Source organism: Dermacentor andersoni, chromosome 7 (genome assembly GCF_023375885.2).
Source record: "Dermacentor andersoni chromosome 7, qqDerAnde1_hic_scaffold, whole genome shotgun sequence".
Taxonomy (NCBI): domain Eukaryota; kingdom Metazoa; phylum Arthropoda; class Arachnida; order Ixodida; family Ixodidae; genus Dermacentor; species Dermacentor andersoni.
The window spans coordinates 106,270,828-106,415,006 of NC_092820.1; the positions used below are offsets into that span (position 1 = coordinate 106,270,828).

Genomic DNA, 144,179 nt, shown 5'->3' on the forward strand with positions numbered 1-144,179 from the left:
CCCCTCGCTTACCCTTCTTGTGTCGTTCACACACACACACACACACACACACGCATATATATATATATATATATATATATATATATATTTTTTTTTTTTTTTTTTTTTGAGCGTTATTTGTGCATATCGTCGTCGTCATTTGTACACACGACTCATCAAGGCCCACGTGACTGGCCGCTCGAGGCACTTCGCGTGTATTCGCGGGCTTCTTTCACGCTCGGAAACGCACTTTAATGCAGCACGTATTGAGAAACAAAAAGCTGTATTGGGAGTTTTTGATGTCGCTCTACAATTTTCTCACTGGTACTTTTCATGAAATTATAATATTTGAGAAGTTGATTAAATAATTAAGACTAACTATCTAATTATGCGGAATGAAAAAAATCATTTGAGTATCTCCAAGTGATGGAAAGCCACATTACCTTTGTTCTGTCCACCTACGTGGCATTTATATATTCTTAAACTCTGGCTGACCTCCCTGCTTTCCTCTTTATCTCTCTCTCCCCCTAAACTCTGGCTAAAATTAGCTGAAACACCCTGCATACATATTTGAACAAGAAGAAAGGAAACCGAGGTGCCCGATATTTCTTAGTCATATCATAAGAAACAATGACACCAAGGACAGTATACGGTAAATTATATGCAATTCCTAATAGAATTGAAGAAATGAAAAATAAATTGAAGTGAAAGTGCATGAAAATACAACACACTCAACGTTAGTTTTGTAGTTAAACATAAATACCGCAGAAGGTGGATTGGAAAATGGCCCCGCGGTAAGAGTGGTCCACGCATAATGAGAAGACGTAGGTTCGTATTTCACCTGTGGCCAGTTATATATATATATATATATATATATATATATATATATATATATATATATATATATATAGTCACATCATAAGACGCCAACAAACACTGACACCAAGGACAACATAGGGGAAATTGCTTGTGCTTAACAAATGATATCATGAAACGATAAATTAATGGAAATTAAAGTGGATGAAAAAACAACTTGCCGCAGGTGGGAACCGAACCCACAACCTTCGCATTTCGCGTGCGATGCTCTACCAATTGAGCTACCGCGGCGTTGTTTTCCCATCCACTTTCTTGGGTATTTATGTGTCCTAGTAGAACCCTGGGAGTGTTAGCCAGCGCCACCACTCACAGACCTTGGCGGCGGACGTCGAACGTCCTTTTTGCCGCAGGCGTCACGAGAACGTGATCTTTTTGGGTGAAGGCAACTGGTCAATAAACCCACATATGCTACCTGAAGGCATCAATGTAGCCGGATTCGAGACCCTCGTTATGTAATAAACGAGAAGAAAGGGGGTTGGTTAACCGAGGGGCCCGATTTTTATTAGTCATATCATAAGAAGCCAACAAACACTGACACCAAGGACAACATAGGGGAAATTGCTTGTGCTTAACAAATGATATAATGAAACGATAAATTAATGGAAATTAAAGTGGATGAAAAAACAACTTGCCGCAAGTGGGAACCGAACCCACAATCTTCGCATTTAATTTATCGTAAACATAAATACCCAAGAAAGTGGATGGGGCAACAGCGCCGCGGTAGCTCTTTTGGTAGAGCATCCCACGCGAAATGCGAACGTTGTGGGTTCGGTTCCCACCTGCGGCAAGTTGTTTTTTCATCCACTTTAATTTCCATTAATTTATCGTTTCATTACATCATTTTTTAAGCACAAGCAATTTCCCCTATGTTGTCCTTGGTGTCAGTGTTTGTTGGCTTCTTATGATATGACTAATAAAAATCGGGCCCCTCGGTTAACCCCCTTTCTTCTCGTTTATTATATATATATATATATATATATATATATATATATATATATATATATATATATATATATATATAATTTGTGTGTGCTAATTGCCAATTATTGTAAGATTGGCATGCCCACACCTAGAGAACAAGAAAATGCACCTACATACAACCCAATGGCCAATAATCGCTTGCATTTCTGCTTTCTATTCATGATTTTTTTTTCACTTAGCCCTGTAAGGCCCAAACCCAGTTACACGTAGGGAAAATAAGAAGACATTTGTTGACATATTTGTAAAAGAAAAAATATTTTTTTCATGTACGTATATTTAACTATAAACATTAAATCATCACTAATTGGTTTCCTAAACTGTGCACAGCTGATACTTTATTCCAGCATGAGACTAACACAACTACGTGCTTTGATTGGGTTTCCCGTGCTTCAGTCGGCATTTTGTGTGATACATCAAACTCAACATAGCATACATGATACATCGGGAATTAAAGGGTTAAAATACGCTTAAAACATTTTTTACTTTACCGTTCACTGTACACACGATGATGACCACGACGATGATGAACCATCATTTTTTTCCTGAACGCACCTAGACATCGTGGCCACAGACGACGAGAAGCTTGCCTTCACGGGCATCGACGCAGCCGTCCTGTTAGCCTCATTTCCCTTGAAGCAAGGCGCGACGCGCAAGGATCTGCTGGCTCCCAACGCCAAGATCTACGAGAGCCACGGCCGCTGCCTCAACCTATACGCCAAGAAGTCCGTGAAGGTGAGCGACCGCCGCGGGCACATTTCATGGCTGAGATTATCTAAACTTTAAAACATCGGTTTCCCAAGAGTCAGATGAGTGTGCATCGTACCGTGAGCAATAAAAATTACGAGCTTCTTTAACGATGGCATTCGTCCAGAGGCAAATTCGAAGGGGAAATTGGTGGTCAGTATACCAAAACAGCATTCGCTCACGCAGGATACACGACTATCTTTAGCTAACTTTTTTCCCGCTCCATGGTTCACGCCTAGACTATGTAGATATGGTGCGATCGTTTATCAGTCTGCTGCGTCCAGTGCTTTAAAGATGCTGTTTCCTGTGCAACACCTTTGTGCTGAATTAATGCACTGCGTTACTTACATTTTACAATGTGAACACCTTATCCTAGGCCAGGTAACAGAGTTAACTGGTTTTTTGGTTCACCATATTGTACAACAGTAAATTGGTGGACGTATCAAGCATCCGGATAGGACCAGGTGAATATCTAATTCACACAATTTTGCAGTGCCTGTTGCAGATATTTAACACCTGTCTTTGATGAGGTGTTTTTCCTCGCGAAAGGCAATGCGCAAATGTAATAGCAGTATATTAGAAGGGTGAGAGGATGATTTGTTCATTTGTCACCCAGCTTCCATCCTATCAGTTTTTCTTCTTTCATCGACCATAATATTATAAACTCAGTGCAATATGGTTTCCGGGGAAAAAAGACGACCGAACTCGGCCGACAGATTCGACCGAACTCGAATCTGGCTCAAAAAACAGTGCACTCTAAGAAACTTCGAAACCAAAAGCACAGTATAGGATGGCTTCCTGCTTTTCACTCAAGTTTCTGACAGCATTCACCGTCAGATGTGGCTTAAGTATGCCGTTGATACCAGTCCCCGTATTTCTTCATCGATCTCCTGTCGATGTCGTGAATCATGCCAACAGATCTATAGCTTTGATTGAACACTGCCCTCACAAAAATATTGTTGGTAAGTTATTAAATTGTCATTTATCAATCTCAAAAAGCTGCATTGAAAGCACATTGTAGTGTTGTTGAAACGCCTTTGAGTAAGTTGTTAAGTGTTGATAAGTGATCCGCGAGCTTTTGTCGAAACACCATCGAAGCATTTCAATTGAAACATCATTGGTGTAATGCTGAAACCGTGTCGAATGATAAAACTGAAATGCCATCGAAGTATTGTTGAAGAAGTGATGAACGTCAACTTTGAAAGCCCATTGAACTATTGTTGAAATGTGTTGCCTGTCAATATTGAAACCCAAATGAAGCATTGTTGAAGATGTGAACGGCAACATAGGAAGCCCGTTGAAGTATTGCTGAAATGTATTGTGTCGATACTGAAATCCCATTGCAATATTGCTGAAGCTGCATTGAACATGAACATTGCGGTTATGTTCAAAGACCACTGAATTATGCCCTCAATGTTTATTGAGCTTGTTTAAAACTGCGTTTTTCTTAAAATATTGCTGAGCTATGTTGTTTCACATATACATTTGCTGTCGCGTTGATATTTATTTGCATATGAACGCACAGGGGCAAATTGAAACATAGGTGCTTCTGTATTGCAGGCCTAGATCACCCTGGGCTCCAAAGCATGTTCCCAGATTGCCTGAATAAGCCATATTGTAAAGCTGCTATCAGAACTGTTATGCCAGTTTTTCATTTGGCCACACAGCTAAGCCAATGGTCATTCACGAAATCAAGAGTGCACAACTGATGCAGACAAAACGAATTTTTCAAGGTGAAGTGTTTATTTGTCACCAAAACTTTTACACATGTACAACCATTTCCAGCTTGAGAACATCAGAAACTTCTTAAAAAGTATTGCAAAGCAAAGTGCCTGAAGCTTGAAACCATAATAAAATTGAATACTTACAGATGTAGTCTGTGTGACCCTCAAGTAAAACACATTTCCCGAAAGAAATACATTTTAAAAATAAATAAATACCTAAATGTACAAGTACACTGACATGACAGCAAGCAAGAACATTTAAAAAAATACTTTCTTGATTAGGTAGCCAGTTCCATTATATCGTGTCATAGTGCCATAGTATAACCATGTCACAATTTGCATGGGCCAACGGCAGACATTGATATGCGTGGTCATCTTTAAGTGTTACGGAATTTTTAAAAACCGGCTGTTGCAGTTAACAATTCCAGATCTTTAGCCGGATTATGCAGAGCGTGAGACATTACTCGCATGGGAAATCAAACGCATATTCAGCTAATTAGCAAAATGCACTTAACTTGTTAGTTACTTTACGGCACCTACTGTAATTTACGAATTGTAGCCGATGAGTTTACAAGGCGTATGCACTTAGAATGAATTTCCAGAATGGTCCGTTTCTCATGGCCATGGCCGCGAGAAATTACCTATGAAACCAAGGCAGTGGTTATGTTTTTCATTCACATCGCGAAATGGTCAACACTGACTCTCAATAATACATCAGTTTATTACGCGCAACTGTTCAAGACATTGGGCATATGACTTTTCTGATACATTGTCTTGGAACGTGCATGAGAAATTCCGCGCGAACAAATTGTCTCGCATTCTCAGTTTTATGCGACGTTACTGCAGGAATTTTCCAATTTCCGTCAACGTTATATTGTACAACTAATTGTTCTCTTTTATTCATGGTTAAAACGCACTTTTCGGGTCAACGACAATGGCTGACGACAACGGCAACGACGATAAGGCGTCATTGACATGCCGCTCCTTTTCTTTCGAAGTTTTAAGACACAGGCGGGCCATTGACAATGCCTCTCCCAGCTGTGGAATGGCACCACAGGTGTATTCCACTTTCTGCCGTCGAACTATGCACACGATATGGTCAGACGTAGCGGCCATAGGCGGAAGCCGACGGTCCATGCAAGTATAGATGTCGCCGCACTAAGAGGGCGAGAAAAGTGGGGTTCTATGCGATGAGTCTCCACAGTTATAATTACTGTTTGGCAACATGTCGTAAAAATTACCAGGCCTAGGCCATGAAGAAGATGGCATAGAAGTAATACGGCGTATTTTGTTTGGTGCTCATTTCTTTGAAGCGGCAGAATTCAGAAATTATGTCTTGTTCCGCTGATTATTATTCAAGCGCGAGGAGATTGAACGCGTCGTCAGTTATATCGTTGAGGACGTGGGCGACCTTTAAAGGACTACTGTGGCGATTTTTCTAGGTCAGCGAATCTCAAGAAAATTTGCTCGGTGCGTTTCTCTGCACACTTCAGTCATTTCTTCAAATATAGAGTGTTTCGCGTGAGAAGTTGGTCGCGAGAAGTTTCGTTGCGTGGACAGGCAGGCGATAGATGGAAAGTAATTTTACGTTGTTGGCTGCAGGGATTTCGGTACTCGCGAGCCGTACACCCGTATCGAGCCGACGTCGACCGCGTTCAGCCGAGGTAACGCCTAGAAGAATCTTGAAGTTGGTGCGTCTGATAACGGTGGGCCTGAGTGACTGACCTGAACCTTAAACTATTACGATGAGGAAAGCTCTTTTTTCTTATAGTTCACTTTTGATCACACGTATTTGAAGTAAACAATTGTTTATTTCGTACGATTAACACACAAAAAGCGACAACCGGCGACAGGTCGCACTATACACGGGTACGTTGCCGTTCTCAACGGCTGCAAGTCGCACTCGACAGCACTTCCCTAAATTAAATGTGACTGCGTACATGGGTGTATTTTCACGCATTCTTAGGCTGACTCGTTATTTAGCTTCCGATATGCACTGCTTTTCTCTTATCTCAAATGGCCAGCAAGCGGACGCCCCTTCGAAACAGGATCTTGAGCAACCGCCTCGTTCAGTGCCAACAGTGTCAGTCCAGCATCGACGCTTCCGCGAGAAAAGTACGCGTTCTCTAATGGAAGACTCATGCGCGCGAAGTCTCAATCCATGTGTACTTTTTTGTATCACATGAACTGTGAAAAAGAGAACGAAGAAAAAATAAGTAGGTAGTATAACAGTGCGTAGTACAGTCGCCCACTCGCTATTTCCGAAGGTATCCGATCCTTCATGCATGGCGATGCGATTCGAAGTGATACGAGGGCGTTTACATGCGGAAAATCTGCATGTTTCCTGCGTCCTGATATCGTTTGACGTCGCCGATACGCGGCTTCTATTATATTTCAAACGGAGGACAAGCCGTCGCCTGTACCAAGCTAATGCAAACGAATGCACCGGTTGGTGCTCTGAATTGTCAGAGGCGTCCTTACTCGAAAATAGTGCGTTCTATAAATCGACATACAAACCTGGAAAGCGAAGCTCCACAAAATCTTATAGTGAGTATGCAAAACGCTTTCAAAAGTAAAGGTAAAACACGTAAAATAACAAGCAGCGCGTATCAAATCTGTGGTTTGGGCTACCCATGGTCTCCACGTTGCAGCGCGATGTGCTGCACTGCAACATGGAGACCGCTGCGTGGAGACCGCTGCAACAACATGGAGACCGCTGCAACATGGAATGCGAACGGCGATTCATGGCTATCGAATTCGTCGGAATCGCAGATGTGATTCTTTGACAGCTCTAAAGAACTGATGCAGCTGACATTGTCACTCGAAGACATTGTCCCAATCGTCCGGCGCGGTCACCAATCAGCTGAGCGCCTGCTCGTCGCCGCTTTTGTTCTCTGCGCTGGCGAGGCCGGCATGCCTTGCGCGCCTGGCGCGTTGGCGTGCCACAGTTTGCACGAAGCTTACACATCACGCGAAGTTTACACGTAACACGAAAGGGTTCGCTCGACTGCTCGGTCAGGTTTCGGTTTTTGTACGGGCACTCCTTTGCCTATACAAAATTATTTTCTAGTTTGTGGAGAAACTGTACTATCAGATGCGTGACATGATCTCAGGAACATAGAATTGTCGTTATCCTGGCACGGTAAAAAATAGCCGGAGTTGTCCTCTTAGCTTCCGGCAGCTTATCGTCAATACTGCGGCAAAGAGCGAGCACTTCCTGTATATACGTCAGGGGCTGGACTCGGTGCAAGTCCGAACGCGTGGTACAAGGTCATGGAAGCGCACGCTGCACGCTTCCGAACAACAGACTTGCCAAATAACTCGCAAAGCTTTAATTTGCAGAAGGCCCAGGCACGGCATGGGTCTGAAAGCAGACCCATGCCGTGCCCTTCAGGTGGATGATCACGTTGGCTATGCGAGTCGGGTCTGAGTGGTTGCGAAAACTCGTATATATTAAGCCAGCATTCAACATCAATACATTCGGTGTCGGAAAAGTTTCCTTGATATCGCGTTGTGAACAAGATGACGGTAGGCGAGGTAGTTGAACTGTCGGAAGCATTCTCGCCTTGAGTGCCCATCGCAGTGATAGCCAAAGAGTGACCGCTGATAGCAACGTCTTGCGCCCAGAACATTCTGCGCTTCCACCGATATGTTATGGGCTGAGGAGGGAGGCAAATATATTTGCTGGTTATATACAATGCTTGAGTAGCATGTGCAATTAAGATAGTGGGCGAAGACCGCGCTTCAGTCTGCCTTCGTGGTCCTCAGCACTGTCCCTATTTCTTCTTTGATAGTGCCGTATAACGATGTATACGTAACGGCCTTTTTCGAGAATAGTGGCAACGTTCAGGTAGTTTCCAGTTGGTGCACATAGCTATTACTTGTTAAGATGTGTAACTGCACGCATTTGACCGTGGTAAGTCTTGATTGTTAAGTGAGTTCCCACCCGTTGCGCAGGTGCTGGTTGTCGCCAACCCGGCGAACACAATCGCGTTAATTTGCTCCAAGTACGCCCCGTCCATACCGAAGGAGAACTTCTCAGCTCTGACACGCATCGACCACAATAGGGCCAGATTGCAGGTAAGCACCGGCTAATTTTTCGCCTTTTCAAGTACATAATGCATATGTTGTGATGCTACAGTAGCGGATCAAGGATTCTTTTTTTTTTTTTTTTGCGATGAGGACTATCACGCTTAGATATCCAAAAATGTTGAGAGGGAAGTTTGGCTAGTTGGTTCACTAACTTTCCGGAGAACACAACCGCAAGAGTCAGGTCCGCATGAAGATGGAACAAAACAGGTGGTGACTCTTAACTGGGGGTTTCTTCATAGAAATAGATATGTACGTACATGAAAAGGCAGGAACGTAATAAAGGCAGCCAGCATCGCATCTGCGCGTCACCGAGATACAGAACACGAAGAATGAAACAATGACTGACCCCCAACGGTGGTGAAAAGAAGTGTATCGGTCAGAGGAACTAAGGACAACTTGATAAACAAAATACAAAAGTAACAAGAACAACAGATTACTCTTACAAACGGCTAACAACCAACAAGAAAACAACAACAAAAGTAAAAGATACAGTGGTAAAAAGAAGAAAATGGCGTGTGACAAGATACGCGAAGAGAAAAATAGTGGTCAAGATGCGTAATCTTCTCCTTGGCTAATATTTGACACGTCCCCGTCTTTTCACGTATTTGTGGAATTCTTACGCATAAAGCACAATTTGATAGCCAGCACCTGCGTAGTTTTTACTTCCTATTATGTCTTCCTGTAGGCCACACTTTTTTTTTATCGGTATCTCAAAGTACGTCAAAGTGCAAGCCATAGTTTTCAAAAGTGATTAAGACATTGAAGATATGCCGACAGTGGTAGCTCATAGCTGCATTTAGTGTGTTCCCAATACTGCGCACTTTTTTATCCATCACTACTCGCCATCTTTTCGCTGGTCACGCTTTCCGGCTTCACTTTCGAGAATGCTTTCTACAACGCACGCATCAGCAGCGTTACGCCAGAAGACAGATGCAGGATATCAACAAAATGAGTTAGTGCGCAAGGCACGGGCGCCGCGGCTTTCCCTGAAACTTCAGAAAGTGAACAGAACCGTCAACAGTAATCCTACCAGAATGTGAAAGAAACACGCCATCGTGGACTGCATCGAGCAGTCTACTTGGGGGATAACGTATGAATGAAACGGAAAGTGATGCTATACAAAGCACACAGAACGCTTATTGAAATTCTTAGAAGTGTAAACAACGAGAAATAGCGAAACGAAAGTGGGCACAAGGTCTGGTCGCGTGCGCGCGCATGCGCTCTCGCGCAACCGTGCTACGCCATGTGACACACGCGGCGATCACCTCAAAGAGCTGGTTTATTACGTTGGTGCGAGAGCAGACTACTTGCGATTATGTCCTAAAAGCTAGAGCATCTGGCTGCTCCACTCGGACACGAGGCTCGATCTCACCGTGTGGCATGTTATCCTAATTTTTTTTTCAATTGTGTACGGTTCGGCCAGTCTGCAGGAGCACAAACCAGCCACGGACAGAAAAGTCCTGGAGGTGTTCGTAAAGAAACCTTCGCTTTAAAGATACCGAGCCCTTGCTCAGGTCCCCTGGTACTCCTCGCTCACTTCTGGGGCATTGTTTCCCGACGTTTCTTGATGCCTCGTTGGTGGACTGCAGTTTACTATGGATCATGGTGAACACTTAACGGCGGGAACAAACGAAAGACGAGAACGAACGGGCGACACAAACAGATGATGTATTTCCGCTTTGCCGAAAGTAAGTGCCGGTCCGAGTCGCCTGCTCGTACTTAAAGCTGCATCTGTTCGCGCTGTTAAACGTTCGCCATGTTACAACGCTACTGCAGATTGCCCAGAAGCTAAAGGTGTCGCCTGCGGACGTGCGGAACGTGATCGTCTGGGGCAATCACTCGGCTACCGTGTTCCCGGACGCCACTTACGCAAAATTGATAATGCAAGACCAGGCCGTGAAGGTCACCGATGTTCTGAAGGACGAAGCCTACCTGCAAGGAGAATTCATTACCGTGAGTCATTTTCGCCTTTTCCTCCATCACTCTGTGTTACAATGTTTATTCAGTTTACACGTGTACATGGTATGAAGGAGGCAGAGAAAACGCTAACCTACCCCCCCCCCCCCCCCTTAAAAAAGGAAAAAAAATAAGTTACGCCATGAAGTAATTACCAGCGAAAATTTTGCAAATTACCTAGGAAAATATGTACAAAGTATTGCTGACAATAACTGGTGCAGTGTTGAAAACCGAATTCCAACCGACTGCGTGATATTAACCTTAAGAAGCGTTCCGATTGCCACCAATATCCGCGGTTTTATTCGCTAGTGTCACGACTTATAATAAACTCTCAAACGCGTGCAGTTTACATATTGTTAGACCAAGGTGTGGGCTATTTGATTCGAGGCAGGCGAATGTTGTATAGATGATGCTTCGTGCATTTTCCAGTGAGTCGTCATAATTGCAGCGCAATTAAATGCATTTTTGTGGTATAATGTGCCACACTTCATTTCCTCATTACCACAATTGAATACCCACCTCAAAGGGCATGCACACTTCATTCATTGGCTGCAAGCATTAAGAGGCATGAAATATTACTCTTTAGCTATTACTGAAGGAATGCGTCGCGTCAAATGTCTTGTCAAATATGCTAGTGTCTTTAGCAAAATGGTCGTCTGGAGCGACGTGCTACACTCGGAAGCGAACTGTAGCCACTTTAAATAAATGGAATGTTCAGTTTTCCCCTAAGCCTATTATTATGTGTGGCGTATTCCTTGCCACCAACGGACATAAATTATGGCAAAACCAAGACGCGTATAACCGTTTAATCTTCTGAGGGTGGTTTTCTTTCTTTTTCATAGATGCCCACTTTTTTCAATGCTTCATTGCTCTAAGTCTATCAGGACAACGATAACTATGCAACTGAGCCCCTGACACATCTGCGAAGAGCACTTTGTTGCTACGTCGACTACAGCCATATGTCAAAATAAAACTGAGTGATAACAGTACGATCAGCACGGGTGTACAATAGCTACAGCGTTGCAGTGTGTTCGAGGAAACAAAGAAGGTCGTCTCACAGGGTTTTAGATTTCGAGGCAGCATTTAGTCATGTATAGCTTATGTTGCCCTCATCAAATCTCTTCAATTCCTGTTGAAAAAAATCTTGGTCTGTTATGTGGTGCCTTTTGCATGTCTTAAACGAAACACAGTCTCTCTGTGACGGTCCCGGCAGGGTACTGTTTTCTTTTCTACGATTTGTTGACACAGCGATCACGCTAAGTGCAAACTACCAAGAACCAAGGTTATTTGCTGTGAACCAAGGCTATATGCGGAAGTGCCGTCGATTATGTAGCGTGGAGATCCTGGGCCAAATTCGCAAATATCATCATTTCTAAGTGTTCTTTGTCACTGGCCGGCCAGTTTCGATGATAGTATGCCCGGCATCAGGATTGGCTGAAGCTTTCTCCTACGAGGGCAATTCTGGCGTAAGAGCTTTTTGTGAATGTGGGCCCTATTCCTTGTACCGAGTGTACCACAGGACGATTGCAACTGCCTCGCGCCGTCTTTCAGGCTATAACAAGTTCACTTGTAGCTTACATTTTTCAGGGAAATACAACATATAGGCGGGTACTGGGGCCTTAAACTACAGTAAATTATGGTCATAATGAAGATAATTATGACACTTACCCTTGTCGCTATGACTACTAGCATCGGTAAACGTCAGTCGCCTTTAGCTCTCTTGAGTTTCTAAGTTATATTCCCAATAAAAAACTTCTCAATAGTAAGGCTTATGCAAATGCTATGAACTCGGCTCTGTGCTAACATGTTCGTACACTTATATTTGCCGCGAGAACAAGTCAGGGTGCCTTCGTGGCCCCTCCGTGCACGACCCCAGCACATGAGCCCATACGTTTTGATGTCCTTTGACAGCAAAATATTTATCATCTAAGAGTGGCACCAACTTTTTCACCTCTCAGCCTATTGGCAAATCCAGAATCAGTAACTTGTACTGGCAACTCTGTTTAAATTAATAAAGATACATGGCATCCAGGATCACGGCAGATCTTTCACTTGTGCTGTGTTCAAGTTTGTCGCTTGTGGCGTAGAATCGAGGTGTTTTGTCAAAGCCGAAAGGGTCCTTGCTGCCGATTACTTTTCTGCATCAGTCTCAAAGATTTCAGCCACAAAATTGGGGAAATCGTTGCGCTGTGCTTGCAAACGTCCGGCCTGACTAGCAAACCGTGTCAGTCTTCTACAGCGAAGCTGTATTGGCTAGCCGATTCGTCCATCTGTTCGCTTGTCGTTTGTACACCGAAAACTCCTCCGGCGCAATCTCATGTGCATGCATGCGCGAGAAATAAAAAAGAAAGAGAGGCGCGCGATTGGCTGCGCCAGTAGTGACGTCGTTGCTCTCCGTCGCCGAATGAGCCGAGCGCGCGTGCAGCAGTTTCTCTCCGGCTCCGAAATGGGTAGGGCATGCGTCATACGTACTCCTGAGGAGCAGACAGCGTTCGATCAGCAACGCCGCGAGCAGAACCAGGGAAAGAGCTCGTCTACGCCATGCCGATGCTGCAGCCCGAGCACAAGAACAGGCTTGTGCAGCCAAGCGTAAGCAGAAACTATGTACCGAGGAGCTGGCAGCCTACCCAGCCGTCGTTTAATGAACCGTCGAGATTAAACCAACGATAAACACCGGGGCCACACGTTTCAGCTTCGCTTGTTAACCACCTGGACGGAGTTCTCGGGCGGTGATCTTTAATTCTATTTAGCTGCGGCCGTGAAACTTAACCCGAAGTCATTCCCCCCCCCAGAATGCTAAGGGGCCTCTGATATAGAATAATTTATTTGAACGCGCAGATGAATAGCCTGCCGCTAACATTCACGAAAACTTAAGCGTTTCTTGTCGGTCCTTTGGAGTATGCTATATTTAATTCAAATCGGCCCAGCGGTACCGCACGGCGTTGCATATTATGTGCCCGTAAGAAAAGCTGAGTTCTGCTGTTCCCCCGTTCTCTCCGAATTTAGGAGTCACAGATTGCTTGTTCGCGTTTGGCTTGTGTCTATGTAAGGATGCTGACGCTGCTCTCCGGGTGTCCCATTTTCGCTGAATAAGAGATTTGAATGGGAAGGGGGTATGCTAAATACTGGAAGTAGGCTTTTCTACACTGTTAGGTTGCCCTACGTAAGATGGCCGACGACCCGCTCACAGTACTGTTGAGTCGAGGATAGGTGTGCAAGCAGCTAGGATTCGGTAAGGAAGAAACTGTAGCAAAAACAGCGACAGCAGCAACGCGTGCGCTTGTGCTTCATTTTCACTTCTATGACGACTTGCGCCATCTTGTGTTGGTCGAACGTGATGCGTGGAATAGCGCGCTTGCAGAATATCGCATATGCTCTATTGCCCACCCTCCTATAGGGTAACTGAACCTTTCTCATAGGGCCCCCGTGAAAAAAAAATTAAGAGCCTTTCCACTATGGGAAGATGGAAGACCAGCGAAGCGTTATTGCTTAATAGCTATATTAAGTTCTACGAGATGGTTATGCTATATTGGTTGAAAAAAGGCACAAACACTTAACTTCGTTGTTTGCTTCGTCTTTTTTCTTGTACTCCTGTTTTTTCTTAATGTTTTATTAGAGGTGACCCAGAATATTGAACAAAGGTACGAACATATTTATGCTAATTTGTGGTCATAGTGGCGATATAGGTACGCACACACATTCGCTTACCACCTCTGTTATTAAATGCGTCCGTCACGAAAGACAATGAATGGCTCATACCCCTTTAAAGGGACACTAAAGGCAAATATTATATTTAAGTCTAGCTAAGTTGATAGATTAGTGCTCGAAAATCGCTAAGGCATCAATATTATCGCGAACAGAGCCTTAATAATCGAGAAATTCAGGTAAATTCAGGACATGATTAGAGACTCCCCCGGGACATTCAACCACTTGCCCGATTACGAAAGCACTCCTCAGCTAAGTTTTGTCACTCGTACTCAACCACTTGTTGCAAAAAGCATGCTATTCTTGTAATATAAGACGAAATAAAACGCTACTTGTCACGTTCTATTTCATATTGAGAAAAAAAAAAAAAACTAACGCCCTTGACAACGACGCGTGCGGTCTAAAGGTTTCATTTTCGCTCGACTCTGCGCCGCCCACGCTTTCGCGTCTCAGTAGTTTCGTTATATCGTAGTGCCGCGCTGCACTCTTAAACTAATGTACACCCTTCGAGGCTTTTCTTACCATACAATAATCGACATCTGTCTTGTCCGCATTTCCTTTCTTTAACGTTGCGAGCCCGGTACTTCCAAGTCACAAACGGCATGCGCGTTATTAGCATGACAGAGCATTCTCGACACGAAAGTAACGAGCGCAGCGTTCGTTTTAAAAAGGGAAACGCAAGCAAGACAGGTGGCGATGATCTTTGTATGGCAGAATAAGCCCCAAAGGGTGTAAATTTGTTTGAGAGTGTGGTTTTGCGGGCTCGCGAAACTCGCACAAACTGCAAGTATAGCAGATAATTTAATTTCCATGTGATGTCGCGGAATGCCCGAACGGTCTACGCCACTTGACCAAAAAGCAGCTGCAACGACGAATCCATTGGTCTGTCATGGCTTGGTGCCGCCGTCTGTCGGGCGCCGTTTTACTCACCGACAGCAGCAAAAGGCCGTGATGGCGTATGCAACGTCACCACTCCTCTGTTAGGTTGCGGGAGATTTCAATTGTTAAAAAGGTATTCGGACCCTTCAGATGCAATTTTCTCGTAAACTAAGTCTTTTCTTGGCACGAAACAAGCGTTGTGAGGTTTCTTGAAAGGTATTCAAACAGTCCATGTCGACTTAGTATTTCCCTTTAGTGCCCCTTTAAGCAATAGCTCATAACCCATAAACGTGGCCTCCCCATTACGACGTCAAAAGAAAAGTGAAATACCACGCTAGAATGATGAGCAACAACGGAGCCAGCTGTGGAAGACGACGATGCTCGAGCCATTCCTGATGATGATAATTTTTGTACAACGGAGCCAGCTGTGGAAGAAGACGGCGACGACGAACGCGCAAGCAGTGGCACTAGCGCGTTTCCGCGGTTGGCGCCAATAATTTTTTATTGATAAATAGCCTTTCAAGCGAGCCGGAGCTTAAAAATGGGGAATGTTTGTGCCTAGTTGGCCTCCGAAACGTGCAAGAACTTGTTCGCGGAATTGCTTCACTGCTACAGATGCGATACTGGACTGTTTCCACCTCCATAGGCAACTCCGCACTGTGACTTGTGTTGCAGAATATCTCAAAGTAACCCGCACTATATAGGCAGTAACGTCTGTCGTGCTTTCAGGAGGTAAATGCGGATATTGTTCACGGATAGAACGAGTCTAAGTACTGTTCAGTTACCTAGTCAGTGTGTCTTCGAATAAAAACAAATGAGGGTTCGTTTCTGAGTCGCGGTGCGCCTTTCTCTTCGTTAGCTGATACGTGTGATAAGGTAGTCTGCGTCTCATCAATGGCGCTTGTTCATGCTGCCAGTACGCAGTATTCAAGGTGGGGTCCCGGCTTGGGAACACAACAGACACCCGCCTCCCGTAGGAATGCTCAAAACGTGGTGAAAGGTGCGAAGTAAATGACAACCAATCGGACCAAGTTGCGTTTCTTCCAGTAGGTTACCGAAATTTCACAAGGGTTTTCTTTGGAGCAAGGTCACTGTTATTGTGTAAATTCATGATCTGGAAACGAATCGAACTACTTGTAAAGGAATTTGGCTGTGTGCACAGTGTCAAATCGCAAACTAGCGTCGCTGTGGCCAGGCCGAATGCTCCAAATCTGGAAAGAACGCTGTTTTCAGTTGCTTCTAAATTTCTTGCAAGCAAATAAACTGACAGCTCACCTCGCTGACTGAGCAAATAGCATCTTCTGCTTACACCACTCAAAGCATGCTATCAAAGCGATATGTCACCTCGCGGCATAACATTTGTCATGATCAAGTTCAATCCTTCCGAGCTATGGTTCTTGCTACCAGCGCCTGCGGACAAAAGTACATTAGCGAGAATATTTCTGGTACTTAAGGCATTAGTAACAGTAATGCTGGACAGAAAACTGAGCTAACCAAACCAAATGAGACTTAAGCGTACATCACTAATTCAATTAAGCACCTGCCTAAACAAAGTACACTCCTCGAATTGAAAGGCCAGCTACATATTTAAAATATATAAATAGAAACCAATGGTCTGCTCGCTGGCAGAAAAGAAGTCATACCGAGGTAAGTGCTTCGAAAACGCCACTATAACGTCAGTAATTTTTTTTTTTTCCAATGCGCAAGTTTGCTATCCATGTCGCTCTCCATTGCTCATCGTCTGCTACTATCGGGAAACGATGAAATGATGATTTGCTGTCTTTCCACTACGATCCACTACAGCGAAATTTTTTCCACATCCATTTTTTTTTTCGAGCTTGTACACGACGGCATCATGATTATTTTAGAACTACGAGGCAACGTTGCAGCACACGCTGTAATGCGAGAACCTGCGGCTGAACCTAGATCGGCTGGTTCTCGGTGCGGCCGCTAGGGGGCGAGCATTCAGTTGGAGTCACGATACAGCTACCGACTTCGCGTCTGTTGGTCACATCTATTTGAACCCATGCATATTTGGTGCCTTTTAATCATTGTGTAAATTGATGTCAATTGAGTTCCCGTTTTCGTCGCCTACCACATGCAGGCCGTGCAGAAACGCGGTTTTGCAGTGTTGGCTGCGCGCAAACGGTCCAGTGGAATCACTACAGCCTGCGCAGCAGCGGATCAGTTGCACGACTGGTGGCAAGGAACGCCTGAGGTTAGTGCTATCTATAGTCAATAGCAAACACGAAGGGAAATAACTTGGGAATCTCATACCAGCCTTTTAAAGCTCTAGCACTTCATTTTGCCGAATGATCGGGTGAACGGACTTCAATCCGGCGTTTATTTGGTCAGTCGGTTCAGCTTTCTTCTAAGGAAAATTCAGCTGAGATCCAAGTCCGATTTCTGTTTTCTAACGAACGTTAGACAGTTTGGGTTTCTTGTGAGAAAAATTCAGCTGCAATTTAACTACAATTTCTCTGTCCAAATGCATGTGACACGGAGTGTGGGTTTCTAGTGACAAAAGTTCAACTGCCATGCAACTTCAACTTCTTTGTTCAAACGTATATCAGACACTCCTTGTGGAAAATTACAGAACCAAGTTAGTGAAATTTGTCGCGTTTAAAGGAACGTGTTCTTTATTTTGCCGATGATTGGAGAAAGATTGCCAAAATTGGCAACCTGGGAAAAAAATTACACAACCGATTTTATCGCTCCAACTCCAAACAAAAACAGTTCACACAAATCTTTAAACAGTGTCAGCCAGGTGGCCCCACGTTGGGCGCCGAAATATGGGCTGAGCGCAATGGCTGGCTATAAATAGAATTGGTAAACAAAAAATAACGTCATAGTACGAGTCCAGAAATTAATTGTTTGGGGACTTATCGTATGCGGAAACAGGCTGATAGTAATATCAGCCCGCCCCTCTTGGCCTCACAACAACAACAACAAAGAACGAAATAAAAGAGCTCATAGGCATGAACAGGCGTAAACTTCGCGTTGTAATGTCAACAACTTGCTTTGTTAGTGCTGTCGGTAGTGTGAAACAGAGCCGCGCCTTCCTTCATTTGTCAATGTGTTTTTCTGCTCAAGCTTTCTGATACAGTTCTTCAGCAAATACAAGTTGAAGCCGGAATTGACTTAAATATGTGCTTTTCCCCTTACACATTTGGTAATTTGCGCTCTCCAATTACGACGCATAGTTGTAATCACCACTTTTTTTTTTCTGGGTCACTGGTTGCGGCAGTTTTATTAGTCCATGAGTAACATGCACCCGTCGCTGTTAATCAGTAGATATGGCTCTCTGCTTTTAAACACGTGGCGATCGATTCGATTTGCTGCCACAAGGGTTCTTTTTGATAGAGGCGAAATGCGAGAATGCTCGTCTACGTGGATTGGCTTTTCAATCAAACCAAAATTAATCCACGGGCTTCTACTACGCCGCCCGTCAATATTCACTGTGCCACTTGTGATACCTTATACCCCGTAAAATACCAAAAAATACAGTTTGACTTTATGAAAAAGCAGCGATTGTCTCCAAGTTTATCAGATCTTCGCTATGATGCGCAATAAATATGGCAGCTTAATTCTTCACGCTTCTTACAAACATCTCGTTCCTATTATCGCCGTTCTATTTTGCTAAATCAAGCGCACCACATTCAGCTGTCCTAAGTCTAAGTAAAAAAATCGAGGATGCCTACGCACGAAAGAAAAGAGAATAATAAACGAGGGGCTCGATTTTTAATTAGATGCAATCACTTTAAGCCAAGGAACAACGAAGCCCAAGAAAAGCATATGGCAACTTAAATGGGTGTTTAACTGCAACTTAGAGTTGATAAGGTGACGGAAATGAAAGCGAATGAAAAAAAAAACCTACTTGCTGCAAGGTGTGAGCCGGACACACAACTCCCGCGTACAGCGGCAAGTGGTCTTTCTCGCCCACTTCCATTTCATTTTTCCTGATCGTTCCAACATAAATAAAAGCACTGCTAGCCTATCCTTGGCATCATTGTCTATTGGCTTCACATGTTTCTGTAAAGAAGGCTGTTCCTGAAACGGGAGAAGCGGGCAACCCGCGTCTTTGCAGGGCGAGTGGGTGTCCATGGCGGTGATGAGCGACGGCTCGTACGGCGCGCCAGTCGGAGTGGTCTTCAGCTTCCCAGTTAGGATCGATGCTCACCGTCGCTGGCACATCGTGGGCGGGCTGGTGCTGTCGGACTTTGCCCAGAAAAGGATTCAAGCCTCGGGCAAGGAGCTCGTCGCGGAACGAAACGACGCTCTAGCTATCTGCAAGAACTGAGGGCCGAGCACCCATGCATACGTATATAGCACGCTCTGAAAGTTCGTCGTTTGCTTCTGTCCTCAGGTCTCGCCACCAGCCGCTTTATCTACTATCAAGCATAAGAGGCTTTTGTTTAATCTATCTCTGTCCGTGGATTCCTGAGTTAAGGCGCGCACTGTGGCACCGACAGCCACGCCGCAGAAGTTTGCTAAAAGGACTGTAGTTACAGAGCACAAATGTACTCTAGTGTGTAAAGGTGACAGGCCCTTACACTTTTTATATTGTGATATCAATTATAGGGACACTCCAGGCGCATTTCCGCCGTCGGGGTCGCCGTGACGTCCCGCATAACGTCCAATAGTGATAACTCGGGACACCGCGCCGTATGCAGTGGGTGAGGGTGATAGCGTTCGACAATGTGCCAAAGATGATCACTCAATCTCACGCACACAGGGAAGGAAGCGCGCGGCGTTCCACCACGCACAAGGCACCAGGGGCGGGGCCTTCTACTCCGGCGGCGGCTGCATATGGCCTGGCGGCGACGCGTGCCCTATATTGAAAACGATCTGCGAGAGGCACAGAGTGGGCTGAGTGCCTATAGCTTAGTGTAGGCTGTGTTCTTGCCGCTCAGTTCGCGTTGAAGCGACATACAGCACGGAGGCCAAGTCACTCGCTGCTGCTCCCGCGCTTCTTCACGCCAACATTTCTTAGAGCGAGTTTCCGCGGTCATCGAATGAGATGTGTTCATGTTTTCTAGTGCGCGCATGACACCATGCTTGTTAATTTAGCTCGTAAGCGAGTGTTTACAAATTTATAGAGCCTATAAAACCACTGTTTTCCCTTCGTACTGTTGAATAATAATTTTAATCGCAATCGATGCTTCGCCTTTCGGGAGAAACTGCGACTTCTTTAACTGCATTTTGTTGCCGTATCAATCACGTGAACACTCCAGGCGAATTCCCACCGTCGGCGTTGGGGTCGCCGTGAGGTTCCGTATAGAGTCCAAGTGCGATAAGATCGCTGCCGCGTGCCTTATGCAGTAGGTGCGAGGGAAAGCGCGTCAGGGGGAGCCGAGAAGGATGTAGCTTGATGCGGCAGCGTCTCCTCGCGTGCGCACAGAAGGAAGGCGTGGAGGATGCACGCCCACTTTTCGCGCGCACTGGGAGAGGCGAGGGGGCAAGATGGCGTACGTCTCCGCTTCTACTCCGGCCGCGGCTGCGCGTCCTATCTTGGAGGTAAGCTGCAGTGGCTTCGAAGGCTAGTCGACCAGAGATAGCTGATGTCTTCGCGTACGCCGTGTTATAGTGCACCAAGTTTGCGTTGAAACGAGAGGCAGCGCCAAGGCGAATCCGCTTGCCGCTTCTGCCGCTCTTCTTCACGTTACGCCAGCGTTCCGACAGCGAGTCTCCTCGGTCATCGAGGGAGATGTATTCGTACTTTCCCGTGCCCGCGTGACACCGTCCTTCTTAATTTAGTCAGTAAGCGGATGTTTGCAACAGTTCATACGGCTAATGTCACTACCGACCTTGCGGTGTATAGCTCTCTAATAATTTGCCATAGTAATCAATGCTTTGCCCTTAGGGCGAAATTTCGACTTTTTCTTTTCACTTCAAGTAGACAGTGATGTTGTAGTATTTAACTGTGTTACGTTACACAGCGCTACCCTGCAAGCACAAGACAACGATCGCCTCCATCACCAATTAAAGAATGTGAGGAGTGATATGCCTGGTTTTCAAACAGAAAATTTTTTACGACCTTGGCGTAATTAAAAAAAAAAAGAAGTCGGCTAGAAATGTGTGATTGCAACAGGAGCACTAATCCTTAACCAAGGCTGCAGATATATCTTAAAGAAAGGTATACCTTTAAAAGGTCGCGCGGCTAAGATTTGTATGCATCTGATTCATGGAAAAAACATCATTTTCGCTCATTATTTACCTGTGCAACGTATATGATCACTTTGCGCTCGCAGGACAAGTAAGCTGATAATGCAGTAAACGCTTTATAGCAGCAGAACGCGTCCTGCTGCCGTAAGGCACCAGACGCACGAGAGGCCCTGCATTTTTTTTCTTTTGCTGCCTCATCCTCAGTAAATCAACCTTGTCCTCACCTCGCCCTCGTATTCACCTCGTAAAGTTTACCCCGCTCCCCCTCTTTTACCCTTAATGCAGGATTTTTTTTTCGCCCTTACTCAACCTCGCCCTCAGATAGAAATAATATCTTGTCCGCACAAACACTTAATTTCTTATTGCTTTCTTACTGCTTTATCAGCTTACTCGGTCAGCGAGGGCAAAATTATATTACACGTTGCACTGTTAAATAATTTGCGAAATCGAAGCTCTTTTTCATAAATCAGCTGCGTCAATCCTTAGCCAGGGCTGCTTGCGATAAAGGACAGCAGACTAGCAAGTAGACTATGATGCCATGTTAATACGAGTCGGCTATTGATGTTCAACTGCGAAAAAGCTCTATTGCCTTTTGCCAGGAAGCATGCATTTCTGAACAGTCATATTATAACCATTTCATACTAGAGCTAGCCAGATATTTTACATCGCGCACACGTTAGATCTCACTGAAATCTGCAGATCAGTACTGCTTTACAGTGAGAATAAAAGTGTCATTTGTAACTGTACTGTTGTGATGCCCGAATAACATGCACATATGCACACGTTCCACGCTTTCCGTTCTTTTGAGCCAAAATATCGAGATGAAAAAGCAAGATATGCTGGAATGTCGGCCGGCAGCTGCATTGCCAAAATTTTACATAATTCTTTTTTCAGTCCCGTGCTTGTGACTCCTCTGACGTGCGAAGATAAAGAGAACATAAAATGCTCACGCAGGAAGAACTGGCGCCATGTCTTTCATATTCCTGGTTTTATTTAGACAAAAAAGTGCTGTTTCAAATTTGGTCCAACTCTAGAAGTTTCACGTCATTCAGGCACCCTGCGGGATGCGCGGGGAAAAGACGAGGGAAAAGGCAGCAGTGATTTAGCTTTTAGGGGTAATCAGTAAATTCATGACAGGGATGTTCATAACTTCAATCATTGCAATTAACGTCCCCGATGACATTGATTTACTTCAGTAATAGCGTGTATCAATGGGCAAACAAATGTATTTTTGACAAGGGGTATGAACCTGAAGGAAAGTGGGAAACCGATACAGAGATCACTACAACAAACTCTAAAGATTTTATAGGATCTGTGAACAATCACGGGTTTGTGAGGAGGTACACGTGATACAACAAAACGTGCTTTTCAACTGAAAAGTGCGAGATGCAGCCCCGTCGGGGTGAAGAAAAAGTCGCGTCACTGCAGCAAGGAAAATGTCACTCTCTCCTGACAGCCAAAATCTGCCGACAAGGCTGTCGGCAGACCCTCTGCAGACTGCTACCGTCGGTGCACTGTGATATGCGCCACTGTCGCAGTGTGCCACTAGCTGTGTGGCACACTTCAATGACAAAAGAATTATCCAGATCCAACGCACACCTTGCAATCTACGTGAAGCGGAACATTAGTGAACCAATCAAGTGCTATAACTTTGGCCATTAGAATCCTGCGTCTTTGATCTAAAGGAAAATGGCACGTGCGAATCTGCACCCTCGTATACCGTGCTACGTAATGTGACACATGCAGCCATCATCTCAGAAAGCTAGTTGCTGTTGGCAATATAGAATTATACATGCAACTGTGCCTTCGTGATTAGAGAATCGGACTGCTGTGCTGAAGAACCGATGTTCGATCCGACCATCGGGCACGTGATTCAGTTCCAGTTTTTTTTTTCAGCTGTGGGATATTTGTCAGGACAGCAGTAGCACCCTGGTGCACCCAGCAGCCACGGCTGCAGCTGTGCGGGAGAGTTCACAACGGAAGAAATGCTTTACAATTTATCCGGCGCTGGGCGGAATTAAAGCTGCGTTCAGACAATCTTGTCTGAATATACGTACGCTCAGACACGCGCCATGCGCGGACGTGGCCATGGAGGCGCTCGATGGCGCAACGTGTCCAGACGCGGATGCGCGAGAGAAGGGTCCCGGATGCAGACACGCCTCACACGTACGACGCGTTTCGGCGGCGGAAATACGATACGTCACCCACACTGCTACAACGATAATGCATATTGATGTTTGCAGAAGCAAAGATCTTGGGAACCTGGCCTCACAGTTCATTAGCCCAGAAAGCAGTTCGAGCGCTTCTTCACTACCTGAAGGCAACAGACTTGAGTGCCCGACTATAGACAACATACACCTAACTTAGTGCATGTGCAAGTGCGGTATAGACTCATGTTTTCTCTCTCACTTTCACTCCCCATTTCCCTCCCCACCTGTAGGGTAGCAAACTGGACTCCGTCTGGTTACCCTCCCTGCCTTTCCTTCTTCCCTGCTCTCTCTCTCTCTCTCTCATGTTGATGTCGGGATTCATCGTGGGCCGGGTTCTGCCGAAATTTGAAGCGCGTTCCTTTAGTGTTATGGCTAATTGCTCATATTCAGACATCGTGATCGAAGTACGTCTCTACAAAATATCTTAAAAGCACCGCAACTAAGGAACCTTCTGTGATATCCTTTAACATAAATAAAAGCTGCATAGCCGTCTGCAGATTCTTAAGGGGCATGTTTGGAATAACATTGCCATAACATTGAAAAAAAAACAGGCCTGGAGTGTGGCCTGATCTCGGTGACCAGAACCGGTAACGCACTCCCTCACCAGAGCAGGATTGGCCACACTGGTGCAGTACTTGGCCACAACCTCCTATCTGAACACAATAATCAAACCCCGGCCCTCAGTCCCCAGCAGCTGCGAAGCAACTGACCACGGCGGCGGTCAGACCTGCGACGCTGCAGAGGGTGCTAAGAATCCCTGGATCCGGACAGGCCGCCATTGGAATATGAACCTGGCAACGTTTAACGCTAGAACGTTATCTAATGAGGCGAGTCTAGCAGTGCTATTGGAGGAATTAGAGGGCAGTAAATGGGATATAATAGGGCTCAGTGAAGTTAGGAGACCAAAAGAAGCATATACAGTACTAAAAAGCGGGCACGTCCTGTGCTACCGGGGCTTAGCGGAGAGACGAGAACTAGGAGTCGGATTCCTGATTAATAAGAACATAGCTGGTAACATACAGGAATTCTATAGCATTAACGAGAGGGTGGCAGGTCTTGTTGTGAAACTTAATAAGAGGTACAAAATGAAGGTTGTACAGGTCTACGCCCCTACATCCAGTCATGATGACCAGGAAGTCGAAAGCTTCTATGAAGACGTGGAATCGGCGATGGGTAAAGTTAAAACAAAATACAGTATACTGATGGGCGACTTCAATGTCAAGGTAGGCAAGAAGCAGGCTAGAGACAAGGCAGTGGGGGAATATGGCATAGGCACTAGGAATAGCAGGGGAGAGTTATTAGTAGAGTTTGCGAAACAGAATAATATTCGGATAATGAATACCTTTTTCCGCAAGCGGGTTAGCCGAAAGAGGACGTGGAGGAGCCCGAATGGTGAGACTAGAAATGAAATCGACTTTATACTCTGCGCGAACCCTGGCATCATACAAGATGTAGACGTGCTCGGCAAGGTGCGCTGCAGTGACCATAGGATGGTAAGAACTCGAATTAGTCTTGACTTGAGGAGGGAACGGAAGAAACTGGTACATAAGAAACCAATCAATGAGTTAGCGGTAAGAGGGAAACTAGAGGAATTCCGGATCAAGCTACAGAACAGGTATTCGGCTTTAACCCAGGAAGAGGACCATAGTGTTGAAGCAATGAACGACAATCTTATGGGCATCATTAAGGAGTGCGCAATAGAAGTCGGTGGTAACGCCGTTAAACAGGAAACCAGTAAGCTATCGCAGGAGACGAAAGACCTGATCAAGAAACGCCAATGTATGAAAGCCTCTAACCCTACAGCTAGAATAGAACTGGCAGAACTTTCTAAGTTAAACAACAAGCGTAAGACAGCTGACATAAGGAAGTGTAATATGGATAGAATTGAACATGCTCTCAGGAACGGAGGAAGCCTAAAAGCAGTGAAGAAGAAACTAAGAATTGGCAAGAATCAGATGTATGCGTTAAGAGACAAAGCCGGCAATATCATTACTAATATGGATGAGATAGTTCAAGTGGCTGAGGAGTTCTATAGAGATTTATACAGTACCAGTGGCACCCACGACGATAATGGAAGCGAGAATAGTCTAGAGGAATTCGAAATCCCACAGGTAACACCGGAAGAAGTAAAGAAAGCCTTGGGAGCTATGCAAAGGGGGAAGGCAGCTGGGGAGGATCAGGTAACAGCAGATTTGTTGAAGGATGGTGGGCAGATTGTTCTAGAGAAACTGGCCACCCTGTATACGCAATGCCTCATGACTTCGAGCATACCGGAATCTTGGAAAAACGCTAACATAATCCTAATCCATAAGAAAGGGGACGCCAAAGACTTGAAAAACTATAGACCGATCAGTTTACTGTCCGTTGCCTACAAAGTATTTACTAAGGTAATTGCAAATAGAATCGGGAACACCTTAGACTTCCGTCAACCAAAGGACCAGGCAGGATTCCGTAAAGGATACTCAACAATAGACCATATTCACACTATCAATCAGGTGATAGAAAAATGTGCGGAACATAACCAACCTTTATATATAGCTTTCGTTGATTACGAGAAAGCGTTTGATTCAGTCGATACCTCGGCAGTCATGGAGGCATTGCGGAATCAGGGTGTAGACGAGCCGTATGTAAAAATACTGAAAGATATCTATAGCGGCTCCACAGCCACCGTAGTCTTCCATAAAGAAAGCAACAAAATCCCAATAAAGAAAGGCGTACGGCAGGGAGATACAATCTCTCCGATGCTATTCACAGCGTGTTTACAGGAGGTATTCAGAGACCTGGATTGCGAAGAATTGGGGATAAGAGTCAATGGAGAATACCTTAGTAACTTGCGATTCGCTGATGATACTGCCTTGCTTAGTAACTCAGGGGACCGACTGCAATGCATGCTCACTGACCTGGAGAGGCAAAGCCGAAGGGTGGGTCTAAAAATTAATCTGCAGAAAACTAAAGTAATGTTTAACAGTCTCGGAAGGGAACAGCAGTTTACAATAGGTAGTGAGGCACTGGAAGCGGTAAGGGAATACATCTACTTAGGACAGGTAGTGACTGCGGATCCGGATCATGAGACTGAAATAATCAGAAGAATAAGAATGGGCTGGGGTGCGTTTGGCAGGCATTCTCAGATCATGAACAGCAGGTTGCCATTATCCCTCAAGAGAAAAGTTTATAACAGCTGTGTCTCACCAATACTCACGTACGGGGCAGAAACCTGGAGGCTTACGAAAAGGGTTCTACTTAAATTGAGGACGACGCAACGGGCTATGGAAAGAAAAATGATAGGTGGAAGGTTAAGGAATAAGAAAAGAGCAGATTGGGTGAGGGAACAAACGCGAGTTAATGATATCTTAGTTGAAATCAAGAAAATGAAATGGGCATGGGCAGGACACGTAATGAGGAGGGAAGATAACCGATGGTCATTAAGAGTTACGGAATGGATTCCAAGGGAAGGAAAGCGTAGCAGAGGGCGGCAGAAAGTTAGGTGGGCGGATGAGATTAATAAGTTTGCAGGGACAACATAACCACAATTAGTGCATGACCGGGGTAGTTGGAGAAGTATGGGAGAGGCCTTTGCCCTGCAGTGGCCATAACCAGGCTGATGATGATGATGATGATGAACGTTGAAAATGGTGCCCTCATTATATGTATTCAAAAAAATGCGCTTAGATAATTTTTTCTAGATAGTTGTTCTTGTTAATCTTGTGTTTGTTCAAGTTATCACCTAAGAAATTGCGTGTCCTCATTTATTTGGCTTTGTCTTCTAAAAATCTTTTATGTTTGCATGTTTTTATTCCTACGAATAGTTGCATGCACTTTTGTATATATTTATCAATGAGTTGTCTAATTCTTTCTAGTGTTTCTTTTTCCTTTTTAATGTTTGATTATGCGTTAAAGAGTTATATAGTCTAGAGCGCTCTTGTAAATGTATATTTATGTATTGATTTACGTTTTATTATTTTCGTTGCTGCATGCATAATTTTCACTAGATTACTAAATAACAAAGGGTCGCGTTACAGTCTTTGACTGTGGGACCCTTGTTTGTATGCATTTGTACGACCTTATATATTTTAAATGAACTTGAATAAACATTCTGTTTTTTTTTGGTTAATGTGCATTTGCCTTCAGAGATTATTAGTAACGTGAATACCTATACGTACAAGGCCACAGACCTAGAAAGAAAAGAGTTCCTAATTTCGTATGTAAATGTGTTAAAAAGACTAGATATAATATGAAAATCTCTTCATTGTACCTTTACTGATGAAGAAGTATTTTAATGATTGGAAATGTAGAGAGGTCGACCGGATAATGGAGCATCTGGCCTGCTAATCTACGTAAGGGAAGGGGAAGAGGGGAAGAAAAAGGGTCACAATGGGGGATGATAATGGGAGGAACGAGGTGAATGACACATTACACAACTGGTATCACAGGCGTGAGTCCAGGCCCGTGTCACCTAAAAAACGTGAAAGTGATAAGTATTTAACTAGTGATGACACTCTGAAGATGCATTAGTCTATTAGAAAAGAAAGGGGATAGCGGGGTTTTAGTTGTTTGATGATCAATCACGTGGTCATCAACAAAAGCCTTAACTGGCGATCAAGGCCAGCAATTACTCTGCCCGAGTATATTTTACAATATTACTCCGGCACATCACCAGACGCATTCTGGGGCGTTATGACGTAAAGGTATTCCAAAGTTTTCTAATTCTCCAATCAGCCCTCCGCGATTGGTCGAAAACTTTTTTGCACCACCCCCACTTCGCCTGTCTGTCACGCGATGTCACTAAAACCACAATAGGTCCCTATCTGATATGACGTGTACACACTGACTATGCATGATTGGACCTAGCAAAAAAAAAAAAAAAAATAGCTATTTCCGATTCGACGCATTTTCGCCATTAGCCCTCGGCTATTGGTCAAAAGTTTTCGGACTGCACCCACTTCACCTGCCTGTCACGCGACGTCAAAAAAACCGCGAAAACTCACCGCGTCAAAGTGTACGCATTAAAGATGCATTACTGTGCCGAACAACTTTTTTTTTTTTTTGAACAGCCGCCGGCTGCCCCGTTCCGAAGGGAATAAAAGATGGCTACCGTCGATCGCTCATGCACTGGCTACTCGCACCTGCCGGAGAGCATGGGTTTATGTGCGTACAATAAAACCTTTTACGTGGCCATGTAGCGTTTTAGAGCACTTTCGGCAAGTTTACGACTTCGCTCTGCCAACTCTTAGCTGAGGTTCCGTTATAGCGGCATTATTAGCCTTCCGTTGCATACCGCCGCGAATTTCGATCAGCCACCGCAAGTTAAGGGAAAGCGGACCAATCGCAGACGCCGGCACTACCCTCTTTATTCGATTATCGATTTTCAGTGCATTGGCTCGGCCCCATCGAATCCCTCTCCACTTGAGCGTGCTCCTCGCTTCTTGGCAGCCAATTAGATAAGACAAGCCGCACGGTGTAGGCAATGTTATTCGTTTTTAAAGCAAACAAAAGTGACTTCCTATATACGAGGAGAGCGTTTGATTGGTCGATTCAGACAACCCTGCGGGTGATCGCCCGATGCTTGCGTCGGCGGTTACGCGAATTTGACGTCAGGAGGTGGCAATAAAAACATATTGCAATAGTTTTACTTTATAGGGCCCCTGTTCTAGAAGCTTACAGGGAATGCCGATCTGTGTAATAGGTTTGTCGAATGCCAACAATAGTATGACGATGACGGTGTGACAACCATGGCATGATCAACGATGTAATGACAATTATGGAGTCATGACAATTGAGGCATTACATTCCTGCTGCAGTTCCTGTTTATTCGTCTATTAAACTCTCCCGTTTCAGTATTTTCATCACAACTTTTGCAATATTCAGTTGAAATAAGATGTTCGACAACGTATATTTCTTATTCACTTTTTTCATTAATGCCAACAAGGAGCAATTTTCACATTTTAGAGCAGGTATTCAATGCAATGCCCAGACATGATCTCAACCTGCTTCAGTGAAAGGTAGCTGCTAACATATGAATGATCCTAAATCAGCTGTGTTTTTAGAAGTGCCTTCGTGTTATGCAATGCATAACGCTGCACTCTCTTCTTGCACTAATTTTCTGACATGTAACTCCAAAAATGAAGCTATCTGCATCACATATTACGAGGCTGAATCGTGTAATTTACTCAAGCGAAAAATTAATCTGATGAAAACTTCTAGAATGATGCTCAGCAACATAAAAAAGTTGAGGGATGTTGATTTAATTAAAGCTGCGTGCCTCATTGAAATATTGCGTTGAGAATTATTTTATGCCAGTCAGCGCACAAAAATTTGTTTATTTATGATTTTCTTTTTCTTTACTTTCTTGGTTCAGTATATATACGAAGGAACAGATACTGGCTTGTTTTTCTTTGCATTAACAAATTAAAGTAATCGTATACGGTCGCCTTCCCTTAATTCGGTTTTGGCGGAACCAACAAAACTGTTCGAATTATCCGGCGAATCGAAAAAAGAAAAGGGAGAAAAATTAAGGAGCCATTTCACTGTGTGAAAGCGGACGACCAGCGAAGCTGTAGCACATCACACATGGTTAGACAAGGACACATGTATTTATTTTCAACATTTGGTAATGGTGGCTTTGTGATTACTGTGATATAAGTTTATTGGTCGGCTAAAACCTGAGACAGAATCTTGGCCTAAGTTAAATGTATACACAGCCGTTTTTCAGTAGTTGAGTGACTTGGACTGGTGTGGCACTTCAAACCGAACTCTTCTAGCACAAATTAAGTGAACTATTTTTTTTGTCTGGTGCAGAAATGTCCACATTGAAGTCTCCAACGAGGATCACAGGGGTAGTGTCATCACGACTAACACATGCAAAGTGCGTGGTCATGAGCTTCTGGATATCACACTTGGGTGTGCCTGGAGATATATGCACGGTGGATATCACAATTCCGTCTTTCGTTTGTGCGGGGCAGACATTTCCCACAGTTGGCGGCATTGTCGTGTTGGGATGAAAGGATGTATGGATATACCTAGACTTACATACAGTAAATACGGTACACGCCGTACATAAACTTTATCCTTTGCACATATGGAAATTCGTCCACCCGTGAATCCATGTTTAGGTCACAAACGATTCTAGTATATCCATCGACTTGAAACAATGCATCTTGCTCATTTCATTCATTATTATTTGTTATTATTACGGGCGGAGTGCTAGAAGGCTACTTCGCCTTCGCTGAGGGTCATCGCGGTATTGCACTACCTCCGGGATCGGCCCACATTTCAACCCACGGACGCAACAAACGTGTTAGGGGATTGAGGTATGCAGGTACGCTGTAAAACACCGAAACTTGCCGTTAATACTTGGCAGTTTTTGTCTTTAAAGTTATCTTCGCCACAGTATAGACGTGTTATGCGGCGAAGTATATTAGGCGGCAAACGGGGTCACTGTTACGGGACATGGGACGTGTTCCTTAATTTGCACATGCGCACGCACCCAGCACCGAGAGACCTAATAGGTTTATCGGCAGGCCTTCAGGGTTACAGAAAGATCCTTGCTCTTTCTGTGTGTTTAAACGTTCGCCTCGACGTTCTAAGCTTAATTTTACCGCCTTCCTTTTCGCTACGTTTCCCAAAACAGATGGTTCTTTCTCCGATTTTCGGTGCACGGCGCGTGCGACCACGTATAATTAAGGAACGCGTTCTAGACCCCGTTAACGGTCTCCTATGCGTACGAGACACGCATGGCGGGCGAAACGAGGTCTCAAATCGCCACAGCGTCAGAAACGGCTCTGAATAGCTGCCAGTATGCTTATTAGGCCTCTAGGTGCTCGTACTGTGACCGGAGATGGCGCCTGCGCGCCTGTATAATTAAGAAACGTGTATGTCCCTTGACAGTGGCCCCTTTCTATTCTTGATATGCGTCGCCGCAATAGTATAGGTAAGCTTCCCGCAGAAGACATATGTATTGCGGCGAAGCTGACAAATAAGGTTTGACTTATTTGGCGATAGCCAATGTTGACATAGCAAAAAAAAAAAGCAAGAAAAAAACGTAAGCTTGGGCTCATAGAACTCTATGGGGGCCGGCCGGGACCTTCAATGGGGGTTGAATTAACCAGAGCTGAATAAACGGGTCTTGTCTTGACTTGTCCTTTTGAATATTTCAGCTTATATTTAATGTGTGCGGTTCGGACCCGATTCTTGAGAAGTACTTGACTGTTACAACTATGTGACGTATAATTACTCAGCACAGCTGGCAGATCCAAGCTGCAGCAGATTGGTACTTACCACAACTATTAGCAAGTGAAATATCTTTCAAGACTGTAGAAGTGCATGCCGAGTACATTGGAGGGAACCACACATGTCGAGAACCTGGAATCTGTGCAAGAGAATTTTTGTCTAGGTTGATTACTCACAAGTGGCGCTGATCATGAGAAAACTTGCAGAAGAATAATAGTGGGTTGGAGTGCATACCGAAGGCATTACCAAATCCTGACTGAGAGCTTACCACTGTCTTTGCAAAGAAAAGTGTAAAATGATTGCATTCTACCGGTGCTAACGTATGGGGAAGAAACTTGGAGGTTAACACAGAGGTCCCAGAATAATTTAAAGGTCCCATCACCAGGCACTGTAGCAAACTTTGGTTACACGCTGGAAGTTGTTACGTGTCATCTAGGGAGCGTTTTGCCACAAAAGAATTTAAAATCGGCTCATTAATAGCCTAGATATAAATATTTCAGTGCCGCGAACCCATCATTTCAGGAGGCAAGCTCCACTGCCAAGCAAGAGACTCTCTCCACTTGCCCTCTGTAGCCTCCGCAAGCAAAATTCCTTTCCTGCGTCCTCCCATACGGGACCTCGAGGATCACGTGACGCATACGTCACGGGCCCGGCCTTCATTTTTTTTTTTTTTTGCTCGCTTTTTGCGGCGCGGCGCAATTCCGGCTGACGGCGTAACGCGCGAGCTGTTGTGATTGTCTCGTTCCGCGCAGCGCACGATTTTGCGCGCTTTGCACGAGGACACCTGACTAGCGGTATAAGTCAGTGCTACACAATACTGAGGCAGACACAAGCGGATCACAGAGTATGATCCCGCGCTGGAATACGGTAGAAAGTAGAGAGTTTTAGTTTAGGGGACGCAAGGCCTTGGGGCCCCTAGCGCTTGGGTGCGTTTGCGTGCGCAAGCAGAAACGCTATAGGTTAGCGGCCCCAAACGCAAGCCGCAGTGAAGTCGGATGCGCTCGTAGCGCCATCAACGTCTGATCTTTGCTGCGTTATCATTTCTTAAAATATGAAATGCATATGAAATAAAGCACATAAAACTATTCTTATTAAAAGCAGCTAATAGATAGGTCTAGCGTGTCCGGTATTCGGGTAAACGCAGGCGGACGGGGCGTTGGGGCGGAGCCGTAAACAGGAGCGTCCTAAAGCCCCTTGGGGCTTTAGAGCGTCCTGCATGGTGCAGCCACCTGGTGGCGCAATGCTCAAACAGACAAAGACAGCTAATATTGCTGTAACCAAGTCTATTCTACTTTGCTGCGGGTGTAAATTTTTGGCAGCAACACGATTACGCCAGTGCCGAAAATTTACACCAGCAGCGAAGTAGAATAGATTTGTTTACGGCAATATTAGCTGTTTTTGTCCGTTTGAGCTTTGCGCCACCAGGTGGATGCACCATGCAGAACGCTCTCGTTTTCTCCCCAGCTCCAACGCCCCGCGTCCGCCTGCGTTTACCCGAATACCGGACACGCTGTACCTCTCTAATATATATAAAAACGACGTCCGTCGACACTTGGCGAAAGATTTATCAGATTATCTACCCGCTAGCTACTCCCAAGTTCTCGTAGACCGCGAGAGTCACGTGACCGCTTAGGGGCAGCGATGTTTTCAGCCGCCCCAAGGACGCAAGTAGACGTAGCGGTCTGCGCATGCACACTACCACGGCCCCTAGTTCTTGCGTACGCAAGCTGCTTGCGTCCCCTAAACTAAATCTCTCTAGTGACAAATATAGAGTTTTAGTTTAGGGGGCGCAAGTCGTTGGGGCCCCTAGCGCTTCGGTGCGTTTGCGTACGCAAGCAGAAACACGCTATAGGTTAGCGGCCCCAAACGCAAGCCGCAGTGAGGTCGCATGCGCTCACAGCGCCATCAACGTCTGATCTTTGCTGCGTTATCATTTTTTAAAACATGAAATCAAGCGTATGAAGTTAAGCACATAGAACTATTCTTATTAAAAGCAGTTAACAGAGAGGTTAAGCGCGTCCGGTATTCGGGTAAACGTTGGCAGAGCAGGTTGGGGCGTTGAGGCGGAGCCGTAAACGGGAGCGTCCTGCATAGTGCAGCCACCTGGTGGCGCAAAGCTCAGACAAAAACAGCTAATATTGCAGTAACCAAGTGTATTTTACTCTGCAGCGGGTGTAAATTTTTGGCAGCAACACGATTACGCCAGTGCCGAAAATTTACACGAGCAGCTAAGTAGAATAGACTTGGTTACAGCAATATTAGCTGTTTTGTTTAAGCTTTGCACCACCAGGAGGATGCACCATGCAGACGCTCCCGTTCACTCACCGCCCCAACGCCCCGTCCGCCTGCGTTTACCCGAATACCGGACACGGTAAACTTCTCTGATATATAGATATATAAACGATGTCTGTCGACACTTGGCGAAAGATTTATCAGATTATCTACCCGCTAGCTACTCCTAAGTTCTCGTACACCGCGAGGGTCACGTAGGTAACGTGACCGCTTAGGGGCAGCGATGTTTTCGGCTGCCCCAAGGACGCAAGTATAGACGTAGCGGTCTGCGCATGCGCAGTACCGTCGCCCCTAGTTCTTGCGTACGCAAGCCGCTTGCGTCCCCTAAACTAAAAAGTTTCGGGGTCTGCGAGCACGACTGCACTATGTGAGAACAAGCTGGCGAAACGGAAGTACATATTAACTTGCTGCGTTGCAAAGTAAAACAAAAGTATGGCAGACATTCGGTTTGTGTGTTTTATTATTTCTCTAAGCTTTAATTCTATTCAAGCAACATGTTACACCAATAACAGATGTTGCCTCGAATTATTCTCGAAGTCATACGTCACCACGAGCGACGTCACAGCACAAACACATGTACGTAGGCGCACTAGCTTGTGTATGTCATCCTCCAGCTTGGAGCGCGGCGGCCGCGAGAAGGGAAAACGGCGTTCCGCTTGAAATATTAACAGACAGCGTTAAGGAGCTCGTGTCGCAGAAAAGCCGGTGTCGTCGGCATCGGTGGCGTTGGCCGTGAGCGATAAATCCCGGGAGGCACTTCATGAATAAAAAACAACTTGCAAGATGGGCTGGGTGGGAACCGAACCAGGGTCTCCGGAGTGTGAGACGGAGACGCTACCACTCAGCCACGAGTCTTTTTTTTTTTTTTTTTCTTTATTGCCTCGCTTTTCACAGAGTTTACGAGATCAGAAGAACAGATTAACAAGATAATAGTGCCGAGAACCGTCAGCTGTTTGCTGACTACAAGCCATCAGTATTTCGGCATCTGCAACAACATTTCTAATCTTGGAACCCACTCTGGTACATACGACTGCACCTTCTGCACTTCGACAAAATGGGACACCGATTCGCAAAAATATTCGCGAACCGGTCTAGCGTCAATATCCGCATTGTGTACAGCCGTCCGAGTTCGCCATATACTGTGCAGGCCCAGGAGCATAACCAGATCGAAAGGCACACCATCGTCGTTTTCGACCGTGAGATAACGGATTCCGTGCGGACTTAATGGCAATTCCTTTTTCAAGGTTCTCTGTAAGATGTCCCAGAAGAACACTCCACCCCAGCAATCTAAAAACACATGCTCAATTGTCTCTGGTTTTTTGCATAACAAACAATGAGTACCCCACGGAACAAATAAACCCTTTTCTTCTAACCATGTTTTAACAGGTAAGGTTCCTGTGTGCAGCTTAAAAAAAAAGGTTTTAACCCCTGACGCAACTAGCATTTTTTTAACGCGTTTCAAAACATCTTTTCCTTAGAAACGTGCCGTAGAAAGTTATACTGCGGTGTATATCGGTATTTATGAGCGTGTAACTTACAGAAGTCGCAGTTACACGAGTAGCGAAGTACGTTTCCACTACATTTCTTCTGCGCTTTGCGCACACGCAGAGCCATCTTGCGGCAAACACAGAAGACCCCCTCCTCGCAATGTGCGGCGCTGCCCCGACACGTGGCGCGCCACTCGCCCGCTTCTCCCCTTCGAGCCGTGCGGGGACCGGTGCGAGGATGCCCCACTACCCTTGCGTTTAATAAATTTTCTCGCTCTCTCTCCTTCCAACTTCACTCCTCACTCTCACCCTCGCGTTTTGGCGAAGTGGCTCCTCTTTCCGCTCACAGCGCGATTCCTAGGTTCAGCGTCCGATGCGGGACGCCTCTGACTAGAGTCAACTAGAAAAAAAATTTCAGAGTACCGCATTTGTTTTCCCCGCGCCGCCGACGCGTTCATTGGCCCAACCGTACCATGTGACCTCCGGGGTGCCATATACCTTCCAAGCGCCGGGCGGGCCGGCTGAGTTAAAGCGCAGGCAGCGCAGGTTCCCTACGTTTGTTTTTTTGTGTTCAGATTGTAGCGCTCGCGTTTGACTAAAGAAATCATGCCTGGTTGCTGCGCCTTCGGATGCAGCAACCGAACCGAGTCTGGAAAGACTTTTTTCTCGATACCGACCGGAAAAAATGACCGAGAGCGTCGTTCTGCGTGGCTACATAGAATCGGCCGGGATAACTTCAAGCCTACAAAAAACACCCGCGTGTGCGAGGTAAGTGCACCTTGCTTGTGCTTTTCGGCGGTGTTTTAGAAGATATTTAAGCGAAGTGCACGCGGTGTTAGCGATGCTACGAATATAGGAGTTCATTGCAGGGATCGTTCGCGCCTTGCACGCTTGACGCGGGTACACGTGTACGCTTTTGTTGCTCAACACACGTGGTTATTCCGTGCTCGTGGCACGCGAAGGCACACTTGTCGCGCAAGAATTCCGCGTCCTCACGTGCACCAGGTACTCGCATGATTTCCCCGCGCACGTGAGCACGCTCTCGCTTCGAGTCACTCGACCCATATGGCACTTAATGACACTTGTTTTTCGCAGATTGTGACGATCGCAGTCAATAAAAACATGGTCAGTGCATGTCGTGCGTCCACATAACGCAGCCAATAAAAACATGGTCAGTGCATGTCGTGCGTCCACATAACGGCCGCTTTCTGTGCAGTTGTGTTGGCACTGGTAGAAAAATAGAAATGGGTTGAATGTTAGCAATCCTTGAAGCTGCGTGTTTGCGGCCACGTGCGCGTTTACATCCCAATTGAGCTATTTTAATTCTCACTGCGTAAACTTCTAAACCTTGATAACTTTATAACGTATTCTTCATCTCTTTAGTTGGGTCTTTCAACTTATTATTACAGCTATCTTCCATGCTTTTTTTTTTTCTTATTTCACATGTCTCTAACAGCTTCATTCAATAAAGCCCTGGCAGCCGCCTTGGGCAGCCAGCGTTACTGTGACCAGCATCACACTTCTAACCATACAACAAACATTTGCAGGACCACTTTTGTGCTGAAGACTTTGAGAAGCCTAGAGTGGATGGGAAGAAGAGGCTAAAGTACAAAGCTGTGCCAAGCATTTTTGCACACCGTGTGCCAAAAAAAATCAGAAAGCCACCATTCGCCCGTCTTCCTAGTTCACCAGCAAACAACTTGGCTGAAGAGGCTGAACCTGAAGGGGAAAACGTGCTAATAGGTAATTTTTCCTCAAATGAAACTTTTTTTCATACATACACTGCAGCAGTGCTTTGTTGGCGGTTATCATGCAGCCACATATAATGCAATATGGACGATTTCGTACCTGAATGTATACTGGCATCGATCTTGTAACTTTTTTATGATTTGAATCGGGGCCTGATACTGTGACCAAACAGAGAAACCTCAACTATTTCATTGGCACTGCTCTTTTAAGTGTAGCACTTACAATTAATGTGGTTGCATATGTGGGCACAAAAGGTGTTTGAAACGAAAAAATCGCTATGAAAACTTTTGCAGCTGCTGACAGCACAGCAGATGGTCTGGACTCTTCAATATAGCCACAGGATCATACTGAATCTGCTGATGTGGCAACAGAAGTGCCAAAAACCTCCAATGTTCAAGAGGATGCACCTCCCAAGATGTTCAATGAAGTTGACACACTGAAGCGCCAACTTAACTTGGAAAGAAAAAAGCGTGCGAGGGTGGAAATGGAGTGTGACGCCCTGAGAAAATCATTTAATGGACTGCTTGCAGAAGATCAGCTCCGTGTCCTGCAAAAGGGAACAATGAGAGGGTCATCATGGACTCTGAAGACAATTCAGGAGTCTCTGAAGGTCAGACTTGCCTGTGGGGGAAGAGGATATGAATACCTGAGAGGTAATGGCTGGCCGCTCCCTGCTGAACGGACACTTCAAAAACATATTGAAGATATCAAGTTTACCCCAGGTATGCAGTAATGTTTGCGGCTCCATAATAAACCTTTTCCACATTGCAGGTGTGACTCAGGACTAGCTACTGACTTCACTGATGATCACATAGCAAGCATAGCTACAAATATTGGGCGGCAGCAGGAGGCTTGCACTCATCTTTTTAGAAAAGATTTTATAAAGGCTCTGATAGTGACAAGGGAGGTTGTACTGAACGTGTACTGAAGAGTAGATATCAAGGCTATACGCGGCGCACACGTCATCTCCCTTGACTCATGGTACGATAAGATGATGATCATTTATTTGCGCCCTCGTTTAAATGAGGCGGCGACAAAATGTCACCTAGCTTGCTGGAGTTGACCAGGTCCAGCTACATGCAACTGCTACATGTCTATGCTACACTGCACGCATCTCATATTGAGTGACAATGTGGCATGATGCAATGCAAATGACGACGCTGATAATGCTGATTTATGCACATCTCCTTTGAAATGGGGCAGTGACAAATAGTTAACTAGCCTGCTTGCTCTAATGAGTTATGCCATACGTTTTACATTCCAGGATTCTATTTTTCTTTAAGATGTAGTCGTGAGTGACGTCAAGCCTGTGTGCAGCCAGAGAATGTGCGCTGAGAGAGCAGGTGGCAAATCGGTGGGGCTAATCGAGCACTGCAAAGCAACGTTGCATGATTGTGTCAAGGCGATGTTGTTAGAGTCTATGGAATTGGTCACGCACTGCTCGATCTGGGTTTGCGGTGGCATGGTAAAATGTGAATTCATCTTTAGCGTTGTTGATGTAAACGCCAACCAGCCGCTCGACTCGTGAGGGTCTTGCAGAAGTTGCCGGGCCACATTTTTGGCTGACCACACGTCAGGTTGCTCGCGTAGTAGCTGTCATGCCTGATTTTTGACAGCGCGCACTTGAGGCTCTCAACACGAACTATTGTCAGGCCTCACTCTCTGCAGCATGCACTAGAGGCTCTGCGCCGCAGTCTTTTTGCGTCGTTTTCTCGAGCATGAGCTAAATGCGTCTGCCTGGCATCGACAGCGACCTGTGGTTGTGCGCAGTGGTCTGCTGAGCCCGACATTGTCTGGTTGCAACCGCTCGCGTAGCTCAACGAGTCGTTTCTTCAGCAGCGGTTGGTACCTTGTGGGGAGGCACCATAACATGTTGCGAAGAGGTAACACAGATAGCGAGACTACGCAGGGCACATCACTTCCCTTGATGCGTGTCACAATATGATGCAAGTGCAGACTTGAGGGTCCAAACCACTCAGTCCGCTGCAACAGTTACAAGAACGGACTATTTAATACGGCACGCTAGCCACTTCTTGTTTGCTGTGTTTCTTCTACAAGACGATATGTCTTCGTTTCATCATTGTTATTACTGCACTACAGACGTGGCATTTCCCTCCCTTTCAAACGATGCATCGTCCCAATGTGAAAGCGTGTGCATGCACGAAACATTAAAACGCGAATCACTTGGACAACTATGGCTTTATACGCAACACAATATGTAACTGTAATGCAAAGTGAGCACGCGACGCCCCTGTGACATTGTGAGACTTCTCGCGCGCTAGGAGATAGTAAAGCCCCTCCATACACGTTTCCGCCGACCAGGAAAGCGGTGGGGGTGCGTGGATGGAGGGGCTTTAGGAGATAGCTGCGACAGCCACTGGTGGCGGACACCATCACCAACCGAAACAGCTATTGGAACGAGCCCACGCTGTAAAAAGTGTAACGTTAAAAGTCTGGAAGAGAGCAGTGTGGATCAGAGAGCAAACTGTGATAGCCGCTATTGTAATTGACACTAAGAGAAAAAAAATTCACACATAAACTCCTTTGGTAGTAGTTCCGAGTATGCATAAGCATTGTGCCGCTTGCTCACCTCCACGCAGTCTACTGTCATTATCAATATGAAACTTGATTCGACCAGCATAAACACTTATCAATTCTAATCGGTTGTTATCAAACTTATTTGTTATCAACCTTATCAAACATGATCAACTCTTATCTGTCTCTATCACTAGGATGTCCAGCGAAGCTTTCGCAAAACCACAATAGCTGAGGGGGGTATACAATACTTTATCGATGGTTGGGATGCTCGTTTCGAGCTTGTTCTTTATTGAAACGTATGCTGTTCTGTGTGTTGTATGGGTGATTTTAATGAATGTATGCTGTTCGCTTCACTTTGCTGAGCGCTTGTAGCCTCTGCCTTATTGCATTTTTCACTTGATTACGGGGGTATGAACCATTGCATTCGTCTTACGTGACGGACGGAAAAATTTCTCGTTGGGTAGGCATAGAAATGCTTATGCATTTAGAAAATGGAGCTGGGAAGGCCATGTAATGCGTGATGTAGATAACTGGCCGACCATAAAAGTCACAGAATGGGTGACAACGGAAAGAAAGCACAGTTGAGGACGGCAGAAAATTACGTGGTGTGAGAAAATTCGGAAATTTGCAGGTGCAAGTTGGAATCGGCTAGTGTAAAACAGGGGTAATTGGAGATAGCTTGGAGCAACCTTCGTCCTGCAGTGGACACAAAGATAGGCTGGTGGTGATGGTAACATATTGCAAATGGCAGCCTGTTTCCTAAAGGCACTTTCGCTGCAATACATGCACGTTACGCAGTGAAGTATACTAACACCGCGAAAATGGTACTGCGCAAAAAATTTTCCAGCCAATTTTAATGAAAAAAAAAACCCCGTTAGAATCAGGTAATTAACGTAATTAGACATTGTGAGCTACTGTTATTGCATGGAAATATTCCAAGGGCAGGCCGAAAATGGGCATTTCTCACTTGCAAATGACATGTATGCTGTGTTTAACGCACTCGCTGTTATCCAAGCTCCGCTGGGATAGACATTGCCACTAAAGAGGTCACTATAGAGATCTGGCACACGCAGGCCAATTTTAGGATAAAAAATAATGAAATTTCGGGACGATAGAAACGCATGGACACAGGCCGGGACCTTGGGCCCGGTTCGAAGGAACAGAAAGATCGAACTAATGAAAGTCTAGGGTACAATGTACACAGTCTTCGCACACAACAAACCAAGCCCTAGCAAACAGCACCACACTTAATGACAACATGGCAAGTTAGTGCAGGACCTTCAAGCTGTTGCTGCCACCTCTAGATTGATGTTGCATTCTTTCTGGCTTATGAAGCACCTTCTGTGGGTAAAAGTTGCTTCACTAGTATTGCAGGAGGTCATTTATTAATACAGTGTAAATTCTTTTCTCTTCAATGTCCTTTCACCTGTGGAGATGTCACACACTTCATCCGAACAGATCATGTTTGGATTGAAGACAATTCCTGTCAGTAATATTCCAGACACCCCCAAGCAAAGCTTTATTAAAGAAACCAGTTTTTCTACACAGCATTTCATTAAACATGACAAAAGTGACACCCACGTGAATGCACCTTCAGACAACCCATTCAAAATTTTTTAACACTGTACTGTATGCCAGAGAATGCACTGATAATGTTCAGCTTGCAAAAGCACTTTGTTGTAGAAACCACATTTTTGATTGCTGGATGTTGCAACAATATTCAGAGAGCCAGTTTTTTTTTGTAGCGAAAAGAAACTCCCATAACCTTTCATGACACAGGACCAGCATGTTTTGCATCAGTTCATGCACCAAACAATACTGAAAACAAAATTTGTTGCCTATACATGTGCAGCCCATGCAAGCCATTGCTACTGCACTCGTATGTGGAGCAATGCACATTCACTCGTGAACTTTCCATTCTAAGCATACATGTAGTCTAGAGATAAACGACTGTCACTGCAAACAAAGCACCTGATGTTAGTGAGGCATAATTTACCGCAGCCCGCAGTTAGTATTTTATTATTACTGTACTGGGCAGCCTGAGTTGCCTTCAATTTCTTTCTTAGCTCCGTCTACAGCCATCAGTATAAAGAATCGTGCATAGAAAAAAGGCATTTATACCAATTTTAAATAAAGAATTGTGAGAGTTCTTGGGAAAAAGCCCTAGATCGGCCAAAAGAGAAGTTTTATCTGTAGCAACACAGCGACACATTTGTGCAAATATGATGTTTGAGAGAACCATCTTCAATGCGAAAGCGCCTTGTTGGTAACACAGGGTGCTAAGCCTGCTATCTTATGTCCTATAAGACTGCACCTACAGCAATCCATGTGCACTACTGTTTCACAGGAAAGGAAGGGTGTCGTTTACCACTATACCTTTCGCCGTACATTCAGTGAAAGGTCCTTAGAGGAAATTTTCAGCAAACACAAAGCAATGTGCAAACCAACGGGGTAGGCACGTCTTGAGCTTCAATGTTTCAGATTCGAAGTTGCACTTGCAGCGCAAACCTTGCAAGTGACATGGCTGCCCATATGGTGGAGGCGGGAGCGGCCCGTGAGACCTTGGCTCACTTGAACGTGTCAGGTACTTGCTAGAAATGAAGTCACACCATTGCTACGTTACAAACAGGGGCTAGAAGAAGAAGGGGAAAACGGAAGGGGGCCAACCCCGGAGATCTCGCCAATTGCCTCGTTCGGACAATGTGAAGGTTTGCCATTATCAACATGTTCAATACTAATGCCCTACGATCCCCGGTGCAAATTTTGGCCACCTCTATTTGTGTTCGGCACTTCCAGCTTTTCCAGTTTACCCTGAAGAAGTCTGTGTCAGAATGACTTTTTATGGGGTGCTACGATAAACAAGTGCATAGCCACTGCACTGTACCATGCGACCTGAGCGCAAGAAATACTTCAGGTAGATGCATTGTAGCTCAGTGAATGTCCATCACCATCTGGTGGCTTAAAGAAAGCCATGGATTTCTGACACAGTTGTCATGATAATTAGAGCGCACTTGCTTCCCACATGACTGGTGCCCTGCATCGAGTCTTTCTTGTGCTTTTATTAACACTATACTACGCAGTCACCCACTTGTAACGGAGCCAATTGAGAACTTTTCAATCTTCCTTTCTTAAAGATGCATTTGCTGTCGTGCTGACAGCAAGCAGCTGCAAAAGAACCCAGGAGGAACGACTCTATTATGCTTGAGAGAGCGGTGTGGGCGTCAACTGGCGAGATCCAAGGCTGTGGAAGAGAAGAGAGGGTGGGGAGAGGGTTGTCAGAGCTTGGCTGCAGACGGGGCGCCCCGTCAATCCTTGCAGACTGCCAGGGCATCGTTGCGCTCCTCGACAAGCTCCTTGCCCGTGGCCTCGATCTTCTGCCGGGCAAAGTCCGACGTGGGCAGTCCGCTAACAATGCGCCAGCGCTTCTGGGCATCGATCTGGACCGGGTAGCTGAAGACCACCTCAGGTGGCGAGCCGTATGACCCATCGCTCATTACTGCCATGGACACCCATTCACCCTGCAATAGCGTGAGGCCTCCACGTCAGACGCTGCTTCCGTCACTCAAGAAAAAACTCTCTAACTGCTTCTGTATGATCCTGAAGTTACGTACAGGGCTAGTTCAACGGTTTAATTTGTATGAACAACTTCTTTCTGCCCTTAATAACCATATGAGGCACCATCTCAAGGGAAACAAATTTTACTAGTTAACTGACGTGCAATGACATTCCTGCCCTTTTGCAGGAAATCACACGAATTTCAGGTTTAAGAAAATGTGGCAAACTTACTGTGTCACAAAAAACACACGATTGCAAACCATACAATTCCAATTACTTGCAACATGGCCGAATGCTATAGCTCCTGTTTTTATATAATAACGTTAACTGATCTGCTTTACATACTAAAGCTACACCTCAACTTTGCAGACGGCTCCATATCAGCTCCGAACATCCAGGGTTCCTTGATGTGCACCCAAATCCAACTTCACAAGTGTTCCTGCTTTTAGACAATGTTGAAATTCAGCAACTATACCGCAATTATGTTTATACAATTATGTTTATCTTGTTTATACAGACTCGGTAATCTAAATGCGCTTTCTAGAGCTTTTTTTTTTAAAGGCTTGCGCTTGCAAATGTGCGCTGCAGATGTTTACCTCACTTCAAATTATCAACTTCAGTCACGCTATAGTTGTTCTCTCTGCTCGATTGCTTGCATGGCCCGAAGTAGCCAAACCATGGATGAATTGGCACAGCGGTTGTTCCGGAGTGCTATCTGGGAGTTCTTCGATCGTGGTACCAGTGACGCGACGTGCCGCGCGTGCAAGAAAGGGGGAGGCTACACCGGACAGCGAACTTTATTTTTTAAGATATCCGGATGAAACATTCAAGGTACATTCACACCACTATGAGGAACTGCAAAGTTTCATGAAGATGTGTTCATTAATTCCAGAATTATTGAGGTCTAACGAAGTGGTTCATGTGTATGTCTGAGGAAGAGTCTGCAGAAATCCCAGGACATCGTATGAAGCTGAAATTCACTGTAATGATCCCTTGATAGAAATCCCAGGGGGCTAAAAAGCCCTTTTTTTAACATTTCCCTTCCAAAAAATTTTAACACAACTTTGAATCTGATGTACTAAGTAATGACCACATTCACCAAAAAGTAATTGCTTATAACAAATTAACTGCGCCAGCTTTCAAAAGAAGAAGCTTGTTACACCCTGGCGAAGTCATTCAGGAACAGAATAAAAAAGAAACGGCACACAGATCTGAAGAGCAGTTCCTGAGATATCGCTTTCCTCAGCATCACTATGAAAAAATTCATTGTGAGAAAACAGGCCTTGAAAGATGAACACATGTATTTTTATTAGAAAGCTTCTGCGGAATAGCTTGACGTGTCCCTGAGCACTCTATTTGTTCTGCCTTACTTCCACCTATTGTTGGTGTCGTCTAGTGTTCTTTTTTTTTCAGGCGTAGTGCATCTTTTTCAAGCGCTCGCTGTGTGTCTAGGTGTCCTGGCTGGAGTCCAACAGAGACTGATATTACTTCAGTTGCTTTCAAGCAGCCAGCATTGTAACGCAGCACCGCTTCATGCAGTGCTGTTCTTTTGGCATCAAGAACCAGAGGATAGAGTGGAATGACTCCGACGCATTCCGAGTCTTCGCTCCCATGCAGCGCTGGAGAAGAGACTCCTGTGAATGCCACTGGTAAACTGGCAGCGCAGCTGTAGCAACGTAGTCCGGAAGGTTGTGCTTGGTTTGTGGCTCACCCTTTGCCTCTGCAGCTTTATGATGGCACCACGATTCAGCTCCCTCCGGGCAAAGCTTATGGCGAGGGTCCTGGTCGGCTGATGTGACGTGGTGATATGTTGCCATCACTGCACGCTGCATTGCTGCCACGTCACTAGAGTTGTTCCTCAGGGCCCAACCATAATAGTTTGTAAGCTTCTCAATGAGGGGTTTTGTCAGCTTCCCACTCAGTGGCTTATCGCTGTTTTTCACAATATTTCGTAGTCCGCTTCCTATCCTCTTTTGGACATGATAGAGGCACTCTTCTGTTACAAGTGGCACAAGTCCGTAAACATTCTCTTCTGTGAGGGCAGAGAAGGTACGGCTGTCCCCATCAAACACCAGGGTTGTGCAGCGCAGGTCATGCCTGGATATGGACCGCTTGAAAAGTCAGGCCTGCCTCCACCTCCATGCTTCCAGATTTTGCATCTGTGTTGTTCTGGCAGATGTGGTGCTGGTGCCAGCTGTTGTATGCTTCATCTCCAGGTTTGGGCCCCATTTGGCATCCAAGCCAGTGGTTGGAGGGAACGATGACATCCAAGATGAGACCTGTATGGAAGTCAATTATAGATCCTACTCCAATGCGAGATGTGTGCCCACACTTGTGCCACGTTCCATCATACACTACGGTGATGCCTTTGCAAAAGCTGGGATCCATTTGTTTATATGCAATAGTCACTGCTGCGGCAGAATTAGCATAAAACGCATCCAAGGCATGGGCCTCCGGCTACCTGAACGTCTTTTTCAAATGCTTTTGAAACGTCTTGTGGTGCAGACCTCTGTGAGAAACGTTCATTACTGCCCAAAAATCGTTGAGAGTCGTTTAGCGCTTTCCTATTTGCTTGAAAGCCATTACGGTGCAGACATTGACTTCGAAAGTCTGCAAGTCCTTTTTACGGGGTGATGTCCACGAACTCTCAATGGTGCCACGATAGGGGCACAGGACTTCGAGTTTAGTCGCCAGTCCAAGCTTGGTGCTCTCTCGCACAGTCAAACCACCTTCCAAGCAATATCTGCACACTGTACAGCTGAGCAGGCTGCTAAAAATGTCCACCTAAACGAGAGAAAAATGTTCGCCCTCAATTGTAGGTGTAACTGCAGGTGTAGGAGTCAGCTCCATTAGTTGAAATTTGTTCCGGGTCGCCAGCATGGAGCCAAGTTCAGCGCGAACAGCATCACGGTGTTAAGCATTGATGTCGATCTCTTCCTTAGTTAGAGAACGCGTCCACAGATGAATGGTCGATGGTTCGCTTACACTCGATGGCACCGGTTCATAACACGAGCTGGGTCCGGCGATCTCGGAAACACTCGGTGTGCTTGTGGCTCCAGGCACACTCAATGTGTCGGATTGTTGATTGGCGACCGCCGATGGCACAGCTTGACCGCTGCAAGCGTCTATGCAGTCGGCACTCCTAGCAGAATATAGGAAGTTCGATGCTCGTACAAGCTGCACAGCCCGCTTCCGCGCACCAAACATCTGCATTGTCTTGCACTTCGTTGTCGGCATCGTGTGCAAGAATGAAGACCACAGAACTAGCGAAAAAAGAAAAATGCTGAGAACATAATCTAAAAGATAGCGCTAGGCGATGAGCAGCTCGCAAGCAGACATCTGTAGAGGCGGGCGGACCAAGGGGCAAAAACGAGGCGGGTGCGCTTTAGCCTGCGGGATTCGAATGCGCAGCTTCTGGCCAATCAGCACTCCGTGTTCCGTCATGGGAAAATGCCAATAGCAACTCAACTGCGCTGCTGACGCCATTTTGCACTGCGGGAAGACAGAGACAAAGAATTCACGGTCAAAACGACACCAAGATGGCATGGGTAGGCCGCATGAGCCGAGACCGGGGCGCGTGAAGTTTGTCTTCATTTGCTGCTGCATAGATTTCGCAGCATTGCACGCTAAGTACAAAATGGAGTACAGTAAGCTACCGTAAATCTCCCAAGGTTTCTCCAATTCGTATCAGCCTGTGGTCCTGTTTACAGCTACCTCGGACAACTGGACACTCACCTCAGGGGTGCCCTGCCACCAGTCGCGCACGTGGTCAGCCGCTGCCTTCGCAGCCGACATGGCGCTGGAGAGCTTGCGTGCCGCAATCACTGCTGCACCACGCTTCTGTACAGTCTGCAAAAGGAGATGGACAAACAGCATCTCAGGCGGCAGTAGCACATGCAGATAGAAGAAGCACTCATTGACATTGTACACTTTAGAAATATTTGACAGGAATTCAACAGGTAGAGATCAACAAGAGATTAGCCCCATCGTGCCCGTAACGCAGCCCTTTCATAATAAACACCGAGTGAAAACTGAAAGAAGTCACGAAGACAAGTTTACTGACCAGCCTGTCTAATGGGCTGATCAATGTTAATCTTGCTATACATTTATCGAGAGCTTGGTGACCCAGCACTGCCGTGAGGCACGGCTATGTGTAGGCATTGATGGATAACTACCACGTGCTCAACAGGTCCATCAAATGCAGAGTAAACTATTCATGTATAAAGTGTGCCACACATAACATGCACATAGATTAACATGCAGTGGTGTGTATCACTCACGGCCCGATACACATGCTGTTTTGATAGCTGCTGTTGTCCAGCATATCTAGATGAAACCATTACAACTGGTTGCAGTGTGGTGGACATCTGCAGACTGCACCAATCAGGCAGTAGCGGTGACCACAAGAAAAAAAAAAACCTGCAACGTCTACTGCTAATGATCACTCGTAAGTGGCACTAGATGAGTGGAATGATCACGGGATGATTACTCACACCCATTGGGCAAGCCCGTCTTCACGAAACATGCACTCAGTTGTTCCTGGTTAGCCGATGTGACCACCGACACTACTTGAAGTTGGTGTTGGCATAAAAAAAAAATTTCAGAAATTCTGGTGTTTAACGAGGCAAAGCTACAATATGATTATGAGGCACACTGCAGTGCAGTTGTCGCAGCAGAGTACAAGTTCTCTAAATTTACCACAGCTGGGCGTTGCGCTTATATTGCTACGGAGAGTAATCATTAGATGCTCATCACAGCTCTGTGCCAATATACACAGCCGGCTGGCCACGAGTTACCCTGCTACAAATCAATGCAACCAAGCAGCTGTCGCAATTGATCAAGGAAGCACCAGTGGAGCTCAAGTGCCAAGCTAAAATGAGAAGGTTAGAAATGTCTGGCTTAAACGCAGACAGGCAGTCGAGACCGTGCAATGATTGTGTGAAATAAGCAAGTAAATAAGTATAAGAAAAAAAAGAAAAAAGTGGGAAACTACCATGAAAACTGCGACATTAGGTCAACGTCATCGGTGCATAGTCTGCATGTGAAGAAAGCTTTGCCTTCACTATCTTTTCCTAACAAAGAAAAGCAAAATCAGATGTGAAAGAATACACCGTCAGCCTCAAATGATTTTACATTTATCTCTAGTGCTCCTTTAAGGCACATTCAACTGCTCAAATTAGTTGAGAAGCTCAAGGTAGATATACTAAGGTCTACATTCTTCTAAAAGCAATCTGGTATCGTTTTTATGTCCTTTCTGGAAGTTTATCTGGAAGATGACCACAATGCATGGCTAACCACATGACAGCCTGACTGCACGTTGTTCGAACGAATTCTATGCCACCAGGATATAGAAGGCACAAGTGACCGAGGAGGATGACTCACAGTGAGAAATTCGCCCTGGAAGTAGGCTTCGTCCTTGATGGCGTCGGTGACCTTTACATTCTGGCCATTCAGAGTCACTGAGGCATGGCTGGCATCAGGGAACTGGGTGGACGAGTGGTTGCCCCATATGATGACGTTGCGCACGTCCGCGGCTGACACCTTCAACCTCTGGGCAATCTGTGGGGCCAGGAAGAGAGAGCCATTAAACATCCAACAGTTATAAGCAGGGGCTCCGGAACTGGATGGGGCCGTGGGGGGCGAGCGGCCCACTGCCTCTTCTATTTCTGCAAGAAATACGGTGCTGTGGTTATTTGAATCTCCATCTCTCATGTTTACGGTGACACCAAGATGGCGATCCCGTGTCAATGGAAAACTGCGCAACCAATGATGCTACAGTACCTCCCAAAGTAAAATTATTTTTGAGCTTTCAAGGACAACACACTAAAAATGTGCAAGTTTCTCAAATCCTGCTGAGTACCATATTTACTCACATAATGATCGCACCCCTGAATTTTGTTGTCAAAAGTCAATTTCTTTTCTTTCCTGTGTAACGATCGCACCCTGAACTTGTTGCAGCGATAGGTTGTGTGCCAAGTCTAGCTAATGATGATTGTGCTTACCATCTGTCGAATGCTACGCGAATGACTCCTGAAGACATACCAAGCGCTCTGCATGCACCCAACATTCTTAAGCAGATGCCCCATTTCACTCCTTTCATCACTTTCCGCACTTCCGTGAAAAAGAAGCTACAGCCAAACTTGCCTCGGCTTTATCATTTGTAGGCTTCATAATGGTTTTGGTCAACAGCAACATGAAGGGGGGCACCTTTCGATTATTCTCATCTGCACTCATGGGCACGCAACAAATTGTGAGCGGCAACGATAGTTGTCACGTTTACACTGATACGCTAGAAGTGTACCCTATTCATACGGCGACGCTTGTAACGCAGCTAAGATATTCGCCCACCCTTAGTGGAAACGTGCCATATTAGGATAGCACTTAAGACAAATGCCGCAGTGTTTCTGTCATGTGTTTCTGTCACTGGCAGCTAAGCGCGCCCATCTCTGTTTATGTCCCCTCAAAGTGGACATGGCTATGTTATTGTCGCAAACTTGCCGATATTACCAATATTATTCATTACTGATACGGAAGAAACTGTTTCAATGCGCGTAATGTACTCACGAGAAACGAGGCCGTCATTTTTGTTTTGGTGTCCCGCACTGACAGCGGCAGCATCTCTATGGCACCAGCCGCCTGCTTGTCATCCCGCAGAAATGCGGGATGAAAAAAGAAAATTTTTTTTTTTTTCGTGGGAAATTTAACCCGCATAATGATTGTACCCCAGAATTTGCGTCAATTTTTTTGACAAGAAGGTGTGATCATTATGCGAGTAAATACATTAGTTCTTATAATGCAACACGAGAAAGGAAGGTCTTAGAATTGCAGGAAGAAAGATTAAAGAATGAAAAATTTTGACCAAGTCGGTCACTCCGTTGCCACAGCCTGCCTTGATTTCTAGATTCTTTTACAATGGACACAAATTGTGGGTGATACGAATTTCTTGCGCCATCCTGAGAGATTTGTGTCGAGATTCTACTGTAATTAGGCACCAGATTAACAACAACAAATAAACTCTCCAAGTGAAATGAGCAATCCTACCCAACCCCCCTCTGCCTGGCTTTTGCCCCACTCAAGATGCACTTCCAGAGCCCGCGGTTAGAAGGGAATCAACACCCTCTTTTGAGCCAGTAGTAAGACAGCACATGAGCTAGATGATACCACAGTGGAGGAGACCAGAGCTAAACACAACAACGGCATGCAAAAAAACAAGAAAGAATATCAGTGGCTTTACCTGCCAAAACTACGATCCAATTATGAGGCAAATCGTAATGGAGGACTCCAGGTTAACTGGGGTGCTTAATGTGCCCATAATCTAAATGCATGGGGGCTTTTGCATTTCGTCCCCATGGAAATCCGACTGCCAAGGCTGTGATCGGATTGGTTCCGACTGGGATCGGAGCTCACCAACACAAAACAATAACCACTGGGCTACTGCGGCAGGTCGATGGCACGTAAGATTACAGTCTTTGCAGCACTGTTGCAATCTTGCATGCCGAACTTGTGCCACCGTTAATACTCAACCGCACACAATGCCGCAGACGGTGCATTAAAGGGACACTAAAGGCAAATACCAAGTCGACGTGGGCTGTCTAACTACCATTCCAGAAACCTCAAAACGCTTGTTTAGTGCCAAGAAGAGACTTAGTATACGAGAAAACTGCATCTGAAGGGTCCGAATACCGTTTTCGAAATTTAAATCACCCGCCACCCAACCAGGAGAGTGGTGACGTTGCATACGCCATTACCGTCCTTTGCTGCCATCTGCGAGTAAAACGGCGGCAGACAGACAGCGGCACCGAGCCAAGACAGAGCGGCGGATTCGCCTCTGCAGCTACTTTTTGGTCAAGTGGCGTAGACCGCTTGGGAATCCCGCGACATCACATGGAAGTTGAATCCTCTGCTACTTGCAGTTTGTGCGTGTTTCGCGAGCCAGCAAAACCAGCGCAGCACTATGCGATCAGGAAAGTACTGAAACGTGTAAGCATGGGTGGAGCAGAGTCGAGTGAAAACGAAACCTTTCAACCGCCCACGTCGTTGTAAACGGTAATTTCAATGAGTTCTCCTTTCTGAGCATGAAATGCAACTGGACAGGTAGCATTTTATTTCATCTTACAATACAATACGAGGATGTTTTTTGCAACGACTAGTTGAGTACTACTGACAAAATTTAACTGGGCAGTGCTTTTGTCATCGGGCAAGTGCTTGAATGTCCCATGGGAGTCTCTAATCATGTCCTGCATTTACCTTGATTTCTCGATTATTAAGGCTCTATTCACGATAACATTGACGCCTTAGAGATTCTCGAGCACTAATCTATCACTTTAGCTTGACTTTGTATTTGCCTTTAGTGTCCCTTTAAAGCGTTGTGCTGACTGCTCATGTCTTACAACAAGAACTATCATGCTTGGCCTACAGAAGCAGTGCGTACCTGTCCCTTTGCCCTGTTGTGGTCGAGACGCGTCATGGCCGAGAAGTTCTCCTTGGGAATGGACGGGGCGTACTTGGAGCAGATGAGGGCATTCGTGTTCGCTGGGTTGCCCACCACCAGAATCTGTGCGGGCAAACATAGCACGAAGATACAGTTAGCCACAGTTACACGCACAGTTGGGTACCATATCAAATGCTAATCGTGACAATCAATCTGCACATAGAGGAAATCCATGTGCAGGAGCAGCTGTGCTTGCCATTTTGAAGATTTACAGTCGGGCGTCGCTATAACGAAGCCTTATGAAACACGAAAACACCTTTGTTTCATGCAATATTTGTTACGAGCATGTATTTATTACGTACCAGTGTTAAGAAAAATTTGACATTTACTTCGTTATACCCAATAATTTTTATATACATGATCATTACATCAAGGTATGATGGTAAACCTGAAGTCAGCGATACGTTATAAATGAAGCACCAAATGCCCCTCAGAGGAAATACAACAAATACAGTTTACTTCCGTTAATTCGACCCCAACGGTACTGACAAAATAGATCAAATTCTTCGACAGGTTAAATTAAACAAGCCGCAGGAAAAACAACAAAATTCACGCTCGATTAGCTTGGCAGTATTTGCCCCATTCCATGATGCCCTCGAATCAAATGTGTGCCCACTTTCTACGTGTCCAAAGTAGAAAACTAACATACAAATGATATAAAGTTGAAGGGCAAATCTCTACAAGGCTTCCATTATTTATGGCCCGGAGGGCCGTAACTTATGTTGTGTGTTTAGTGTGCTTAAGGGGGGACACTGCTATTAAATTAATGTTCATCATCTTTTTCCATCAATATTAATGAAACTTTCCAGTCTTGTTAAGGTTTTTGTGCTGATTTCAAATATGTAATTATTTTTCCAATAGGCCATTTAGTTCTGAAGATAAATGAAATTCATTGTCCATAATTTGCGGAAACAATAGAAAAAAAACTGCGCTACAAAAATTCATATTGGCACACGCCTAGGTACTAGAAAACATAAGAAACACAATGGTAGGAATACTTTTTTGATATATTAAATATTAGTAATTTTATAGCAATTCAATCTTCACTGTTCCAATTGTGGGTGCCCTATTGTGTGATCTAAAGCAGAAGTGAAAAATTTTAAAGCATAAATTCCAAAATCTGTTCCTACCCCTGTGTGCTTTGTACACTCAGCTACGAGCCACAACAAAAATTATGCCTCTACCTGCCTTGAAGGCAGAGATATGGTTGCCGCAAATCAGCAAGAAGTCAAAAATCGATGTTTTGAGAAAACGAGAAAAAAGAAGTGAAGTCACTTTTAATCAAAAGTGCAGAAAAAATTGTGCACTATTTCGCAGTGAAAGTAGCTAAAAGCCACCAGGAATGTAGTCACTTTGACTACGACCATCCAAATGGCGTTTCCTGAAAGAATTCTGCATGTCCGTAGTGGTCTTGCGCTTTTTTGCAGATGCAACTGCTCGACGGCGGTCCTTCTCCACCATGCGTTTCATGCTGGGTATACCAGGGTTGAGGTGCAGCTCTTTCAATATTGCTGCAGAGGTCGTCTCACAGCCAGCATTGCATTTCATGACTGCCTCAGCTACTGTGGCTTGCACGGTGAACAATGAAGCATGCTGTTCCTTTGGAGCCAGTGCCCATATCAGGGAGTGGAGAGACTCGTTGCTGTTCTGAGTACTGCCCCGTAGGCACCGCTCAAGGAGCTTTTCATCAGACAGGCGCTCATAAATGGGCAACAGGGCTTCACAGACATGAGGAGGCAAATTGTAGCGGTGCTTAGGGGCTGCCTCACCCTTAGCGCTTGCTGCATTTTGCCGGCACCACGAGCTTGGTCCTGGTGGACAGTAGCTGTGGTCCGATATCAAGTCATTTGATGTTGTGTGGTGATAAGTTGCCATCACAGCCCGTTTCATTCCTTGCACATCACCCTTGTGAGTCTTCAGGGCCCAGCCATAATATTGTGTCAGCTTCGTGACTAAGTCGTTGGTTAGTTTGCCTTTACCACCAAGGCTCTCCAATCCAGGTCCCTTATGCTTTGCAATAAGGTTTCGCAAACTTGTGCCCATACGTTTCTGTACGTGGTTTGTACAGTCTTCCTTTTCCACTGAAATGTATCCATACACTCTGGCTTCCTGCAGCGCAAGGAAAGCGCGACTGTCACCATCTGAGAGTAGGGTGGTGTACCTCAGGTTATGCCGCTGCAGTGACCTTTGGAAAAGGATGAGGGCAGCTTCAACTTCCATTTCGCCGGCCTTCTTGGAGGTGTTTTTCTGACAGGCATGGCTCTCCTTCCAAGCTTTATAACTCGGGTCATTATCCTTTGGCCCATGCTCACAACCAGCGCAGAACGAAATCCAAGAAAAAACTGCGCAAAAAAAGGGACAAGACGAAGAAAGAACCACACATTCGGCATTCAGGTTCTCTTTTCGGCACCTTATAAGCTGTCTAGTCTGTGCAATTTAGTTAGACCTGATAGAAAAAAGAAAATTGAGTGCTGCACTAACCACAGGAACAAGTTTGTGCCCTGTAGAGCGAATGTCATTTATGAGATTCCGCTGAGTTGTGGCAACGTGTATGTTGGGCAAACAGGGCGCTGCATTAATATTAGATTGTTAGAACACGCTAATTCCCTAGATGATTCTAGAGGACAGCATCTTCCGAAGCATTGCAAGACCTGCAGGCATGACGGGAATGCTTGTACCCCACTTTTCGGCAGGACTAAGATTGTCGGACGCGCAAGGGATAAGAAAGAGCGCGAAATAATCGAAGCCTTTGAAATCGCGAGATTAGGGCCTGATAAATGCGTTAGCGAAGCTTCCATACATTTGTACCGCAAGGAGTTGGCGTTTCTAGGCTTGACCACCTGACAGCTGCTTTTGTCTTTGTGGCCGGTGCGCATGCGTTCTGTTGTTGGTGGGAAAGAGGCGATGGTGCATTAAACCAGTTGTTAGTCTGCGCCCGTGTTGTGTGGTTCTTTCTTCATCTTGTCCCTTTTTTTGCGCAGTTTTTTCTTGGATTTCGTAATGCTATACCAACTAGCCCCTCACCGTACGCTTCTAGACTTCAGCGCAGAAGTTGCTGAGCACCACATAGTCGAGGACTAGCCCCGTAAACAGCTCTATGACGGCGCCTACGCCAATGTGAGACGAGTGGCCGCGCGTCATCCAGGAACCGTCGTATGACACGGCAATATTTCCCGGATTTCCAAGCTCCAATTCGTCGTACAGTTGCCGAACCGGTTGCGCGCACAGTGCCGTCTGCTTCTCGGCAGCAAGTGCCGCCGCGGGTGCCAGCTTCCTTTTCACATACCGCTGCCACGTTTTCGTATGAAGACCACGGTGGGAGATGTTCATTGTGGCAAAAATATCGTTCAGCGCCGTTCGCCGATTCGCGGTGGCTTGCATCGCGCGCGCGGCAAGAACGTTCACAACAAACGGGTTGCACTTCTGGCTACCGTTCACGCGGGGCGAGCTCCACGCCGACGCGATATCACCGCAACACGCACACGCGATAACAATCTTTATGGCAAGGCCATATTCTCGTTCGCGTTTGCCTACTGTGACGCTACCGCCGCACACCTTGCACTTCACAAACGACATCAGTTCATTCACGGCGTCCAAACAAACGATAGCGAAGACTACCTCCACGTCGACTGGTTCGGCCGCAACGTCGTCGGCGTGAGTAAGGGAATCCAACTTCCGTTTTGTTGCTGGCGTTGAAGCAAGGACTTGAAGTTTTCTTTTGGCATTCATATCCCTCTGCAGCAAATCCGCATGTTGCAACATTGCAGTGTCATGCCGAACGCGGCCGCCGTCCGTAACAACTTCACTCGTTGGTGAGCTGGCTAGGCCTACTTCGGCGTCGTCCGCGGCTTGGGCAACATTTGCGGTTGGCGGCGGGCTATTCTCGATGTTTTCCGAAGGAACAGAGCGCTTCTGAAAGTTATAAGTTGTTCGCTTCTTCTTTTTACCGAACTTGTTCATCGTGGCGAACTTCCTCGGTGGATTGGACATAGTTCCGCACTTGTCACAAACGTACGACTGAGAACAACGAGGCGCACCGTCGCGTCGCCTGCGGAGTGGAGCAGACGACGGGAACCTCGCGCAGCCAACCACAGCACGCGTTTTTGGTCACGTGCGCTAGTCAACGAATCGGATCGCGCGTTCGGACTTCTTTTTCTCCCCGGATTTCAACGTCACTGGCGAACCGACGGAGTCACTTTTGGCGGGAAAATAAAGAAGGAAGGCTCCTCTTTCCGACGATACCAAGATGGCTGCGATCGCGCGCATAGAAAAAGAGCTACGCGCCGCGATAAAAAGGGCTGTTTTTGCGCGGAATTCAGCTCACAGTGATGTTATAAATTGATATTGCGGACGAAATACTCTTCCCTGAGATTCGAAACTTAGTGAATTAAAGGAATATTAGCTGTAGATATCGAAAATCTCATTTTCAAAAAATCGATTTTTGCGCGATTTTTTCGCCGCAAAGAGCCGTGTCCCCCCTTAAGTCAAGAAAGAGTGCATGTGGCTGTTTTCTTCGTCATGGCAACTGAAACAGCAGCTGCGCAGCGCCTCCTCCCCTCCCTCTTTTTTTCTTATCCGGGAGTTAGTGCAGTCTCAAAATGTGAGTCGTGCATGTAGGTATGTGCCGCTGGGCATGTGCTGTTCACCGACAAACCTCTGATACCACTCGGTATGCGCAGACTTCCAGAAGGCGTGGCATATTCAGAGAAAAGCACGAGAGAGGAGTACGACTGCAGTACGTGATGCGTTTTAACTATTTGCACACTCTGTTAGTCACTGTAGATTAGTTTTGCCCAAATTTTTTGGGGGGCAGCTAGCTATGTGCACGTAATTGAGGATGTCAACATGGTGACAGCAATCGTAGTAAAGCCACAGAGGTATGGTGAGAAGCAGCGCCCACTTCTTGTACGGTTTCCTACCTTGACAGATTTCTTGGCATACTGGTCAAGGGCCCGCCCCTGGCTCTTGAAGATCTTGACGTTCGCGGCAAGCAGGTCCTTGCGTTCCATGCCCTCCTTGCGGGGCATCGAGCCCACCAAGAAGGCTACGTCAATGCCAGCGAAGGCAACCTTCTCATCATCTGTGGCCACCACATCTGCATTCGTGGAAAAAAAGATTTATAGAGCTCGCTGTCATGTGGGGGACTGCTAAAGGTGGAAATAAGTTGTTGAAATTAAAGTCACTGATTTTATGGGTAGGTCTCCAGACACTTGCTACCAGACATTCACAGCTAAGCCTACGTGACGACGACCCCGTTTCCCTGCCCCACACTCCTATAGTGTGCTCGATCACGTCATCTCCAACACTGGACATGTGAGAAGACGGCTTGCGTCAAGCCACCATCCTTTTCTGCTCGCCCTCTCATGTTACCCTTTGCACCCCCGCAAACGGTGCATGAGCTGCGATCTGATAGCACTTTAACTTTATATGGAACCTATGCTCTGATCGTCCTGCACTGAAGGAGGAAAGGTAAAGACTTTTTCAATGCGAGCACAGCAACTGTTTTGGTTTTGCATGTTGTACTCTACGATTGATTGGGTGATATATTTAAAGGGGGCTCTCGTTAGTTCAAACTCCATTTTATTCCAATAAATTTCTAGTCACCTTGGAATTCAAATTAACAAGATTCTACTGTATCTCTTTCATGCGCACTCACACACACACACACGCACACAAATGTCGGTTTTCATGAAATTAACCCTTTCCATGCAAACTTGTGTTTTGAGAAAACCACAATAATCTTGTGAATTTCTTTCCTAGTGAAATTTCAATGTCAGCAGTTCACTTGTTATTTTATGCTGTCGGTAACTTTTTTTCATGTTTTTGAATGACTAATAGGCATGACCATAGAAGCAGGCTACAGGTTATGTTTCTTTAGGTGCGCCAAATTTTTTTAGGATTGTCTATGGCAGATAGCGCAATTCTAACCCTTGATCTACATTACTTGAAGAGGCAGCCATTACTTCTACTAGAAATAAAAATGATCAATTGAATAATTAGTGTAATTATGCTCTGGCAGTGCTCTGCGTTACGCGGTGACAAGGACAACACCAAAGAGCGCTGGGACGCGGCCCTCCGTAGCTCCGAACTAGAATAACAGACATGGGCAGCCTACTGGGCCCACAATGCGGTCTAGAGGCTAGGCCTTTCGGTCCCAACGTGGGAGCGGCCCTCTTCGGGCTAGGACACCAGCGTGACCTAAAGGACCTGAACAAAGTTTTTCATACCATACCATACGTCCCCAGAGGAGAGGCAGGCCACCAGAGGCTCGAAGCCTTCTTTGAAATCATCAGTGCTGAGCTGAAGCCAGGGTGCCTACCAAGTTAAAACTTCCAAATTCCCCGAATTTTCCAGGTTTTCCCCGAGCGCTTTTGCAAAATTACCTGAGTAATGAAGAACTTTGTTTCATGTCAAGACAGGCTGACACCATGTCGCCCGAAACTCTCTCTTTAGTAAGCATGCGAAAAGATAAATAAAAACTTGATCCACTTTGAATAGGAAGGAGTAGTGTTTATTTTGAGCAAGAAGACAGAAGGGAGGGGTTAGTAAAATTCACAGCAAATAAAATGTCTCCAAAAAATGGTAAAACCAACTGAAAATTGAGTCAAACATTTTCAAATATGAATAAAAAGGAGATGCTTACAGAAGCAAATATTTTCGAATACGAGCTGTTTCTATCAACTGATAGCAAGCTCATTGGCATGACGCCCAAACTATGTCACAATTGAGATTCTCTCTCAGCGGCTCGTAAGTCAACCTCAACTGTCCTGACATACTCTCAGCTCACACACGACGCCTCAGTGTTGCGTTTCACTGCTATAAAGAGTTTGTTTTGGTTTGGATGAGGGACACCTGCATCTTTGCAACAGATAACATAATTTTTTTTTCTGAGCTCAAGCTCCTTCAAAGAAGCGGCAGCATGCTTCCTTTCCCGTTCATTCCTCAATGCATGGTCCTTTCTGTTGTTGGCTTGCTTCCGCTGTGTGTATGTCCCATGGACCATTTGAAGCATCTTCTTGGTCAGTTGTACAGTCAACGTCCCATTTTTCGGACTCCCTAGGGGCCGCAAAAAAGTCAGAAAAATCGGCCAGTCGGGAAAAATGAATGCATGTCTTTTACTGCCCTTAAGGGCTGAAATCGCCACAGGGACATCCGAAAAAAAGCGCTGAAGGCCTGCCAGTACAAGTATCAGGCATATTGGTGCTCATACTGTGAGAAGAGATACCGGGTGGACGCGTGTATAATTAAGGAATACATACTGTGTCCCATGGCAATTGCCCCTTCCCACGCTTGTTATGCTTTACCGCAATACTTTTGTGTATGCTTCACCAGCGAACATTTATGTTCAGAGGTGAAGCTGACTTTCGCGAACTGGCATTATGGAACGCACCGTGCTTTCCGAGCTTCGAATCCAATCGCGAGGACCGCAAAGGTGAAGTCGGTGCTATTGCTGACAGCAGCGAATCCTTTCAATGAAAAATACGGCACCCAACGGCAAGAAGCTTAATAGTGAATGTCGAAGCAGCTAGGCCTAGCTTTGCCGCAGTGGTGACTACGGCTGCCAGCGGATGTGTGCGCATACGCGCCAGTTCAAGGTGGCGAGGTAATCAAAACGGCAGCGGTGGTGGCTTGAATGACATTTCAGATCTGCAGTCACGGCAAGAAGTACAGAAAATCAGATGGTGAACGGTTCTTGCGTCCGAAACTTCAGATGTTCATATACATTGACTCTGTGGGGTACGTGGTGGTGCCGCGAAGCCGTCCAAATTATCAAGCATCCGGAAACTCTTTGTTGACTGTACAATGGCAACTCCTCCAGCCGATGACACGGTGACAAAGAGGATTCATTACGATTTTTGTCTGTTACCCGAGCCAGCGTTATCGCGACTTTCATTCCCTTTCAATAAAATTACAGCTAATTTTCCCCGATTTTCCCGTGCACAAATTGCCTGAGTTTTCCCTGAGTATTTCCAGACTATTCAAAATCCCTGAGAATTCCCAGTTTTCCTGGTTGGTAGATACCCTGGAAGCTCTGAACACAGCTCACCTGAGCTGTCCAAGCAGCAAAGGCAAGCAGCAAATCAGACAAAAATAGTAACTCCGTATTTAACATCATGCTAACTCATGACCTACCGTATTTACTTGAATCTAACGCGCATCTTTTTTCAGATAAAATGGGTACAAAAATTGCATTCACATTAGAATCGAGTACGACCCTAAATCTGCATTACCATACCGCCATTGGCATTTCAAATTGGCCGCCTCGTACGCGGTTCGGGCCTAGCTGTCGTAGCTTCCTCCGTGTGCTGCAGTATGTATGCTTAGACAATGCTTCCTTTGGCTTAGGTTAATGCACCATCCGTTTTCCTGTTTTCTGCATTTGCTCTATCAGCATGGAAGTGCCGACTGCAAAGAAGTGCAGAGTTCAACACGATGCCACAATTAAAAGGAAAGTGATCATGTGTGCAGGGACGGACGGAAATCGGGCCACATCACGGGCGTTCGGAGTTCCCGAAACTTGCATACGGCACTGGCGCAAACAGGAGAGGCGTTCTACACAGGCGGCTGCTACGTACAGCATGGCCGCGCGGCCCCTATCTTGAAAGCGATCTGCGATGGAGACAAGAGTGTACACATCTAGACACACTGCGCCATGTTCTCGTCGCTTAGTTTGCGTCAAAGTGAGGCCACACAAAGGTCAATCCCCTCGCTCCTGCTACCGCAATTCCTCGCTCCATCGTTTTGATAAAGAGTTTCCACGGTCATTGAGGGAAATGTATTTATGTTTGCTTGTGCGTGCAAGCAATGAATGTAATAGGCGGCTGTTGTCATGCAGCCGCCCGTCTTTGCTCCACCATTTTAACACCCATAAGATCCCAGACTTGCACTCCATTTCGCCCAGCCACAGCGCCCCCAAAATGTTTTTTTTTCAGAAGCTGGCACCATCTAGCAGCACAACATTCACATCAAAATATTAAAATGCCTGCCATTTGTCTGTTGCCAAAAGCAAGCAGCTCACCTTTCAAGAGAGGGAAGGCACAGTCCACCAGCTCCATGACGACGCCATTGAGGACCCCCATCATCATGGGGATGTCCAGCAAGTGCAGAACCACAGGCTGCAATGCAACAACAGCAGCCACAGCCATTTGGTGACTTTACCTCGTAACTAGCAAGATTAAACGAGCAATATTTTTATAATTTGTTTTTTGCTTTCATTTGTCAAGTTCTGCAGAAATATGCAATGTGGAGGAAGAGTCATGAAAGCTAGAGCTGATATCAACATGAGAAAAGCACGTAGCTACAATGAAGCCTGTACGGCAGTGCTTGCTTTAGGGTTAGTCACTGACTGAAGAAAGTAAGCGCAGTGTGAGAAGATATGCAAGAAAAGCAATGGCACAAGCACACTGCTCATTACTAGCTTAATTACGAAGAGTGATATAAGTACCAATATAACCAGCACACATTAACCAACTGGCAGCCTGCTATCAAAACATAGTTGCCCTTTTCATGCCTGTCTTGTTCACTTTTTGAAGACAAGGTCTTCTTTGCAGAGTTCACTCAGGTTTGGCGTATCTGAGATCTGGGTATCTTGCAACCACTTCCCGGAAAGAAAAAGAAAACTTTCACGCCTCCAGAGTGCCATAGCAAGTCACAAAAGGCAACAACGTGCAGGTTCTGAACTAGACTATAATCAAGAATTAGTTGCTACGTAGGTGAAACTAACGCCATGGGCATATTTAGTGCAGATATAGTAGAAAATTAACATTACACCATAGATGGCACATTGTTGGGATGGGCCCACTTGTCCCCTTGGTCAAAAAAAGAAGAAAGGGTGAACTAAGCGTCGATGTTAAAGACAAAGTCGACCAGCTGTGCAAGAAGTATGGCACAAATCGGTTTGAAGTTTATTTTTTTACCACGTAAGTACACTGATGTACTGAGGTGGTAGGGATGGCAGGATAAAAGCTGCATAACGGCAGCTTGACTTGTCCCACCTCCTCGTGAACAACAGGCAGCAACATGGCAACACATTGATTGTACATACTTGTAGGAAGAAAAAAAAAAAAAACGTAAAGCAAGAGCATAAATGTCACAACTTTGATGGCGAAGAAATATTTTTCGTGCGACACACAAAAATGTTAACATTTACAAAAGTATTTGCTGTAATGTGTTCTTGGATATACAATGTATGTTTTCATCACTCAGTTCGTATAAGTGTTGATGAAAGATAATAGGAGAGCGTTTGAAAATACTGAGTGATCATAAAGATACTAAATGAGCAAATAGTAAACATTATAAAGTGACAAAGAAATAAATAGATATAATCAACATATCATCATCAAATTATTTGAACCACCATGTACAACAGTATAGTCTTTGGCATTGACACTTATTTGATCTTTTATTTTTTTATTAATGCCTTCCAGGCAAAAGGCATTATGGAGAGCAGTGGTAACATTATGTTTGGTAAACTAAACTACTATAACTTTGCAGTTTTAGAGTACACTTATTTTCATGAGGCCTTATACGAGTTCCATCACAGCTACTTGCAGCTTTCTCTTTTCTTGCTTGAGTTGCCACAAGGCAAAATGTTACTTTGAAACTAAATATAAGCACGCAGGCCTGTTTCATAGGGATACTGAAATAGTGACTTATAAAATGTGTTGTCCATACTCCACCTTTCATAGTCTTCAGCTTGATCAATGTTTGAAGGCTATGAAAGATGGATCATGAACTGTGCGCTACTTATAGCCAAATTCCAACTTTCTATCTCGTAATTTCTCCCTTCATTTTTCTCAAGTGAACTTCAAGCAGGGTTGCACAACAGCTGAAAGCAAGATAAGCAAGAAACAGAACATCTAAAATTGTACTCGTTGTACATAAGCAAGAAACTTAGAAACACACATGCTCAGAATTTCAGTAACAGGCAGACATACAACAAATTGAGTAATTAAACGAGGCATACAGTGGAAGGTCACTTACCTCTGAATCGTGCATAAAGCATTTTCTCTCTTAACTCTACACGTAGAAGCAGTGAACAAAGAAGAAGGCCATGCTCAGAGGCTTAATGATGCAAGTCAACCAACTTGTGTTTTCATGCAAGAGCCTCTTGAAAAAACTGGAGAGCTGTATCCAACTTGACTCACCTGGTCACAACCAAACACCTGGCCCCTGGCAATGATGGGCACCAGCGAGTAGGCAATCTGGCCTGCTGCGCCAGTGACGAGCACCCGGACAGGTTCCTTAGACTGCACAGATGAACAGTCAAACAAGTACAGGTAAGCATAGAAAGTGTCTCGAACCTGGCAACCTAGTTTCTGTGTGTGGCACAAGCCAATACATTAGCCAAGTCACTACTTCAAACAACCAGCTTCGTGTGGTACGTGCGGTCGAGCCCTTTCCATTCCATGAATGAGCTGTTTTTGTCTGTGCACTTGTGGCAAATAAGACCAAGGACAAGCTCAGCTTGTCGACAGTTGCAAAACTAATGGCAACTGGGTGAGTTGGTGCGGCAACACGATGAAACAGCATGTGCTCATCTTCGTTGCTGTTCTGTACTTGCAAGAATTCCATTAGACTTGTTTACTTGTACTTGCATGGCGCAGGTATTACTGCTTGCCACACTTATCCCTTTCGAGCACCGATTGATTTCGATATGCAAAACATTCAGCTAGAAGAGAGCACTAAAGAAGCTGCATATTTAGAGTTTATGCACTGATCTCGTCAGTACCTTTCCTTGCCATCCTTGTGTTTATTGTACACCCTACAGGATAAAACGATACCAAGTCGCCTAACTTTCAGTTCTGTAGACATCTGGACTCCATGCCAGAACTGAAAGAACTGTTTTAGTTACACATGTACAATTTACAACTACTCAGTATGGGAACTCATCATCACAGTTGAGAATAAGGTAGAGGGTAGACAGCAAAACTGACTGTGGACCAGCTGGCTGGCCTCAAGCCCGGAACTCCTCTAAACTGTGCAGCAAGGCTAAGGGGTAGGCCAGTTGGTAAACCACGAGTACAGCAGGCTACTTGTTTACCTCTAGTTCCCTGTCCCATGCCGACTCTGCACTTCAACTCTACTAAACTGTACAGTGGATCTTGAAATGCAACGCAATTTAGAAGTTCTCTTGGCACAGATTCATTAATATCAAAAGCAATGGAAAAAGAAACTCCGCCCCATGGCAACATGCTCGTGCCACCAGTACACATAAAAAAAAACTCTACCACTGCATTTTTTTTACCACCACAGCAGTTAACAGCTCGAGAGTGGGTCTGATGGCTCGTCTTTTCCGTCACATCCATGACAACTCCTGTCATCATTCAGTCGTCATCACTGCGCCGTCATTGCGCCACCACTTCATTCTCAGCTTCATCCTCACCACAAGTTGAAGAAAAACTTTTCCCACAACCATCGCTACTGGGATTTGAACTTGCGCTCCTGCGGCAATGCACACTTGGGAGTCAAATGTGCTAGCCACTACCCTGCTTTGACGCTTACTAATGCCCGTTGGCAAGATCATGCGAGATTGGCAGCCAGCCCCTACAATCTGCGCAAGAGTACTTTTTGTCTAGGTCGACTACTCGGAAGGGACCCTCATCATGAGAAGATAATACACAGAAGAATAAAAATGGATTGGAGTACATAAGGCAAGCATTAGCCGATCATGACCAGCAGCTTAATGCTATCCTTATTAAAGAAAAACAAAGTGCACATTCTACCGTTACTAACATATGGGGCAGAAACTTGCAGGATTAACGAAGATTTGAACAGTTAAGGGTTGCATAAAGAGCTAGAATAAAAAATTTTAAGCATCAAATTAAAACACCAAAAAAACATTTTTGTGGATTAGAGAGCAAACAGAGCCAATTGACAGGCCATGTATAAGATGGGGCAGATAAAAATTGGTCTCTTAGAGTTAAGGAATGGGTGACAAGGGAAGGTAAGCATACTTGATGGCAAGAGAATTAGGTGGTGATGAGAAAATTTGCAGGCTACATTTGGAATTAGGTAGCGTAAGACAGAGGTAATTGGAGATCACTGGGAGCAGCTCGTCCTGCATGGGCGTAAAAGTAGGATGATGGATTTGTGCAGAGCTTCAGCTGCATACAGACTCTGAGAGTGGCGGCATGTGTGCAAGTATCTCGGAGGCCACAACAGGCAATACAGTAGCAGACGGTAACAATGTGTGCATCGCGAAGTTGTTTTTGAGAAGAAATAGCAGCATCCATTGCAAGAACCTGGTGCTGTCACATTAAACGAGTTGCAGGAATAGCTGAATTCAATCGAGTCCTCTTTTTACGCACCATATGCGCATTAGCCAATGCTGAAGCACAGGTCTCATCAGCAGTTTGCTCAACTGTATGCAATACTGTGTCATCATTATTACCTTCATTAGTACTACTGGTGTTGTCTAGGCGTCTCCAGTTGCAAAAGAAATGCTGCAAGAAGTTAAACACACTTCAAAAGACAAGTGTTATACTTTGCCTACATAGCTGGAGAGACAGAAATAGGACCAATGTCAGTTACACTACCCATTGGAAATAACAGTGGACAAACAGGGAATGTCATTGCTAAAGTTTAAACAAGGGGAATGCCTTCCGCTTGTTGAAATGGTGGCTTCAGCCAGCTGAAGCCAGCTAACAGCCAGCCAGCTGTTAATCACTTCAATTCTGCACACTTCGGAGAACTTTGCTTTGGAAATAAGCTGCACACACCCACAAACTTACTTGCTTCTGTGCCTCCAGAAAGGGGACCTTGTGTTGCAGCATCATAGCACCCACAATAGCAATCATTTTACCCCCCGCACTAGCGTTTCAAACGTTGAACAGAGAAAGACTGCAGCTATTCATCTTTTTTTTTCATGCCAGCAACGAAATCACTGGAGCTGACCCCTACAGTCGTTTATGGTCCAGGATTTAAAAGGCAAAGCTTACTCATAACTACAACGGGCTGTGTCTGAATAGAGGAATCTTTAATGGCCGAACTACCCATAACAAGGCAGTTGCACGCTCTGAATCGCAACAGGGGGCAGGAAGCGATGGATAGAGATACAGCAAGCTAAAGCATTCAAGACATCAAGCTTCTGTTTTTTTCTTCTAGTGTTGCCAACTGTTGGCCAGATCGCAGCTGTTCCAGCTGATGCTCTTCTAAAATGCTAAGTGGTGCTACAGACATCTCAGTATATTTCTTTTCCTCATTCCAATTTTTTACAAGAAATTAACTGTTATCATTTAGGCCCTTTCCGTGTTCCAAATTTATTTTAGTGTTGTGGCTTTAAGATGAACTACACTCCTGCATACATTGTGCCTGAGCTGCATGTCTTATTGTTACTGGTATCTTGTTATCTTATGGCTTTCACACATGCCGTACGGGCTACTACAACTGCAGTAAGTCAGATGAATTGCTAAATAAATTGGGGTCTGGTCAATGTGCAAACTGAATGACGATGGCAGAGCACCTGCATTGCACCTCACCAGAAGGCAAGCTGTGTGCATGGTCGCTACAGTGACCTTGAACGCACCTATGAAGAACTAAATCCGGTGTTCTTACATGCACAGGGTCTCCCACTAAAACTGCTATATGGAACTCAGGTGCTGGTATTGTTCGGCTACCATGGAAATGATGGTTATCACATGGATTTGTCCATATTCAAGCTTGTGGCTTCGAACGTTCTTGCAGCTTTGTTTAGTATGCTATATCTGCCTTTACTAGGCAAAATTTCAAGGCAATGCTACTTTTGTAAACGCAGCAGGCAATCAGACGGTGCACGCATGCACATTCACTGCAAATTGTTGCATATATAGCGAAATATATTGTTGCAAAATACGCAATTTGCAAAGCAACAAAGCTGTTTCAAGACAGAAGGACAAAGTATGGGCAGATCCCTGTATACTGTCCATCATTTACATACGCTGGCTGAACTGCTGTGATTGCAGCTCCTGTAGACATTTCGCGCCAGAGTTCCCTCTAGTAGTTATTGTAGGAAACATAACGTTTTGCATGTGCTTCCATTGGTCAGTAAAATCCATTACCGAAGAGCCAGCTGATTTTGTCAAAAGTTCATACTGGCGCATGGTTGCCGTACTTGCTCTGAAGTTGAATAAATGTGACGATTCCGAGGGCATGTGGCTGCGATTATGACTATTATTTAGTGCAAATGAGCCTTGACTACATCAGTTATAACATCATTCAATGACCTATTCACTGCATGTGCAGAACAGGCAATCCCAGTATGCCCATGAATTGACATGTTAATTAAGACTGCTACAGCAAAAACATTTGAGAGTTCAGTGCTGTATGTCATATATGAGTGTGCCCTTCAGAGTCACGACACCTGTCAGATGAAAAGCAAGCAAAACAGAAAAAAAAAAAGCGCTATAATGCATACAGACCTGCATTTCTCCCTTAAAATCATTAAAACAAAGAATTACATCTCGCACTTCCTGCTGCTCTGTTACTGTTCAAATGTAGTGGCAAGATCGCACTTTATGGTCTGGATCGTTCAGTGTAATACTTGCTGCTGCTACTTGCCTAGTTTTTAAGGAAAAGACAAAGAATCCCAGTTGCCTTGGCCTCTCGTCATTAATGACGTATAAAACGTCGTATCTATGTCGTCACCCGGTCTCTTCTGTCGTTTGTCATGTGGCACAGCAAAGCCTCCGAGACTGGTTTTTACTACTTGCTGGGCGGTGCGATGTGGACATATGAGGAGTGCAGAGAAAAGCAAATCCACCATTTTTTCCTTTACATACCAGGGAAGTTGCCATGCCAGCTGCTATATTGAATGATCCGAACCGTAAAATGTTATCTCTCTGCGAAATTTGAGCAAGAACAAAATGGAGGTAAACGTGAAATCTTTGTTTGTGCGATCCTAATGGCCAAAAAGAAGAGTGGCAGTTTCCCCCCTTCAGGTGAAGCACCGACCTCACTAGCATTGTGCTTGAACTTCTGATGGTGTTCTAACTATACGCGAGTGCAACTGTACGCAGATGCGACATATGCAAGTGCACCAAAATTTCTGGCACCCTAAAAGCTTTGACACACCGTGTAGGGTGTGTAATAGCACCACGCAGGTGCCACTGCGCTTGCCTGTAAAGCATGGCAAGCGAAATTACATGATTTTCAGATCGTGAGCACTACTATTGTCTCGCACTTCTTAAGCTAAAAGGCATGTGCTGTAGATGAAATGTTTCATTACTTTTGTTTGCACACTGCAATTTCCAATTATTCTGATGAATAATTCAGTCAGGAACATAAGACCTGGTCTGAGCAATTTGGTGGTTGAATAGCACAGCATCTGCCTTGCATATATGACTTAGCTAAATATATAGCATACATGTACATAAATACATATGGAACATCCCATGAAAATTTACCTGGAGTGTCCGTACAATTGCTACTGCAATAAAACACAGGTCTCTGTACAGATGCACACACACACACATATATATATATATATATATATATATATATATATATATATATAAATAAGAAAGCAATATGTCAAGAATGTGAGAGCAACGACCGATTGATTGATGCGGTTTACGTCCTAAGGCAACAAGGGGCTATAATGGATGCCACTGTGGAGGGCTCCATTCAACGGTGGCCACGGGGGGTTCTTTAATGTCCACTTAAAGCAAGACACACAAACAGTCTTAAACACTTAAGATTCACAACAATGCAGTCACTGCAGCCAAGAATCAAATGCAATGATGTCATGCTCAGCAGCATGCCACAGTCACTGAGCCACAGCAGCAGTGTGAGATCACTAATTGAAGTTGTTAATAAATGTGAATTAGCTGTGATTGTTTAATGCTTTTGTTTTGCAACATCTAGAAATGTTCGCATCATAAAATGTCAAGAAATAAACTCTGCTTGCAGTTCTGGCCATAATGGTTACAAGTTGCAGATCACATGTGCATTTGGACAAGCAAAACTGCATAATACTAATGGACTGCCAACTTTAAATATTTGTTTTATATTGTGCAATATATTGAAGCTGAGTCCTCTAAAACATTTGAGGCACTGAGTTCTCCCATTCACTATATGACAACTCATTATTAATTGCCTAGTAAAGGGTTCAATGAATATTTGTCTGGTCAAGGACCATAGTGAAATGCTCTAACTGCAGTCTCTCAGAGGAAAAAAAAAAAAAAAAAAAAATTCTTAGCAATGCACAAAATGTCATCCTCATCCATGCAGCATTGCCTGTTTATGGCAAGTCAGCTGTGTGGCCATATGCAAGGTGAAGGAAGTTTTGTGACCCATCATAAAGCAGCACCAAGCTATGAAGGAAACACAAATTGGGTTTATTAGAAAGAAAGCTTTGCAGGTGAAGAAAAATTTGTTCCTGTCTGGGGATTGAATGAGGGGCCAACACCTTTCTGCTCTACCTTCTAAGCTAACTACGAGGCTACTAGCAAATTGCAGAGCAAGACTGAAGGCATCGCTCACTCAAGCCTGCCTGTTAAGATATGAAAAGGCAATACATGAGCTAACTTCCTCTTAAAGCACACTCGCACACTCCAGAAAAAAAAAAAAAAAAAAAAAACACCCGGCGTATTTGAGGGCTAAACACTTTAAAGCCCAGCTGTGCAGCCTCTAATTTTCGTGCACATGTGACACTATGGAATAACCTGTGCAACTACCATAATAAAAACTAATCTAATGAAGCTTTTTTCAAAATGTTCCTTGTGTTATAACTATACCGGATGCTCTGTGCAGATGTAGCAGCTACATAAATAAGCCATTCCGATTTTTCGCACAACATAGCGGACAAGGAATGAATAGAGTAGACACGAGGGCAGACAAACCTCAAACTAAAGACGTGCACGTTGGTAGGGGGTTTACGCTGTACTTGTGTCTGTCTTGTACGCCCGCCTTTCCGTACCAGGAATAGGTTGTGTCTGTCTATTAGCACGATTAACAGTTTTAACAAGGCAAACACGGCCTCTGTGCACTCCTTTCAAATAGAGCGCTCGCCATTAGCACTCGCACATATTGGCGATGCGAAACTACTGCCAAACATTCGGCTGCCCAGACAAGCGGGGGCCACATAGACAAAACACGACGAAAACCGACACTGCGGGTAAACGTGACGCAAAACCTAAGGGTGTCCTTTGCAGTTCTTTCAAGGCCGCACAGACTTAGGTGCCCGCGATAACAGTCGTCGCCCACACTTCCTAGATCCGGCTAGATCCAGCTCAGTAGATGGTAAGGTAGAGATATACAGCAGCCTCGAGTCCCCGCCCGCTATAAATACTGTTCCGCATCGGTTAAAGTGACACGCCTGCTCCAATACGAGACGGGCACGACACAAATGCCGTAAACAGTGCGTATGCAAAGCGACCGCCCTAGCTTCTGCTGCGCCTGCGTCAACTGTTCATTAGTCGCTCCTTTCATCTCGTTGACGGACACCGGCACAGCGCCCCTATAGAGATCTGGACCGACACTTAATTCTGCTGGCTTGCTAGCTTGTATTCGAACACACAGTGTAAACAACGCGCACGTATGTACACAAACATTCAGTTGCGTCATTCCCTCTTCACAGCATGTGCGCTATTTACGCTGCATATTAAAGAATGAGTCTTCAAGAAGTTCGCACGAAGGCCGAACAAGTGATTGTGCAGCCCCAAGGTCAAAGTCGTTCGGTCCTTCCTCCAAACTTGGACGCTTGGCTTAAAGCTTTAATCAGCTCTAACCTGTGCCACTGCATAGCCGGAATCCAACGTAATTCATGTGGCTGAGAAAATAAACGCAGTGCTTACCATGTTGTTGGCGTTTGCAACGACGAGCGAAACTGGACCGGCTTCCCTACTCCTCTCAGAACGACCGCAAATCACCAGAGAACGCCGAAGCAGAAACTGACCACAGAATGGATTGGCGTTCCCAGCTTAGCTAGGCTACAGTGGCTAGAATGTAGCTAGGCTTGGCTCCGCCGATCAAGCGTGTCGTGAGATAGCCTTCAAGATTGGGCGGCGCGCGCACGCCACAAAATCTTGGAGGCCATTATTGTAAACGTATAATTTTGATACCGCATCACAGTAGCGCTAGTAGCGCACAACGAAAATATTATTATTGGCTTATTTTCTACTTTTAACATTTATTCGTAATGTATGTGTTGTATGCGTTTCTATGATAGTTTTCACACCCAACGTTGTTCACATGGGTGGGGTGGGAAAGGGGGCGCGCCGGCAGCTTTCGGCGAAATCAAAATGGCCGTCAAGCACACAATAAGTGAGTTACAGCTGGAAACTTCAACCTTTATTATTTTTCTCGAGACAAGCTAAACATTCGCATATTTTGGAGGTTGCTAGCAATACATTATACACATTAAATCTAGGTGCATGTGTCAGCGAATTCCGCGTACACTTGGCGATATCATATTAGTCAGCGGAGCTATTCTTTCGCGTCGACAAATTGGATTTGACGTAATGCATGTTGCTGTAACGTCTCGCCGCTGCTTTTGCTGTTGATTAATCATGTTTGCGGCGTGATAATTGTGTTAACTTTACTGCAGTTCAGTGTTCAGATTATCGAACATATCGGTGTTCGACGAGAGATGTTTACTCGCGCTTGTTTCAGAATCCCCTACGCTCGTAGCAGACGCAAGTTCCGCTTTTGGGCGGAAACCTGCTGGTTCATGTTAGGTAGTCACTTTTTGCTTTTTCTCCGTTCTTTTCACTCTTCTAGGTGACGCTCACCCGCGCACACATAGAAGTCGCGTTAACGTACTATACATGGTTGATCGCTTGTGTTAAGCCGGTAGTACGTAGTAATATTTCGCTATACTAGATACACACTGGTTGATTGGACTTCATTGCTGAGTGCTGAGAGCCGTAGTGTGCTCCGCCGGTTCTCGATCGCGCTTGGCGGTGTGTTTGAGCAGCTGTCGCGGCCGACGCCGGACCTCTCTTTGCCGTCGTTGAAAGGGGGCGGAGAGACTACGTCAGGGAGGTGTCCCCGAGGATTGCACCTGCTGCAGCTGCCCGTCGTTTTCTTAGTGGTCATTTTGATTTGTTTTGTTGAGACGTTGGAAAAACGTTAGCGGCTGCGCAACGAAAAAAACAATGGTGAAGCAGCACAACGGCATCCCTTGAAACAGTAGTGCGTGGGTACCCGACGCACAGTGAACAATGATCGTTTTAGACTCGGGCATGTCTGGCGGCGGACTCCTTTTATCGGTCACGGCCATTGAATGCGAGCCGCCGTCGCTCAGAATAGGCTTCCTCAGAGCCTCCTTGATAACGCTAGTGGCCCATGCCGGACTCCCTGTTTGTGTGTGTGTGTGTTTCCGTTGTGTTCGAAAGAGTAAAAAAAAAGATACCATCACCACCACGTTGAGTCAGTTGTAATTATGCGAAAAATAAATAATTCCAGATGGCAGAGATAAGTCCCACGGATGCCCCTAAAAGGCCCGCATCCAAAGGAAGCCGTTCGGTTGATCTCCCAAGAGTGTCCCAGTTCGCAAGCTCGTGAAAAATGCGCAATCGCGGACAAAATTGGGGCGTGGAATCGGCATGCGAAATATTTTCTGCGAATGTGTACCAAACGATGGACTGCCAGATGCCTTTGTGTTGGCTTATTTTGAGATTTCAACAAGCTGCTTATTTGTTGTGTTGTTATTGTATAAGTATTTATGGCGATGATGAACAGTTGGGATTGCTTCACGTAGACCATGTCTTATCAGTGCGCTGTCATTGTGAAAATAGAAAAGGCCACACTCGTTGCATTCATTGGTCAGTAGCACTTATGCAGTGCGAATGATGAGTAATATTTGCTGCTAGATTAATGTACGAGTTATCGCGGTGACGATAAGTAAGGGGATTGCTTCATGCAATGTCTTATCAATTTTCTGCTATTGCAGCCTCACTCCTAGGTGACTTTCCAGTGCTCCCTGTATAATCAGGATGTGATGCCTGCTGCGGGAGCAGTGTCGCTACATTCTTGTGCCAAATATTGTGGCAGTCCCGATTTGTTAATTGACAAGTGTAGTTGAAAAGCAAAGGGAGTGCGCTTCAATCCACACTTTGACATTGAACTGTAAGTAACCACTTTGCAAAGGAGTATCGGAAGAGTTGCTCACTTAGAGAGACCAACTTGTTTGACTTGGCGTAAAGCTGCCTTTCTGTAATAAAGGCTGGCCGAGAGCATGTTACAATTGCAAAGCATGCACAAGAGTAGTCCAGTGGCCATGGCATTTCGCCGCTGAGCTCAAGGTCACAGGTTCGATCCCGGCAGAGGTGGTCGTATTTCTATGGAGGCAAAATGCAAGAATGCTCATGCACTTAGATATAGGTGTATATAAAGAAAAACGAGAAAAACTCAAGTTGTTGGAATAAATCAGGAGCCCCCTATTATGGTGTGCCTCATGCTATCATCCTCATCCTGTCAGCAAACACATGACATGCTGTAGAGGGCCCCGATTATGGAGTGCTCCTGATTGGTCAAAGAACCCCGTAGCTTCCACAATGTCGTGAGGAACTAGCGAAGTGGAATATAGAGCAGGCCTGTGCAGCATGTGACCCTGAACAAAAAATGTTTACAAAGAAATGTGACAATAAATACATGGAAAACAGCAAGTGAATTACAAACGGAACCTTGGAGAACACTCTCTCACTCTTCGACCATCTTTCAAGAAAGTTACAGCCCATGAGTTTGCAAGCAGATATTTAGTGGCCTGCGGCCATCTCTGGACTTCTGTGGTGGGCTGATGCTGCCCTCAAAGATAATAAGTAAAATGACAATTCTGTCGCCCTGCACAATAAACGAAATAAGATGTTGGCAGCATCAGGAAAATTAGAATGGTGTAGAAGTGCACGAACTCTCATTGGGAGCAGATGAGATAGGCACAAAGCCACCAAACATATTCATAAAGTTTCCAATACCATACCTTCATTATTGGTACACCCCCAATAATTGAATCGAACGTGCATTTTCCCTGTATATTTCACTAGAATGACACCAAATGAACTGCCTTTCAGCTAGCAAAAGAAGCAACATATTCCACGAAAGCGGGGCCCGTGTGGCTCCCACAAATTTGGTTTTGGTCCTTGCTGGTTTTTAGTTGTGCAGCCCGACCTAGAGTAACGACCGGGCCAGTTTCTAGTTGTGGAGCCTGTCTTTGTGCATTGCTGACCCATGCCAAAGCACCGCATTGAACTGTAGGCATGCTCTAGGTTTCAATTTGCAGGGGTTAGTCATTGAATGCGCCACCAGTTTGCAGCAAAGTGAACGTTCACCTTCATCTCAATACACTTTCTACTGCCTGCTAAGAAATGCCCAGAATGACAAATCTGGGTGAAAGGACAATAACAATAGAATAAATGCGCTAATTGCAAATCCTGTTTGCACAGTATTTTTCTTAATGTGCCCATAGATCCATTTCTTGAAATCTGTTTGCTTGTTTTGCTCAGGAAAGGCACATTGTAGGTGGCTTTGCCCTCTGTATGTCAATAAGGAGACCTCCATTTTTTTCACCAGTCACGTGGGCTTCTTGTTATGGCATAAGTTACACTGTGCCTTTATCTTTCACCACACGCTGTACGGTGAATTTTTTGCCCAATAACCATCCACAATGGGAGTTTTGTGAACAGTATGATTGAAGAGCTCTGGCCGTTTTGCATTACACTTGTTTTCCTGTGGATTGCTTAGTGGTCGCCGCTCGAGCTGGACAAGTGGTGTGTTCTGGTGAGCATCTAATGTTTGCTGGGTTTACATCCAATGGTTATGGTTCTTAACACTTCTGTGGTGCGTTAGTGCTGTGCGTTTTTATTGGTGGCTTCGCCATACTGCCTGCTACTCGGGGTTCTTGCACCTCCTTGAAGTCCTTGAAAACTGTTCAATTCGAAAAAAGAGATTCTAGGGCCTTTGAAACTCTCTGAAAATACCTGTGCTCCTTCCGCATAGTGGCTACGTCATAGACGTCTATCAGCAAACAGTCCTAGATATTTTCTTTCTAGAGTGTCACCAGATGATTGAAATGTGACGTGTCCGCAGCTGCCAATGAACATCACCGCCATTGCAGAGCTAGACAAAACCATACGAAGTTGTGCCACCATTTTGTTGTAGTTTTTTGCTAGTTGGCTCGCACTGCAAGCATCGTGACTCCATTTTTGAGCTTCAGGCTCTAAAAGTACCTGGCGGAAAGTAACTTTCAGTCATTTGACTTTAAAACACATCAAGTACCTTCAGCTGAAGTGGGACACTAGTAACAATCAGGCCACAAGATGGCTGACATCATTGCAATGGGAAAGTCAACTTAGAAAAGTGACTTGAAGAGCTTGAAGTGTGCGTTGAACTCAACAGCTGCTTATTTGCAAAAGATTGCAGCTAAGAAATGTAATTTCTTTTTTCAGTGTGTGTGTACGAATGAGGTTTGTTTCCCCCTCTTTGAAATCTTGTCTTTGGCATCCTTGAAATCTTCTAATTGTCCTTGAGTTCTGTGTGAAATGTTTTGCACGAACCCTGCCGCTACTGCTCTTGTGCATGTGCCGCTAATGTAGTTTTGTTTGCTGGCGTGGCACAGGGCCGACAGCTCTTGGTGCCTCAGGCAGATTTAAAAGAGCGTTTTATGTGTGTGTATGTGCAATGCACGTGCAAGTGTAGGAATGGAGATCGGATGCAGCACACTTCTGTGGGAGAAGCATCTGTTGCATTCGTTGCTCCTCACCGACCGTAGGCCCCTTGCTACTCTTTGTTGCAGGTTCAATTTGTTTACTGGCATGCTTTGCTTGTCCTTGTCTTGGAACAGTCCACGTAGAAGACATGTACCAAATGCATCCGTATGCATGATGCATAACCACTTAAACGTTGTAATATTTGTCACAAGTCGTATTGTGGATTATGTGACTTGTGCACACACAGTGAGCAAAGTCATTACTCAAAATACGAATCAGTGTTTCAAACATAAGAAATTGTATTTATTTATGGCATCCATGTTATTTGACGGTCACCTGGCAGGCCATCTGTTGCAGCTTCACAGTACTTCAGAACCATATTTCTATCCCATTGGTCACTTGTCACAGTGGCGGTGACGTGATGGAGAGCGCAAGGTGATGGGCTCAATTCCTCACCATGGTGGCCTCATTCCATTGTAGAGGCAATGCAAAAATAATAGCGTACTTAGGTTTAGCTGCGTGTTAAAGAACACTAGGTTGTCATTTAAACGACTCACCGCTGTGATGCCTCTACTCGTCACAGTATTGCATTGGTACGATAAAGCTCATTAAACAATCAAATGAATTGCTATGGAAATGTTCATGACTGCGATTGTAACTGTGCGCTGATCTGTTTGCAGAATCTTGCCCCGTGGGGGGTCCAGGATAGGAGGCATTACCCTGATCCACCATGGCAGAACTCGAGGCGACCCCTTTGCCCGAGGGCAACGGTCTTGGCCTGCAGGGCGTAGTGGCCGCCACTAAAATTGATGCTGGCAGCTGCGATCCGCCCCGTGACCCCAACAACTTCGACGACGGTGACGACGACGACTTTGGACACTTTGCCACTGCCACCACAGCACCTCCAGCGTCTGCAGCAGACGTGAAATACATTCCAGCAGCAGATGATGCGGTCACCTCTGAGGTGGCCGTAACATGTGATCGCACCAACGGGACATTGTTGCCCAATCAGTGTTTAGGTGACAGTGATGATGACAGTGAGACTAGTCAGGACACCAGCGGGCTTGCACGCCGAGCTTCGGCAGAACTGCCATTCTCCAGCGAGACCAGTGGCGTCAAGAGGGAGGACAGCTTTGATGACTTTCAACAGGCGCAGGCTGTAGTGCCACCATTCGAGGCGGCGCTTGCACCAGTGGATGAAGGAAGTGATTTCGCTAACTTTGAGCAAGCATGTGACGCAGTGGGGGCAGATAGTTGTGAGTGGGGTGACTCCAAAGGGGGTGGTTTTGCGGACTTTGCAGCTTTTGGGGATGCGTCGAAGACTGCCGTGGAGGATGGTGACTGGGCTGATGATGGTTGGAAGTCATTTGCTGGTGCAGAGGACAGCGGAGCGACATCGGTTGTGTTACCTGTAGTATTGCCACAAGAAGAGACTGTCTCTAGTCAGGTGCGTATTGCTTTTTCCATTTTCATTATCCATTTGCCTTGTGATGTGTAGGGGAACATTGTAGGGCAATAGGAAATGATTGTCTAACTAGAGAAACCTTCTTTTGCAATTGGGTTCAATAACGGCAGAAAGAAACAAGGGAAGTGGTTTTCGTTCTTTAATTTCAGGTCCAAACCTCGGCGCTGGTAAGGCAGTGTGATATCAAGGATTTCAAAATGTTTATTTTATATTTAGATTGTGTTTGCTCAGGAAATGTCTCAAAACTTGCTAGGTTGAGCCTTTGCTTCTTGTAGAATACATTATTGTCGTTCATTCGTAAACAGTTCTGTAGCCCCAAGCGAGCGCTGTCAAAATCCATGACGCTGTGTGGCACTCAAAATGAACTTCGGGAACTATCATTTGCCATCATTTTGCAAATAAAAATAAAATCCATCTGTATTCATCTTTACAAAAAACAGCTTGAAACTTAGCAACCATGTCTCTTGTGAAAGTCTAAGGAGATCTAGGGAAACCTTTATCCGCATTAATGAATTGACTTGTGCAGCACTGTTTCTAGTTTGAAATGATATACAGCATTATGAAGGCAACTGATGTCAGTCACAGTCTGGATAAAAAGGACAAGACCCACTTCACCTGCATTATTTCGTTAAGGGTCAGTCAATCAAGCGTGCTACCGTAGAGCTGCATCCATTGCCTCAGGTGCAATGTCTTAATGGATCCCTTACCAGGCCCCATTGCCAACTTTAGTTACAAGTTGTAGTTGTAACTAAAGTTACAACTGTTACAAGTTGTAGAGGGCACCCTACAACTTTAGTTGTAGGGTGCCCTCTAGGGAGCATCTTGTAATGCGAAGCTTTCTTTGCTAGCCACCCCGGACTTTCCTGACTATTGCTGCCACCTGATGCTCCAGAATGGCAGCGTCATCTAGGAGCTATGGCTCACACTACTTTGCCCGCATTAGTGGAAGGTAGAGGGGGGAAGCTTACCTGCGCATGCAGGTCGTTGCCCGCTGGCAGAGAGCACGAGGTGGCCGCTACATGGAGAGCTGCAATAAGATGGGAAAGAGGGCACCGGAGGAGACGGCCTCACGTTGTGCATGTATTGCGCAGCCTGGCAACCGCGTGGACGGTCGCATCTGCGCCTCCAAGGGTGGGTCGGGTGCACCAAACAAATGGCGCAGAACCCATGCTTGCCTCTATCAACCCCTGGACACTGGTTACGTTAAAGGTGCATTGAATTGCAAAGCTCCTGGTTTGGGGCATCCTTGAGTCGGATGAGTAGGTGCGCGTGAACACTGCCTTGTAAGCTCCTCTCTATGTAGACTGGAACAGGGCACATTGGTATCTGCTTCATTTATTTTACAATAATTTTTCAAATTATATCATGATTAGAGGACATTGGAGGAAGTGAAACGTTGCATTGACATGCTGCCAAGAGGCGAGCTTTACTGCCTCTTGTACTTTCCCCCTTCGCCTCGACTAGTGTCACCCACTAGCGACATTCTTTCCCTGCTTTCTCGCATACTGCAGCTGCGGAAATGCCTGATGTTTAGGTCACGAGCCCCGCCTCCTTTTTTTTTTTCTATGCGGCACACTCTCAGTTGCAGTGTTGTGCATTCCACATTGGACGATTTACCAAAGTTGTGCGCCTTAGTCCCTGACGATGCAGACACCGCGTCTTGCTTAGAGGCATTTGTGCATGTGACCTTGACTCTAGCTGGAAGCGAGGCTCCCTCAAGAGGAAAGACGTGTGGACTTCTGTTTGAAGTTTTAGCTGTTCTTGCGCAGTTCAGTTGTTTATACTTTGCAAGGATGATTGCTACCGCGTGATCTGTGCCTTGTGCTTGTCCGTTTACAGTGTCCCAAACATGGTGGCGCATCCTTTAAATGGACACTAAGGGGAAGCATTAAATCAAATTAGACTGATATATTAGTATAGGAGAGGGGAGCACGCATCCCTTCCTCAAGCTTGGCCGTGGCTGTGCATAACGCAGCTAAGCGCATAGACCGTTCACGCGGCCTTTCTTGGAGCTCATTTGTGGCGGATGCAAAGATTGGGCCAGGCAAGCTAGCTGGTCACTTCATGTGCACTGTCTTTCTACTTGCCTAGTGTTGGAGGTTGCGTAATCTCAAGTTTCAGAGACGTGCTGAAGCGCGAAGCAGCTCGAATCGTTTGCTTCCCTCTGTTTGCACTCTTCATCAAGCCAGCGTTGTGACAGCGAGTGTTCATGGTCATTGAGTGAGATTTCTTTGTGCTTGCCTGCGCCCGTGTGACACCATGCTTGTTAATTTAGTTAGAAAGTGAATGTTTACTGTAATTTATCCAGCCAATAAGACTACGAACCTTACTTTGTGTAGATTAATAGTTCGCTATTGCTGACGGTTGTTCGCCTTTTGAGCAAAACTGCAACATTTTGCTTTGAGGCGTAACTATAAGTGATTATAAAATAAAAGTTACCTTCCATACAACTCACAGGAATAGACAACACTTTCCTTGCTTTCTTTTCAGCCAGTAATTCGCAATTTTTGTTTCTCACATTGTATTTTACTGGCTACACTTTGGAGGTCAGCTGGAAGTATGTTCAGCCATGGCAGTAAGCAGCCACCAGCAGCACAGCCTGTGTGGAAGCCCCTGAGCGGCCATACGACCAGACCATCACTGGGAACATGCAGGCAGCTTTCTTGATGTACAGTAGAACCTCGTTGATACGTTCCCGTTACGTACATTTTCATGGTGCCAACGTTCGCAATCAAGAACACAGAGTTACGCTCATCTTTTTACAGCTTACCGGTTCATACATTCCGGGAAAACAAAATTTTTTGGCAACAATGTTCAGTACATTGCCAAACTGCGATCGTATGGTATGTTCTCTGGCTGCTAGATCCCATGTAAACAAAGAAATGCGCGAGGTGCTCGCAATCGAAAACAGCACGCCGTGGCAGCTTCACCGTAATACGCTCCCACATGTCTCACATGAAAACGTCAGTGCGCTCTCAGTTTTTTGTTTCGGTACCAGCAAATCTTCTCCAGGGTCATCGCACACGGCATTCACAGTTATCGCCGCCAAACCTATTGCGATAAACATCTTCACCTATCTGTTTTACAGGGCATGGTGTGTAGTGCCATTGGTAGCGTATGTCTCACATGAAAACGTCAGTGCGCTCTCAGTTTTTTGTTTCGGTACCAGCAAATCTTCTCCAGGGTCATCGCACATGGCATTCACAGTTATCGCCGCCAAACCTATTGCGATAAACATCTTCACCTATCTGTTTTACAGGGCATGGTGCGTAGTGCCATTGGTAGCGTACGGCAAGCTTTTAATAGGCAATAATTCAAACGCGCCGCCGTTCCCTGCTGCAGGTGGCGCAATGTGGGAATCACATTTTGCTTCGGTGGCATCCGGCATTGCCCACCAGCTCAATTTCATTTCGGTTTCTCATTGCCGTCTTAAAGCACCACAAAACAGAAAAACAACAAAACGCGTTTCGGGCCGCCGGACCAGCACAGCTCAACATGGGGTTACGTCTCGTGCCGCAATGATCGGCGCGACACTTCATGTTACGTAGATGTCACCAATAGTTGAGTCCCAAATTTATTTTGTTACTTCGGGTTGTACATTTTGCCAGTTAGTACGTTTTTTTATGGTGGTTTATCCAAAACGTATGAACAAGGTTCTACTGTGTCATCTTTCAGAACGGCCAGCAAACAGACCCGCTTAATCAGCTTCGCTGTCTTTGATGTGTAAGTTGACCAGATTGGCATACATCCGTGAAGATTTTCTTTGGTTCTGTAAAAGGGTGATTTACTAATGCAGCTCCAACATCCGCTTTAGTGTTCCTTTAAACCACAATAAGCATTGCAACATTCGCACACCCACTATTTTCAGCTGGTGTCGGGAGAGGGCTCATTTGAAAACCTGCTCCAGAGTGCCTACGCCCTCGAAGAGTTGAGTCCGGTCTCTGCAGAGGATAAAGACATTGTGGCTCTCAGCTGTTGCGAGGTTCATGTAAGGTGAGTGCTTGGTGAATGTTATTGTGACATTTGATTGACATTTTGTGGGGCTGCACGTTGAGTGTAGGTCTGTGCCTAAATAATGCAGCCTTGGTCACTTGCATACGTCAGCAGCAAAGTACCTTATTTATTCGCATAATGCTTACACCCCCACATTGGCCATCACAAATTGCAAGTTTTTTCTTTAAATTTTTTTCGCTGGAGTAATTATTGCACCCTCAATATTTACTGCAGTGTCAGTCGTTTGCTTGCTTTGATGGCAGTAGTGTTGATACCGATTTTGAATAGGTTGAGTCATTGACATTATTTATCCGTTTATATTTATCACCTCTAGGTTTGGTAGTGTCTGAAAATAAAGGGTCTGCAAATAAAGGCTACTGCTTGCATAAAACCTGTTTCAAAGTAATACTTCGTTTGAGTTCACAGCGGTGAGCATGAGAACCCCGATTTACAGCCACTTTAATTTAAATTTTTCTTTTAGCACCTAGAATGTTCTAGTGTTAGGAATAATTCCCAGTGTAATAATCATACCCCCTAACTTCACCTCAGTTTCTTGTGAAAGAATGAGCTGCCGTTACGTTAACAAATAAGGTAAGCAGAACTCGCTAGGACTCGCTCACAAAATGTTTATTTTTTTATTTTATTTTCTTATTGGGGGCGAGCTTCACCACTGGAAAAGCTGATGCCACTGTCGGCGTGACGTGGCATGGGGGCTCACACCGCGTCGGCTGCTTCGGAAGCGCCGAAGCAAACTGAAGACGAAAGTTTAAAGCTCCAGCTGCGCTGTGGTTCTGATTATGTGGTGAGGTTTTCCCGCCTGTGGTATCTGCTTGACAGCATTTGAAATCACTATAATAGGTAGTGGCTGCTTTTGGAGGCGTGCAGCATGGTAGGCTACTGCTCGGTGCAGTGCCAGACATACACAACGAAGCCTGGTGTCAGCCTTATTCACACGTAGCCGGAGGACATGAAGCTGTGTGAAGCTTGGCTCGTGAAACTTAGAACTGGCAAACAGCTTTCAGCTCCAACTCGGGTATGCAGCAAGCACAGACGCGAGGAAGATTTCTGCTATGGCGTCGGGACTGCTATGTTTCGTGAATAGCAGAAAATGTGCACTGAGACGCTCGTCCGCGCCCACTGCCTGCTAATGTCATGACGCTTTATTTGATCTACAAACTTGTTGATGCTAGATTCTCGCAAGTTCACTGGAATGGAAAGGGAGCGGTAAGAAGCACATTTAAAGAAGGCATGGCACAGGGTCATGTTTGTGGTATGAATTAATGTACTGGATTACGAAAAAGAAGAAGTGGGAAATCGCACGCCGAGAACACCGATAAACATACAGTGCGTCGCAACTTGAGAAACAATATTGAAACGTCCAAGAATTCAGAAGGAAAAAAAAAAGGTTGAATCGTCGCGACGGCACATCACAGTCGCCATAGGCATCAAAGCTCTTATAATGAAATGATTTTTTAAGAGCTCTGATAGCGTCCACGCAACAACGATTGCTTGTGTGCTGTCAAATACTCATATTCTGCGACCTAAAACTCATGGCATGGTGCGAAAACGCGCTCGCAGCAAAAGCAAATCATTGTGCGCGGACATGCTGTCGTTCGCTGCAAACCCGTGCGATCGCTGCGTTGAGGCTTCATTCTGTTGTGCTCCATTCAGTTATACAGACAGCCTACTATAAGAGCATATTTCACATAGTTTGTTTTCAGCGTTTGCCTACCTTTCACGCAAGAAGCCGGTTCAGGAGACTCCATCGCGGCGACCGCGCGCAGTGGCATTCACTGTACATATGTATTCGGTTAAGGGATAGCGTTTGTAAATGATTCTGCACTTTCAGTTTGCCCAAGATTATTATTTTTACAGTACAAAACTTCCCTCGTTTTGAGAGTACTTGCAGAAATCTCCAGGAGGGCTGCCGTGGGGTGTTTTTATTGAGCGCCGTAAGCCAAACCTATGAAGAGCGTGCCGCGTTATCCCTCGTAGTACGCAAGGTAGGCGCTTCCGACAGATGGCGACTCCGTAAGTCCTCACCCCCAATATGATTAGTGTTTTAGGATACTTCACTCACTTTCGCGTGTCTATGGATCTGACCGTTTTCCTTTCATGTCAACTTCGAGTACTAATTATGTGCCGCTCTCCGTAATACAGTGGAACCCCGATTATACGACTTTCTTGGGACCACGAAAAAGCGTGGTAAAATCCGAACATAAATTCTGCCTATAAAGATACTACTTATTTCGCGCGACGGATTTACGATAAACTTCAATGTAAACTGCTAACATACTCTGCATGGCTTGGAAACCCAAATTACCAAAAAGGTAAATGCGATGAGAAATAATGCAGCAGTACAGGTACCAATCATGCTTTATTGAAACGAACCTTTACGGCACTCCACTGCCCACTGCTGCGATTCCCGTCAGCCGGCGCGAACTTTAACAAAAACCGGTAAGTTTCCTTTGGACCTTGTTTGATCCTTGAACCAAGAGCTTTCACTCAAGTTGGGCAACATCCAAACGGAGGTCCTCTGCGGCATTGCGTGAACAGATGAAGTTCCGGACGCCCTCTATGTGCTGTAGCACCTCGGCGAACGTGGTGGGCACAGGCACGGCATCTGTGGCGCCGTCTTCCTCATCCGATGTCGCAGCGGTGTCAGGACTAGGCAGAGCCTCCTCGATGGTGTCATCCAGCGACATCTCTCTGCAGATCGCAACGTTCTCATCAGCCTCCACGTACTCAGCGTAGGTCGTGGTGAGGTTTAAACCCTAGAAATCATCATTGGCGAAGCCTGCATTGGCCTCAGTGGCATCGAGGTTGTTGCGTGCCCAGCAGAGCAGGCTGTCTCTCTCTTAAAGCCACAGTGTTTGAGCGGGTTAGCAATTGTGCTTTGTGACACTTCGGTCCACGAACTGGCAATAAAATGCATGGCGTCGAGCACAGTGATCCTTTTTTCCGACTCTCTGCGCTCCATAGCCGCCAGCCGACGCTGCACTAACCGCTACCGGTACCTTTGCTTGACGCACTTAATGATTCTGGCATCCAGTGGTTGCAGCCGGCTTGTGCAGTTGGGCGGGAAAAAAACAACCTTGATGTTCCTCAGGCTGGACGTATCGGGTGGGTGGCATGGTGCGTTGTCCACGAAAAGCAATATTTTCCTCGCCTTAGCACCCATTTTGTTATCCAGCTGCTGAAAAAATTAATTTGTGAAGAGCGAGGACGTCATGCCCGCCTTTTTGTTGAAGTTGTAGCTGCATGGCAGCGTCTTCAAGTTCTTAAAGCACCGTGGCTTTGCAAACTTTCCAACATCGAGCACGGGCAGCCTCTCGGAACCGTCCTCGTTAGCACAGAATAGTGCTGTCACATGCTCTTTACCACGCTTGCCACCATGACAGCTGTCACCCTTAAACGCAAGGGCTTGCTCGGACTGCATATGGTAAAGTATACCGCTCTCATCGGCGTTGAAAACATCGCAGGGCTTGTATGCAGCAATCATCTCCAGCAGTGGCTCCATCCACTCGTTCACCATCGAAATGTCCACGGAAGTGCCTTCTCTGCAGGAGCAGCTGTACACAATCCTGTTTCGTTTTTTAAAGTGATCCAGCCACCTGTTCGATGCCTGAAAGTCGTCGATGCCCAGATGCAATGGCACAAGGTCCGCCTCTTCCTTTAGAATGGCGCCGTCAACGTTGATCGCAGAGCTCCGTGCTTGATGCAGCCACTTCCCGAGAACTTTTTCTAACTTCTCATGCTGTCCTTCTTTTGCCGCTTTCCGCTTGAGCCCGAACTTGTAGGCATTCTGCAATATCAACGCTTTGTTTGCCAGGATCGTCTTAAGCGAAGATTCGGGTATCTTAAGGTGTCGGGCAATGCTGGCTTTCGTGGCGCCACTTTTCCGCTTCCTCAATAATACTCAGCTTATCGCCGAGCGACAGAACTGTCCACTTTCGGGACATCGTGCGTCGCATTGCTCTACACAACTCAAAACCTCCACTGAACGCTGGTCGCTAGGATTACGACGAAGAACATGTGCGATAAACCTAGGCCTTTCCGTGCTACCTTGTCAGCGATCTCCTGCTGGGAAACTGGAAGGAGACAAACGCTTCCCCAATGCGATGAGAGACAACACCACCGAAAAGAGAGGGAGAAAGTGATTGTGGAGAGAATTTCGGCACAGCAAGCGTCACGGGCGGCTGCTGGTGGGGGAGAGAGAAACGAACGATGAGACGACGCAGGGAAGAAAGCTGCGCCGGAGGGAACTGGTTGAGAGGTGTCAAGCGCTCCGCATGCGGAGAGACGGAGCAAGGGAAGAGACCTGCGGCACTTTTCTTCCATCCGCCGTTCCATCCCGCGTTTCACGAGGGTCGTCGTATAACGCGGGTCAGTCATAAAATTGCATCGTATAACCGGTTTTTAATGCATTGCTTCTATAGGGACTTCGCCGGGACTGCGCTAATCCGTCGTAAAACCTGGGTCGTCGCAAAACAGGGGGATGCATAACAAGCGTTCCACTGTAGTCATCACAACTTATAAAACACATGACTGATTACATCCATCACATCATCATACATACATCATCACAGGTTGCTCATTGAATTAACGTCGCCAGTCATCTCAAAAGGATGCCAAACTCGGGTTGCAGGTCAGTTTGAACAAGTCTACTCAAGAGCGAGATTACTGACCTAAGCTTACTTGACCTTATCACTTATTCTGCACTACTTTTCCTAGAATACATGTGTTACTTATGCATGCAATGACGTTCACATGCTCGGATATCTGCTAAAATTTTGCATGGTTGCTGCCAAACAAAGGGGGGAGTCATGAAACCCAATTTTTCAGCTTGGAATATGCATTGTACATTAAACCACATGCATCCCACAGCATGCTGGTGACATTTTAAGTCTTTGTGGTCAGTAGAAAATATGCACGTAATTTTTTTTATACTGCTATAGAACCAAATAGCAGTGTGGCTGTAGTGACGGGTCGTGAAATGTGCACGGTATGCAATTAGTTTTCTTCTTCTGTGTGTATCTCAGTGGTCAATTCAAGATAGTTTCTTCAGGCATTCCCAGATTTTTGCTTTTGTATCCTGCAAGCGAAGGAATGGCAGGCATGATTTCAATATGTTTCAAGTCATAATGTTTGAAAAAGGCGAAGGGAACGAAAATGCCTGGATCGTCCATGTAATTTCTACGACAACAAAAAGCACTAGTAGGGTCGGAGAGGGGTGGCTGTACCCACACGCCTCTCTGTGCTTCTCCAAGCCAGCTCTCCTGCACCTTGAACTTGGGCACTTCGCATCATCTGGCGGAGGGCATGGTAGTTAAGCTAGATGGCACTCGGCGTTGGCATGGCAGAGGGCGACAGCGACATGGCACTCACATCCTACCCTGTTTACAACTAATATACTCCTTTTTGATTATAGCCTTTAGTTGTTGACTATTGCTGTGTGTTCTCAGCATGGAGGGGTATTTGATACCATTTTCATGTTCATATGACATCTACAAGTCACCTAACTAACCATATTTTTCTAAAGGTGATTACAAAATAATGAGATCCCAGGTACGCCAAATCCCTCTGAAGTCAGCCAAGAAGATCTTGTCTTCAAAAGTAAAAATACCTTTTCGATGGTGGGATCTGTTGTCTGTCTCCTAGACGAACAGCCTCATGCTCTAACCAATGTGCCACAATGCAAAGTGTCCTTGCATTGTTTCCCTAAAAGCACCCAAGCAGTTTTAGCATTCTGCATGCCATCCTTGAACACTGTGCTGAACCCCAGAACTGGTGACACGCAGGCAAACAACAGATGTCCCATAGATCAGTGCCATGGCTTGTCACCCGTTCGCCGTCGGCGCAAAGTCGTTGACGGGGTATTCAAGCCGGTTGGTCATTCTGTACTCAAGTAAACACAGTGAAGGTGTCAGAGTCGGGAGAAAGACAGAAAAAAAAAAGTTATCGACTGACAATGACACAAAGATTAAAAGAAACACAAAAAACACACGAACACTAACACACATGCTTTTAGTCTAGATCAATGATGAATACAAAAGAAGTACAATGAAGAGTTAACAGTAAATATAGAAATCAACACTACACAAAACACAATTAACAGTGGTCAACTAAACAGACTTCAAAAGAAAGCAAATGATGGCATACGCATGGCTGGGCACCTGCAGCAAGTCCATAAAGCATGGAGTCGACGGTAAAGCTTTCCTGAAGAACGCTGGAAAGCCGATCTCGTTGCAGTGGAGGAGATTGCTGGGCTGGGTCTCCCGGGAGACTAGGTCTGACGTCTTCCCTCGAGCAGGTGGAGCTAACTTGAGGGCAACTGGGGTGAGCTTCGTTGCAGACGTTGGTTTGTGGTCTTTTACGCCAACTAGTAACTCGCAATTCAGACGCAGCTAGGTGGCCCAGGCGATACTGGACGGCACTAGCTCCTTGACGCTTTTCAGCAGATTGTCGGCTCGGCTTCCAGACTCTAGACTGCCTGGCTCTGTCTAAAACCTGCGTTTAAATAACTTCTCCTTTCTCTAGTTCCCTGGGTTGGAGGATGGCAGATATTGGTGACAATCAAATCAAGTTCAACCATTTATATCCCGGCTCCTCCCAAGGTCTTGGCAGTGCCCCTCTTAATTGAGGGGGGACACGGCTCCTTGCGGCGAAAAAATCGCGAAAAAATCGATTTTTTGAAAATGAAATTTTCGATATCTACAGCTAATATTCCTTTAATTCACAAAGTTTTGAATCTCAGGGAAGAGTATTTCGTCCGCAACATCAATTTATAACGTCACTGTGAGCTGAATTCCGCGCAAACACAGCCCTTTTTATCGCGGCGCGTAGCTCTTTTTCTACGCGCGCGATTGCAGCCATCTTGGTCTCGTTCGAAAGAGGAGCCTTCCTTCTTTAATTTCCCGCCAAAAGTGACTCCGTCGGTACGCCAGTGACGTTGAAATCCGGGGAGAAAAAAAAGCCCGAACGCGCGATCCGATTCGTTGACTAGCGCACGTGACCAAAAACGCGTGCTGTGGTTGGCTGCGCGAGGTTCCCATCGTCTGCTCCACTCCGCAGGCGACGCGACTGCGCGTCTCGTAGGTTTGTTGGCACATGCCCAACGATGTCCGACCCACCGGGAAAGTTCGCCACGAGGCACAAGTTCGGCAAAGAGAAGAAGCGATCAGCTTATAACTTTCAAAAGCGCTCCATTCCTTCTGAAAGCATCGAGAGTAGCTCGCCGCCAACCGCAAATGATGCCGAAACCGCGGACGATGCCGAAGTAGGCCTAGCCAGCTCACAAATGAGTGAAATCGTTACGGACAGCGGCCGCGTTCGGCGTGACACTCCAATGTTGCAGCGTGCGGATTTGTTGCAGAGGAAGATGAATGCTCAAAAAAACTTCGAGTTCTTGCGTCAACGCCAGCAACAAAGCGGGTGTTGGATTTGCTCACTCGCGCCGACGGCGTTGCAGCCGCGCCAGTCGACGCCGAGGCAGGCTTCGCTATCCTCAGTAGGACTCCGTGAACGCACTGATGTTTGTCAAGTGCAAGGTGTGCGGCGGCAGCGTCGCTGTAGGCAAAAGCGAACGGTAATCTGGCCTCGCCATAAAGATCGTTATCACGTGCGCGTGTTGTGGCGATATCGCGTCGGCATGGAGCTCGACCCGCGTGAACGACAACCTTGCCGCGCGCGCGATGCAAGCCACCGGGAATCGGCGAACGGCGCTAAATAACGATGTTTTTGCCGCATTTGGGTGGCCGTGGTCAGAGCGACTACATTCCTGGTGGCTTTTAGCCACTTTCACTGCAAAATAATGCAAAATTATTTCTGTACTTTTGATTAAAAGTGAATGTATTCCTTTTTTCTCGTTTTCTCAGAACACCGACTTTTCACTTCTACACAATGTAGGGTCAGATATTGGAATTTATGCTTTAAAAATTTTCAATTCTGCTTTAGATCAGACAGTAGGGTAGCCACAATTCGAACAGTAAAGATTGAATTGCTATAAAATTACTAATATTTGATATATCAAAATAGTATTCCTACCATTATGTTCCTTATGTTTTCTAGTACTCAGGCATGTGCCAATACGAATTTTGTAGCACATTTTTCCCCCCTATTGTTTCTGCAAATTATGAACAATGACTTTCATTTATCTTCAGAACTAAATGGCCTATTGGAAAAATAATTACATATTTGAAATAACAAGAATGGAAAGTTTCATGAATATTGATGGAAAACATCATGAACATTATTTGAATTACAGTGTCCCTTCCCCCTTAAAGAAGCGAAAGTTTCATTCTTGCCTGGTTGGACCCCTGTATCATCCTTGATCAATTTAGTATTCAAGCATTTGCCGTAATCACCATGAACATGTCCTGAAATGTTTTTTCTCGTTTTCTCAAAACGACATTTTTGATGGTAGTGTAGTTTTGGAGTGATGATATCTCTGGTTCTACTCATCTTATTGCAATAATTCTTTTTGCGTCAGAAAGGTGGACAAATTGGGAGTGCAGTAGGCCTAATATGTGAACAAATATCATTACAGAAATTTTGAAAAAGTAATTTCTCCAGGGTTTCACTAATGCCTTCTGCTTACAAAAGTTTGACATGCTGTAGCTTCGGCATAAATCAGTTTAGAACATTCATTCTTGTAGCACTGCAACCTCTGATCACTCAACATCATTTTGATGTGCCAGCCTCCTTTTTAACAGCCAGCATTGTAGAGAGAACTTGCCTCCAAATTAGTCCATACAAAAAAACATGAATTGCTTATATTTTGAAAAGTACTTGTTGCATGGGAAAACCAATTGAATATTTAAAATCAGCATGTCAAAATACATAAGTGATGGAAGTTTTATCAAATTGTGGCCACAAATAAAAAATGAGAATTTAGGTGGGGTGTCCCCCCTTAAGGGCGAGGGAACGGGTGATTCCTGCCTGCATTTAGAGGTTGCGCACTCGTATTGCACCACGTGCGCACACCTTTGAGTCCATGGGGGGCCTCTATTGTTCGTTCATAAACATAGGAGAAACGACGGCAGCCGGTCATATGGCGCTGTTGGCACACATACACTGACAGCAATTCGTGGACACGGGATCGCACAGAGGCACCACATGTACTGTCAGCACTTCATGGACACAGGATTGCACAGACACCACATACTTTGGAGTATTCGCACCCCCGCCTTCTTAGTAAGCTTCTCAATGCACACGCGGGGCAGAGAATACGCAGGGGTTCCTACAAAAGGCTGTCGGGGCGTCATGGTCGCACCGACGACAAAAAGACAATAATCCTTAAACCTGCTTTCGACCCTTTTCGGACGCTTGCCCGAGTGGCCGGCAATAACCGTCTTGCTCGTTGGTTCCTATTACTACGACACTTTTGGCGCCCGTTGTTCAGTGCTTCGCCGAATCGAATAATGCCGCACTGTGACAATCAGAATCTGTGACCTGCTCCATGGTGTGAATCCACCATTACTTCTAATAATTTTGTGTCCTGGTGCAGGCTGTGGGAGCAGCTCCAGGATTTGGACCGTGCCCCATCACTGAAGTTCAGCTGGAATGGCTCACAGTCATGTCAGCACCTGCTGCAGAGCCTGTCCATTGACTCTAGGAATATTGTGAGTAATAGCAGGCAGCTGAAAGTGCCCGAGTGGGCCCTTCCTAGCGAGTTCCTTTTACAACACCTTGCCCACCATGGGCTGCTGGGCAGCTGCTTGGTATTTCTACATTGTTCTACAGGAAGCTTTGTTGTTTGGCTGAACTGCCATTCTGTCACTTATGTCAAATGCAATTACTTCATAGCTTCATTGGGACATTCACCATTGTCCATGATGAGAAACATTACAGCGAATGTCTCATCAGCATGTAAGGGGAATCGGGAGGTGTTTGTAGGGCCAGCTACCAAAAAATGTCCTCGCATGGCTGCATTATGCGAAGGACGCCCGAGTATGCGCAAAAGGCATGCCTCCGCCTGCTGAGGGATGGGTCTGCCCATCGAAACTACCCCCTTGGCCGGGTGATTTCTCCAGAGGGCCTCGTACCTGGAGCACTCACCCACGACCGGTGCCGAATGGTTGCAGTGGCTTCTGTGTTGCACGTTGGGCATCATCTCCATATTGGCATTAACTGTACCGTCAGCGTCTTTAGAAAGATGTCCGCTGTTGCTGGGTTCTTGCCAATGTGCGAGCTTGTCTAGCAGACTCGCAGTACTGCATAAGTTTGTAGAATTTGCTATCACTGCAAGCACAGTATAGTAAAACCTCATTTAACAAAGTTAAAGGGGAGGCCGAAATTGATTTATTTATATCCATTAGTTCATTACCGTATAGACTCGTCTAGGAGCCGTGCCCTTGTAAGCGCTGCACGCCCAACTTGACAGCCCAAAATTTGGTGTAAAAAAATTTCCATCGGAGAAGCATTCGTATTCAGTGCACCAGTGCTGCCCGCGTATATCGTCAAATTTTCGCACAGTGCTCACTTCTGCAAGCCTCTACTAGATTGCAAGAGCTTTGCATTGACCTCTGATGCAATGGTACATTTGGGGATCCAGGCTCTGCAGTAGTCGCCGGCTGCGCCAGCACCATTTTGACCTAAAGGTTCGGTCGCGTGTAAAGGCCACACCTTGTCAAAATTGTGAAATAGAATTGTGGCCCTTAGCCGAGTCTATATGGCACATCCGTTATTGCCCTTTTCTGCAATATATGCCCAGTGGGATTCAGAGCAATAAACATGCTTAAAAGACGATGACATTGCATCCCGCGGAACCGCTACACGGCCACGTACGTGATGAAATTTTAATAAAACAGCAAAGGAATCTTCGGTGTGCACAACACATGACTTCTTAGCACCTGACGCAACTGCCTTTATGGTAGCTGCCTTCTATTTCACTGTGATAGTCTTTCATGCTACCATGCGAATTGAGTGCGTCATGTTCCTGTAGCACGTGGCACAGAACACTGCGGGGCTACTATGCAGCTGATCGAGGCTGATCTGCCGCTCTCACGTAGCTCCGCTACGTAGCTTCGCTCTCACGTAGCTCCTCAACAAACAGCTCCGCTGTTTGTTGAGGGGGCCGACGAATCTTCCTGCGCCGGCCGAATTTGGGCCGTACCCCACCAAAAGTGATATATTTGGTGCGTAAAGGTGTCTTCACATGGGAGACGTTCTCGCGGGAGATATAGGTGGGGTAAAGTGGCACCAGTTTTTTCCCGTAAATTTCCCGTAAATTTTCCCCGCTCGTACAGACAAGGCAGCTGGGGAAAGAGATCACTGTTAGCAGACTACTCTGGTAGCTTGTTGTATGCCTTGTTGTACGCTTTGCATGCAGTGTCCCAAAGGCACAAGAATTGTTCAGCCAGTGAAAAAAAAAATTTAGTAATCGTCCCTTAATTTCACTATCGCAGTGGCACACATCACGTGTCTTCGCAAATGTAAAGGGCTGCCAACCACAGCAACAAAGCGATTGCGATATGGCAATGACCCTCTGGAGCAGCAACTTAATCAAAGTTCTGAGGCACTGGCATAAAATTCTGCTGCCTCCCCCACCAAGCGGGGATAGTTTGCTCCATTCATACAGAATGTCCCCTCTTCCTGGGTATACGTGGTGGTGGCCCACCATCTGGCAAAACCAGGACGCCATTGACACGTATTGCACACTCCCCACGCCAACAGCTGGGCTTTCTCGCCTGTGTGAATGCTGCTTAAGGGTTGAGTATTTTTTAGTTTTGGACACAAGTCTAGTTGATTATATGTATTGGCAGGACAATTTTATTTCTTCAAAATGATGTTTTAAATACATGGATCTCTATGGAGATTTCAAGGGTAATTTCACTTACTTTGTTATATCCGTTATTTCATTATATCCCATTTTGTTATGACAAGGCTTGACTCTAGCAACATTGGTATGTTGTAAATTCATGGATTCACTAATCTGCATCTCAAAGATTACATCTTTGTTAACGATTCTCTACAACAGCTGGACATTCTAACAGGTTCTCTCTCCCCTCTCACTGTATGCATCCTCTATGCTGTCTCTCCCGTGCTGTCCTCCACTAACAACTACCACTGCTGTGTCGCTGTGCCGCCCACTAACCCTGCCTGCTGCTGCTGTTGTCGTTGTCCTCGTGGCTGACCTGTCGGGATGGGTGTGGTGGTCCCGTGGTGGGGCCGACATGTGCGGCAGCTGCGTAACCCGTCAGTGCCGCTGTTTGCCTCCCACCTGGGTCTGCTGGAGCCCCAGCGGGGCGGCACGGCCAGCCCCTCTGCGGAGGAGCCAGCGTCCTCCACGCCTGTCCCTCCTCCGGCCTGCTCAGAGGTAACCTGTGGCTAGGAAAGGACGCATGGCCTGCGCCAACTCCCTAGCACGTCGGGATGGCATAGAATGCACAGAATGAAAAATACAGTTGACTTCCATTATTTCGACCCAAACGTGGCCGATGAAATTGCTCAAATTGTCCAGCCAGTCAAATTCAACGAGGGCAAAAAAACTCTAAAACACACTGCTGATTTTGATAAATGGCATGTGCCGCAGGACTAGCTAATAAAGTGGTTGGTCTAGGTGTAGGCCACCAGTTCCATTTTCAACTGTTGTGGTGTCATTTGATAAATGCAGAATATTAAGCGTGCAAAGCACCAGTTCATGTAGATAGCGATAAAGCACAGCGTGAGAGTGATGATGCTTGCCTTTAATAAACTTCCATTCTACTCCTTTCAACTGCCTATCTTTATTGCTGAGAAATCGGGTGTGCATTAGGTTTCTGCTTTGTTTAGGAGCTCTAATGTCTTTTGCATGTTTGTTTTCTATTTGAACCCACAAAAGATGGTTGCGCATTCAATTTGAAAGTGGGGGTGGGGGTCAAAATAGGGCGATTGTTGCCAAATGAATCAGCAATATGTTTTGGAATTTTTTTCTGCCTCTTTCAATCAACCCGCCGGATAATCGGATCAGTTTTCTCTGTCCCATCAAGGTCAATAACGGACGTTGACTGTCTACATGGTGATTGATGGGGGCAGGTTCAAGGTATTGTTATGCCAGGAGCATGGGGCATTGTGACCAAGTTATTGAATTCTCATTACATGGCCAACGCATACTTTGTTGCTCTGGCCACCGTAGATATGGCTTTTGCTGTCGAGACATGCCCGGGTTCTGACGGCCCCTATGCGCAGCAGGCCGGTGCGGACAGCGCCATTCCTCCGGCTCAGTTTGACTGGACTTCGAGCGGCCTGGTAAACCCTTTGGAGCAGCCGGCTGCCTCGACGTTGCTGGACCTCGAATTTCTTTCGAGCCTCTCGTCGGCCACCGTGGGCAGCAGTCCTCCAACGAGCAGTGAGTGTATCTCCAGGGCTGTAAAGCCTTTTTTCTTTTGTTCATTCCTTGGGGGTAAATCTGGTGTTATCACCTGTGCGACTTTGTTAGAAGGTGCTGTAGCACCATGTAACTGCTAGGATGTGGATGGTCCAGCTGGTTTCCAGATGGTCACAGTGACTGTGGAAATGTCCGAATAAACAGGTGTCCGAAAAATCAGATTAAGAAAAAAAAATGAAATTCTTTATTTCCATGCACTTATTCGGACTTGGCAGTAAGCTTGAAGAAATCGTGAATCTGCCGTTGCACGCTGTTCCGTTTGTGTGCAATCAGATTAGCCTGAATCTCAGAGAGGGTCGTATGGTCACTATAGGCAGCTGAAAGCACAGTCACTGCTTGTGCACGCTCCGTATGCGACGGCAGCGTAGCACATGGTGCGTCATCTTCCGACTCGGAGTCATCGTCCGGCGGTGCAGCAGAAACCTGACGAATGATCTCGCCGTCGTCGAGTTCTGCTCATGTCAGTACAGCAGTGCCAGCACCTGTGAAACTGTCAAATGAGACAATGTTCGGAATCGCAATGCAACCACTGCGCAGGTCTCGGCAGACATTTTCCGCGTCAGTAGGGAGTACATCAGAAGGCGACAAATCTTAGGCCTCCCGGCACCCGCATGCTGGCATTCCCCAGCGCAGTCTGCGCGGGCACTGTCAGCGCCATTAGACACTTGACGCTATGTTTCCGTATGTCGTGTTGCATCACCGCAACCTCGACACAGCACGCAAACATCAGCACGCCATCACGCCGACACCAGTCGCACAAACGAAAAACGTGGCCTACTCGCAGCGCCGTGCCAAAAGATGCAAATCAGCTGCTGGATTGTCTTGACATAGCTTACTAAGCTGAAACCGGAACTGCTGTAGAGCCACTCTGTCGAACCAGGCAGAAACGATGATGAGCGGGGATTTGCAGTAGCGCCACTTCGTGGGGCAGCAAGGAGGCTCCGTTCAAAACAAAAATGGTGTTCAGCAAGTCGAACCATGCACCGGTCAGAGTCGGTGCATGGTGCTCTCGATCGAGTTGGCTCAAGGAGTGTCCGAAAAATCAGATGAGAGGTTGCAAGGTGTCCGAACTTTCGGCACTTGTAATACATTATGGTCTATGGGGAGAATGGCGGTGCCACGAAGCAGACCGAATAATCAAGCATGTCCAAATTTTTGGAGTCCGGAAAATCAGTCGGCGACTGTATACATGGCGTATACTAGAACGTGCACGTGCCTGCTAAGATAGGGCTTTCTTGGAATGAAGTGCTCATATAAAGCTTCGCTTCTCTTGTAAGATGTCTCGCATTAGTGTTTGCTCTCTTGTGCTGAAATGAGTGAATGAAAAAAAAATGGAAACATGATTGATGCCATGGCAAGTGTGGTTCTTCACAACTTTCCACATGGCAACGTGCCGGCGCTGTTCACAGTCAACACAATTGTACACCCTAGCACTAGTGCTTACACTTTAATTTTAAATGAAGCTACTAGCTAATATTGCAGAAGAAACAACATTTCGCGCACCATTTCAATGGAATCTAAAATATTGTGTCATGCAAACTGGCGGGCACCAGGCATGTGCAATTCAAGGTGTTCCAGCTCTTTGTGGCATTCCCACGTGTGCATCACCGCCATGAATCCCCCCTAGTTAATTCTGCAAAAGCATCCTCACGGTAGCGCCTGAAGCTCTTTTTGCTATTCATGTGGGTTGAAGTCTTTGAAAACTCTAGGCATTTGAGTGTACCTTGCAGGGCTACTGTGGGCGACAGCCTCGGGACCAGTGGTGAGCGCAAGCCTACTAAGCTTTTTTGCAAACAGTGATTGAAATGGGGCAAGTCCGTGAAGCTCGTTAGATGCGGTTCACATATATGTTAGTGCAGCTTAGAACAGTTGTGAACACTATCCAAAAACTGCCTTAGATTGTCTGTAAAAGTTGCTCAGTTTGATTGTCGACGGCTCCTGTGCCTCCACTTCATCTGCAGTAAAAAATTTGCATCAGTTTGGAAGGTGCATACAATGGCAGCAGGTGTTAATGTGTTGGTATTTAACTGCAGAGAGGTTAATTTGAACGAGTTTCGTAGCATTGTGAATACAGAGTGCTGCAAATATGCAAATGCCACAATGGCAATTTTGTCCAACCGAAACTCGGTTGGTGGAGTACACATCGCTACAATCGTCATTCAGTAAGGTATAACGGGAGCCAGTGGGAATAGACTTTCACAAGAATAGACTGTCTAGTTACTTGGTGCATGATCAGTGACTTGCACTACGTGAGACATGCAGAGACACATGCGCACATACAGCCTTATTAAATGTGTGCACATATATATTTCTTAGCACTGGTAACCAGCACTATGCGTACGTGTGCGTCCCCCTGCATCCCGCCATCATGTGCTGCGAGCCATTGGTCTCCTTATTTTTGTACTATTGCACAAAGGATACACGTTTTTCATCTGGGATACACCTTGTAAGGTATATCCCACATGAAAAATTGAGTGCTACGATACTGACAGCTGTGGTTCATTGTTGTTGACTACCAGGTCTGGAGAAAGAATTCCTGGGGTTGAGCGGTTCTGAGGAAGCACCAGTGTTGTCGCAGTCTTCTGCACCATCAAAGCTACAGGAGCTGTTACGGAACAATGTGTCCACCCTGTCGTCAACACGCCGTCGGCCCTCGCTGCTCAGCGGCGAAGCCCAGGCCATCTTGGATAGACTCCCAGACCTGTCGTTTATGCAGGCGCGCGTGCTCATGTTTCCGGTGCACTTGGACTGATCCTTATATATGAACGTGTGGGGCCTGAAAGCTACTGTCCCCATATTTACAATGTAGGGGAGAGGAACTTGACATGGCCCTCAAATCATGAGCTGATGGTTGAATTTGGTATTAGTGCTCGGCCCATTGGCAGGGCCACCTGTTGTGCCGAGAGGAGGTTGTGCTACGTTGACAATTCCATTCTTCGATTTGTTCAAATGTGTTCGGCGTGTTTTAATTAGTGCCATCAGTGCACATTCTTTTTGCGAGGAGTATTTAGGAACTAGATGTATGCGTATGTGTTTCTTACCACCGATAACTTATTTTGTTTGTGTTAAGAGCAAGAGCACAAGTGGCAGACTACTAGGGTTTAGGGGGTGTGGTCTATTAGATAAGGGAATATGTACTACGTCAGTGCAGCACACATCAGTGCTGGTCATATCCCGACACAAAACACAACTTGGTGCTTTGGTCATCTCTCTCTAAGTGCTGAAACGATAAATGCTCCTGCCTTTGCGCCTATATGTGTTCTTGTGTTTTCTCAGCTCTTTCTGCGCTTGCCTAATAAATGGTGGAATATGGTGGAAGTGCATGTGATGGTACTTTCCTTGTGGCTTTCAAACACTTGGCCTTTGTGTAATGTACCGTGTTTACACGATTGTAAGTCGACTCGAATGTAAGTCGACCCTCCCATATCGCATGTGACGGGGAAAAGAAAAAGAAGAGCATACCCAAGGGCGCATTCCATAACAAAAATTTATTGGTAGCTGGCATGGTCACTGGACTACTCATCTTCACTTGTGCCATCGTCCTCACTAGTGCTGCCATTGTCATCCTTGCTATGTTCCCACAGCGCGTCATCGTCCAGCGAAATTCCACATTTGGCAAACGACTGCACCACGACATCTTGTGGAACAGCAGCCCACGCCGAATGCACCCAAGCACACACAGCCGTCAGGGAGGCTCTTCTGACAGGTCCGGTTGGTGTAAGTTCACTGTCTTCTGCCGCCAGCCACTCATACTCACGGCGGAGCAGGTCCTTGAAAGGCGAAGATCCGGGCATGTTTCATGACTATGTCGCACTTCACTGGCAGGGACAGATCACGCGTTTCTGCAACGTACACCGCAAGCTTGGCCTACAGCTCCGGAAAGCATCCAGACTTCGGCCAGTGGGAAATTCTCTTGCTGTCACAAGTGAAAATTTTGCTTCGCCACAGTCGCCACTCTCGCACCACCTGTTCAGAAACATCAAACTTGCGGCCTGCTGCGCAGTGATTTGTGTCTTCGGCGTAAAGGATGGCAGCCCTCTTGAACGCTGCTGTGAACGAGCGCCGAATGTTTAGTGGGCCTGGAGCACTCATGACTGAGGAAGCATGGAAGTAGCTCATAGCTGGCAGTCAAGTCAAATGCGTCAGACTAAGAGCTACAGGGAAAGAGAAACAAACACGTGAGCGGTGTCTGCTCTTTCATGAACTATCGATACTCCCCGCTAGCGTTGCCATTATAAGGGTGCTGCCGCAAATGGAACAGTGGCACTTCCGTCAACTATTGTCACCCCCCCATGAGTGTTGTGTGCACTGTAAAACTCTCAAAAATGTTGAAAAACCCTTCCGAAAAGCAAACAAACGCACGGTATAGCGAAAAGCTATGGGTAGGGCCATAGAGCAAACAAAATTGTAACTACGCTGTAGCTCTCCTGATGTCTTGTTGGTCTTGCTTTTTTTTGCCGTGCCATGTATGTTTTGGTTTTGATTGTAAGTCGACCCATGACCCCCCCGCCACTTTACATTTTCAAATTTAAAAAGATAGGTCGACTTACAATCGTGTAAATAATGTACTTAATTACTAAGGCCCTAAAGAACCTGCCCACTTGCAAATGGGCCAATTGCCCATGTTTGAATGTTGCTATCAAATCGGCAAGCCATAATCTGTTGTCTTTTATCTGCCATATTTCAGTGGGTCATTTTCATCACTTCTGCATTAAAAGAGATTATTCTGGAATTATGACAATGCATATTTCGTGTCATGTTTGTTGGAGCTTCTTTCACGAAAGCAATGTCTTTGAAGGATTATTAAAAGACGTGAAGGCTTGAAGAGTTGAGGCAAATCAGCTTTGTTTTTGAGGCACAACTAAACAAGATTGGATGTCTGGAATGAATGCTGACATTGTGGTATAATACGTGGTTTAGGTTTCACAGGAAATGTGCAATATAAAGATTTGAGCAAGGTTGCCGAGATTGTAAAGCAGTTGCAGCGACTGCTAGTGCAGCTTTTGAGGTGGTGCTGCTGGTTTCACTTCGTTCCTCCTATAAATGTTGTTGGAGCAGTGATAACCACACCAGTGTTCTCCTTGAGGTTTCTCACTGCTGCGGTCCTCTTCTCTGTCTTTGTCATCATTTAGTGATAGTCTTTCTACATGGCTTGCTAGAAATGTACTTTTTTTTTTCAAGGAAATTTCTTGCTTGTGATAAGTGCTAGGTTTCACAAGATATTGTTATGCTATTGCCTCTGATATTGTTCTGTGACATGCAAAAACCTAGTGTTGCTAGCACAAGTTACTGCGTTGACGTGGTCTGCTGTTAATGCATTGCCATTTTGACCAAAAGGACTGTTGTTTGCATATGTAGTTGCTGTAGGAATGTACTTGTTTTTTATTATCTCTTTATTGCGGTTTTAACGTAGATCATGTGATGATCTGCATTGTGCCCGGCCAACAAATTGCTACAAAGTGTCCATTGTGCAGCTGTCACTGTGAAAGCTCAGGGCAAGCCCGGAATAAATGGTTTCACAGGAAATCTGCTGTTCCTGTCGTCAGCTTTCAGGGACATCCGTGATGTGATGCTAATACTATACACAATGAAATCCTGAGAATTCAGTGCAAGCTCAGCTCACGAAACTACACTGAACCTAAATTAAAAAGTTCTAGAATTTTATGTTCTAAAACGGCAATGTGATTAAGAAGCACCCCTTAGTGTGAGTCTCGGTATTAATTTCCACCTCCTTGGATTCTTTAACGCGTGCCTAAATCTAAGTACATGAGCATTTTGCATTTCGACCCCATGGAAATGTGGCAACTGCAGCCAGGAATCGAACCCGCAACCTTCAGCTCAGCAACAGGACGCCATAGCCACTGCGCTACTGCGGCGGGTCACACTACACCTGCACTTTGCACCTCTATGCTCCGAACCATTAAAGCTCATACGATGCTGATATGGAAAGCTTGCCTCTGCGATGACATTACTAAAATGAGCAAGTGTGATTGGCTGGCACATCTCCCCAGTGTAAATAGACAACCCGGAGTCATCAAAAAGAGAGAGAGGTAGTAAATTAGATGCAAAGGATTGCAACAAAAACAGTCCATGGAGATTTACAATATGGCAAGAATGAAATCGGGAGGGAAAAACTATGATAACACGAAGGGCAGTGCATGAGCTGAATGCCCGAGTACAAAACCATACGCCAGCCAGTTAGTATTTGCCACATAATGATGCATGTGTCTGCTGCAGCACAAGTCCAGAAACAGCTCTGTATCCCGGCCACGGCGGCCGCATTTCGATGGGGGCGAAATGCGAAAACACCCGTGTACTTAGATTTAGGTGCACGTTAAAGAACCCCAGGTAGTCAAAATTTCCGGAGTCCCCCACTACGGCGTGCCTCATAATCAGAAAGTGGTTTTGGCACGTTAAACCCCATAATTTAATTTTTTTTTTAAACAGCTCTGTAGTGGAATGTCAAGATATTCAACCAGCAACTCCCCATAGGGAATGTTCACCTTCCAGAAGTGCTGGCATTCAAAGTGGATGGAAGTGTTCTGGCAAGCAGTCCAGATAAGCAAGAGGTGTTCATTAGAGGAAAAAAAAGCAGGGAAGAGATTGGTAGCACCAGAGTTACGGGCACAGATAACTGCCATAGGTGGTGTCCAAAATGTGACATCCCTAACGTGTTTCTGGTTCCCAAAATCGCGTCCAGCACCTTCAACCAGCAAAAGCATGCCCTTTAAGACCTGCATTTTAAATCCAGAGGGCACTGTCCTATGAAATCCAAATTTGGACACCACCTTTATAATGGCGAGAAGCCCTGAAGGGAGAGAGAGCCTAAAAATTCAGTTGTCTATTTGGACTTGTGCCTTTGAGTCGTGTCTCCTCCATGTACCCTCATCCCAACTATTACATCCAGTTTTTCATTATAGCTTGTTTCACTATAACGAGGTTTGACCTAACCCAAGCTTTAAGTGATCTGCAGCTTGAGAGAGAGCGCACCTAGCATTATGCTGTAGATGTCATAATTTTTGCTCTCAATCGGATATATTCATTCTACTGGCTTTCTCCGAGAGCCACACGTGTTTTCCACGTAGAGCCACAACCTTGGCCAGGCATGCCACTGCACCTGGCTAGAGAGAGCGCACAAGCACTGCCGTCCAACATGCAGCACTAGCGCCGCAAGCAATGAGTAGGAGTGAGCATGCGCGCTGCCGCTCAGCATCCAGTGCTAGCGCTCCAAGCAACGAGGGTGAGCACGGGCGTTGCCGCTCAACGTACAGCACTAGCATCGCGACCAGCGAGAGAAAGAATGCGTGCTGCCATTCTCCTATAGGGTGCTTTGAACGCTTTGAGGCACCCTAATGTTGAATGGCAGCGCCCGTGCTCTCCCTCTCGTTGATCGTGGTGCTAGCACTGTAGAGCAGCAGCGTGCATGCTCTCTCCCCCTTCTCATTGTCGTGCTAGCGCTGCATGGTGAACGGCAGGGCCCATGCTCTCTCTCACTACTTATGGCACTAGCGCTGTAGGTTGAATGGCAGCATGTGTGCTCTGTCTCGTTCATGATGGCGCTCTCGCTGTAGAACAGCAGCACCCGCATTTGTCATCGTTGGTCGTGGTGTTACCGCTGTATCTTGAACAGTATTGCATGTGCGCTCTCCTCGTTGGTCGTGGCAATAGTGCTGTATTTTGAATGGCAGCACGCGTGCTGTCGTTGCTTGTGGCACTAGTGCTGTATGGTGAACGGCAACGGCCATGCTCTCTCGTTGGTTGTGGTGCTAGCAGTGTATATTGAACAGCTGTGCGCGTGCTATCTCTCATTGGTTGTGGCGCTAGTGCTCTATGGTAAACGGCAGTGCCCATGGGCACGTTGCAAGTGCTAGGCGGCGCCCCGTCTTTCCGACCCCTAGCGCCATCTGACGAATAGTTGCGCGAATGTGGTAGGATTACTCACGGCGTCAGCAGCTCGCGCTGCGTGTTCAAACGGTAGCGATGGCGCGAAACAGCGTGCCGATAATAATTTTAACCGGGTTTCGGGAATTACAAAATCTTCATAGCTTTTTTCGTGAAAAGAATTTAGAGAAAGGAAGTCGTCTATTTGAAGTGGGGCACGTCTACGACGTGAGGGAAGTGTTGAACTCGCACTGATCGGAAGTGATTGCTAGGTTTATTCCGCAAACGAAAAATAACGCACCAGCGAGATGCGTGTAGCTCAGCGTAAGTTACTTCGTTATTTACGGACGGACGCATGAAATTATAGGCGACATTGATTCTTGAAGATCGGCGACAGCAGACCAATCCTAGCGGGGAGCTGCGATTACAGTGCTGGCATCGCAGGGAAGTGCAAGAACGCGGCGGTAGTTTCCCTGTACATACAGGACGGCAAATACGAATCCAATACATCTCATCCAAGAACGTGGGGCGTACGAACGACTCGTAAGACCTACCAGAGGCATTCTAACGTTGCTCTCCCCAAACAAAAAAAAAAGGGGATGAACTTACCAGTTGTGTTAGACTACCCTGGGAAAATATTTTCGCCCAAGTTACTGGAAGTGCGATACTTTTATGTTGCGATTTTTCAGTGCGTGCAAAGGAGGTTCCAATAAACCACGTTGTCAAAAATTTTGGTGATCTCAACTGCCCCTTAGTTGATATGCTGGGCGCAGAAGTGTATGCCAGCTCAGCCGGCTTTACGCCCTAGCGCTGTTTGAATGGGAGAGGATTGGGAAATAGTTCCACAGCTTTACTGCGGTACAGTGTGGGAACAAACTACTTTGTTTGCTGCATATCCTGGTACGCACTGCAGGCAGTGGCGTATAGCAACGGGGCCAGTGGGGGTGGGGGGTATATACGTCTGAAGACACACGGAAATTGTTGATATCCTCGCCTTCCTCGAATAAACCCGGGGGGGGGGGGGGGGGGGTGACAGAAGACCTATGGGCCCCGGGTGCCAGACGACCTAGCTACGCCATTGACTGCAGGTGTCCCGTTGCTGCCATCATTGCTGTAAAAGCAAAGAATTCAGCGTTATAACGCACTTGGCATAACGCCGGAACATAAAACAGCTTATGCCGTCGGACGAGTGCTATCCAGTGTTGACGCCGTTCTACTTCATAGGGTCGGCTTGGAAACCTGTAAAACTTTGTTCCTCGTGAGTTGGTGTACGTGCTTTGCAGCCCACTACTCAACGGCTCGAGTTGCACTTCGGCATTGCCCAAAAAAGGCAACAGCTACGCCCTAACAGTGCACAGACAGGCATTCCGAACGCAAGCGGGCCGGTCGTATCCTGCCGGTTCCGCGCTCGCCGCCGCGAGGGGCGCCCTAGTTGGCGCGGGAACTACGTTCGCAACCTGCCTCGAGTTTTGCAAGACGTGTAGTGCCACCTGCCGGTGCGAAGAGGCAGTAATTGAGTAGTGTGAAGCCCGACTCCATTGCTAAGTTGCCTATGCAGCTAGCGACTGCGAAACAATGATTTAACTGGATTTTGGTCCATATTGCGAGTGTTTGGTGCATTTAACACCCACACAGAGCTATGAATTTCTCCGCTAGTCGGACGTGCCGCCGAACTGCCATAAAGCGCTTGCTGGCTCACTCAGGTTCACTCGTCAAGACTAGAGATGCGAAGGGCGGAAAAAAACGGGAAAATTCCCGAAAAAAAAACAGGTTTTTTCTCGTTTTTTCCGGCGCAGTTGGAAAAATTGGGCAAAATTTCCGCGGGGAAAAACGTACAGAAATAAAGCTTAGGCGACACCCAGCGTTGAATGTGAAACGGAAACACTGAACGCGAAACCGAAACGTCGCACATGATACCGAAACACCAAACGGCGGCTGGCCACTCGCCATCGACGTGACATAATAATGTCAGCTCCAGCGTTAGCGTAGCTCCGTCATTCGGGGGCGGTTTCTCATGGTTTGGTTCCCGTTATTGTTCAACTTTGACTTTCCGCCGTACACGTGTGCAAGCTGTGGCGGAAGTCCGCATATAAAGCCGTGTGGAAGCAAATTCTGCAATGGTACTGCCAATTTCCGACGTGTGGATGCCCTTCAAGGTCGGGGAGACCGTTGGCGGGATGCGCATTTACATTCGCTCGCCTGTGCAGCCGGTCGACTGCAGTGCCGCCCCCGCGGCACCAAAGGGAACTATGTATCTAGGTAACTTTTCGCCCTAGGGGAGCCTAGGTCCCTAGTTGTCGTGCAAAAAACGCGCCTAGCTCCTAAAACGCCCTAGTCCCCATGCGCGCGCGCGCGAGGCCCGTAGAAGTATGCGCTAGCGCAGGGTTTGTGCCAACTCGCCGGAGCGACAGCATAAAGTTAGTCTTTATTCTATGGCGACAGGGTGCACGCAAGCAGCACGACCACGAACGAAGCGATACAAGGTGGAACAGCGCGTTTTACGGCAATCGAAGCTGTGTGTGTGTGACGAAGGTGTATGCGCAAAATAGCACGACCACGAACGAAGGTGGAACATCGCGTTTTGGCGTTTAGTGTGACGCGTTTGTTCGCGCAAACAGCACGACCACGAACGAAGCGATACAAGGTGGAACAGCGCGTGTTACACAATCGAGTTGTGTGTGTGCGTGTGTGACGCGTTTGTTATGCGCAAAGAGCACGACGACGATCGTCTTCTAACTGCGCCAGAGCAAACCGATTGTTGAGTACTACATACGTATTGCGCGGGCGTTAAAACTAGAGAAACACGGGATTGCGACGCGACCAGCCGCAGTGTATAGGACTGTACGTACGTACGTTTTTTAATGTGGCCAATCTTAAAAAGGACGATGGCATTTCTGCACCGGCGGAGAAGTGGGAAATCGTGATTAAATTTGGCCGATCATTGTCAAAAGCAAAGGCTTACCCTTAATTAGGGGTTATCCCCTACCTTCTACTGAAACTGCAGCCTCTAGTAGGCTTCATGCACTTTTGTAGTCATGACACCATACGACGATACCCTCTGACGTGGGGCCCAGACTACTGGAGAGCTGGTTGATCAAGCTTGCTCAATATACTTGACCTTTTGTTCTTTCATTATGCTACAGTGCTAGAGCGTAGTTTCTTGCTATTAGTAAACTGGCAAAACAACAAAGCATTGCTACTTTACTCCTCAGTGTTGTGGTTCTTCAGTCAATGACACTAGAGGGGAAAGGAATCGAGATCCAAGCCAAGTGGCAAATTGTGTTTAGTCAGTCTTAAACACCCTTAACTCAATGTTTTAGATGCCTGTGTGGTTGATACCTTGTCTAGTGGAACTTCTTGCCATCCCCAAAATGTGCATAGCACCAGAGGTATAGTTTGACAGCTGTAAGCAGTGCAATTAAGGGAGTGCAGTACCTGTATTGCAGCTTTACACCAGCTAAGATATTGAAGCTTAGGAGTATGTTCATATTTCTCATCTATAGTGTGGCAAGAACTTGTAATCCGCCCTCAAGTTCTGCTGGAGCACAAGCTACTGTTGCTCTTTTGTGCAGCTAGTGTCAGCAGACAAGCTTGCAGTATTGCTAGGTAGAAAAGCACTTAGGCTTCACGACCATCCAAGTCATAAATGAATAAGTGCATGGCTAGAAGTTGTAAATTGCAAGGAACAGTTCAAATGCCATTGAGCATAGTTGCGCTATTGCAATGTATCCTTCGGAGCATTGTACGAGCCATGGTGGTTCCCACATTGTGAAGTGCCACACCAGTGACATATGATAATGATGCCAGCGTGATCCAGTGTGGCTGTACTTTGTTCTATAAAAACTTTTCATGTGTTTTAGATTATATTTAGTGCAGTATCTGAAAGGTTATGCGCAGATGATAGTTGACCTTACAGCCATTTTTTCTATACAGTCCTTCACTTTCCATCAACTTCAGCAAATCATTGAAGCCCCAAAATAACACATTTAATATTGGTATTCAGATTGAACAGTTTCAGTTCTATGTGTATGTTTCAGAGAACTGGACCAAACATCAAGAATGAAAATTTAGCTACCTATTGATGCTGTAGCTTTAGGCTCTGCAGGAACCATTTATCTGCAGCACCCAACTTATCCCGTATTTGATGGATCGTGACAGATGTGTGAAGAAGCACGAGTGTTATGCAGAACAGTTTTCAAGAGGTAATGAACCTCTGCCATATACATAAATAACTGGAAGCCTTCTCCTAAGGAAATGTTCGTGCTCTGCACTGTAACATCGACAAGTCCCTCCCTAAGATAAGGTGATAAAGAGAGCTGGTTTTATGAATCTGTTGTATTTCCACAATTTTAACATGGTATAAGTGAGGCCCAAGGCATAAATGGGACTGTGTGCTGTTCTGTATGCGTGCTGCGCTTATTGTACAGATCAATAGTAGCCAATCAATAGCCATTTTATTGAATATGCAAACTGGATCATATCCTAGGGCCAAGTCACTGTCAATGAAAACTGTTATACTGGCTTTCTGCACTGTTTATTGATCATGGACTTCTTTTTGAGGTGCGATTGAAGTCCCTCAAAATCTTACTTAAACTATGAATTGCAACTGGGAGAACGTGTCCGTTCATTAGGACCACACTTTTTGTATTTAGCTCTCATCATTGTAAACAGCTTCATAATGAGAGGAACCTCAGACGAAATGCTTATTTTTTCCTCGCATCCTTCTTCTGCCTTCTTTGTAAGCACAAACTATGGCCATGTAAACTAGGTAATCTTGCATTTATCCTGTCTACAAGTGCCTCTTTTGACATTCATGCCTGTATTGCCTTTTCAGTGCCTAAAAATTCCCTTTTTCCTTCTTTTCTCATGACTCCATTTTGTTAAACAAGAACCACTGAACAGTAATGAATCTGAACAGTAATGACGAAAGCATTGTGCGGAAATATGCAAGGTGATCAGGAAATGTAAAATGAGTCATACACCCGATTGTAGCAAACTGTTACAGAGAAAACCCATGCAGGTTTCTCGGAAATTCTTCACAAACCTACCACATGCTTCAGACTGCTCCTGTGATTCAGATGTCTGCGATAATACGTAAAAGTAGGTTCTCACGGGCACATCTATTCTCTAGTTCATGAAGTCTTCATTCCAGAGAGCCTCACCATGCCATAACACTAACCCCCGTATTCAGAAATGCATCTTAACTTGAAGCCCATGCTTGACTCGATTTAAATGACGCCTGTCGTGAACACACCATAAGCAATGCAATGAACATCTTGGGCACATTCACACCATACGTCATTTATATCAAGTCAAGCATGAGCTTCAAGATGTATTGCTGAATACGGCAGTAGGACTTGATAAAGGTTGCTATTATTTGTCCAATGTTTCAGTTTTCTCAAGAATATCTAGCTTTTTCTGAATGCTACCAATTCTTGCTTCATTCTCCTTTTCACCACATGTGCTTCATGGCAATCTCTCATCTTTCCATCCCTTCTCCTTTCCCATGCTGTTGGCCAACGTGCAGGTGTTGTCTATGCGCTAGACAGTTACGATGTGGTCAGCAGGCTTTGCATTTCTCTGTCAACTAATTTCTCTCTTTGCTTTTGTGATCAAGTCTGCCTGACCCTTAGCTTACTGTATACAATGAAAACAAAGCCCTTTTTTTTCATGAAATGGGCAAGCACTTGCATCTCTCGCAAAGGATCTTCTAGTAAAGTTTCTCGTTCCTGCAATCACACTGAACATGCACATCCATCATAATTTTTATGCATCTAAAACGCACCGCCAGAAAGAGTAACAAAAACCAGCTATATTTTCAGATAACACTTGTGGCTAAGAAAGCAAACCAACACCAATTATGGGTGGTCTCCATTTTTTTTTTTTTTTCAACATGCAAGGAGCATTGTGCACACACCTCTCAAGCATAAATGGAGCACATATGAGCCATGATGCCTCAATGGCTCCCATGTCTGATCACCCAAAAGAAGGCAGGCCAAACATAAAATTTGTTTTTTGGAAATTCCGTTTATTATAGCTAAAACTTTATCTTGAAAACACAAAAAGTAGTCTTCATTTCAAGACCGTGCAACCTCTGGCTGTATTTTGCAGAGCATGAAAACATGAAAATATACTAAATTGAAATGGCAACAGCAAAGAAACACTGGCTTCCATCTTCTGCAATGCAGAAGAGAGTGACACTGTACACAGTAATCCAAAGTATGGACCCAACTTGGTCGTAGCATACATGCTCTGTGCTGATGCAACTTTAATTAGAACTGAAGTGTGGCATCCACTACTCGCCTGTGTCGTCAAAGGCCATTTCATGTTGCCACACATTCTTTATCCGCTACCTGAAACGATTACATTACACCATGAGGATGACAAAGCTCACATGCATTAGAGGAAAATTGGTTGGCTATCTTGTCTCCCATACAACTCCGCCAAATACCTGCAATTAGTGTAAGTATGCTAGTTCCTTGCACTGTTTCCCATAACATCTTTGTTGAAGGTACTGGGTAACAATATCTCAATCACTTCACAAACTGCGGATATTATTGTTAATTTTTAAAGCGAACAGCTTTATTTGCCTCTCGACAGCACATGGCATAATTTGTTTAATGTAAAAGGTTGAAGCAATTCATCGGCATGCGCTTCACAATGTGCCTTGCAAAGATTCCTCATTAGCAAATATACTGTTTCGAGAGTTTTCATTTCAGTTTGCTGACACAATGACAAGAGACAGGAGGGAAGCTATGAAGCTGCTTGTCTCTCCGCACCAAAAGCCAGCACCTATAGACTCTGCTAAAGATGTACTTCTCAAAATCTGGCTACTCCTTGACCAATCTGTGCAAAAATGTTAAATATGTGAGTCAGAAGCTATGTCAATCGGGCTGCTGCCACTCAAAGGGCAAAGCTCCTTGAAACAGCAAAGCTCAAAAAAGAAGGAAAGAAGAGCACGTGTGAATGTTTCATGCTTTATCATGTAGAATAAAGGTTTCACCAACGCCAGGAATGCCACGCATCAGTGCCAGCGGGAACATCGTCTTGAGAATGGCTCCTTGATTTGGATTACATATTTCAACTAACAATTCTGCTGTATTGATTTATAGGTTGTATTTATGAAATCAGCAGCAATTCTGCTCGTACAGTTTGAGAAATATGCCAAAATTGATGCATGGTTCTTTCACATAAGAATTTGAAGGATAAATTCTAGGAAGCGTTACAAAGGCAGAAACAGTGTTCGAAGGTGTCAGAATGAGGGCCATGAAATGAGGTCCTTGACTAACCGAACAGTGCCGCTGCTGCAGACATTTTAAGCATGAAATGCTTTTAGCTCCTGTTGTCAGCCACCTTCAATGAACCAAAAGCCAGAGTCATTATCCTGTCACTCAAACCAGCTCATCCGGGCAAACAGTCAAGACTGCAATACATATGCTAGTTACTTCCCAAACATGTTACAAAAGATATTGCTTCTGAGTTCTAAATATTTGCTCACAATATCACTCAAGCTGTAACTTCTAGTACGCTGAAGTTTTATTGGTCACTTCTAATAGCGACGTTCAGAGGCAGATACAAGGCACTGTACACTTGATTGTCATTTTTTGGCACTGAGACACAGTTGCTTGTGCTCTTTTCAATGCCAGCAGTCCGCGAGGTCCACGGCGCATCTGGTGGACCGAGACGAGACTTGCAATGGGGTTCTGTCTTTGACAGGAAACTTGCTTCCATATGGACCAATGTACAGTTGCGTGGTGCGGTGGGGTGGGGTGTGCCGTTGGGAATGTACGCTACACCCATTTTAAGATTGTGGCTAGTATCATCTACAATCAATCTGCTTTGTTGGCAGCCATTTCGTGCTTACATCCACTCTCGATTACAGGAGAGCCAGTATTTTTTAGTGTCACCAGAACAGCCTGAAAATGCTCATACAAAATTCTCCAAAGAGCGCAAGCGCTTCCGAGCTTTTTTAGTCTGTACATTCCAGCTATCTGAAATGAATCCAAGAAAGTAGTGGATGTTAAGGATATGATCATAGAGCTATGGCATATTACTTCGAGGTAGATGAAGTGGTACACGAAGGTGTCTTGTGTATTCTATTTCAGTGATAACATCATAGTGAACTGTTGGATAGTGTTCAGGAGAGATGCCGCACTAGTGCAGCCAGCATCAAGTGCAATCAAAATGTGGCTTTGCTGTTGTTCAAAGCAGATATTACATTCGCCCTACAGCAGAAAGGAAACGAAGCAACACCTTTAAGAAGGCAGTCCCCAAACAGCAAAAAAAAAAAGGTTGGAGGACACTTAAGCTGCGCCTTTAAGAGTGGAACACGATAGCATTAAAAGATCCCTGGCTGCTTCTCACGCTTCCGGGCAGCTGCAGCTTATGCTTCTGTAATGTTTTCCTGGAAATGCTGGTGGCAAACGCTATGCACGAAGGCGAGCTTTCTGGGGTGTGCCACTCCTAAGACAGACCTGAAATGGCAGCTGGAAAAGGGGTTTGTGTTTGAGTTTCTGCACAACAGAATTATTTTTTCTCGCATATTCAAATTACAATCCAACGCTATCATGTCTCGAGGTTGTGTGCAAGTCATACTTTATGAATTTTTCACACATTCTACTTTGAGAATTTTAATTCGTTCAGTAACGCCTATGTGCCACGTGGAGGGCCTGCATGAATCGGGATGCATGGTTTGGGATTAATTTTCTCATGAAAAAGGTCGCCAACACCACTGCTGGATTTTCAGCGACATGGGGCCCTGAACGCTACGGCTGTTAATATTGTGAATCAGTTCCAAGCCAACAGCACATGTGCCATGCACAAAAAAAATCAAAGTAGATGCACTTGCGCACTTCCCAAACATTTTTTTACAAGAAAGGCAGAGGAAAAACCTATGCTGCTAAGACATCAGATGAGTAATATGTAAAACATGCAATATAAAGTTTAATTGTACACCCGACAAGGACTATATGGTAACGTAGATTGGAGACGGAGTCTTGCAGAATATACGCTTCTCTTTAATGGCGGGCCAGAACAAGAGCGTGCAGCTTACGCACTTCATCGTCTTTAGTGGCACCGACCTTTGCGCGCACCGTCCTGCGGTGCAGGAGCCCCACATCTTTGTGTCAATTGCCTCCCATGAGAAAAGCGACCGTCTCGGTCGCGTCAAAAAGTTATTTCAGTGACATAAGAAATGGAGCTCCTCAGATGCATCTCGGCATTCACGTATGCGCATAGTATGGTTTCATGCGCACTACGTGAACAACTTCAGCGGGAGGACGACGACAGAGTGAACTGGGGTCAGAACTGTAAGGGACCACTTCGTAGGTCATGTCACAGAGGCGGCGTGTAACCTTGTAAGGACCAAAATACCGGCGTATCAACTTTTTTGAGAGTCCACGGCGGCGGACAGGCATCCAGACCCACATGCAGCCGCCGGTATTGTAATGGATGTCGCGTCGACCCTAGTTGTATCGAAGGGTGTCAGGGCTATTATCAGCCAGTGGTAGCATGGCGTCAAGTGTTGACCTGACGTGGCGCCCGTATACAAGTTTGAACGGTGTAAACTGTGTAGTCTCCTGTACAGCAGTGTTATACACGAAAGTCACATAGGGTAAGATCGCGTCCCACGTCTTGTGCTCTATGTCGACATACACGGAGAACAAATCAGCCAGCGTTCTGTTCAGACGTTCCGTTAATCCATTGGTTTGAGGGTGATATGCAGTGCTCTTGTGGTGAGAGCTATGCGTCAGCTGGAGAACATCCTGCATAAGTTCCACTGTAAATGCTGTACCGCGGTCAGTGATGAGAACAGACGGTGCACCATGTCGTAGGACGATGTCGCGTACAAAGAACTTGGCCACTTCATATGAATTTGCTTGCGGAATAGCTTCAGTTTCGGCGTACCGGGTTAAGTAGTCGGTAGCGACGACTATCCATCTGTTGTGCGAAGAGGTCACTGGGAACGGTCCAAGTAGATCCATTCTATTTGTTGGAACGGTGCTTGAGGAAGGTCCACAGGATGGAGAAAGCCAGTCGGTTTAACTGGTGCTTTCTTGCGGCGCTGACAGTCGCGGCAGGTCTTCATGTACAGTTGCACAGAGGAATAAAACCGGGCCCAGTAATACTTCTGTCGTATCCTTGCCTAAAGTCTTGGCAAATCCCAGGTGTCCCGCACATGGCTCATCATGGCAGGCTCGCAAAATGTCGTGGCGTAGTGCCGATGGCACGACAAGGAGGTACGTATTGGGGCCGCTTCCGCAGTTTTTCCTGTAAAGGACGTTGTTGTACAAGTAGTATGATGATAAGCCGCGCACGAGCGAGCGGGGTAAAACACCTTCAACTCCTTGGAGGTGTTCAATCCGCGGCAGCAGCTCAGCGTCAGCGCACTGGTGCTCAGCCATCTTTATGGCGTCGATAACGCCGACAAATGGCAAGTCATGGTCAGGGTCCGATGAGGTCGTAGAGAGTGGTGCACGTGACAAACAGTCAGCGTCACTGTGCTTCCTGCCAGATCAGTAGACAACTGTAATATCATACTCTTGTAAGCGCAGGCTCCAATGGGCTAGTCTGCCTGAAGGATCTATTGAGGTTGGCAAGCCAGCACAGGGCGTGGTTGATCGCTGACAGCGTTAAAGGGTTTACCTTACAAGTAGGGTCAGAATTTGCCAATTGCCCACACAACCGCTAAGCATTCCTTTTCAGTAGTTGAGTAGTTTTTCTCAGCCTTGGTGAGACTGCGGCTTGCATAAGCAACGGTGCGTTCCGCACCAGCTTGCCACTGCACAAGTGCCGAGACTCGCATTGCTGGAGTCAGTATGGATTTCAGTGTCACCGTCTTCGTTGAAATGAGCAAGTATCGGGGCCTCTTGCTGCTGCTCATCAAGACTGCTGCTGCTCATCCGCCCAAATGAAAGGCACATCGTCGCATGTAAGCCCTGTCAGAGGCTCAGCAATTCTCGAGAAGCCCTTGACGAAGCGCCCATAATATGCGCACAAACTAAGGAAGCGTTGGACAGCCTTCTTGTCTGTGGGTGGTGAAAACTCGGCGACGGCAGCTAACTTGTCGGGGTCTGGTCGGACGCCTTGAGGACCAACGACATGGCGAAAAAATTTGAGCTCTTGGAACCTGAAGTACCATTTCTCAGGCTTGATGGTGAGGCCGGCAGTATGGATCGCAGTGAGGACACTCTCGAGTCATGTGAGATGTTCGTCAAACGTGCTCGAGAACACGACGACATCGTCCAAGTATACGAGGCAGGTTTGCCGTTTGAGTTCAGCAAGCACGGTATGCTGGTGGTATTAAAGGTGGCAGGTGAGGAACAGAGACCGAAGGGGAGAACTCTGAACTCATAAAGCCCATCAGGTGTCACAAATGCTGTTTTTTCACGATCCTGTTCATCAACTTCGATTTGCCAATATCCTGATTTAAGATCCAACAAAGAAAAAAACTTGGCATGTTGTAGACGATCCATTGCGTCGTCGATGTGTGGCAATGAATAAACATCACGCTTGGTGACACGGTTCAACTTTCTGTAATCTACACAGAAGCGTAGTGTGTTGTCTTTTTTTCTGACTAACACTGCAGGGGAGGCCCACGGGCTGGTGGATGGCTGGATCACGTCGTCTTGGAGCATCTCTTTCACCTGATGCTTGATCGCTTCCCTTTCCACTGGAGACCCTCTGTAAGGATGCTGACAGACAGGACGTGCAGACTCGTCCGTAATAATGTGGTGCTTTGTGATGGACGTGCGCCGCACTTTGGATGACGTTGAAAAACAGTCCACAAATTCATTCACAAGACTCAGTAGACGGTCTTTCTGATGGTCTGGCAGAGCGGCATTAAAGTGAATCCGTTCTTTTAGGCTGGGTAACCCAGATTGCTGAGACGATGCGGTTTCCAATGTGGCAATGTCAGTAACGCTGGTGATTTCGCGAGGAAATGAGCTCAGTTCAGCCATTTCGTTCGTCGCGGTACATGCCGATACTTGTTGCTAAAGTTTGTTAGCAAAATGACTGAACATTTGTTTTGCACCCGAAGAAGCCCTCTGGCTATACAAATGTGGCGCTCAAGAAGCAGGGGCATGTTTGCCTCAGCAATTCCTTCGGCGGCGTCCTCCATGTCGCATCGGACAAGGGTAAGCACGCTACTCTTGGGTGGCAACGTGATGTGATCGTCAGTTACGCAAAGCGCGATGTCACGGTCGTTGTCATTACTGTTCGCCATGGCTTGCGTAGTCGTGAAGCTGACTCTAGACTCTTGCAGGTCGATGATGGCACTGTTCGCCTCAAGGAAATCCATGCCGAGTATAAGGCCCTTTAAACATTCAGGAAGAATGACGAAGTCGCCGATGTACGTGAAGCCCTGCATGTTGACTCGTGCCGTGCACCGACCCATTGGAGTTATGAGATGCCCTCCTGCAGTACGAATCCGAGTTCCGGTCCATTGCGTCGAAACTTTGTTCAGCATACACGCCAGATTCTGGCTCATGACAGACGTGTCTGCACCCATGTCGATTAACGCTGTGACTTCGTGGTCATCTATGGTAACTCGTACGTCGCAGGATACTGACACGGAACTACACTGCTTTCTCTGCATCTCAATTACGTCATATCGCGGTCGTCGTAGTGGAGGATCTTCAGCGTTCGCAACGTCAGCAACCTCACCTGCGCAGGTCGCTGGACTTAGTTTTCCTGGGAGGCAGGGCTGGGTGAGCGACGCCTTGTTGCTCTCGATGTGAGGAGGGGGCTGGAAGACCAGTTTCGGGCGGGTGACGGTGACCGGGGTTTAAGGAATCGTGGAGCAAACAAGGTCCTGGCCTCTGCGAGGTATGCTTCAAACTCCAGGGGGCGTTCACCATTGCACGGGCACGGTGCATTCAGTGAAAATCCAAGGAGCCCAGCTCGACGGTAAGGACACGCCCTGTAGAGGTGATCAGCTTCATCGCAATAAAAATACAAGGGCCTCCGGTCTGCGGTGCGCCATACGTCGCTCTTGCGGGGTGGTCGTGTTTCAGCCATGAATGGCGTGCGGCGAGGCCTGAAGTCGCCAGTCGCTTGTTCAACGGCGTGCACACCATGAAAGTCCGGGACGTCGCTCACATCGCGAAAAATACGAACTCCACGTTGCTTCCGCATACGACATGCAAGGTTGTGGCTGCCGTACCTCGTGCTGTGGTGTCTCGCTTCACTCTGGGACTTCGACTGACTGCCTGATTTCCTCCCGGACGACCTCAGCCAGATCAAGCCGCTGTACCGATGCTGGAGCCACCTGAAGATTTTGAAGCTACTCTCGAACGATAAACCTAATGAGCTCCCGCAAGGCGTCGGTATTGTCCAGGGGTATAGCGAGAGAGTCATGCGATAGGGTCGACACGTCGCGGTTCTGCCTTGTTCGCTGCTGCAGTGCCTTTTCCATTGATACGGCTTCCGCGAGAAACTCTGCAACAGTCTTTGGTGGGTTGCATATTAGGGCACCGAATAACTCTTGCTTGACACTGCGCATCAAGTTCCTGAGCTTCTTTTCTTCCGGCATGGATAGATCCGCGCGTCGGAAAAGTCGGCATATATCTTCGAGAAACATTGCGACGCTTTCATTCAGCCTCTGTACTCTCGCCTAAATTGCAGATTCAGCTCGCTCCTTGTGATCGAAGCTGGCGTATGTGCCGATTAGCTGTTGTCAGAATTCGTCCCATGTCGATAGGGCACCGCTTCACGATTCTCAAACCATGTCCACACATAGTCCTTGAGGGCAAAGTAGCCGTTCCATAGTTTGCGCTCTGGAGTCCAGCCGTTGAATTCTGCAACACGCTCAAAGTGATCGAGCCAGTCCTCTACATCCTCAAAGGTGTCCCCATGAAAGGACGTGGGGATTCGTGGCTGGTTGAGGACGACCTCGGTCGGCGCGGTCGAGGAAGATGGAACCGATGTATTCGTCCTTCTTACTTGACTGCGTAGAGGCTCATGCTCAGGCGGCAGTCCTTGAAGTCGGCAGCTTGTCCGTACTTGCACAGTAGTCAGCTTGACCGGACTTCGTACTGGGTTTGTAGGCGGTGTTCGATCTGGGAGTGGTAGCACGTACCCCGCACCTCCACCAGAAAAATGTAACGCAGATTGGAGACGGAGTCTTGCAAAATATACGCTTCTCTTTAATAGGGGGCCAGAACAAGAGCGTGTAGCTTACGCACTTCGTGTTTCATAGCGCCGACCTTTGCGCGCGCCGTTCTGCGGTGCGGGAGCCCCACATCTTTGTGTCAATATGCACCAATTGCACGCAGAATTGACGTCAACTCAGGGTGAAGGTCGCTTTCCAAGTTCTACCTGGTGTTGTCTACAGGCAACAAACGCACTGCTGAAGAAGCTTACACAAGCATTTTTCATTTTCCTTCACTGTCTTTAGTCTCTGTGTATTTTGTACATTCCCACCAAACCTAAATGTTTTCCCTGGGGTTTTTCATGTTTCATCCCTAACAGTTAATGCTCATTACAGTGTTGAAGATGTTTGCATGCTTTTTTCTTCTATGCACCACACTTAAAGAAGAGCCATCCTGTCAGCCACCTAGGTCTACTCCTTTTGCTCAACTACATTTTGGAGCCCAATGACGAGAAAGACTTCTCTAGCATACCTGAAGGTGATGAAGTAGAACAGGATTAGCGGCTGCGTGAGATATTTGAAGACATAATGATTTTTTTTCCAGACAAGATTTGAAACATGAGTTCCAAATTTATTAGCTTTCTTTTACCATTTTTTATAAGGCTATTGAGTAAAACCATCTTCATCTTCAATTACTGACTGAATTAATCTTTCATAGTAGCAACATTCTTGTATCATATAGCGTGTGTTGATGTTGGGCAGTGTTTTCGCAATAACAGCCTTTAGAGAGTTTTTATCTATATGTAGCTGTTCGTCAGTCTTCTTCCCAGTAACACCTGCCATACATAGTGGCATGCAGATTGAAGTGTTCGGAACTAGGAATGCTACATTGAGGTTGATGTGGCTTCAGAAATTTACCACCAGACACTCGTGAGCCATGCAGGGGTTGTGGAAGCAAATAAATTACATAGGGTGGTGCCTAATGACATCGTGCCCAAAAAGCTTTACTATGTCACCTAGGGCTGCTTGGCTAAGGCCATAATCGGCTTTTGAGGGTTCTCACTCGTATCACCCCCTACCTCCCGGAGGAACTCAACCACTTGAATGGCACCTTGCCACGGGCATCAGTTATTTCTTTTTGTCAGAGATGATTATTAGACACGATTTCTTGTATCAACCTGAAAACAATGTGGTTCGTGACATTTCAAGAAGGTGGTGATCTCCAAGTTACTGTGGTCACTGTGTAAGGCGACTAGCACAACATCAAGTTCCATCTCGTGCATCAGGCAGAATGCTGCTATTTCCAAATAAATTTGCTAAATAGGTCACAGAGGTGATTGTGAAGGTGAAGTCGAGCGCTTACAGATTGAGAATGTTAATGGTTAAGGAGATTCAAAGCCGCATCCTCAAATACTCTGCGCAGCTTGCATGACAATGTTGAAACTCAAGCCTGCGTCCTTTGGACTAATATTTCACTGTTTTGTATGGCTACTTTTATAGAAGACAAAAGCCAAACTTCTCCAGGTTTAAGATTGGTTTTACAACAGCTATGACAGAGCCAACTCCTTGGTGCACGCTTATGGTAGTGGTGACGAAGCCATCAGGAGCACTCTACACTTTTATGGATTATACAAAAACTGAACAAGCAAGTTCTATGAGCATCATATCCAATTCCTGCAGTAGAGCATACCCTTCAGATACTACGAGTCACAGCTTGGTGTATGAAAAATTGATGCCCAAATTCAGGGTTTTGGCAAATCCCTGAGAAATGACGGAAAGTTCTTGACCACCTTTACAGCACCATTCCATTGGTTTCACTTTAACTGCTCATGCGATTTGGTATCTGGCGTGCCCCAGATCAAATACAATGGTATATGAATGATATTCATCCAGAACTTACATGTGTTGCTTGTCATATGGTCGAGGTTATCAGTTGATGCTCAACTAAACAGCAACACAACAAACTCTGCAGTACATTTGAGGGCACCCACTGGGCAAGAGCTGCCATCAACAAAGAGAAATATAAGTTTGGCATCACAATAATATCCTACTTGGGGCATATCATGAACGAAAACAAGCTCAAAGCTGTCACAGACATGCCAAGACCATCCTCCAGAACTACAGCTGCTAATGGGCATGACCACCTATCTAGGTTTATTCGCTCCTAACATGACAAACACTACACCCATTGCCCAGCATGCTGTTTTCAAAGCATGGTTTATCTGGAACCCACACAGGTTCAAGAATTCTCAAAATGGAAAGAAATACTTTCTTCAGATCCAGTGCTTGGCTGGCGCTCCTCAAAATGAGAAACCAGCTGCTAATCACAGCTGATGCTTTGTGCTGTGGTCTAGTTGCAGTGCTCAGCCAAAAGCAAGACGATGGGCAACATGTTACTAGATACGCCTCAAGATATTTTGCAGAGACAGAATGCCTGGCTATGCCTAGATATAGAAAGAAGTGCTTTCTTTCTTGCAAGCTTGAGATAAATTCTATAAATGGGGCAACAATCTGTTTCCCAAATCATAAAATGCACACATGATTGATACATTATGAGGCATAATGTACATCTTAGGCAAAGACTTTCCCGCAGCTGATACACTGTCAAGTTCTCATGTGAAGGAGAATAACAGGCACCAGAAGGGCCTACCAAGATTGAAGGCTATGCATGCTGCCTCTCCCCACCTTCTTTACAAGAACTGAAGAAAGAACAAGTACTAGATTAATGCTGCTGCCAACTTCGCATCTTCACTTGAAAGAGCTGGCCAAGGTGTTGCAAAGTCTGAAAGAATTCTGGCTTCACAAGGACGATGTAGTGCAAGACATGTTGACATTGTGGCAACAAAACCATCACGCCCAAGAAGCTACAGGAGCTTACCCACCCAGCACTTCTCACTTGAAGGCCACTTTGGAATCAATAAATGCCTAGCAAGACGACAAAGTACTGCATCATAAATACATACAAACAGCAAATGTCTTCAAGTCATGTCATGCATGCTAGCACCACAGGGCTAAGAGAAGGGTGACACTCCTGCAACTGGGATTCTGAGAAAAGCTGTTACAGAAGTTCACCATGGACATATTTTCTATTGGAGGGGTGCGGTGGCTCATCATAACAAAATACTAGTAAGGGTATCCTGAGCTAGTACTGGCTAGTTTGACAGGACCTGTGGTTGTGACTCAATGCCTCATTGTTTTCACAAGGCGTGCAATAGTGTAGTGGCCGTGAACCACAACAAACTGTAGCTTGGAAAAGGGCGCAGCTCGCTGTTCGCAGAATTCATAAGAATTCCAACAAATGGCATGCAGTCCACACTACCGACACCGCAGTGATCTCACAGAAGTCACTGTAAACTTATCCAAGAACTCCCTTGAGACGTCAGGTGATGCCTACAAGACACGATTATAGACTGAGCCTTCTGAAATATAGCTCCTCGTTAGTGCAAATGCTTACGAGCCGAAGGCTTAGGACTACACTTCAAGCTACTGCAGACAGCTTTCCACAACTCCCGGACCGGAGGAAAATGAAAGTGCATGAGCAAAAGTGCTGGCAGAAACAGAAAACTTACTCTGATGTTGGGCATGGCATGCAAGATCTACCCAATTTGTATCCAGACATTAATGTCCGAGTAGTTGACCTGGAAAATGCAGGCACACTTCAGCAGCCAGGAGATAAGCCCAGGTCATAGTGGATAGAGACGGACAAAAGGACCATTTATCTCAAACAGGACACAACCAGTGCCACTGCCTCTGGCTACATAATCAAGGGTTCGACGAAATTTCGTCTGATCAGGCATGGAAACGGGAAAAAAAAAAAGAAAATGTGATCTAAGAAATAATAGTCACACGACTATTATTTGCCAAACATACGCAGGAACATAGTCACAAGATTGACTGGGACAATGCCACTGTTGTTGCCAAAGAAAAGAACATGTCATCCCGGCGGCTGCTAGAATCGCTAATCATTCAATCAACGCCAGCTACGATGAACCAGACACCAGGGACTATGCCTGCCATTTACGCATGTTTGTTACGTCACGTGCTGGCTACATAAGTGACGACGATTTCCTGTCCAACTCAGTGAATAAGGAGCCCGTATGCAGTTCCAAAACGTCGGGTTATACATCAGACTTGGTCAGTGACCGTGAACCCCCCTTCACGTCTCTGGCTAAGGGAGAACACAAGCAGCCACAAGACTGTACCAAAGAGGTTCCGTTTTGTAGAGATCCTGGGCATCAACACCATAGAAGTGGACAATGCATAACACCAACTAAGCAGTAAGCAACATGACCCTTTTTATACAGGGAAAGATGTGCTACAAAGATGCTCGTACTACTGTAAGGCTAATGTGCATGCTTGTAGAAAATGATCACAATAAAAAACTCACCTCTTGCTTTGTGCTCAATGTTGAGGCTACTATTCTGAATCACAATTACTTTATCCCACCTAGCTAACAGTTTGCCAAATCTCAAAGAGGTTTTAATAAGAATTCTGTCTCGACTACCCGAAACGCTAGTCTGTGTAGTAGTGTTACACAGTGTTGGGTTCAAATCTGCCATAATCATGAATCCGAATGAACTTGCCCACATTTCAGTTATTCTGCAAAAGTATTTGGCATCACTTCGTTGCTTCTATACGCACCGAGGCAATCACAGCTGTGAAACACATTTAGGTCGTACTGAAGATGTTTTCGGATTCCTGATTAATAAGAATACAGCTGGTAACGTAGAGGACTTCTATAGCATTAACGAGAGGGTGGCAGGTCTCGTTGCGACACTTAATAAGAGGTACAAATTGAAGGTCGTACAGGTCTACGCCCCTACATCCAGTCATGATGACCAGGAAGTCGAAAGCTTCTATGAAGACATGGAATCGGCGATGGGTAAAGGCAAAACAAAATACACTATACTGATGGGCGACTTCAATGCCAAGGTAGGCAAGAAGCAGGCTGGAGACAAGTCAGTGGGGGAATATGGCATAGACACTAAATATAGCAGGGGAGAGTTACTAGTAGACTTTGCAGAACAGAATAATATGCGGATAATTAATACCTTTTTCTGCAAGCAGGACAGCCGAAAGTGCACGTGGAGAAGCCCGAATGATGAGACTAGAAATGAAATAGACTTTATACTCTGCGCAAACCCTGGCATCATACAAGATGTGGACGTGCTCGGCAAGGTGCGCTGCAGTGACCATAGGATGGTAAGAACTCGAATTAGCCTAGACTTGAGGAGGAAATGGAAGAAGCTGGTACATAAGAAGCCGATCAATGAGTTAGCGATAAGAGGGAAAATCAAGGAATTCCGGATCAAGCTACAGAACAGGCATTCGGCTTTGACTCAGGAAGAGGACCTTAGTGTTGGAAGCAATGAACGACAATCTTGTGGGCATCATTAAAAAGTGTGCAATAGAAGTCGGTGGTAACTCCGTTAGACAGGATACCAGTAAGCTATCGCAGGAGACGAAAGATCTGATCAAGACACGTCAATGTATGAAAGCCTCTCACCCTACAGCTAGAATAGAACTGGCAGAACTTTCGAAGTTAATCAACAAGCGTAAGACAGCTGACATAAGGAAGTATAATATGGATAGGATTGAACATGCTCTCAGGAATGGAGGAAGCCTAAAAGCAGTGAAGAAACTAGGAACAGGCAAGAATCAGATGTATGCGTTAAGAAACAAAGCCAGTAATATCATTACTAATATGGATGAGATAGTTCAAGTGGCAGTACTAGTGGCACCCACAACGATAATGGAAGAGAGAATAGTCAAGAGAAATTTGAAATCCCACAAGTAACGCCGGAAGAAGTAATGCTTTGGGAGCTATGCAAAGGGGGAAGGCAGCTGGGGTGGATTACGTAACAGCAGATTTGTTGAAGGATGGTGGGCAGATTGTTCTAGAAAAACTGGCCACCCTGTATACGCAACGCCTCATGACCTCGAGCATACCGGAATCTTGGAAGAACGCTAACATAATCTTAACCCATAAGAAATGGGACGCCAAAGACTTTAAAAATTCTAGACCGATAAGCTTACTGTCCGTTGCCTACAAAGTATTTACAAAGGTAATCGCAAATAGAATCTGGAACACCTTAGACTTCTGTCAACCAAAGGACCAGGCAGGATTCCGTAAAGGCTACTCAACAATAGACCACATTCACACTATCAATCAGGTGATAGAGAAATGTGCGGAATATAACCAACCATTATATATAGCTTTCACTGATTACGAGAAAGCGTTTGATTCAATCGAAACCTCAACAGTCATGGAGGCATTACGGAATCAGGGTGTACACGAGCCGTATGTAAAAATACTGAAAGATATAATGCCTCACATCAACCATGGTCCTCCATAAAGAAAGCAACAAAATCCCAGTAAAGAAAGGATTCAGGCAGGGAGATATGATCGCTCCAATGCTATTCACAGCGTGCTTACAGGAGGTATACAAAGACCTGGATTGGGAAGAATCGGGGATAAGAGTTAATGGAGAATACTTTAGTAACTTGCGATTCGCTGATGATATTGCCTTGCTTAGTAGCTCAGGGGACCAATTGCAATGCATGCTCACTGATCTGGAGAGGCAAAGCAGAAGGGTGGGTCTAAAAATTAATCTGCAGAAAACTGTTTAACAGTCTCGGTAGAGAACAGCAGTTTACGATAGGTTGCGAGGTACTGGAAGTGGTAAGGGAATACATCTACTTAGGGCAGGTAGTGATCGCGGATCCGGATCATGAGACTGAAATAATCAGAAGAATAAGAATGGGCTGGGGTGCATTTGGCAGACATTCTCAGATCATGAACAGCAGTTTGCCATTATCCCTCAAGAGAAAAGTGTATAACAGCTGTGTCTTACCAGTACTGACGTAGGGGGCAGAAACCTGGAGGCTTACGAAAAGGGTTCTACTTAAATTGAGGACGACGCAACGAGCTATGGAAAGAAGAATGATGGGTATAATGTTAAGGGATAAGAAAAGAGCAGATTGGGTGAGGGAACAAATGCGAGTTAATGACATCTTAGTTGAAATCAAGAAAAAGAAATGGGCATGGGCAGGACATGTAATGAGAAGGGAAGATAACCGATGGTCATCAAGGGTTACGGACTGGATTCCAAGGGAAGGGAAGCGTAGCAGGGGGCGGCAGAAAGTTAGGTGGGCGGATGAGATTAAGAAGTTTGCAGGGACGGCATGGCCACAATTAGTACATGACCGGGGTTGTTGGAGAAGTATGGGAGAGGCCTTTGTCCTGCAGTGGGCGTAACCAGGCTGATGATGATGATGAAGATGTCAAAGGCCATGTAACATATGTGCTGAAAGGAGCAATGACAACTTACGACATTGACAGATGCCATTCAAATGAGCGTTGCTGTGCCAGTCGAAATTGCTGCTTTGACATTGGCTAAACTTGAGACAGAATAGCATGAGGCAAAGTGAAAAGAGAACAAAGGTGCATTTTTGGAGCTACATCGCCTCATTGCTCCAATGCCCAAGCATTTGATAATTCATTCATACAATGCGACGGCCTACGCAAAGCCACGTTTGGATGAACCAATGTCTGCTTTCAAACAACACAAAATTCCACTTTTTCACGCACTAACCAAGAACTGGCAGGTTTGAGGATTTACGAGTGTCAAGAAATATTGAATCTGTCATTCATATGTGTACACTTTGTCGCATTATCTTCGTATTATCAAGTGTATGCTTGAAAGCGCAGACACTAGTGCTGGCTTGCTAGCTAAACGCACTTTCAAGTGGCAGCTGGTGATAGAAATCTTCGAGCATTTGTCTATAAAAACGTTCGCGTAGATTTCGCTGTATGCTCATGCGCTTTCACTGCAACGCACTGCGTGACCTCTGCCTGTCAGGCCAAGCAGAAGAGCGCCAAGGGACGAAAATTCTTCATTTGGCACTGTAAATACGTATGTCTCTATTATAGTGTGCCTGTATATATACTTCGGCGACGGCAATGATGCCAGCGCTTGCAACAGTCGGCCAATTTAAAGAGCGTGTCACAGCGTTCGCTCTCCATGTGTACAATCTAACACGGCGAGTCTCTTTTTGCATGCGGAAGCAGCCTTCTGGATCTAAAAACACTGATATCGCGCGCGCAACAGAACAAAGGGGCGGTAGTGCGCATAAGGTTAAAATCGTAGTCCGCAAGATATGGGCTATAAATAACGGCTCAAACACGTTACAGATGGGTGTCAATTTAAGGCGTGCAGAGCATTTAAAGCGTACTTTTAGCGAGGACTTCAGGCGGCGTGAAAAATGATGCCTATTCATGCATAAATAACACAAAAAAAAATTATGTGCGCCCCAGATGAGTTGAAAGTGGTCGCAAACAGCTACCTTACCTGTCTATGTGAATGACAGGTGCAGCCTCTGAGCTTCTATACGATCTCTATTCGGTATTCTATTGGGTACAAGAAAGAGTTATTACGCGGAAGGATAAGGAACAGCTTGGGATAACCAAGAAAGCTTAGATGTACCATCGAAGCTCCCATGTTACGCTCACGTCCACGCTCACATCCAATTGACAGGAAGCCGCCATGACACATTTTGACTACCGGAAACAGATGGCGCTTAGAGCCCTAGAATGTTAGAGTTACTTTAAAGAATCTTGAAACAGTTTTTCGTTTAAAACTTTTTACGTATTGCTTATTTTAATTGCCAGTTTTCGTTTTCTGTCCAAAGAATTGCCAACAAAAAGTACGATTTACAAACGGTTTATTATCACGAATGGCAGCGAAAACCGAAACCGAAACCAGGGCGACGCACTCGTTGTGGGTACAGTTTTATTAACCTCGATCAATGCCTCGATGATAGTGCAACGAAGCCAGAACATATGTGTACAAGGGCGATGGGTGCTACATTCATAAGAACAATATCTCGACATTGGACAATGCTGCATAACATAAGCTTGCAGCTGTAGTTTTCACACATTTTTTACACATGGTACGCTTCGGTTCTTTTCGGATTTACTCTCGGACACATTTTAAACTGCGCCACTACGCACATGCCAATATTTCGTCACAATTTCTTTAATGCGGCATTTAGTTCATCGAGTACACCGACAAAACTTGCGCGGAAATGCTTTCGAGCACCTGTCTCAGCAATCCCCGCCGCACTCCGCTTCCCCCCCCCCCCTTTCTTTTTCTATACCACCGCTAATTAATGCACATGTGTTAACCTCCGCATACAAATCACTCGTGGTGTGTCCCTTATTCACTCCGAATTAAAAGTCGGTGCTGTAAACTTACGTACGTACAGTCCTATACACTGAGGCTGGTCGCGTCTCAATCCAGTGTTTCTCTAGTTTTAACGCCCGCGCAATACGTATGTAGTACTCAACAATCGGTTTGCTCTGGCGCAGTTAGAAGACGATCGTCGTCGTGCTCTTTGCGCATAACAAACGCGTCACACACACGCACACACACAACTCGATTGTGCAACACGCGCTGTTCCACCTTGTATCGCTTCGTTCGTGGTCGTGCTGTTTGCGCGAACTAACGCGTCACACACGCAACTCGATTGCTCTGCACGCACCAAACGCCAAAACGCGATGTTCCACCTTCGTTCGTGGTCGTGCTATTTTGCGCATACACCTTCGTCACACACGCAACTAAACTGCTCTTTGCACACCAAGCGCGTCACACACACACAACTTCGATTGCCGTAAAACGCGCTGTTCCACCTTGTATCGCTTCGTTCGTGGTCGTGTTGCTTGCGTGCAAGCGCAATGAACCGCCCACCCTGTTGCTCCAGCGGGTTAAACCCTGCGCTATGGTGTATTTCTATGGGCCCCACGCGCGCGCGCATAGGGGCTAGGGCGTTTTCAGGAGCTAGGCGCGTTTTTTACACGACAACTGGGGACCTATGCTCCCCTAGGGCGAAAAGTTACCTAGATATATAGTTCCCGTTGGTGCCGCGGGGGCGGCGCTGCAGTCGACCGGCTGCACAGGCGAGCGAATGTAAATGCGCTGGCGGGATACGGGGATCCGCTGTCACTGGATCTCGGAGCACAGTACGCACATGAACCTCGAAGTTGGAAAAGTGTACTCCGATGTGGCAGAATACAGGACGAATTCAAGCATATGGTCAAGGTCCGGAATATGGGCTTCGGCTAACCACATGCCTCCTTCAACATGGTGGGAGGGAATCTGCACGAGTAAAACAGTGATGCCTCTGGCTCGAAACATTTTACAGATTCCAGCATCATCAGCTGCTTGTGAGTGGAACTGGTCCGACTTGGCCAACATTCATACTCTGCGTATACGAACAGGCTGCGTAATGAAACGGTGCAAAAGCTTGTTTTTGTACACGCACATCTCAACATAATGAAGAATGCTACAGATGAAGTCAGTGATATTGACTCTGAATAAGAGGTAGAACTTCATCGTTTTAACATCTCGACCAATGTTTCCATAGTCGAAGCCACGACAAAATATCCACAGAAGAGACATTTCAGTGTTCTTTGTTCCTTGTTTGAAGTGCCGTAACAATTATAGGAAGCCGCACCGATTCACAGAGAACTGAACGCGTTCGCGGTGATACTTCTGGTCTGCCTTCGATCTGTTAAACCCTGCATTCCTTTGTGAAAAGGCAGAAAGCATTTCACTCCTGTTATTTACATAAGGAGAGTTATGGCTTTTGACATTTGCCAATAAACTACTGCCGTATGCTAAAGAAAATTTGTTCTTTTCCATTTTTTCCAAAATTTCGGGAAAAAAACGTGAAATAAACAGGTTTTTTTCCGATTGCTCAAAATTTCCGGAAATTTTGCATCTCTAGTCAAGACTGATGGCGGAAGTGACGGCAACCTTGATAGCTCCGCGCTCTACGAAGAAACGCCGCAATCGACGCTACTGTTGTGTTGTAACTTGCCGTGAACGTGAAGGACTGAGTAACAACATTCAGTTTTACCCATTTCCATCGCGATCGTATGAAGGGGAAAGGCGAGGCAGGCCGTTCAATGTGTTGTGTAATTTAATTACTTGCATTCCCCACAACACAGCGGCTCGCTTGAGAAAGCGCGATAATGTTGTTCTGCTGTAATTGTGTTGCGTAGCTCTGGCGGAGGACCATGCAACCAAGCAAAAACTTCAGAATGTGCAGCCGCCACTTCGTTGGCAACAGAAAAAACAATGTTTCGAACCATCCTGTGTATGTGCTATCGATATTTTCCATCCGCCTCCGCTTGACTCAACAAGTGGAACGGAGAGATTTGGCAGGTCAGTTTAACCAAACATTTGGGTTTGTTTATGAATTCAAAATCCTGTGCTAGAGCATCGTTGTATCACGAGCTCATTTTTCGTTTCGGTATTTTGTATGTCTTGCACCGATACAACAAGCACGTTTCGCAATGTGCTGAGCCTGCTTGACTGCGTTTTTCAAATGTGAGCAATAAAGTTGCTGTAGGAGCACTGGATGAGTAATTGCGAAGTAACGCATGTGTGTAAAAAAAATGTTGCATTTATTTACGTTTACTTGTGCGCGTATGTTGCTTGAAGCGCCTGCGAAAAGTTCAAAGGTACTGAGCGATGCTGTAGCTCCTCCGAGACAGAAAAATGCGCTGCGCAGGCATCGTAGCAAGCTTACTTTCATTATGTTTGCATACTGTTTGCTACCTTGGAAAACGTTTTCTGTTTGCTGCCCTGAAAAAGGCTATGGAAGGATTTACTCTCTGTAAATAATTGCGAGAAAAAACATTATGCTAAAATTCATAAAAATATGAGATACTCAAGTCTTGTGTTCAGGATATTTTCAATATGAACCAATTTGAATGCTTAGATTTTTATGCTGATACGCCTGTAAACAAACCTGATGCTCTCTGTACTTGCGAGTTGCAGCACGCCAAAATAACACCTAAGGCTTCTTTTATATTGTACACATACTTCACCCTGCTGAGCTTCCTCCCTTTCCGAAGCATGGATAGGCGGAAGAAGCTTTCCAGGTCCTTGATTTTTAGGAAACTGTGCCTCAACACAACCGAAAGAGGAGGGTCCATTGTGGCCTATGCACCTTTGCTTGCGGACAGCTCTTTTTGCACTACTCAGTTTGTGCCAAGGCTGCGATGAGGGCGCTCGTGACAGGTTTTTCCGCAGCGCCGCCTGGGCAGAGTCTGAGGTCTATGCTCTCTCTCTCGTTGGTTGTGGCACTAGCACTGTATATTGAACAGCAGCACACGTGCTATGTCTTGTTGCTTGTGGAGATGGCGTTGTAGGTTGAACGCCAGCGCGCATGCTCTCTCGTTTCTCGTAGTGACAGCGCTGTATCTTGAATGGCAGCGCGCATGCTCTGTCTCGATCATCATGGCGTTAGCGCTGTAGAACGGCAGCGCGCTTGCTTGCTCCCTCTCATTGGTCGTGGCGTAAGCGCTGTGTCTTGAACAGCAGCGCACACGGGCTCTCTGGTTGGTCGTGGCGATAGCACTGTATGTTGAATGGCAGCGTGCGTGCTCTCTTTGCTTGTGGCACTAGCGCTATATGGTGAACGGCAGCACCCGTGCACTGTGTGGTTGGTCGTGGCGCTAGCGCTATATTATTTTATTTATTTACAAATACTGCTATCTCATTTAGAGACATAGCAGAGGTGGGTTACATAACTTATGAACACAACATGTCAACCAACATGGTTAGGCAGTTCTTTCTGAAATTGATTAGTCGACAATGAAGGCAGAGAACCATCTAAGTTATTCCATAATTCAACAGTGTGTGGAAAAAAAGAAAACTTGTAGCAATTGTAAGGAAGAAGAAGTGCGCCGTGCAGAGCGCCGCAGCCGGATCGCCAATGCTACTGAAGTGGGGCTCGGGCTAGACGCTGTTCCTGGTGTGACTGGCTAAGTATACGCTGTTGCGTCTTGTCCGCGTCCATCGTGCCGTCCACAGCCGTGTCGTAGTTCTTTGCCATAATTGGTGGAGGTTTGCTGGGTCTCCTGTCATCCTGGAATTGCGCAGCCGGACTCTCCCTGCCATCATGACCACCGCAAGCGCCACGAGCTTACCACCACCTGCTCCCCAGTCCTCCGTATGCCCCGGCACACTCCGTCAGCGGGACCCTCCCATCTTCAGCGGCTCCGCCTCCGATGCCTAGCCCTGTTTTTACCCCCACACCGCCACGACCTCCAGCCCATCGAGTATTTAATCCCTGGCGCACACCGGACAATCGGCCCATCTGCTATTCGTGCGGTTTTCCCGGACACGTTGCACGCCTGTGCCGCCGCCGTCCACTTCATCCACGTGAGGACCCCCGCACAGCCGCGTACGACCATCCTTTGTCTTACGCTCCAGACCGCGATTTACCCCTTCCCCGCCCAAGCGTTCGCCCAGTTTCCGACCGCCGTTCTCCTTCTCCTCGTCGTCGCTCGCTCTCCCCGATGCGTCGACGTGCCTCTACCGCTGACACGGAAAACTAAGTGGCGCAGTTCCCGAGGCAAGAACTGCGTCATCGTCACAACGCTCAAGCCCTCTTCTTTCGCCGCCCAACGTTATTGATGTTGCTGTTGAAGTGTCTCCGTTCCTGCCCTCATTGACGCAGGTGCCGCCATATCTGTAATTGCCGAAAAACTATGCCGCTCAATACGAAAAGTCACGACACCTTTCTTCGGTCCTTTACTCCGCACAGCCACAGCACAGCACGTCCAGCCGGTGGTTGCGTGCACCGCCAGACTTGAAATTCAAGGAGTGGTCTACACAGTCGAGTTCGTCGTTCATCCCCACTGTTCCCACGATATTATTTTAGGTTGGGACTTTCTCTCCCGTCACCAAGCTGTTATTGACTGTTCCCGTGCAGAAGTCGCCTTCTCTTCGCTTGGCAATGCCATATCTGATGACGTTTCGCTTTCCTGCACCAAGTTGTCCCTCACTGACGACATCCATATACCTCCGCACGCATGCGTTCTGCCACCTGTATCCTGTTCCGTTGCCTCCGACTCTACCGTACCCTTCATGCCTTCGACTGCTTTCGTTCACCGCCACCTCTCACCACTCCCAACTGCGCTGCTTAGCCTTCAAGCTGGTGCTACTCACCTTCCTATACACAACCACTTCCCATTCTCGATTGCATTGCTTCGCGGTGAATCTCTCGGCACTGTGGAGCCTTACGACACCATTACCACGTCGGAACTTCCTGTTGGATCGTCAGAGGTCAACACCCTCTACTGTAGTCCCGCACCTGCCGCATCGCCTGAAGACGTTTTCAGCCACGTCATCGACAACGGCTTAAGCCCCACGCAACGCCATGACCTTCTCCGTCTCCTAGAGAAATTTCGCCCTGCTTTTGACAGTCATAGCACTTCTCTGGGCCGAACGACGACTGTATGTCACCGTATTGACACCGGTTCTCACTCACCGCTACGGCAGCGACCCTACCGCGTCTCGTCGACAGAACGACGCGTCATTGATGAGCAAATAGGTGACATGCTAAAGCATGGTGTTATTGAACCGTCCGACAGCCCATGGGCATCGCCAGTTGTTTTAGTTAAAAAGAAGGATGGCTCGATCCGCTTTTGCGTGGATTACCGCTGCCTAAACAAAATAACCCGAAAGGATGTTTATCCATTACTGCGGATCGACGACGCCCTCGACAGCTTACAAGGTGCAGAGTTCTTTTCCTCCCTCGATCTACGCTCTGGTTATTGGCAGGTGCCTATGGCTGCAGAAGATAAGCCTAAAACTGCTTTCATCACACCAGATGGCTTATACGAATTTCGTGTAATGCCATTCGGACTTTGCAACGCGCCCGCGACTTTTGAGCGGATGATGGACACTATTCTTCGAGGCCTCAAATGGAACACGTGCTTGTGTTACTTGGATGATGTAGTAGTGTTCGCACCAGATTTTCCTACTCACCTTCATCGCTTGGAGCAGGTTTTACGCTGTCTCAGTGACGCTGGCCTCCAACTAAATCTGAAAAAAATGTCACTTTGGGGGCACGCAAGCTGACAATTCTCGGGACATGTCGTGTCGAAGGACGGCATTCTCCCTGATGCCGCTAAGCTCCATGCTGTTAAAGAATTCCAGAGGCCAACGTCTCTAATAGACTTGCGCAGTTTCATTGGTCTCTGCTCGTACTTCCGCCGCTTTATTCGAAATTTTGCTTCGATTATGGCACCTCTGACAGAGCTTCTTCGGGGAGACCCCAATCTTTCCGCGTGGTCCCCGACTTGCGATGATGCCTTCGCAACGCTACGTCGCCTGCTCACAACACCACCGATACTGCGCCATTTCGATCCAACTGCTCCCACGGAAATCTATACGGATGCTAGCGGTGTTAGTCTTGGCGCTGTGCTCGCCCAGCGAAAGCCCGGCTGCCAAGAATATGTTGTTGCTTACGCGAGCCGCACTCTGACGAAAGCTGAAGCGAACTATTCGGTCACGGAAAAAGAATATCTCGCGATCATCTGGGCATCACAAAATTTCGCCCATACCTGCACGGCCGGTCCTTCGATGTCGTTACCGATCACCACGCACTTTGCTGGTTGTCGTCTCTCAAGGATCCCTGCGGCCGCCTAGCCCGGTGGGCACTGAGCCTCCAAGAGTACGATATCCGGGTTGTCTACCACTCAGGCAAGAAGCACGCCGATGCCGATGCTCTTTCGCGCTCGCCTGTCCACGCCGACATTGTCAGTGTGTCCGTCCTAGATGACCCACTTCCATTCACTTCTGTTGACATGGCTTTGGAGCAGCGCAAGGACTCCTGGATTTCATCTTTGATAGATTACATCTCCAATTCACCTACACGCCCACCATCCCGAGCGTTACGTCGACAAGCTTCGCACTTCGCCATCCGCGACGGAATTGTCTATCGCCGTAACTACAGTTCCGACGGCCGCAAATGGCTGCTTGTAATACCCCGGCAGCTCCGAACTGATGTATGCGCCACTTTCCACGCCGACCCTCAGTGCGCACACGCTGGTCTCTTCAAGACCTACACCAGACTACGTCATCGGTTTTATTGGCGTGGTATGTACACATTTGTGCAAAAGTACATTCGCTCTTGCACAGAATGTCAACGCCGGAAGCCTGATCCTTGCCGCTCTTCTGGACCAATGCAACCTTTGCCGTGCCCTTCGCGACCCTTTGACCGGGTTGGGATAGACCTCTACGGGCCTCTGCCATAGACAGCTGCTGGCAATCGCTGGGTCATTGTAGCTGTAGACCATCTCACGAGGTATGCAGAAACGGCCGCTCTGCCAGCCGTGACGGCTCGTGACGTTGCCTCCTTCCTCCTTCAACGCTTCGTTCGACGTCACGGCGCTCCCCGCGAACTCCTGAGCGACCGTGGCCGCGTCTTTCTCGCCAATGTCATTCAAGAACTTCTCGCTGAATGCCGCATTATTCATCGCTGTACCACTGCATATCACCCGCAAACAAACGGATTGACAGAACGCTTTAACCGAACTCTTGGCGACATGCTTTCGATGTATGTCGCCTCCAACCACACCAACTGGGACCTCATCCTTCCCTATGTCACGTACGCCTACAATACGGCACCCCAGTCAACAACGGGCTTTTCTCCCTTCTTTCTTTTATACGGCCGCGAACCATCATTTCCCATTGACACTATTCTTCTTTACCGTCCCGACTTATCAGAGGGTACACCTGTTTCCGAAGCCGCCCGGTATGCAGAAGATTGTCGGCAACTAGCTCGCTCCCTTACAACGCAAGAACAAGCCCTACAGAAATTTCGTCATGACGACGGGCGCCCCCACCACCAGTTTTCGCCTGACGTTCTCGTTTGGTTGTGGGTGCCTCCTACTTCGACACCAGGTGTCTCCTCCAAGTTTGTATCCCGATACCATGGGCCCTACCGGGTTCTACAGCAAACTTCTCCGGTGAACTGCGTCATCGAACCTCTGACTCCCCCTACGGACCTGCGTCGCCGAGGCCGCGAAACTGTGCACGTAGATCGGCTCAAGCCGTATCACGAGCCCTTCGTCCTCACGACGCCTTAGGCCTCCTGTGCGGCTCCGTCTTCAGCGAGGGGGGAAGTTGTAAGGAAGAAGAAGTGCGCCGTGCAGAGCACCGCAGCCGGATCGCCAATGCTACTGAAGTGGGGCTCGGGCTAGATGCTGTTCCTGGTGTGACTGGCTAAGCCTACGCTGTTGCGTCTTCTTGTCCGCGTCCATCGTGTCGTCCACAGCCGTGTCGTAGTTCTTTGCCATACAATCTATTTTTGGAACGAAGGGATCTATGTTTAATGGGTGAGTACGTCGGGTTACTCGCGCAGTAGGTGTGGTTAGGGAGATAGCCGCTTCAATGTTAGTCAATCCGTGTACGATTTTGTGCAGCAGGATTAAGCGGTCACATGTGCGACGAAACGACAACGGGTCCACTGATAAAGCGTGTGTGTGGGATGACGGTGAAAACATACGGTCGTAACGGCCATAAATAAATCTAACAGCTCTTTTCTGAATGGATTCTAATTTGGAAATATCCTTTGTGCGATAAGTCGACCACACTACAGAAGCATATTCTAAAACAGATCTAATTAGTGATTTATAGGCCGTAAGCTTGCACTCTTTAGTGCCGTGTTTTAAAGTTCGTTTTAGGCACCCTAGTTTTCGCATCACTTTAGAGCAGACTATATTGATGTGATTATGCCAACTAAGGTTAGTTGTGATAGTAAGTCCAAGGTATTTGAACTGGTTAACTTCGTTAATACTGTATCCTTGTGTGCTGTACGTAAATTTTAGGGGCTGTTTCTTATTAGTAAAAGACATTGCCACAGTCTTGCTGAAGTTAATGCTCATCTGCCATGTGTTACTCCAGTCTGAAAAGGATGAAAATACGTTATTAAGCACTTCTTGATCACGAAGAGTACGAATGTCGGAATAGATCACGCAATCATCTGCGTAAAGACATATTTTCACTTGTGTGTTTCTGGCTACTTCAATAATGTCGTTAACATATATGATGAATAGGAGTGGCCTGAGAACAGCCCTGCGGCACCCCTGACATGACCTGAGCTATAGAAGGGGTTCTGTAATTAAAGGTGACGGATTGGAATCGCAGGTGCAGGTAATCGGATATCCAGTCAATTAGTTTATAACCAAGAAAGATTGCAGCAATTTCTAGAAGCAATTTTTGATGGCTTACCGTGTCAAATGCTTTTGAGTAGTCGATAAAGACGGCATCAAGCTGATGTGGCTATGTCATGTGTGAATTCTAATAACTGCATTGTTGTAGAAAATCCTGCTCGAAAATCATGCTGCTGTGGAGACAAAGTTATTTGCCGATAAATATTGAATGATGTGCTTATGGATGATGTGCTCGAGAAGTTTGCAACACGTGGGCAGCAACGATATAGGCCTGTAGTTAGTGATTAGCTGTTTGCTGCCAGATTTGAAGACAGAAATAATGTTAGCTTGTTTCCAAACACGAGGAACTACTGTCGACATCTCAAGAGATTTGTTAAATATAACTGTCAAGTACCGGGCATTCCATTCAGAGTATCGCTGTAAAAATTTGTTTGGCACTCCGTCAGCTTCAGATGGGTTTTCTTTCAAGAATGTTGATAACGTGCTGTCGAAATAAAAGTGTCTGGCTTCGTGCATTTTGGTTTTTAATTCGGACTGAAGCAGGTGCAGTTTTGAGCATTGGTTGCTCCGACTCACATTTTTACGTTTGCGGAGCCTCTTGATGCGCCTGATAAGATGAATAATGTCCCTATTATACCAAGGGTGCCTCGGGTTGCGTTTCACACACTTTTTGCGAACAAACAGCGAGATGCATTTCTCAACAATGTTGCAAAACATATCAAACAACTCGTCCACACTGCAAATGCTGCTACACTGAAAAAAAACCGTCATAGGAGGATGCTAGAATATCAACAATGGAAATGTCATCAGCATGAGAAAAATCATTAACAATCCGAAAATCAGGTCTGTTGCGCTCACAAGTGACATCAACCTTCAGCAGAACTCCCTTGTTATCGGACAGGCCTTCTATGATTTGGCAGTCATATCCATTTTGTAGCAAGCGCGCTGCCGTTCTACAGCGCTAACGCCATGATGATCGAGACAGAGCATGCGCGCTGCCATTCGCTGCCAGCATATCCGCCAATCATCTCCAAAGGATGGCTGTGCCATCATGTTCTATTAAGCAAAGGAAAGTACTCTATCGGAACTGTACTAATATTGGTAGCTCCCGCTCTTGTGGACATTATAATTGTCTTTTATGCTTTCACCCCGTTGCACACTTCAATTTTGCATTTTGATGCTGGGGTAAGGGGAGAAACGAAAATAGATATTACGTGCCCTGGTTTCTGTTTGTGCACAGCGGTGAGCGTACTCCAAATAATCGAATCACTGATTGCGTTCAAAAAGCAGCACGACTGGCCGCTCTATTTAAAATATTTCTTGTTAATGTTCAGAATATTGCGTGCCGCGGGAAATGGCGGCCATGTGCCATTGATATTGGCATATCATTCCTATTATCGCCGCAATGAAAAACAAGAGTTATTCACTCAAGGGCCAGAATTTATTTTGTGAACACTACATTACATTCATTCTGACTTGCCTTAAAATAACGTAAACCAAGCCTTGTGTTATTTTTTTATTAGTTATGTACTGGCCTTAGGAGACATGAGGACCACTGCGATTTATGAGAACTATACTCGTGCAGCTTTTCTCGAAGCGCTTGAATCTATTTTTATTGCAGAACTTCTTAAGTTCTTCTTCGCAGCCTTTGTATTCACTCGTTGTTTCGTATTGAGCCCTTAGTTTTTCTTCCCACACGTGGATTTCATACTCCTTTTGATCTGTGGAAAAAATAAAAAAAGAAAGGTCAAACAACTGTCGACACGAAAGAATACGAAGTCGACGTACATGGAGGTTGAAATAAAACGGTGATTAAATCTTTGTTGTGTGTCTCTATTTTTCTCTTGCTATCTCTTTTGAATGTTCAGTATTTACTTATACCGAATTCTGATGGAAGCGTAGCTTCCGCGCAACGAGTGCTGGCAGCCACGCGTCCGTGTTCTTCACTCTGCTTCTCCAGGACATTCAAATGCTGCTCGACGTCCTGCTGCTCCTGGTGGCCACAATACGAATCATGCATTTCCACGAGACGGGTCCCGCGAACATCTGCCGCCTTGGCATGGCTGGCGCGTACTTTGACAAGACGAGGGTCCCATGCGTCGGCGCCCTCACTAGTTCATTCAGTGCGCGCAGCCTCGGCGTGCTTGCGTTTCCGCTCTTCAGCTTCGAGTGCTGACGCAGGGTCCCGGCGGCATGTTACCGGAGGGCAGCTGGGATCCAGATCAGCTGCCCTCCGTCTCGATACCTAGTATCCCTGTATGTGCTCACAAAGAAAAGTTATACGGTAAAGCCACTCATCGTGCATGCAGGAGCAGAAAGAACAGCGTCTATAGGCTTCATTCGTCATGCTGTGTTATTACGAACCGTGCTTTGCCTACTTTAGGCACGTTGAGTCTGTCTGTCTGTCTGTCTGTCTGTCTGTCTGTCTGTCTGTCTGTCTGTCTGTCTGTCTGTCTGTCTGTCTGTCTGTCTGTCTGTCTGTCTGTCTGTCTGTCTGTCTGTCTGTCTGTCTGTCCGTCTGTCCGTCCGTCCGTCCGTCCGTCCGTCCGTCCGTCCGTCCGTCCGTCCGTCCGTCTGTCTGTCTGTCTGTCTGTCTGTCTGTCTGTCTGTCTGTCTGTCTGTCTGTCTGTCTCTGTCTGTCTGTCGGTCTGTCTGTCTGTAGGTCTGTCTGTCTGTCTGTAATGATGCACCAGTAGTCTTTTTGTTGCGATATCAATTACGTGGACACTCCAGGCGCATTTCTACCGTCGCCGTTGCTGTTGGCGTCACCGTGAGGTTCCGTACAACATCAAAGGCAATAATATCGTCGCCATATGGGCGAGTGAAAGTATGCTACACGTGCGAGTGTAAGCGTGTGAGGGTGAGGCGGCGACCACGACTCAATTTCGTGCATTCAAGCGAGGACAGGGGGAGGAAGCGCGCTGTCTTCTGTCACACGCAAAGCTCCGGGGTTAGGGTTGGAAGGGGGGCGCATTCTACTTCGGGAAAGGAAAAGGAGTGCGTGCGGCCGCGCGCGGGCGCCCATGCCGCTGTATCGTGAAAGCCATGTGTGACGGGGATAAAGTCCGCCGCGCGCTGTTTTCGCAGCTTAGTTCGCGTTAAGAGGAAGCATTAGCTCTGGCCCAACTCCAACGTGGCCTATTCAAATACATGTAAAACGCAAGAACGTTTTTCTGAGATAACTTCTGGACCGATTTTAATGAAATTTGTTGCACTTGAGAGAGAAAGTTAAATTCTAGTGACTGCTGGAAGCGGAATTTCCATTTAGGGCTTGCGTTTTGTTAAAAAAGTTTTCAAATATTCGACAGTTTGAAAAAACATAGAAGCACGAAGTTTACATATTCATAGCTCTGCATCAAGAACAGATATCGCGGTTCTGTAAGCGGTATCCATTAGATCATTCAACGTGGACAAATTCGATACGTCACTTTACATTTTACGTGAATTTGTTACGTTGCTTACAAGGGTTCTGCAAAAGCTGTATTTCCATACCACTAAATTTTTTGATATTCATGTGTAACAAATCAATTTTGTCCGCTTTAGATGCACTATTAGATGCAATTCACATAATTATGTTATAATTTTTCGTTGTTGAGTGACAGAGGTTTAAACTTGATAGTCTCATTTTTCAAAAATTTTGATTTTTCAGAATCTTTTATAAAAAAATTGCAATCCAGCTCAAAAATTCGGAACAGACAGTCACTAGATTTTAAATTTTCCTTTTAAATGCAGCAAACCTCGTAAAATTTGGTGCAGTGGTTGCCGAGAAAGACGAATTCTCCTTTTAACGTGTATTTAGATGGGAGCACCCGAGCTAAAGCTTCCTCTTAATGCAATATGCAGCATGAAAGTCATTTCGCTCGCTGCTGCTGCCGCGATCCTTACCCTAGCGTTTTGATAGCGCATTCACGCGGTAATCAAGCCAGATATGTTCATGTCCGGTTGTGCGCGTGTTCGACCATGCTTGTCATTCAGTTAGTATGGCTATATTTACAAGTTTACATGGCCGGTAAAACTACTATGCTTACTTCATATAACTAGCAGTCCACTAATGAAGTATAACAATCAATGCTTTGCCTGTCAGACGAAACTGTGACTTTTTCTATTTAAATCACAATTAACTGAATTTAATCATGTTATTAATTCACTGCATGGCAGGGCATGATATTCATGACATCAGTGGCATGCATGTCATGATCCAATCTCAGACGGCCATCTCGACGCCATTGTGGTATTTTATATAAAAGCACAATGCTAGGCTATGTCTGATATGCATGCATGACATCTACAACAAAAAATGACAAGAATTATTATAATTCATGACATGCTACAAAGTGCATGCAGGACATAATGTTATGACACGAATTCCATGACGTGTATGATATGACATGAAAGAGATGATATGCATGAATGACGAGAGTAATCGCCTGAAGAACCGAATAACAGCAGCAATCATCTGCGAGTACGGCCGGCTGGAGCAGCGCAAGGGCTTTCTCATGCACCTTCAGCGTATGGCGGGATCACTTTTTACCGCAAGTGCCCAAACACCCTCTGCAAAGCAAACGGGCCCACTGCGAATAGCGAGCGAGCAGAATTTCGAAAAACACAATAAGACCCCAACCATCTGTAATATAAGTTTGATATGCAAGCTGTTTAGCTCGTCAAAATGAATTTGTCTATTTGGTTGCGTCATTTATGTACTCTACTTCCCCTACGCTGTCTGCAGCACGCATGAGACGTTTCTCCTACCCACATTCGGCTGGGACCCTGATACAGCGTGCCCCCAAAGTCCGTTTAATCTCAGGCCCATATCGCTTACATCCTGTATAGGTAAGGTGGCCGAACACGTCATTAACACCCGCATTTCTAAACACATTGAAGAACGCACTCTATTTCCATACAACATGATTGGCTTCCGACCGGCACTCTCAACCCAGGACACCATGAAGTTGATCAAACAACAGATTATCGACGTCCAGGTGAGAGATGTCAGGGCATCCTGGGACTTGACCTGGAGAAAGCCTTTGACAATCTCTCGCACATGCATATTCTCAAATCCATCCCTAGTTTTGGCTTTGGGCATAGACTCAATGCATTCATCGGCTCCTTCCTCAAAAGCAGAAGCAGAAGATAGGACATCTCAAACCAGAACCACTCGTTCTTGACTCCAAAGGCATGCCTGAGGGTTCGGTGGTCTCACCAATTTTATTCAACATTGCTCTGTGGGCTTTCCAAGAGGCTCGCGCAAGTCGAGGGCATACATCATACGCTTTACGCCGACGACATCACCATCTGGTGTGCGGGCGGCAGCGAGGTTAGAGTCACTCCAACAGGCTATGGACTACACGGAGGCTTTCCTAAGTGGAACCGGACTGCGACTCTCTCCAAGCAAGTCAGAACTTTTGTTGTACAGACCCAAGAGAAAGGGTGTCAAACCTGAGGGCTCGGTCCACCTCTCGTACATCAATATAAAGCTTCGCACTAGCTCTGGTCATCTCATCCCACAGACAGAGATCATCATAGTTCTTGACCTGCTTATAGAGGCTAATGACACTATTGGGCAGACCATGAGCAAGATCACAGCTAAAACTGAAGTCATTGTTCGGCTTATTATTAGAGTCTCTAAGTCTCGAGGTGGCCTTAGGTAGGACAATTTACTAAGGTGCGCTTATTTAATGAGCCACATTGCCTACGTTTCTGCCATGCACCGCTGGCAGAGTCATGAAAAGATTAAGCTCAATCTCCTGATCCGCAAGAGCATCAAGAAAGTGCTAGGGGCCCCTTCGTGTACTAGCATGGACCGATTCATGCAACTGGGCCTTCACAACACGTTGGAAGAAATAAACGAGGCCCAGCATACGGCTCAGATAGCCAGGCTATCCTCCTCGGCGGTGGGCAGGAGCATCCTGGCCGTCGTAGTGAGTAGTCCAGCTCTAGAAGAGGAACCCAAACATAATCTCACTGAGCAACAAAGGCTTACATCACAGTCTCTCCTTTTCCTCAACGTGCACCCGCAGCACAATGCGGGGAGGCGGAAGACCTGGGTGAAGCCCTGCTCAAAGACGCTTGTGCAAACCCCGAGTCTGCATGCTGCATAGACGTGGCACAGTACGGTCAATCGGCGAACTTCTAGGCCGTCACGGTTGATCACACAGGTTCTGTTCTCCACTTCGCTTCTATCAGGAACGCCACTCCCGCTAAGGCTGAGCAGGTAGCTATCTTTCTCGCTCTCCTTGACGATTCTAAGCAACAGACCTGCAAAGACTCACGAGCTGCGGTAAGGGCCTTTGCGCCCGGATCGGTATCAGCTGAAGCAACTCGCATTTTAGGTCATAGGGATATTTCTCCTCACACAATCACATAGTTTCCGGCTCATATCGGATCACATCTGGCCTCCATGGCCAACCTGAAGGAGATCGCCCACGCCGGAGTGCGCGAACTAACTCACCGCGCTGGGCAGCTTGGAAGATCTTCGGACTCGGAAGATCTAGCTGTCTTTAGGGACGTTCTCCTGACTTTTAATCAGATCATCAAACATTATTAGTTGGGCAGGAGTGTCTTCCCCCTTCCTCATGAGGAGCTGTCTAGAGCACAGAGATCTACCCTCGGCATGCTTCATACCACGTCATACCCTAGTCTTTATTCCCATAGCCAGTTCATCGAAGGCCTTGAACAAACGCGCCTAGATTGTGTCGCCGCTTCTACGTTAGATTACATGCTCTGGCAGTGCCCCTCATTACAGGGTCCTCCACGCACGGCCAAAGAGGAATGGAGTTCCATGCTCAGGATCTCAGACCTTCTACATCTATTTAGGGCGGTCCAGAGGGCCCGCGACGCGGCGGTGAGGCTCCGCCTACCCGTCCCCGCGAGGGAGCAGCCCGCTGCTCTACTGCCTTGAGCGTTAGCGTACCTAGGTACCTAAATAAAGGTCTCTGTCTTTCTGTCGTTCTCTGCGTGGTCCTCAAATACTTTTTAAGAGTCTTCATTAACCTCGAAATTTGTTGGCCATATGATCGTACCGTTAGAGTGCAATCATTATGCACTTTTGTTAAAACCTTTAGCGGTAAGCTGTTTGATTCATTCGGAAATTGACGCAGAAGCTCCTGTGGGAGTTGTCTAAGTATGCGTAGGCACTGTGCCACTTGCTCCTGTCCACACAGCATGGTACCACTATCAATGTTATCAAACTTAACCCGATAAGCATAAAACATTATGAATCCTCATCGGTCTTTATCAACCTGGATGTCCAACGATGTTGTTGCAGAATCACCACACTTACTGAGAGGGGTATACAGTGCTTCACTGATGGTTTGGATGCTTATTTTAAGCTTATTCTTTACTAAAACGTGTGTTGTTTTGTGAGTTCTATGGAGGACTTCAATGAATGTATGCACTGTTCGCTTCACTTTGCCGAGTGCTTTAGCTTCTGTCTTAAGTGGATTTGAGACGTTTCATTCTTGCTTGTTTAAAGGGATAGGGGTCATTACATTTGCTTTACGTAACGGACGGACAATATCCTCTTTTGGTATTCAAAGAAAGACTTACGAAGTTAATACCTTCGTGATGTGTGCCAATTTCATTCTTCTGTAATTTCCTTCCTCGTGACTAAGGAGCCTAGATAAACGTGGTCTTGCACAGATATAAGAGGCTGAGTGCCAATCACGCATTCTCATTCACTTGCCAAGTTAATGAACGTTACCTTTGTTTTCTCCATTGTAACTACCAGACTTGTTCTTGCACCTCAGTCATTTCCTCCTAATGATCTATATTATTATGTGATCTGCGAACTCGCTGAAATTTTCAACGTTCATCCTATAGTCCTTCTTCTAGTACTCCTCTGCCTGGTAACTTGAATACTCCTCAACATAGCATTTTAGAGATTCCGTCTCCTTGACTGGTTACCTTTTCATCGATATTTTCGCCTTTCCTGTGTAGAATTAGGGTAACTGCGAAATCAATAGCAGTAAATCTTTTCTAGGATATTCAAGTATGCCCTTTGTTGTCTTTCACTATGCAATGAATCTGTGACTGCATGCATGAATGCTGAATCAAGCGCTTTTCATTAACTAATGAAAGCCATATAGAAAGATTGTTGGTAGTCCGCAGCTTTCTAAATTGCCGCATTGATAACACGCATGTGATGCATTCTCGTATACGCGAGCACTTCCTTACGAGAAAACCTCCCGAAAAAAAAAGAAAAATAGTTTGAATACTGAAATGGGAAACTCGGCGCGGATGTGAACTTGTTTAGGAGAATTACTGTTTTTTAGTAAATATGTCCGTGCTTATGTAGCCGCTGTGCATACCGCAAGCATAGCAGTACATGCTTGCTTTTCTCATCCTTGTCAGTGTTGCACCTATTTTTACTAGCGCATATTGAACCTTTTGCAGTCAGTGTTACCACTGCAATACTACGCCAGCCCTGAGTCGCATAAAACTGACAGCACACCTGACCATACACATCTACTGCCTGCGGCCAGGAAGGGCATTAGGGTCTCATGGACGCGACTTGAAGGACAAAGTCTGGGGCTGAGTGGGATTCCAGCTTTAAACAGGAAGGAGTTAATAAACCAATGGTCGTTTATTGCATACCGAGAGTGAATGGTGAGCGAAAGATACAGCGGCCGTCTTGTAGAATACCCATTGGCGCCGCCATATTTGTTCACGTGACAGCGGCCACGATTGAGCGCGTTCTGATCGGCGTTTGTTCACTTGTTTACAATAGCCACTAGAGCATCAGCCAATGTTCAAACAGCCGTTATTTAGGTCACCACCGTGAGCAGTGAGTATGTCCATCTAGCGGCCTGTCCATCTAGCGGCCTAATCTAGCGGCCTAATGTTTGCTTTTATTCTTGATATTCTAGTCTTTGCAGAGCTAAATTTGTAGGGATGTTACAGCCGTGCGCCTGTTGTACTCGTTAACTGTTTGTGCAACAACTTTGTTCAGGAATACGCGTGTTTACGCGCGCAGGAAAGGCTTGTTTGCGACCTCCTCGGTGCACGGTGCTCGGTTTCGACAGCGTAATTCTTGTCGCCAGCAGTAATCAGAAAATAATTGCTTTTCTGATAATCTAAAATGCAACTTAAAATGTACTGACGTACATCCGTGAGAAAAAGTATACAGACCACAATGTCGCCGAAAAAACAGAATTTTTTTCGTAATTAACACGAATAAACGGAAACTGACGAGTGCACTAGAAAATTCTTAATGCCAAGTTTGGACTGCAGTATTGAAGTTTAAGTTGCATTCACGGACAGAGAAGGAAATAAGTTTTTTTGCGCAATCCCTCACTACCTCCCAGTTCTCGCCGATAAGCCTAACAAGACGGAGAGGCCCGTGGTATCGGCGAAGGAGTTTTGTTGTGTTTTCCCGAGCTCTGAAGGGAGTCGACAAGTACACCGATTCGCCCGCATGGTAGACTGGAATACGTCGTTTAGCGTCGTAACTACGTTTGTTCTTTAGTTGCTGACGCATCTCCCGTTGGGTCACTAGTTCGCGAACACGCTGCAGCCGGCGGGTCACTTTCCTGGCGTCCAGTCGAAACCGTGTTCCGCGCCCAGCGCTACTTCTATAGGAAGTGCGGGCGCATGTCCGTGAAGAAGATAGAACGGGGCGAACCGGGTGGCCTCGTGGGTAGAAGTATCGCATGCAGAGAGCTCATACGGAAGAAATTCGTCCCAGTCGCGATGGTGCGAAGAAACGTACATTCTGAGCGTATCGGCCAACATGCAGTTAAAGCGCTCGCACAGGCCGTTGGCTTGAGGGTGGTACGCTGTAGTTGTGGCATATTCGCGACCTACAAGTTGGAAAACTTCTTCAGTCATGTTGGCGACATAATAGTGTGCTCGATCAGTTATCACTTTTTCTGGTGCCCCATGGAATAAGACAATTTGCTCGATGAAGGCTTTAGCAGCTTCTGCAGTGGTGGCCGCTGTATACGCGACAGCCCCGACCCATATCGCGTGATAGTCAGTAACCACGAGAATGTAGCGGTTTCCTGCTTTGCTTTTAGTGAAAGGACCAAGAACATCCGTGCCCACTTGTTGGAAAGGTCGACCTGCACGTGGG

General features: G+C 46.1%; 3 protein-coding genes and 2 long non-coding RNA genes across 15 annotated transcripts; 3 read left to right on the forward strand and 2 right to left on the reverse strand.

The window, feature by feature from the left end:
• Positions 1-6,937: 6,937 nt before the first annotated feature.
• On the forward strand, positions 6,938-19,878 carry LOC126534721 (malate dehydrogenase, cytoplasmic-like). The gene is made up of 5 exons (XM_055072955.1): positions 6,938-7,041; positions 8,240-8,384; positions 10,173-10,349; positions 17,041-17,154; positions 19,024-19,878. Exons 1-5 carry the CDS (start codon positions 6,938-6,940, stop codon positions 19,234-19,236), a joined length of 753 nt encoding a protein of 250 aa, XP_054928930.1. The 3' UTR covers positions 19,237-19,878.
• Positions 19,879-35,731: 15,853 nt separating this feature from the next.
• On the forward strand, positions 35,732-37,835 carry LOC129385424 (uncharacterized). The gene is made up of 3 exons (XR_011895498.1): positions 35,732-36,084; positions 36,864-37,059; positions 37,359-37,835. It is a non-coding gene; the product is annotated as an uncharacterized lncRNA (long non-coding RNA).
• A 3,263-nt stretch (positions 37,836-41,098) lies between these two features.
• On the reverse strand, positions 41,099-70,532 carry LOC126533987 (malate dehydrogenase, cytoplasmic-like). 2 transcript variants are annotated; one of them, XM_050181207.2, is made up of 8 exons: positions 70,423-70,532; positions 62,797-62,898; positions 60,669-60,765; positions 56,569-56,744; positions 51,590-51,712; positions 48,541-48,717; positions 46,894-47,007; positions 41,099-43,121 (listed from the first exon to the last, which is right to left on the reverse strand). In XM_050181207.2, exons 1-8 carry the CDS (start codon positions 70,423-70,425, stop codon positions 42,909-42,911), a joined length of 1,005 nt encoding a protein of 334 aa, XP_050037164.1. In that variant the 5' UTR covers positions 70,426-70,532; the 3' UTR covers positions 41,099-42,908. The 2 variants fall into 2 exon arrangements, with proteins under 2 accessions (XP_050037164.1, XP_054928527.1); XM_055072552.1 differs by lacking the exon at positions 70,423-70,532 and adding an exon at positions 65,383-65,463.
• Positions 70,533-70,853: 321 nt separating this feature from the next.
• Afti (aftiphilin) lies at positions 70,854-99,626 on the forward strand. Of its 7 annotated transcripts, none has more exons than XM_050181201.2 (7): positions 70,854-70,891; positions 75,954-76,720; positions 80,607-80,731; positions 90,240-90,354; positions 92,919-93,050; positions 93,902-94,061; positions 96,620-99,626. In XM_050181201.2, the coding sequence occupies exons 2-7, from the start codon at positions 76,004-76,006 to the stop codon at positions 96,850-96,852; spliced, it is 1,482 nt and encodes a 493-aa protein (XP_050037158.1). In that variant the 5' UTR covers positions 70,854-70,891; positions 75,954-76,003; the 3' UTR covers positions 96,853-99,626. The 7 variants fall into 7 exon arrangements, with proteins under 7 accessions (XP_050037158.1, XP_050037160.1, XP_050037161.1 ...); XM_050181203.2 differs by having other exon boundaries at positions 93,905-94,061; XM_050181202.2 differs by lacking the exon at positions 70,854-70,891 and adding an exon at positions 71,286-71,304.
• Positions 99,627-107,988: 8,362 nt separating this feature from the next.
• LOC126534000 (uncharacterized) lies at positions 107,989-124,662 on the reverse strand. Of its 4 annotated transcripts, XR_008613151.1 has the most exons (3): positions 124,560-124,662; positions 124,425-124,483; positions 107,989-110,467 (listed from the first exon to the last, which is right to left on the reverse strand). It is a non-coding gene; the product is annotated as an uncharacterized lncRNA (long non-coding RNA). The 4 variants fall into 4 exon arrangements; XR_008613150.1 differs by having other exon boundaries at positions 107,989-109,972; positions 124,425-124,662; XR_008613149.1 differs by having other exon boundaries at positions 124,425-124,662.
• Between the last annotated feature and the right edge of the window lie 19,517 nt (positions 124,663-144,179).

Coding starts and splice junctions, on each gene's coding strand:
- Afti (XM_050181201.2), top strand. CDS start 76,004: ATGGCAGAACTCGAGGCGACCCCTTTGCCCGAGGGCAACGGTCTTGGC. Junction 76,721..80,606: donor AAGAGACTGTCTCTAGTCAG/GTGCGTATTGCT, acceptor CACTATTTTCAG/CTGGTGTCGGGAGAGGGCTC. Junction 93,051..93,901: donor CTCCTCCGGCCTGCTCAGAG/GTAACCTGTGGC, acceptor CCCTATGCGCAG/CAGGCCGGTGCGGACAGCGC.
- LOC126534721 (XM_055072955.1), top strand. CDS start 6,938: ATGGTCTCCACGTTGCAGCGCGATGTGCTGCACTGCAACATGGAGACC. Junction 8,385..10,172: donor ACAATAGGGCCAGATTGCAG/GTAAGCACCGGC, acceptor ACGCTACTGCAG/ATTGCCCAGAAGCTAAAGGT. Junction 10,350..17,040: donor TGCAAGGAGAATTCATTACC/GTGAGTCATTTT, acceptor TACCACATGCAG/GCCGTGCAGAAACGCGGTTT.
- LOC126533987 (XM_055072552.1), bottom strand. CDS start 65,448: ATGATTGCTATTGTGGGTGCTATGATGCTGCAACACAAGGTCCCCTTT. Junction 47,008..48,540: donor TCCAGGGCGAATTTCTCACT/GTGAGTCATCCT, acceptor CTCCTTTTGCAG/ACTGTACAGAAGCGTGGTGC. Junction 43,122..46,893: donor GGTGGCAGGGCACCCCTGAG/GTGAGTGTCCAG, acceptor ACGCTATTGCAG/GGTGAATGGGTGTCCATGGC.